The following is a 108855-nucleotide window of genomic DNA, read 5'->3' as shown; positions in this document are numbered from 1 at the left end:
AGACTTCTCACATTTCTCACAAGCACAATCGTCCTATGGTAGAATTAACTATCTCTTTGTCCCATTCCAAATATCCTCGTATCTAAAAGACACAAATAATCCCGAGCGTTCACTCCGACCACTCCTTCTTAATAAATAAACTTGTGATAGGTCATAGACCAAACAATAACCCTTGGAGGCTGAATGAAACTTTAATTGCAGATGAACCTTCCAAAAACAAAATAAAAAAGAAAATTCAGGAGTTCTTTGAGATTAATCTGAGTGACAACATCCAATTTGCAACTATTTGGGAGGCCCACAAGGCTGTAATAAGAGGTGAATTGATTTCTATGGCTTCGCATAAGAATAAAAGTAGAAAAAATAAAACTGACACTCTTTATAAAGAGATCCAAACACTAGAACGAGACCATAGAACGACACTTGACCAGAATGTTTTAAATCTGCTCTCTCAGAAGAGACAATCTCTTAGAGACTTACTAAACAAAGACTCGATAAAAATTTATACTAGATGGAAACACAGGGTATTCGCTCATGGAGACAAAATGACAAAATTTATGACATCCATGATTAAAAAACGTAAGGCTAAGTCTCTTATTCACATGGTAAAAGGTCCAGACGGAGCAAAAATTACAAGCCCAGACGAGATAGCATCATCCTTCAGGGAATACTACTCCACCCTGTACAATTTACGGCCGGAGGAGAGCGCAGATCAATTAGAGTAAAGACAAATCAATATAAGAGATTTTCTACAAAATATAAACCTCCCTACATTATCTGAAGCACAACAACAGGAACTATCGGCCCCTTTCACGGTCGGGGATCTCCAGTCCACCCTGTCGGACTGCCCTATGGGCAAGAGCCCAGGCCCTGATGGCCTCCCGGCATCCTACTATAGGACTTTCTGAGATGCGTTGAGCCCGTATCTATTGAAGCTGTGTAATGAAGTATTAGGTGGGGCAGCTTTTGCCAGACAGACGCTGGAAGCACATATCTCCTTAATACATAAAGAAGGTAGAGATCCTGAATTATGTCGTAATTACAGACCGATCTCGCTATTAAATAATGATCTAAAAATATTTTCAAAAACGATGGCCACAAGGATTAGTCTCATCCTAGACATACTCATTTCAGCCAAGCAAGTGGGTTTTGTGAAAAATAGAGAGGGGAGAGACAACTCCCTGAGAGTACTGTACCTGATGCAGCATGCACACAGCCACCACAAACCCCTAGTTTTTTAATGGGAACAGACGCAGAGAAGGCGTTCGACAGGGTGGACTGGACATTCATGCGCGAGACCCTCGTGAGGTTTGGCTTTCCTCCCGTGGTCATTGATGCCATCTTTCAAATGTATAAAGCACCCTCTGCAAAAGTTAGGGTAAATGGAGATTTTTCTCCAACCGTTGAAATCAAAAACGGCACACGCCAGGGCTGCCCCCTATCACCAGCTCTATTTGTCCTGACCATCGAGACGTTAATTCAAAGCATTAGACAGCATCCAGGAATGAGGGGCGTTAAGATCTCAGACTCCTCACATGTTGTAGCGGCATTCGCAGACGATCTTCTATTACTCCTATCAGACCCTGAGAAAGAAATTCCCGTGGTATTGGAAAGGTTCGAGGCATTCGGAGAGCTATCAAATTTTAAGATTAAGCTAGAGAAATCTGAGGCGATGGGGATAAATATACGGCACACAACAATCCGAAATTTGAAAGCTAAATTGCCAATAAAATGGAACTCTAAATATATTAAATACCTAGGTATAAAACTAAGCCCACATTGGAACTCCCTTTTCTCACTCAACTTCGTTCCCCTTCTTAATAATACTTTAGAAGCTATTAAGTCATGGAGAGCGCCCTATGTATCCTGGATAGGACGAAAGAACCTCATTAAAGGGTTCATTTTACCCAAGTACAGTTATATATCTAGAATGCTACCTATTAAAGTCCCAGACACGTTCATCCAAAAGGTCAGATCTCTTTTTGGGAAGTATATATGGGGTGGCTTAAAACCGAGAATAAGCTATAATATACTTTCCCTACCTAAACATAAAGGGGGCATGGGAATCCCAGACCCACAAAAATACTCTGTTGCTGCTAATTGATTGGGTGAGAGATAGTAACCACACACTATGGACAGGGATTGTGAACGAGTCATTAACAGCACCAATCTCTGCTATTCTCCACACGTCTACGGCTCCCACAATGAGAGCTCTTTCCCCAAACACAATAACAAGAAATTTAATTAAGACTTGGGCCAGATTTTCCTCCTCACTAATGCCGCTTCCGTCACCGCTAATAAAAGTAAGAGACCTGCCTGGCCTATATCTAGACCGCCCTTTAAGGACACAAACTCTCTACATAAAATAAGCGAAAGCCTAGATGCTTTCACAGAAGATGGTGTAATCCTCTCTCTGCAAGATCTACAAACTAAATTCCCACACTACCACATTATCTTTCTTCATTACAACAGGCTCAAAAGTGCGATCAGATCATACTTACAATCAGGACTACCATATAGAGAGTTGACAGGCTTTGACAAGATGCTGACCCTGAGGAATAAACCAAGGGGTGTGCTGGGTAAACTCTTCCAGATGCTCCTAGCTCCCTCATCCTCTGCTAAACGGGCGTTTATATTGAAATGGGAAAGAGACCTGGGGGTGGAATTGCGGGATTGGGAGGTGGAAAAGATATATAAAAACTCGCATGGCCCTTCTGGTTGTGTGAAGGTTCAAGAAAGCTCTTACAAGATCCTTACCAGGTGATATACCACCCCTGACACAAGGCAGATTTGGCAGCCTGATGCTTCCTCTAATTGCTGGAGATGTATCGGTGAGAGGGGATCATTTTTGCACATATGGTGGCGATGCGACAAAATTCAACCTTTCTGGAGTAAAGTACTTAAAATTACGACAAAACTTTGCCAGCTGCCAAACCCCCCATGCTTGAAATTGAGATTTCTAAACTGGTCAAGTGATATTGCACAATACAAACACAAAAAGCGTCTTACGTATCTGTTGGCAGCAGCTAAAATGCTCATCCCCTTGCATTGGCTATCACAGAACAGCCCCACCCTGTCAGGATGGTTACACAAGGTAAATCAGATATACCACATAGAAGAAATAATAGCTGGCACGTCATTCAAGCTAGTTAGATTCGGTTTGACCTGGGCGCCCTGGACACTCTATAGAGAAACAGACGAAGACTTAAATCTGCTAAACTCTAAGTAAACAAGATTAGTTTGCCCTAAGACCAATTATACATGAAGCAACACCAGCTGACTATCTAGATTGTCAGGGCAGAACATCTAACGACTGGACATCCCTCCTGACTAGAATTCCTTCTCCATCCTTTAACATCCCCCCTTCCTCTATCCTTCCTTTCTACCTAACTGTTGTTTTCCCCCTTAGTTTAAGACTTGTACTTCGTTGCGACTGGAATGCACATTTCTACCTGCGCTCTACGTCAAGGTCTTTCCCTTTGACTCAAGATTTCAAATATGAAAACTTGGATAGACACTGTCTGACCTGTTTAAAGATTGGGTACTTCAAGTGATATTGCTTATGATGTTAATATATGTACAGCAACGCCGGACTGGTAACTCATGTAAATATTGTTACTTGATCTTTCTAGTCGCATGTATTGTTTCACCCTTTTGTTAAAACAATAAAAAGATGTTTAAAACAAAAACAAAGATGTTAAATAAATAGTAAAGATGGCTGTAAACGTTGGGGTGCAGATAAATGACAGACACAGAGAGGTGCAGTTTCTTTACCTTTTACTGGTAATAGGTTGCAGTCCAGAGTACCACATACAGGTGATGGAAGGAGTCCGGCTCGCCTGGAGGCACTCAGGGGATCCACCTTGTCAGGTGGGGAATTATGGCCTTCCTTCTGTGCTATGTGTGTGGGTCTCTGCTGTATATAACTATGCTGCGACCCTCTATTCGTGATGGCTTCACCAACCTGTACAGCTGTCAGGGTAAGCCTATTACACGGGTACTGTTCTCTTCACCGTCGGCCCCGGGCTCCTTATCTGATGCCGTGCCCTCAGGTATTCAAGGTGCACAGGAATTTACAATCCACTGTACTTTCAGATTCGGCGATCAGGACTTACAGCTCCTGTCAGCCTAGGACTCTGATGTCCCTTTTCTCTATATTAGCGCTTCACTCAAGGGTCTGCTATATGCAGTATTTTAGCTTCCCTAGAGTCTCTCAATCTCTGCTTTTGTCCTTTCTCTCTTCACAGATCAGCTCCCTGTCTTCATCTCTCTGACAGGATCTTCTAGAAAGATCTTTTCACCTCACCTCCTCACGTTTAACTGTCATTTCTCCTCACAGCTCACAGCTGCTTTGTTTCCATGACAACTCCTCAGCTGATGCCTAGCTGACTCACCAACCCCCTCTGCTGGCCAGAATTTATAAGGCATCTCCCTTTTCTGACCTGCAGCAGGAAATTGTGATTTATTTATGCTGCCTGGCAAGGGGTCCCTTTTTGCCTCCAAGCATGACTTTACCCATTAGAGGGAGGTAATGTCACTGTGACAACCGGACTCTGGGGTGTCACACTTGGAGACGGGGACAACATGGGCCTGTATGATTGCCAATGCCAGGGCTGGATTTCAGCCCCAGTCCGTACCTGCCCTTTTTAATTTTTGGAGATAAGTGTCCACCTCCTATGGGCGTGGCTTCTGATGTTTTCCTCTCTGCTGATTGGGCCATTTATCTGCATATACAGGATGGGGTATTAGCCCCTCCAATATAAGGGCTCTCCTGTATATTGGGCATGTTTCTGTGCTATGAAAAATCCCTTGTGCTATTGAGATGACACCTGCTTATATAATATGATGCTATTGGGGCCATATAAAGGCAGAAGTGTGGCCTGTATTGTGGGCACGGTCTTGTGCTTTTTAGATCATCCATTGTGCTGCGGATGTTACATGCTTACACATTAGATCTTCAGTTGCTGCAGAGAATGATAGATTTCCTTTTGGGCCTTCTGCTTTGTTATTATAGGCGTCTTGCGTTTGAGCAGTAGGTCTATATGATCGATGTCTTTTGTCTCTGATCCATGACATCTTGTTATTTCTCTATCACTACAAGATATTAGACATACGGAGGATATATGGATGTGGCATCTTCTCTGTAACATGGAGCCACATCTGTGCTCAGTGCACATTAAGCACAAGGGGTCAGTTGTACTTCTTGCCCCACTAGCACTTTATTTGTTAGAGGTGTTTGACAATGGCTTTTGGTAAGGAGTCCTGCTGAGGGTCAATAAGGGTCAGTGGATATGGAGCAAAGGCGCCAAATCACTACCCAGGGTGCCACCCTCCGCTGTAAGGAAGGGACATCTACATAGGGTCATGCACAACCTATCTTCCCGAGATATTTCCCCTGTGTTATTTAATTAGTGCTAAATCAATCCGTTATTATTGTATCTTGGTGACTCCAGCTGACCGGCATTACTACCACCAGACCCCCATTACTACCACCAGACCCCCCATTACTACCACCAGACCCCCCCATTACCACCACCAGACCCCCCATTACTACCACCAGACCCCCCATTACTCCTTTACATTGGAAAGATTTTTCTTGGTTATTTCTTGTAAAATTTGATAGTTTTTAAATAATTAATAAAAGTTATTTTTTAGGGGTTCTTTTGCTGCAGTTGGTTTCCCCTGTGTCTCTGGCATCGATAGGGTCCTGGTTATCAATAGGGGGGGTGACTGGAAAAAGATCTGGTCACAATCAGAAACTAAATGTATCCGACAATTAAATCCCTTACATCCCAATGGTGTAAATGAAGTTCTCAGCTTCTCCCCTTTCCTATAGGGGGTTGGTAGAATTCGTTCTCTACTTTTTTAATAAAAGTTTGACATGATTTTAATGTCTTGTTTTTCATTTCACTTTATTAAAATCTACAATTCATTTACATATATCTATGTATGGATTTATCTTTTACTCAATAAATACGGTGCACTTATCTCATTTCCACCTTGATAGTGACGCTCTCTTAGGATACATGTTACTCTATGATGGCACTTTTGCACATAGCCACTAGATGGCGCTACAACATGGGGAGAATGGGAGATGGAGTATGTGAGTGACGACGGCCATTTTGCGCTTCTGCACTTTTATGGGTTCACACTTTCTTTACTTGGTGTGTACCCGCAGTGTCGTTACATGAGGTCGTCATGGCTCACTGAGCAGTATCGCACCGAGCACATGTGGCGGCCGTGATTTCCCTGCGGTGCAGTTCATCTCTTTGTATGCTAACACATAGAACAGTCCCAGCAAAATACCCAAGATGGGGAACATTACAGAGTCTCACCCTTCCGCTGACTTACCGGGATAATAGCAGCTGTGACTTCAGATCTTCCAGGGTCACTACCTGTGGCACACACAGAGAGGAGGTAACAACAAGCGTAGGAAGATGACAGTCCATACAAGGCCAGTTGATCAGAGGATCACAACCTGGCTACATCTTCCAGAGTCGAGTACTCCACCTGTGGCACATACACACAGAGGAGGTAACAACAAGTGTAGGAAGATGACAGTCCATTGAGTCCATACAAGGTACAAGGCCAGTTGATCCAAAGATCACAACCTGGCTTCTCCAAACGTATCCATGGTTCAGTGATGGTCAATGGAGCAGATCTGTATTCTTCCAACCGAGGCTGAAAACCCCTAGGTTGTTTCCTATAGCATGATAGAGCCGTGTCCCTTGTGATGTTGTGGCTTCTGTCCTGTCTCTTGTCCTTTGGATGTATAGATGTCTTGGCAGAATCTCTCTGGCTGTTTCTCTCTCTCAGTCTCTTTATACAGAGGCATGTAACCTACTTTTAGACTTAACAAGTGTCCCTCATTCAGTATTTACATAAAGGGTAAGAATGGAGATGAGATTATTATAGCATTACTTGATTATTTAAACTATTTGCATAGTTTTTCCCTCTCTGCTTTAGAAGTCAACAAACTGGCTCCATAACACAATGCATAATTAGCATATCAGCAAACATCACTAGTGATCAAGGATAAGCGCACAATAAAAGTCAATATTACCGGCTTACACAAGCAAAAGTGTTTTCTTGACCAACTAGAAATCAACACTTAAATTTAAAGCCAACATACAGATAACTTGGTTAATTAAGAAACAATGCTGTATGTCTTTAAAATGCCAAAAGTAAAAAAAAAATGTTTTTAAAAATATAAAAAAAAGCCAAAAGTAAAAAAAAGTTTTAAAAAATATTTTAAAAAATATAAAAGTTCATATCGCCCCCTTTCAAAATAAAATAAAAAAAACAAACATACACATATTTGTTATAGCCGCATTCAGAATCGCCCGATCTAAAATGCAATAAAGGAAAGACCAAAAGATCGTATCTGCACCAAAATGGTCTCCATTAATAACGTCAGCTCGCCGCGCAAACAATAAGCCCTCACCCAACCCGAGATCATGAAAAATGGAGATACGACGGGTATCGGAAAATGGTGCAATTCTTTTATAATTTACCTAATAAAGAGGAGTTATTTTTACTGATACAGTGGGTATGGAAAGTATTCAGACCCCTTTACATTTTTAAATTGTTTCATTGCAGCCATTTGGTAAATTCAAATTCATACTATCTATTCCTGACACTGGAGTGGCTTATAAGCTTCCGAAGTATATAGATTGAGGTCTGGGATCTGCCAATATGTGGCTAGTTTTCTGACTGTTTCGAATAACATGATGCATGATTTTAGTTTTTTTGTTTTTTTTTTCGCTTAGGCTAGTTTCACACTTGCTTTTTTTTGCAGCGCGTTTTTCCCGCAAAAAAACGCATTGAAAAAACGCATACAAAAGCATACAACTGCTGCGTTTTTTTCAAGCATTTTTATGAGCATGCATGAAAAAAATGCAGCGTTTTTATGCGTTTGTATGCGTTTTTAGTGCGTTTTTACCGCGTTTGCGTTTTTTTCCAACATTAGGTGGCCCCTCACTCTAACCCAAACCATGACTTTACTAACCCTAACCCTGACCCTGACCCTAACCCTTAACCAAACCATACTTAACCCTAACCCAAACCCTAACTAACCCTAACCCTGACCCTAACCCTGACCCTTAACCAAACCATACTTAACCCTAACCCTAACCCTTAACCAAACCATACTTAACCCTAACCCTGACCCTAACCCTGACCCTTAACCAAACCATACTTAACCCTAACCCTGACCCTAACCCTTAACCAAACCATACTTAACCCTAACCCTGACCCTAACCCTTAACCAAACCATACTTAACCCTAACCCTGACCCTAACCCCAACCCTGACCCTGACCCTAACCCTAAACCCCCTTAACTAACCCTAACTCTAACCCAAACCCCTAAATTCCATGGTTAACAAAAAAAAACGCATGTGCAAAAAAACGCATACATGAGCATGCCAGTGCGCACGTATGCGCATCCATAGGCTATAATGGCAATTTTTAGCGCAAAACGTGCGCATATGTGCGCATGCGCTTTTTTGCAGGGCCAAAAAATGCAACATGCTGCGTCTGGAAAATTCAAACGCACACCCCAAAAAAACGCAGCGCATGAAAATCGCATACGTGCGCTTACCAGCGCGCAGGTATGCGCACCCATGTTAAATATAGGGGAAAAAACGCATGCGCAGGTATGCGTTTTTTTCCAGCGCAAAAAAACGCAAATGTGAAACCAGCCTTAGTCTCGCTTGAAGATAGGTCAATATTAAATAGTCTCCTGATGAGTCGTCTTTGGTGAGGACGATGAAAACCGTTGAAATGAGAGGCTTGGAGAGTGTGTAAATGTCACCTCACCCTATATACTGAGACGTGGGGTACATGTTTTTTCTATTAGTCACTTTCTGACTAACCTTCAGAGGGTGAATTATGGGTATAGTTTTAAATTAGGAAAAAATAAAGTTTAGATTTATCCTTTTGTCAACAAATATAAGGAATGACAAGAGACAACTCATTTAAGAAGATTCAATTTTGGTTAAAACTACTTCAACATTATGAACATAAAAAGGCTTCTCCCCTGTGTGACTGCTCTGATGTTTATTAACAGTTGAATTCCAAGTAAAATATTTCACACATTAAGAAAATGAAAATGGCTTCTCCTCTGTGTGACTGCTCTGATGGCGTTCAAGAAGCGCTTTCTGGTTAAAATGTTTCCCACATTCTGAACATATAAATGGCTTCTCCCCTGTGTGAGTTCTCTGGTGCTTAACACAATTTGATTTCTTGCTAAAACATTTCCCACATTCTGAACATGAAAATGGCTTCTCCCCTGTGTGAGTTCTCTGGTGCTTAACACAATTTGATTTATTGTTAAAACATTTCCCACATTCTGAACATGCAAAAGGTTTCTCCCCTGTGTGAGTTCTCTGGTGCTTAACACAATTTGATTTCTTGCTAAAACATTTCCCACATTCTGAACATGAAAAAGGCTTCTCTCCTGTGTGAGTTCTCTGGTGCTTAACAAAATTTGATTTATTGTTAAAGCATTTCCCACATTCTGAACATGAAAAAGGCTTCTCTCCTGTGTGAGTTCTTTGGTGGATAACAAAATGTGATTTATGTACAAAACATTTCCCACATTCTGAACATGAAAATATTTTCTCCCCTGTGTGAGTTCTCTGGTGCTTAACACAATGTAATTTATTGTTAAAACATTTCCCACATTCTGAACATGAAAAAGCCTTCTCCCCTGTGTGAGTTCTCTTGTGGGTAACCAATTGTGATTTCTGTGCAAAAGATTTCCCACATTCTGAACATGAAAAAGGCTTCTCCCCTGTGTGAGTTCTCTGGTGGGTAACAAAATTTGATTTCTGTGCAAAATATTTCCCACATTCTGAACAGGAAAAAGGCTTCTCCCCTGTGTGAGTTCTTTGGTGGGTAACAAATTGTGATTTATGTGCAAAACATTTCCCACATTCTGAACATGAAAAAGGCTTCTCCCCTGTGTGAATTCTCTGGTGCTTAACACAATCTGATTTATTGCTAAAACATTTCCCACATTCTGAACATGAAAATGGCTTCTTTGCTTTAGGAGAAGTTTGTTTTTTATTGCTTCTTTTGTGACTTTGATTTTCCTTAGTAGTCAGTAATGAATCAGAAGATGGGACCTGTTTCATAGGATCAGATGACAGATCTTTGCTGTGAATGGATGATGATATATCTGAAGTAATAGCAGTCACTTCAGTTGTATCTTGTAGGATCTCAAGATCATCAGATTTAAAAATTGAAGATGTCAGCTGTCCCTCTGATCTCCTGGTACAGTCATCTGCTAAGATAAAAAAAAATTATTTTTAATGAAATATTGAGTTTTATATTTTTGAACATTTCTACTTAGCTTGCCATTTTTATGAACAGTTTATGTAAAAAACTATAATTATTTACCAAGACAATGACAGTTCACAGTCTAATAGAAAACCTTGTTGGATGAGCCAGTAGTGTGCGGTGTTCAACTGTTTGTTCATTCTGCCTCCAAATATAGAATAAAACGAAACCAATCAATGTTATGTAGGCGAAAATAATACCAATTCTCATCTCACAAAAAACAAGTCCCCACTCAGGTCCTTCATCTGTCAGTGGAAAAACAGAGGTTCCCGCACTATTAGTGGCTCAAAGGCTGCTGAAAAGCAACAAGGTTTCTATAAACCAATCCAGCAAAATCCGCTCTCACTTCGGAGTCTTGCAGTGTGCGCAAACAACATTTAGGATCCCTGTATTTAGCAATATTATAGTGAGAAGAATCCACTTAATATTTGGTGTGTGTCTCCTGGAGCACAATCTGGGCACTATGTGCTGGGTAATAAAATGGCAAATGTGTAATTTTCACTCTCCAACATCCACTGCGTGTTAATTTCCAGAAAGTGGCTGTGGAGTCAAAATATTCACTCCTCCTAAGGATTATAACCCTCAGTGAATTAATTAATAACATGGAATCACTTTATGGTGATTTCGACTGTTCTGGTTTTCTGTCATTTAGTTATATTAGGGCTTCTGCATATGGTGTGTCCAATCTCATCTGGGATCTGTTCCTGCTGTCCAGCTGGAGTAATCTGGTCCCTACTTCAGCCAATTGGAAAGTACCACACCCTACTAAAGCGCAAAGCACATGGCCGGAATCTGCCAGATACAGCGCTGTTCTCCTCTGGTTCAGTCCTCTGTGCTCAGCTTGTGACTTGTGTATTTGTTTCCTGCTGTGACCGTGGCCCGTTTACTGACTACTCTTGTGTCTTCTGATTCTGTGTTCTGTCCTTCTGGTTCTGACCCAGCTACCTGACTATTCTTCTTGCCATCTAACACCACAGAATAGCAGGTAACACCATGGTCCAAGCCTAGGGGTCCCAGTGTAAGACCAGATTCCATGTAATGGTGTTAAAGGGCGATGAGCAAGGCAATCCTTGGTATATGGAAAGCAGAGAAGATAGCGCCAAGCATGTTCATGGAGGACATCTTTTGAGCTGCCAGTTGACCACGAATACATTGTGTCTGCAATCTATTCCAGCTAGATCTGCATTCAAATAGCTAAATGGCGCTCCTTCCCTTCTGAACACTGCCATGTGCCCAGACAGTAGTGTACAACCGTATGTAGGGTATAGTGCGAAGCTGGAAAATAATTTGTAAGATCCATTTGTTTTCTATTATCCTTTGTGCAGAATTCCAAACTTACCACCACATAAAGTGACACACGTCAGATATTAATAATGGGGCCTGATTAGGAACTACTGAAATGATCAAACTCCACAGTCTCCATCAGTAATAAATGAGTAGCTAGTGGTGAAACCTCTCTGGGGTAATTAGAGTATGGGTCTCGGAGACTTCACAATCTATACTATCCTAAGCTCCAATATTTTCTGTCAGATGAGTTTCAAGAAGAAATATTAGGCATTTAAAGAGAACTGTGTATAAGGCCGGTTTCACACGTCCTGATATTTCCGGTACCGGAGATGTCCATGTGTGTAATATTCGTGGCACACGTGTGATAACCGTGTGCCGCCTGTGTGCAGCATCAGTACCACATGGACGGCTGGCAGGGAAGAAGCGCTACATTAATCGCTGTTCCCCGGTGGCGGGTGCTGAAGGTGCTCTCATCATTCTCCCCTGCTCTGCCGGTGGGGAGAATGATGAGAGTTATATTAAAGTCAGAATGATGACAGCAGGTGGGGGCTTTTGGGACTATTACTCCCATCATCCTACACCTGCTGCTAAGAACAGTGACAGCAGGAGCGGATGATGGGAGTATTCCTCACCTGACACCTGTGCTATAACTAAGTAAATGACTGAAAAAACTGGCGAGGATTCCCCTGTATTTCCTATAACCAGTCTGGAAAACTCACAACTGGGGGCTGCAACCCTCAGCTGTCAGCTTCAGCAAGGCTGGTTATCAAGAATAGAGGGGTCCCAACACTGTTTTTTAAATTATTTAAATAATGCTTCAGTGCTTGGAAACTGAGGCCATTAATACAAGTAGCACATTCTGTCACCTGCAACTATAATAGAAACTATTGAGAAAAGACACCGGTGGCACAAAAAACATGGCGCCTTCAGGTAAAAGACCGGAGACACTTTCCTGAAGCAGCTCTGCCCCCTGAAATAAAACTGTGTGCACATACCCTAGTTCTCCGCAAGGAGAAATGATACTTCTTGGATATCGGTCAGACGCCTCTCTCACAGCCAAACCAGATCTCACACTTTGCACTGATGAGGGGCAGTACCCCGAAACACAGTGTCTGCAAATTGAGATTCTGGCTTGGCTTTTATCCTACGTCATTTGACAAGGCTCATTAAAGGGTCAACCTTGACTTCTAGGATTGCTACCTCCAATAGGTGGCACTAGAGTTCTAGTCCTCTTCCTCTCTGAAGAGACAATTTGCATAATTAGCATACCCTAGCTACAAACACTAGGCTACAGCACCCGGCAAACGCTCAGTACATGAATCATTCTAAGGCCGGGGTCACACTAGGGTGTGTGATGCGAGAAACAACACCCGGCACTGCCCCCGGCACTCGGACCGGAGCGTGCGGCTACATGGATTTCTAAGGGCCAATGCAGACGGCCATATGTATCCTCTGATCTGAGAGAATCGGCCAATTATACTGTACAGCTGACACTTGGATCAGGATCTGACCCGAGTGTCAGCACAGTGTGGTCCGATTGTCTAGGATGAGAAAATCAGAGAACACTGAGGCAAAGATGGAAAACAAATGCTTCTCCATTATGTCATCAGAGTGCAGTCCAATGTTTTCCACGCACTCATTGTATTGCATTACTGAGCGTGATCGGAATATCATACGTTAACAACATATAACAAACATATAACGCATGTTCCAACCCCATGGATTGAGACAAACACCTTGGTCGCCTCGGAAAGACCTTTTTGAGTCAGGGCTACCATCCAAGAACAATTGAAAACCAAATTACAAGAGCCACCAGAATGTCAAGGAATCACCTGCCACATTACAAAGCTAGAGAAGAAAATAACCGGGTGCCTCTAGTGGTCACCTACAACCCAAATCTGGAGGTGCTAAAGGGAGCGGCACGGAAATTACAACCTTTACTGCAAAAAGATGCCCGATTACAATCCATGTTTCCAGACCCCCCACTGCTGTGTTTTAGGCAGCCCCCAAATCTAAGAAGCATCATTGTCAGAAGCTCCCTGTCCTCTCCAACAGCTGCAGGAACCTTTCCTTGCAACCAGAAAAAATGTAAAACCTGTCCACTTATAATGACCACGGACAAGATAAAGATCCCCAACTCACATCAGGACTACAAGATCCCAGGTACTCTCACCTGCATTACATCTAATGGGGTGTACTTAATTATTTGTACTAAATGTCCAACTGGGGTCTGCATGTGAGGGAGACTTCTCATCGCCACACAATAAGAGAAAAAAGAAGGGATCTACCTGTGGCAAAACATTTTTATATCCTCGGTCATAGCACGATGGACATTAAATTACTTGTATTAAAAGGTAACTTCAACTCTCAGAGAGACAGGAGGGTCTGGGAGTATAAATTTATGACAACGTTTGACACACTCAGTGCAGGAATGAATGTGTCACATGGATTTATGTCTTTTTACATCAATTAAGGAATTTGCTCTTCAGAACTTCTGGGGTCATCACACAACACAGAACCAGACCCCAATCAGAGGGCAATAAAACCTTCACACTCCTAATCTATAAACTGTTCCAATATTTATGTTTATACCTCTGCCATAATGACAATTCTGCTAAATGTTACTTGTCTTATCTATTGCGTTATTTCTGTGTTGTTTTGTGTATAAATATGTGATTTTTCAGATGTTGTATTAGTCTAGCCTGATGAAGAGACCTGAGTAGTCTCGAAAGCTTGCAATGTGTTACCACCTTTTCAGTTAGCCATTAAAAGGTATCAACCACTGAGGACTCTCAATTCTGAATATTCTACTGGCTAACACAGTACAAAGATATATATCTTTCCTGTATCAAAGTCATTTGAACAGTTTTGGGTGGAGGAGAATGTTGTGATCTAGAGGCAAAATGGTGATCATGGTAATACGGCCGGACTACACCACCGATAAAGCAGCCACAGCCGGTGACTGAGAGGAATCTGTGACTTCTCTGCATTCAGTGGTTCCTACTCACCTGGGTAGTCATATGTGGGAATCTCCTCTTTACACCGCTCATCATCCCTCACATATGTCTCTGTAGGATTAATAGGTGTCAGATCTTCACCCTGAAACAAATATTGTAAAAGTCACCGACAGATGGAGAAGTCCCATCTATGATCAGCTCTAATCCTGCCATCTCCACCGTTCTCATTACACAAGTATAAAACACAGAATACTGGTGGATAAAACAAGACTGAGCACAAGACCTTCACAGCCGTCTACACATCACAGGGGAGATCTCCTGACACCTTCTCTCCATCTACCTGATGATCCTGAGGAGCACTGGGATCTTCTTGTTTACAGTCCTGTGGAAGAGGACGGGGACATCTCTCTGGTGTTGTCCTCTTACTGGATAGATCTGGAGGAAACACATACAGGGACTGAATTCATTCTCTACATACAGATAATTATAGGCCGTGTGTATTTAGTCCTGTCTATTACCTGGTGATGTGAGGGGCTGGGGAACCTCCATTATGACGTTCTTGTAGAGATCTTTGTGTCCTTCTAAATACTCCCACTCCTCCATGGAGAAATAGACAGCGACATCCTGACACCTTATAGGAACCTGACACATACAATGATACCGTCATCCCCCAGATCCCTTCATAGTGTTACTGTATAATGTCCCAGCATTCCCAGCAGTGTCACCTCTCCAGTCAGCAGCTCAATCATCTTGTAGATGAGTTCTAGGATCTTCTGGTCATTGATGTCCTCATGGATCAGGGGGTGAGATGGAGGCCCCGTGATTGGGCTCAGGGGTCTTCCCCATCCCTCAGACACAGGGTCCTGACAGCAATCACTAGAGGTCTTCTTCACCACTGTGTAATCCTGGTTATGGAGAGACACATTAATAAATCTCACTACAGACATTTCCAGAGTCCTCACCTCTCCAGTTCTGTCCATCTGTTATTCCCATAGATAAGAATGATGTAATGTGACGTCATCAGAATCTCTCACCTCTCCAGTGAGACGGAAGAGGATCTCTAGGGTGAGGTGTAACATCCTCTCCGCCATCTTGTCTCTGTCCATATCCATCCTTGATGGGTAAATCAGGAAAATTCTCTTCTGTAGAAGATCTTCACTGAGAGGATCCGATATTGTAGAGACCTGAATGAGAAGAAGATGATCCGATGTAACATCATAAGAATCCTGTGTAATAATACACTTACTGGAGATAATAAGGGAAACATATGAGGAGATTTATTATCTTACAGGGTTTAGTTTTCTCCCCTGACATCTACTAATAAAACCTATATATTTAGGCCACTGACAACAAGCAGTTTCCTCCTCGGAGTCGGCAGCTGAACACGTTCCTCATAGACTCATCTTCCATAACGCTAATTCTCGTCTCATTACCGACACTGGAATCGGCATTAGCAATACTGCAGGAGATATTCATTACACGCGACATGAGAAATAACTCCTTCATGATGAGGACGACATCTTCATCTTCTACTGCGGCTCTAGAGACAGATTTGGCCAGAGTCGGTCACTGCCTCCATCCCCACCGGCCGTCTATATGAAGGTTTCCCGTCTTCCCCGCACTGGAATCTTCTCTCACGTTAGATCTCAGCTCTGAGTCACACACAGAAGTTTGAGGCTTTTCTGGAAGAACAGGACAGGAGAGATCTGAGGCCGATGTCTCCATGTACAGGGTTTCCCCTCGGGATAAGAGGCTTTTCTATCCCTTTCCCCCAATTAGAGGGGACACCTGTGGATATCGGGGTCTTTACCGGCTGCAGTCCTGGGGGGATTTACTCGGTAACGTGGACGTTGGACAATCGTCACCATCATTTACCACCAGAGTGAAGGAACATCGCTCCTCTATTCAGCTCTATGGATCCAGGATGAAATCCACTGCGGCCCCTGCAAGAAAAGAGCGAAGTCTGGTGAGACCCCCGAGGCCGGAGATTTCTACAGCTGCTCTGTGCACACAGGACCTGTGATGAGGTCACAGGAGGGGAGGAGTCAGGGGTCACATGATCAGGGGCCTCAGTGTGGGCAGGACTCTGCTGTGCTGGTTGTCATGGTGCTGGATGAGGGGAACTTTATGTGTGGGGTCAGGAGGGGTTTACAGGGTGGATGTAGCAGAGCCGCGTGTGTACGAGGTGTACGGAGCGGAGCCGTGTGTGTACGAGGTGTACGGAGCGGAGCCGTGTGTGTACGAGGTGTAAGGAGCGGAGCCGTGTGTGTACGAGGTGTACGGAGCGGAGCCGTGTGTGTATGAGGTGTACGGAGCGGAGCCGCGTGTGTACGAGGTGTACGGAGCGGAGCCGTGTGTGTACGAGGTGTACGGAGCGGAGCCGCGTGTGTACGAGGTGTACGGAGCGGAGCCGCGTGTGTACGAGGTGTACGGAGCGGAGCCGCGTGTGTACGAGGTGTACGGAGCGGAGCCGCGTGTGTACGAGGTGTACGGAGCGGAGCCGCGTGTGTACGAGGTGTACGGAGCGGAGCCCTGTGTGTACGAGGTGTACGGAGCGGAGCCGCATGTGTACGAGGTGTACGGAGCGGAGCCGCGTGTGTACGAGGTGTACGGAGCGGAGCCGTGTGTGTACGAGGTGTACGGAGCGGAGCCGCGTGTGTACGAGGTGTACGGAGCGGAGCCGTGTGTCTACGAGGTGTACGGAGCGGAGCCCTGTGTGTACGAGGTGTACGGAGCGAAGCCGCATGTGTACAAGGTGTATGGAGTGGAGCCGCGTGTGTGCGAGGTGTACGGAGCGGAGCCACGTGTGTACGAGGTGTACAGAACAGAGCAGTGTGTGTACGAGGTGTGCTCTGTATACACCCATATACCCCCAGCTTCGGTCGCAGACGCCTCTGTGTATGCTGTATACACCCGTGTACCCCCAGCTTCAGTCGCAGACCCCTCAGTGTACGCTGTATACACCTGTATACCCCCAACTTCGGACACGGGCACCTCTGTGTACGCTGTATACACCCGTATACCCCCAGCTTTGGTCGCAGACCCCTGTGTACACGATTCAAGGAAGCTTTATTGGCAGGACTAAATACACATTAGTTTTGCCAAAGCAAGTGTACAAAAGGGAATAGGGATAGGGACTGTAGGGATGTTGGGTAGGGGTTGTAGGAAAGGTGGATGGGGGCAGATCTAGGATGGGGCTATAGAAGTCCATGGCATAGGGAAGGTGAATGGGGGGCATGGGGCAGATCCAGGGTAGGGGCTATAGAAGTCCATGGCATATCATAGTTCTCTTTCTCGCAGTCTATGACATTCGCTCACATATTGCCCTGCTATCTCCACTGCTCTCTCTTCTCCCCCAGCAGGATATATGTTTTCTCTTCCTCCTTCATGGTGATGAAATCTGGGAAGGGATGTGAGAGTCTCCTGAAGTGAGTGTCCCTCACTGCTGAGTACTTGGAGCAGTGTAGCAGGAAGTGGGTCTCATCCTCCAGGGCCTCCTGGTCACAGTGTTGGCACAGTCTTTCCTCCCTGGGCTTATAGCTCTGCCTGTGTTGGCCGGATTCGATGGCCAGACTGTGGGCACTGAGTCTATACCGGCTCAGGATCTTGTGGTCTCTGGGGTCCGGGAGTTTCTCCAGATATGGGGCCAGTCTGTAGTCTCTCTGTAGACTCTGGTGCATGGTCAGTTTCTGTGAGCTGATAATGTCGTTCTTCCAGTCACTTGCGTACCTCTCGTGGCCTTTGTCTACCATCTTCCTGATTCCGGCTTTTGTTAGGTTGCTGTGATTGGTGTTCTGGTCAGGTTGGGTTTGGGTGAGCTGTTCCGAGGGTCCTGGTTTTTCTGTTTCACCGACGTGTCAGGGCTTTATGGTGATGGGAGCTTGGATTGCTCCTTTGTAGGTGAGCCCGGAATGACAGTGCCCTCTTTAGAACCGTTAGGTGTAGAGGGAATCTGCCCAGCTCGGCCCAGCAAGCACTGTTGGAGGTGCTCCGATGGACTTGGAGAAGGTGATTGCAGAATTCCAGGTGGAATATTTCTGTTGGGCTGGAATCCCACCTTGACCAGTCTGGGTAGGTGTGAGGGCCACAGACTTTGCTGCCATACAGGAGGATTGGGGCGATGATAGAGTCGAAGATTTTTAACCAGAGCCTCACTGGTGGCTTCATATGGTAGAGTTTCCTTCGGATGGCATAGAAGGTTTTGCAGGCCTTGTCTTTCAGGGTCTCTATGGCTTGTTTGAAGCTCCCTGACCGGTGAATCTCTAGGCCCAGGTAGGTATATTTGTCCATTCCTGTAAGGGCGCAGTTGTTGAGGAAAAATGAAGGGTGCTGGTCTGATTTTCTCTTTCTCTTCTGGAACACCATGATGTTGGTTTTCTTTGCGTTGATCAGTAGTGCTCAGGTGGAGCTGAATTTCTCTAAGATTTTCAGGTTTTCTTGGAGACCTTTCTCGGTTGGTGACAGAAGCAGCAGGTCATCTGCATACGGCAGGAATTTCACCTGCACGTCGAGGAGGGTTAGATCTGGTGCTGTGGAAGATTCCAGAGCGGTAGCCAGCTCGTTGATGTAAATGTTGAAGAGCGTTGGGCTTAGGCTACAGCCTTGTCTGACTCCACGGCTCTGCTGGAAATAGGCCGTTCTTCAACCGTTCACACTCACACTGCAGAGGTTCTCGGTGTAGGAGCTTTTGATAACATCGTAGGTCTTTCCTCCTATTCCGCTCTCCAGCAGTTTCAGAAATAAGCCTGGGTGCCACACCGAATCAAAGGTCTTTTTAAAGTCTACGAAACAGGCGTATATCTTCCCGTTCTTTGTATTGTGGAAGTGTCTCTGAATGAGGCTGTGCAGGGTATAGATGTGGTCGGTAGTGCGGTGGTTTGGCATGAACCCTGCTTGGCTCTTGCTGAGGACGTTGTGCTCGGTGAGGAAACTGAGGATCCTCTTGTTCAGGATGCTGTTGAACAGTTTTCCCAGGTTGCTGCTGACACATATTCCTCTGTAGTTGGCAGGGTCATACCTGTCCCCATTCTTGTGGATGGGTGTGATGAGGCCTTGGTTCCAGGTACGAGGGAAGTAGCCGGCACTTAGCACAATATTGAAGAGTTTAACCATTGCGGCCTGTATTTCTGGTGGGCTGTACTTCAGCATTTCTGGTAGGATTCCATCCAGGCCACTGGCTTTTCTACATCTTATGGAAGAGATTCTCTCTGCTACTTCCTGTAATGTAATAGGTGTATCCACGGGGTTTTGGACATTTTTTACTTTTTCCTCCATTGCTTTTAGTTTTGCCATTATGCTTTCCTGTTCTTGGCTTAGTTCTTCCTTTGGAATGTCATTATAGAGGTCTCTGAAGTACTGGAGACAGATGTTGCCATTTTGGATATTGATGTTGCTTTTTCTTGTCGTTTGTGCCCATGTGGTTCCATAGTTCCCAGAAGGAGTTGTCTTGGAGGGCATCTTGGAGTTGGTTGAGCTTGATAGAGATGTATCTCTGCTTCTTCCTCCTGAGGATGGTTTTGTACTACCTTTGTATGGTTTCATAGGCTTCCCTCAGACCCGGGTGGTTGGGGTCTCTGTGTTTCTTGTTTGAGGCTGTTCTCAGGGTCTTCCGTACGGCTTTACATTCTCTGTAAACCATCCATTGATTTGTTTTTATTTTGGTCTCTTGTAGTTGACTTTTTTAAGGTCGGACAGTCTGGCCATTGCATAGAATATATTGTTGAGGTCTTTGGCAGCTTGACTCACTCCCTTTGGGTTAGGCTGGTACTCGTAGTTGTAGAAGTGGTGGAGCATCTGCTGTATTTCAGGTCTGCTGGGAGCCTCTTTATACTTTACTGCTGACATTTTGTGCCATTTTTTAGGATGGAGGCCGGGTGAAGCGGCCACTCTGCTGTGGCTTTTAAGTGGATGGTTTCTCTGTAGATTTCAGGTACAGAAGAAGTTGGCTGTGGTCTGACAGGTGCGTTTGTGGGGAGACTATGAAGGCGCTGATATTTACCAGGTTCATATCTGTAATGGCATAATCTACTACACTTCTCCCTACATGGTAGTTTAGTTTACACCTCCCTAAGGAGACCCCTTTGGTTCGTCCATTAAGAATATGAATTCCTAAACTTCTACATACGTTCAGGAGCTTTTTACCACTTTTGTTGACTGTACTGTCATAGATGTTTCTCTCTGTGACTACTGAGTCTTGGCCGTCATTCTCTGCTCCAAATATGTAGATGTTCCCATCCGTGGTCAGGAAGTCGTTTTCTCTCCCTGTTCTTGCATTGAGGTCTCCAAAGATGAGAACTTTGCCCAGGCCCTGATAGTGGGCGGCTTCTCTTTGTTGGATCTCGAAGCAGTCTGGATTGAAGTAGGGTGACTCTGGTGGTGGTATATAGGTGGCGCAGAGGTGGACATCAGACTGAGAGGTGTGGATGGAGCTGCTGATCCTGATCCATATGTGGCTGCCTCCTCTCTTCACCGGTTTGATGTACTGGTGGAGCTCCTCTTTATACCAGATCAGTATTCCTCCTGAGCTCTGGCCCTGTTTGATGTTTTTATTTTTCAGGGCAGGGACAGAGATTTCCCTGTATCCGATGAGCACCAGAGATTCGTTTTCGGCTCTGGTCCATGTTTCCAGGAGGATCTGAATGTCTATATTTCTCAGTCTTTGTATAAAGTCAGGGTCATTTGTTTTACATCCAAAGGTCGAGGTGTTGAGACCCTGAATATTCCAGCTGCTGATTGTAAGTGAAGTCATGTTTCTATATATCTTGGGTGTATATACCTTGTAATGAGTATGGCTGTGTAGATCAAACTGGATTTCTGACTGTTCTGTAGATGTGCTTGGTTGCATCCAGTCACATTAGTTTCCTGCATAGTGCACTGAGCAGGGTCTTTATCTCATCCATATCTCTGCTCTGCATGTATCTGTGTGAGGTCGGTGGACCCCTCCGTGGTGGTCTCCTCCTCTGATGGTCTGATTTTGGGTGAAGAGCTTTGTTTCCTGCTTCTGGAGATAGGATTTGGGTTTTCTGCCTTTTTATTGTTGGGGGTCTTTCAGTGTGATTATGGTCACTGTTGAGTCCAGGCCTCGGTCCTCTGTTTAGTACAATGTATTTCAGCTCTTTGGCCAGGAGGCTGACCCCTTGTTTGTTGAGGTGTTTATTATCATACAGGTGATGGTGGTTTATGGAAAGGTGTTGTGCCAGGGTCACGTTTGGGACAGTCTTGACCCTTTCTGTCAGTTCCATATTGATACTTTGGGTGGTTTGCCTGGATATATCCTTTGTTGGGAGCAGAGATGACAGAATGATTTTGCTGTCTGGGAATTTTAGTTTTGCTGTCTTTGCTAATTGGATAAGTTGTCCTGCGATCTGCTGGTGCTGGTCTGGCAGGTTGTTTGTATGATAATATGGTTTGGGTTGGTAAACCGCGGATTACTGATGACCTCTGTCACCTGTTCAATAGTTGCACAGTGAACTTTTCTGACCCGTTTTCCTGGGAATAGCCATCGTGTATTTAGGTACTTCCCATTTGAGTCCATTATTAGGACAATGTCAGGACTTTGTGATGTCTGGGGTGGGTTAAGTGGCCGCTGATGGGGGTCTGTGATGCTGGCTTTGCTGGTGGTTGGTTCTCTTCTCTTTTCTATCTCTCTCGTTTCTGGTTCACTTTTATTGGTTTCAGGATTGGTCGTATTGGTTATTGTTGTGCTGTTATTTGGCATCTTCACATTCTGGTCAGTGGAGGCCATGTTGTCTGCTCTCTGGCTTGCTTCCTTTGCCCCCTGCTGGGTCAGATGGTGAGGGGTCTGTGTTTTTAGTTCTGCGATCTCCTTTCTGAGTCTCTCATTGTCATTTTGTAATTCATGCATTTCTTCTCTTATCTTCTGTAGAGCTGACTTGTACTCACATTTCAGTTTATTGATCTCACTTGTTACTTGGTCATTTGCATTTCTATGCGAGTTTCTTTGAAGCTCTTCCCTAATTTGGACCAGTTCTCTTTCTAATTGGGATAGGCAGTCTCTGATGGCCTCAGGGGAGAGGTATGAAGAGTTGGGGGTTGAGGAGCTGAACCTAGAGGTCTCTGTAGAGATGTAAGCATTAGAAGTGGCCTCTAGGGGTTGTTTTTTAAAGATTTGTGCCTGTTCTCTGATATGAGTAAAATGGTTTTCAAACTGCTGCAGATTGTCCTCATCCCTTGCACCATGACATTGTTGTATAGGCTTATGGTAAGTGAGTTGGTGTCATCATCTGCTTGGCTTCTGATTTTAATCTGCCGGCCATTATTAGTGTTGCACTTAGATATATATTTATAATGTTTGCACAGGGTGGTGTGCCAGGCTGAGAGTTGATCTGTGTAGAATAGCAGGTTGTTTTTTCTTTTATCTTCCTCTTTGGTGTAATCAGCAATAAGAGTTTCTGGTTTCTCTCTGATTGTGATTCCTTTCCTGGCTTTACTGCTCCTCTGCCCATGTGGTGTCTCCATGTCTGACCCCCAGGTGTCCTGTGTCTCCAGCTCTGTGCTTTGCTCATTTACTCCTTCTAAATTTGGGTTTTCCATTTTTGTGGTTATATAGTAATTATAATCCTTATTTCTAAGAGGGTTAATTTGTAAGACGTCTATAGGTTGTTTGGGGTTGCAGGATGGTCCTACCTTTGGATGCTCAGGTCTCTGGATGTCCGATGAATGCTGCCTGTTGTTTGCAGTCTGTCCTCCAAGAGATTCTTGCTTGGTCCTTTAAATCCTCAATTTCTTCCTCTTTCATAAATAACCTAAATTCCATATCAGACCAGATCCCTTTTCTGTTCCACGGAGTTGATTTTTTTCCAGGTTTTGTCTTACAGTTGGCTCATTACAAGGTATAACAAGAAAACACAGAATGACAGATTTGCAAAAATACTCTGCAATAAAAAATGGCAGTAATCAGCAAGTGCTGGATAACAAATACAGGGTATATAATTGATACTTTTTCTGCGCAAAAAAAGTACATCAAGCTGCTCCACCACGTCAAGGTAACCCCTATCGAAGCAGTCCCTATCTAATGCATTAAAAATCTGAACATGTGAACAGTGTCTAATATGAAAAGGATTCAGACAGGCCACTCCCTAATATGGGCTTGTGGCCTGAGACAGCTCTTATTTGCACGTCACACAAGAGAGGGGTGGGGTCTCCCAAACCATGCAAAGCAAGGAAAAAAGCAGATTAAAAACACAAATGTGACATGCACAATTGTGAACACGTCGATCAGACAATACTCACACCACCCACTAACTGAGATAAAACAAGAAAACACAGAATGACAGATTTGCAAAAATACTCTGCAATAAAAAATGGCAGTAATCAGCAAGTGCTGGATAACAAATACAGGGTATTTAGTTGATACTTAAATGTACATCAAGCGGCTCCACCACGTCAAGGTAACCCCTATCGAAGCAGTCCCTATCTAATGTATTAAAAACCTGAACATGTGAACAGTGTCGAATATGAACAGGATTCAGACAGGCCCCTCCCTAGTATGGGCTTGTGGTCTGAGACAACTCTTATGTGCACATCACACAAGAGAGGGGTGGAGTCTCCCAAACAATGCAAAGCAAGGAAAAAAACGGATTAAAAACACAAATGTGACATGCACAATTGTGAACACGTCGATTAGACAATGCTCACACCACCCACTAACTGAGATACAACAAGAAAACACAGAATGACAGATTTGAAAAAATACTCTGCAATAAAAAATGGCAGTAATCAGCAAGTGCTGGATAACAAATACAGGGTATTAGTTGATACTTTTTTTGCGCAAAAAAATGTACATCAAGCTGCTCCACCACGTCAAGGTAACCCCTATCGAAGCAGTGCCTATCTAATGTATTAAAAACCTGAACATGTGAACAGTGTCTAATATGAACAGGATTCAGACAGGCCGCTCCCTAATATGGGCTTGTGGTCTGAGACAGCTCTTATGTGCACGTCACACAAGAGAGGGGTGGGGTTTCCCAAACCATGCAAAGCAAGGAAAATACGGATTAAAAATACAAATGTGACATGCACAATTGTGAACACGTTGATCAGACAATGCTCACACCACCCACTGAGATACAACAAGAAAACACAGAATGACAGATTTGCAAAAATACGCTGCAATAAAATATGGCAGTAATCAGCAAATGCTGGATAACAAATACAGGGTATTTAGTTGATACTTTTTTTGTGCAAAAAAATGTACATCAAGCTGCTCCACCACGTCAAGGTAACCTGTTATGAATGAGTCACCGGAGGAGGAAAAAACAAAAATGCAAGCTAAGTCCAGAAAACCAGAGAGGTTGGTAGCTAGCGGATTGCAGACCCCTGATCCTATTCACAACAACTAACAGTAGCCGTGGAGCGTTCCTACGGTGGTCCTAGACGCCTCTTCACAGCCAGAGAACTAAATAAGCCTAAAGAAAGAAAGGGGAAATCTAAACTGCCCCAGAGCAGACCCCAAAGCAATAGACAGCCCCCAACATGTATTGTCGGTGAAAACAGATGAAAACACAAACACAGATAGAAAGGCAGAGCAAACTATGGGGCCCAACTAACTAGATAGGAAAGGACAGAAAAGATGCTGGCTGCAATCTGCAAAACCCTACCAAAAATGTCTCAACATGTCTGATAGGAAAAACGGCCCTGAAGTCACTAGACTTCAAAATCCCTATATCAGCACTCCGATATATTCTGAAGACAGAGCAAAAGAGATTTAACCAATCAGGGACAAAAATGGAAATTCAGCAGGGCCCCAGTCGGGGCTGGCAGAACACAAAACTAAGCAAATCAGACAAAATCTTATGGAACAATAACAGAGCAAAACTTAGCTTTAGAAGACAGGAACTGAACTGGAGGCCAGAGCTCAGAGCGGAGAAATCACCAGCAACCCTACAGGGCGTCGGCTGCCTTATATCCACTCAGAGATTCCGGATGTCCAATCGCAATCCACCTGTTCAGGTGACAGGTTTCTCCCATCCAAATCAGTTTCACCACCTCCTTTCACCAGCAGAGGGAGTTCATCGGACATCAAAGGTGAACGAGAAAATGAGCTCACAACAGTACCTCCCCCTTGAGGAGGGGTCACCGAACCCTCATCCACGCCACCAGGCCGATTAGGATGGGCCCGATGAAAAGCAAGAACCAATCTTTCGACATGAATATCAGATGCAGAGACCCAAGAATTATCCTCCTGGACATAACCCTTCCACTTAACCAAATTCTGGAGTCTCCGTCTAGCCAGACGATAATCCAGTATCTTCTCAACCTCATATTCCACATTACCTTCAACCAATACAGGGTCAGGAGGTGCCACCACAGGAACTACTGGCTCAACAAACATCTTCATAGAATCATAGAATCATAGAATCGTAGAGTTGGAAGGGACCTCCTGGGCCATCTGGTCCAACCCCCTGCTCAAAGCAGGATTCGCTAAATCATCCCAGTCAGATGTCTGTCCAGCCTCTGTTTGAAGACTTCCATTGAAGGAGAACTCACCACTTCTCGTGGCAGCCTGTTCCACTCATTGATCACTCTAACTGTCAAAAAGTTTTTTCTAATATCTAATCTGTGTCTCCTCCCATTCAGTTTCATCCCATTGCTTCTAGTCTTTCCTTGTGCAAATGAGAATAAAGTTGATCCTTCTACAATGTGACAGCCCTTTAGATATTTGTAGACAGCTATTAAGTCTCCTCTCAGTCTTCTCTTTTGCAAACTAAACATTCCCAAATCCTGCAACCTTTCCTCATAAGACAGGGTTTGCAGACCAGTCACCATTCTGGTCGCTCTTTTCTGAACTTGCTCCAGTTTGTTGATGTCTTTTTTAAAATGTGGTGCCCAAAACTGGACACAATATTCCAGATGAGGTCTGACCAAAGAGGAGTAGAGGGAAATAATGACTTCACGTGATCTAGACTGTATGCTTCTGTTAATACATCCTAGAATTGCATTTGCCTTTTTTGCTGCTGCATCACACTGTTGACTCATATTCAGTCTGTGATCTATTAGTATACCCAAGTCTTTTTCACATGTGCTGTCACTTAGCCCTATTCCTCCCATTCTATATATGCTTTTTCCATTTTTATTGCCCAGATGTAGTACTTTGCATTTCTCCCTGTTAAAAACCATTCTGTTTGTTGCTGCCCACTTCTCCAGTTTATTTAAATCTTTTTGAATCCTCTCTCTCTCTTCTCTAGTATTAGCTATCCCTCCTAGCTTTGTGTCATCAGCAAATTTAATCAGTTTACCCTCAATGCCTTCATCTAAATTGTTGATAAAGATGTTGAACAATACAGGGCCCAGGACAGAGCCCTGTGGTACCCCACTTGAGACATTCTTCCAACTGGATGTGCAGCCATTTACGACCACTCTTTGGGTCCGATCACTAAGCCAGTTATGAATCCACCTAACAGTTGCCTTGTCCATTCCATACTTAATCATTTTTTCAATAAGGATTGTATGAGAGACTTTGTCAAATGCTTTGCTGAAGTCAAGATATACTATATCTACAGCATTTCCTTGATCCACCCAATCAGTGATACCGTCATAGAAGGAAATTAAGTTAGTCTGACATGACTTATTAGTTACAAACCCATGCTGACTCTGTTTAATCACTTCATTCTTATCCAGGTATTGACATACATGTTGTTTAATAATTTGTTCAAAGATCTTTCCTGGTATAGAAGTCAGACTCACCGGCCTATAGTTACCTGGGTCCACCTTCTTCCCCTTTTTGAAGATAGGAACAACATTTCTTCAACAGAGACTTATGAAACACGTTATGGATCTTAAATGTAACAGGAAGAGCCAATCGAAAAAGAGACCGGATTAAGAATCTCCAAAATCTTGTAAGGTCCAATAAATCTAGGTTTAAACTTTGGAGAAGCCACCTTCATAGAGATATTCTTTGATGACAACCAAACCATATCACCCACCTTAAACCGGGGACCAATGGTCCTATGCCGGTTGGAAAACCGCTGGGCCTTTTCCTGGGAGAGAGACAACTTATCCACCACTTGGTCCCAAATCTGGTGCATTCTCTCCACCACAGTGTCAACACCTAGGCAGGCAGAAGACTCCACCTGCCCTGAAGAGAATCGAGGATGAAACCCAAAGTTACAAAAAAAAGGTGACATCAAAGTGGCAGAACTAGCTCTATTATTTAAAGCAAATTCGGCCAAGGGCAAAAATGAGACCCAATCATCCTGATCGGCAGAGATAAAACATCTCAAATAAGACTCCAAAGTCTGGTTTGTTCTCTCCGTCTGCCCATTGGTCTGAGGGTGAAACGCAGAGGAGGACAACTGAATTCCCAGCTTGGAACAAAAAGTCCTCCAAAATCTAGAGACAAACTGAACTCCTGTGTCAGATACAATGTTCTCAGGAATCCCATGCCAGAGAACCACCTGTTGCGAAAACAAGGGCACCAACTCTGAGGAAGATGGCAACTTAGGGAGTGGTACAAGATGGACCATCTTAGAGAATCTACCACAAATCACCCAGATAACAGTCATTCTCTGAGAGACAGGCAGATCAGAAATAAAATCCATTGAAATATGGGTCCATGGCCTCCTGGGCACCGGCAAAGGCATCAACAACCCACTAGAGTGAGAAAAAGGTTTAGACCGGGAGCAAGTCCCACAGGACTGCACATAATTCCTGACATCACGAGATAAGGCGGGCCACCAAAAAGACCGACTCATCAAATCTTTAGTACCAAAAATACCTGGATGACCAGCCAATGCGGAGCAATGAACTTCAGACATTACTCTCTTCCTCCACTGGTCAGGAACATACAATTTTCCAATGGGACAACGCTCAGGTTTGTCCTCCTGAAACTCTTTCAGAGCACGTCTCAAATCGGGTGAGATGGCAGAAAGAACTACCCCCTCACCTAAGTTGGTAGCAGGCTTGGTCACAATAGGAGAATCAGCAAAAAAACTCCTAGAGAGGGTGTCTGCCTTGACATTCTTAGTGCCCGGAAGAAAAGAGACCACAAAATCAAAACGTGTGAAAAACAAGGCCCACCTAGCCGGTCTAGGATTCAAGCGTTTGGCCGACTCAAGGTAAATCAAATTCTTGTGGTCAGTCAGGACCACGACTTGATGTCTAGCTCCCTCCAACCAATGTCTCCACTCCTCAAATGCCCATTTTATGGCTAACAGTTCCCGATTCCCCACATCATAGTTGCGTTCAGATGGGGAGAACTTTCGGGAAAAGAAAGCACAGGGATTCATTTTAGATGTTACCGGATTTTTTTGGGACAAAACAGCTCCTGCACCAATCTCAGAAGCGTCCACCTCTACCTGAAACGGGAGTGAGACATCAGGTTGCCGCAAAACCGGAGCAGAAGTGAACCTCCGCTTCAGCTCCTGAAAGGAAGAAACAGCCTCTGGAGACCAATTCAGCACATCAGCACCCTTCTTAGTCAAATCAGTCAATGGTTTGGCAATACCAGAAAAATTAGCTATAAATTTACAATAAAAATTAGCAAAACCCAAAAACTTCTGGAGGGCCTTCAAAGAAGTGGGCTGAACCCAATCATAAATGGCCTGTACCTTGGCCAGGTCCATTTCAATAGTTGATGGAGACAAAATAAATCCCAAAAATGAAATCCTCTGTACACCAAAAAGGCATTTCGACCCCTTAACATACAGGGAATTCTCCCTCAAAATCCGTAACACAGTCCGAACATGTTCCACATGAGAGTCCCAATCCCTGGAAAAGATCAAAATATCATCCAGATAGATGATCAAAAATGTATCCACAAAGTCCCGGAAAATATAATTCATGAAGCACTGGAAGACAGAAGGGGCATTAGTGAGCCCAAAAGGCATCACCAGGTACTCAAAATGTCCCTCCGGAGTATTAAACGCCGTCTTCCATTCATCCCCATGCTTAATGCGAATAAGATTATACGCCCCCCTGAGGTCAAGCTTGGTAAACCAGCAAGCACCTTTAACTCTGGAGAATAGATCAGAAATCAGGGGTAACGGATACTGATATTTAACAGTAATTTTGTTGAGGGAACGATAGTCAATACAAGGCCTTAATGAACCATCTTTCTTGGCCACGAAAAAAAAAACAGCACCCAAGAGTGAAGAGGATGGTCTAATATGACCCCTCTCCAATGACTCCTTAATATAAGATCGCATAGCCTCGTGCTCGGGTACAGATAAATTGAAAAGTCGACCCTTGGGAAATTTACACCCAGGGCTCAGCTCAATTGCACAGTCATAACTCCTATGAGGAGGCAAAGACGCAGACTCATTCTCACTAAATACATCATAAAAGTCCGCCAAATAGTCAGGAACATCATGCGACTGGGGAGAGGTGGAGAAAACAGGAGTGTCACTAAGGGCACACCGACAACCCCAACTCACCACAGACACAGATTTCCAATCCAAAACTGGATTATGGATTTGCAACCAGGGAAATCCCAGAACAATGGTATCATGCAAATTATGCAACACCAAAAATCTGCAATTTTCTTGATGGTCTGGGGCGACCCGCATTACCACCTGGGTCCAAAACTGAGGTTTATTCTTCGACAAAGGAGTAGCATCAATACCCCTCAAAGGGATAGGCGTCCGTAGAGGTGTCATAGGAAACCCACAACGTTTAGCAAAATCCAAGTCCATCAGGTTCAGAACCGCTCCTGAATCCACAAAAGCCTTGGCGGAAAATGTGGACAGGGAGCAGATCAGAGTAATTGCCAGAAGAAACTTAGGTTGTACACCACCCACAGCAAATGTGTGTGCAAAACGTTTCTCTCATTTAGGGCAGACAGAAATATTATGAGAGGCATCTCCACAGAAAAAACACAGGTTATTACGCCTTCTGAACTCCTGACGTTGCGTCCTAGACAAAACTCTATCACATTGCATAGGTTCACACATTTGTTCAACAGGTGGCAACATTTCTCGTGTAATTTTACGTTCACGTAAACGCCGATCAACCTGAATGGCTAATGACATAGAATCATCAAGACCTGAGGGAACAGGAAATCCCACCATAGTATCTTTTACGGTTTCTGACAAACCCTTCCGAAACAGAGCTGCCAAGGCACCATCATTCCAGGTAGTAAGGACCGCCCACTTTCGGAATTTTTGACAGTACAACTGCAGAATCCTGACCCTGGCTCAATCCCAACAGGACTTTTTCAGCTTGATCAATAGCATTAGGTTCATCATACAACAACCCCAAGGCTTGAAAAAATGCATCCACATTAGTTAGAATAGGATCATCAGGTGTCAAAGAAAACATCCAATCCTGGGGATCGCCGCGCAGCAAAGAGATGACAATTTTAACCTGCTGCACAGAGCTCCCCGATGAGCTAGGCTTCAAGGCAAGAAATAATTTACAATTATTCTTAAATTTCAAAAATTTAGACCGATCCCCAAAAAACACATCAGGAGTAGGGATCTTTGGTTCAGCAGCATGTGAATGAGCAAGATAGGCGGAAATTCCCCGCACTTCAGCAGCGAGCTGCTCCACACGATCAGACAATTGCTTAATCTCCATTAAGAAAAAATTCCTCCTACGGCCCCAGAGAAAAAGAGGAAAAAATATACATTAGAAAAAAAAAACAATTCTGACTTTTATTTTTTTTTTTTTACAATTCTTTCCTGCTATTGAGTACCCTAGAATCTGCGGTATGGCTGGTGATTCTGTTATTTTGAGTCACCAGAGGAGGAAAAAACAAAAATGCAAGCTAAGTCCAGAAAACCAGAGAGGTTGGTAGCTAGCGGATTGCAGACCCCTGATCCTATTCACAACTAACAGTAGCCGTGGAGCGATCCTATGGTGGTCCTAGACGCCTCTTCACAGCCGGAGAATTAAATAAGCCTAAAGAAAGAAAGGGGAAATCTAAACTGCCCCAGAGCAGACCCCAAAGCAATAGACAGCCCCCAACATGTATTGTCGGTGAAAACAGATGAAAACACAAACACAGACAGAAAGACAGGCAGAGCAAACGATGGGGCCCAACTAACTAGATAGGAAAGGACAGAAAAAACCCTACCAAAAATGTCCCAACACGTCTGATAGGAAAAACGGCCCTGAAGTCACTAGACTTCAAAATCCCTATGTCAGCACTCCGATATATTCTGAAGACAGAGCAAAAGAGATTTAACCGATCAGGGACAAAAATGGAAATTCAACAGAGCCCCAGCCGGGGCTGGCAGAACACAAAACTAAGCAAATCAGACAAAATCTCATGGAACAATAACAGAGCAAAACTTAGCTTTAGAAGACAGGAACTGAACTGGAGGCCAGAGCTCAGAGTGGAGAAATCACCAGCAACCCTACAGGGCGTCGGCTGCCTTATATCCACTCAGAGATTCCAGATGTCCAATCGCAATCCCCCTGTTCAGGTGACAGGTTTCTCCCATCCAAATCAGTTTCACCACCTCCTTTCACCAGCAGAGGGAGTTCATTGGACATCAAAGGTGAATGAGAAAATGAGCTCACAACAGTAACTCCTATTGAAGCAGTCCCTATCTAATGTATTAAAAACCTGAACATGTGAACAGTGTCTAATATGAATAGGATTCAGACAGGCCACTCCCTAGTATGGGCTTGTGGTCTGAGACAGCTCTTATGTGCACGTCACACAAGAGAGGGGTGGGGTCTCCCAAACCATGCAAAGCAAGGAAAAAAACGGATTAAAAACACAAATGTGACATGCACAATTGTGAACACGGCGATCACATGCGGCTCCGCTCCGTACACCTCGTACTGTACACATGCGGCTCCGCTCCGTATACCTCGTACACACGTGGCTCTGCTCCGTACACCTCGTACACACAAGGCTCGGCTCCGTACACCTCGTACACACAAGGCTCGGCTCCGTACACCTCGTACACACGCGGCTCGGCTCCGTACACCTCGTACACACGCGGCTCGGCTCCGTACACCTCGTACACACGCGGCTCGGCTCCGTACACCTCGTACACACGCGGCTCGGCTCCGTACACCTCGTACACACGCGGCTCGGCTCCGTACACCTCGTACACACGCGGCTCGGCTCCGTACACCTCGTACACACGCGGCTCCGCTCCGTACACCTCGTACACACGCGGCTCCGCTCCGTACACCTCGTACACACGCGGCTCGGCTCCGTACACCTCATACACACGCGGCTCGGCTCCGTACACCTCGTACACACGCGGCTCGTCTCCGTACACCTCGTACACACGCGGCTCCGCTCCGTACACCTCGTACACACGCGGCTCCGCTCGTACACACGCGGCTCCGCTCCGTACACCTCGTACACACGCGGCTCCGCTCCGTACACCTCGTACACACGCGGCTCCGCTCCGTACACCTCGTACACACGCGGCTCCGCTCCGTACACCTCGTACACACGCGGCTCCGCTCCGTACACCTCGTACACATGGCTCCGCTCCTTACTCCTCTTACACATGCGGCTCCGCTCCGTACACCTTGTACACATGCGGCTCCGCTCCGTACACCTCGTACACACACGGCTCCGCTCCGTACACCTTGTACACACACGGCTCCGCTCCGTACACCTTGTACACACACGGCTCCGCTCCATACACCTCGTACACACAGGGCTCCGCTCCGTACACCTCGTACACACGGCTCCTCTCCGTACACCTCGTACACACACGGCTCCGCTCCGTATACACACGGCTCCGCTCAGTACACCTCGTACACACACGGCTCCGCTCCGTACACCTCTTACACACGCGGCTCCGCTCCGTACACTTCGTACACACACGGCTCCGCTCCGTACACCTCGTACACACACGGCTCCGCTCCGTACACCTCGTACACACGGCTCCTCTCCGTACACCTCGTACACACACGGCTCCGCTCCGTACACCTCGTACACACACGGCTCCGCTCCGTACACCTCGTACACACACGGCTCCGCTCCGTACACCTCGTACACACACGGCTCCGCTCCGTACACCTCGTACACACACGGCTCCGCTCCGTACACCTCGTACGCACACGGCTCCGCTCCGTACACCTCGTACACACACGGCTCCGCTCCGTACACCTCGTACACACACGGCTCCGCTCCGTACACCTCGTACACACACGGCTCCGCTCCGTACACCTCGTACACACACTGCTCCGCTCCGTACACCTCGTACACACACGGCTACTCTCCGTACACCTCGTACACACACGGCTCCTCTCCGTACACCTCCTATACACACGGCTCCGCTCCGTACACCTCGTACACACACGGCTCCGCTCCGTACACCTCGTACACACACGGCTCCGCTCCGTACACCTCGTACACACACGGCTCCGCTCCGTACACCTCGTACACACACGGCTCCGCTCCGTACACCTCGTATACACACGGCTCCTCTCCGTACACCTCCTACACACGCGGCTCCGCTCCGTACACCTCGTACACACACGGCTCCGCTCCGTACACCTCGTACACACACGGCTCCGCTCCGTACACCTCGTACACACACGGCTCCGCTCCGTACACCTCGTACACACACGGCTCCGCTCCGTACACCTCGTACACACACGGCTCCGCTCCGTACACCTCGTATACACACGGCTCCGCTCCGTACACCTCGTACACACACGGCTCCGCTCCGTACACCTCGTACACACACGGCTCCGCTCCGTACACCTCGTACACACATGGCTCCGCTCCGTACACCTCGTACACACGCGGCTCTGCTACATCCACCCTGTAAACCCCTCCTGACCCCACACAGAAACTTCCCCTCATCCAGCACCATGACAACCAGCACAGCAGAGTCCTGCACACGCTGAGGCCCCTGATCATGTGACCCCTGACTCCTCCCCTCCTGTGATCTCATCACAGGTCCTGTGCGCACAGAGCAGCCATATATGTGGAGTGCGGCTCTGCAGGTTAGTGATGGGCAGTCCGGCTCTTCTGGCTCCTTTCCCCACTTTTCTCCCTCCTGTCCCTTCACTATAAAGCCTGGGCCTCATTATACAGCTGTACAGGGGTCTAGTGAAGGCTTTTTAACCCTTTCCTCAGTCTGTAGCTCCTGGGAACAGGCACTCACTCCTGTCCCTTCACTATAAAGCCTGGGCCTCATTATACAGCTGTACAGGGGTCTAGTGAAGGCTTTTTAGCTCTTTCCTCAGACTGTAGCTCCTGGGCACAGGCCCTCACTCCTGTCCCTTCACTATAAAGCCTGGGCCTCATTATACAGCTGTACAGGGGTCTAGTGAAGGCATTTTAGCTCTTTCCTCAGACTGTAGCTCCTGGGCACAGGCCCTCACTCCTGTCCCTTCACTATAAAGCCTGGGCCTCATTATACAGCTGTACAGGGGTCTAGTGAAGGCTTTTTAGCCCTTTCCTCAGACTGTAGCTCCTGGGCACAGGCCCTCACTCTAGTGCCTTCACTATAAATCATGGGCCTCATTATACAGCTGTACAGGGGACTAGTGAAGGCTTTTTAGCCCTTTCCTCGGTCTGTAGCTCCTGGGAACAGGCCCTCACTCCTGTCCCTTCTGTATAAAGCCTGGGCCTCATTATACAGCTGTACAGGGGTCTAGTGAAGGCTTTTTAGCCCTTTCAACAGACTGTAGCTCCTGGGAACACGCCCTCACTCCTGTCCCTTCACGATAAAGCCTGGGCCTCATTATACAGCTGTACAGGGGTCTAGTGAAGGCTTTTTAGCCCTTTCCTCAGACTGTAGCTCCTGGGAACAGGCCCTCACTCCTGTCCCTTCTGTATAAAGCCTGGGTCTCATTATACAGCTGTACAGGGGTCTAGTGAAGGCTTTTTAGCCCTTTCCTCGGTCTGTAGCTCCTGGGAACAGGCCCTCACTCCTGTCCCTTCACTATAAAGCCTGGGCCTCATACAGCTGTGCAGGGGTCTAGTGAAGGCTTTTCAGCCCTTTCCTCAGACTGTAGCTCCTGGGAACAGACCCTCACTCCTATAAAGCCTGGGCCTCATTATACAGCTGTACAGGGGTCTAGTGAAGGCTTTTAGCCCTTTCCTCAGACTGTAGCTCCTGGGAACAGGCCCTCACTACTGTCCCTTCACTATAAAGCCTTGGCCTCATTATACAGCTGTACAGGGGTCTAGTGAAGGCTTTTTAGCTCTTTCCTCAGACTGTAGCTCCTGGGCACAGGCCCTCACTCCTGTCCCTTCACTATAAAGCCTGGGCCTCATTATACAGCTGTACAGGGGTCTAGTGAAGGCTTTTTAGCTCTTTCCTCAGACTGTAGCTCCTGGGAACAGGCCCTCACTCCTGTCCCTTCACTATAAAGCCTGGGCCTCATTATACAGCTGTACAGGGGTCTAGTGAAGGCTTTTTAGCCCTTTCCTCAGACTGTAGCTCCTGGGCACAGGCCCTCACTCTAGTCCCTTCACTATAAAGCATGGGCCTCATTATACAGCTGTACAGGGATCTATTGAAGGCTTTTTAGCCCTTTCCTCAGACTGTAGCTCCTGGGCACAGGCCCTCACTCCTGTCCCTTCACTATAAAGCCTGGGCCTCATTATACAGCTGTACAGGGGTCTAGTGAAGGCTTTTTAGCCCTTTCCTCGGTCTGTAGCTCCTGGGAACAGGCCCTCACTCCTGTCCCTTTTGTATAAAGCCTGGGTCTCATTATACAGCTGTACAGGGGTCTAGTGAAGGCTTTTTAGCCCTTTCCCGAGACTGTAGCTCCTGGGATCAGACCCTCACTCCTGTCCCCTCACTATAAAGCCTGGGCCTCATTATACAGCTGTGCAGGGGTCTAGAGAAGGCTTTTTAGCCCTTTCCTCAGACTGTAGCTCCTGGGAAATGTCCCTCACTCCTGACCCTTCACTATTAATCCTGGGTCTCATTATACAGCTGTACAGGGGTCTAGTGAAGGCTTTTTAGCCCTTTCCTCAGACTGTAGCTCCTGGGAACAGGCCCTCACTCCTGTCCCTTCACTATAAAGCCTGGGCCTCATTATACAGCTGTACAGGGGTCTAGTGAAGGCTTTTTAGCCCTTTCCTCAGACTGTAGCTCCTGGGAACAGGCCCTCACTCCTGTCCCTTCTGTATAAAGCCTGGGCCTCATTATACAGCTGTACAGGGGTCTAGTGAAGGCTTTTTTGCCCTTTCCTCAGACTGTAGCTCCTGGGAACAGGCCCTCACTCCTGTCCCTTCACTATAAAGCCTGGGCCTCATTATACAGCTGTACAGGGGTCTAGTGAAGGCTTTTTAGCCCTTTCCTCAGACTGTAGCTCCTGGGAACAGGCCCTCACTCCTGTCCCTTCTATATAAAGCCTGGGCCTCATTATACAGCTGTACAGGGGTCTAGTGAAGGCTTTTTTGCCCTTTCCTCAGACTGTAGCTCCTGGGTACAGGCCCTCACTCCTGTCCCTTCACTATAAAGCCTGGGCCTCATTATACAGCTGTACAGGGGTCTAGTGAAGGCTTTTTAGCTCTTTCCTCAGACTGTAGCTCCTGGGCACAGGCCCTCACTCCTGTCCCTTCACTATAAAGCCTGGGCCTCATTATACAGCTGTACAGGGGTCTAGTGAAGGCTTTTTAGCTCTTTCCTCAGACTGTAGCTCCTGGGCACAGGCCCTCACTCCTGTCCCTTCACTATAAAGCCTGGGCCTCTTTATACAGCTGTACAGGGGTCTAGTGAAGGCTTTTTAGCCCTTTCCTCAGACTGTAGCTCCTGGGCACAGGCCCTCACTCTAGTCCCTTCACTATAAAGCATGGGCCTCATTATACAGCTGTACAAGGGTCTATTGAAGGCTTTTTAGCCCTTTCCTCGATCTGTAGCTCCTGGGAACAGGCCCTCACTCCTGTCCCTTCTGTATAAAGCCTGGGCCTCATTATACAGCTGTACAGTGGTCTAGTGAAGGCTTTTTAGCCCTTTCCTCGGTCTGTAGCTCCTGGGAGCAGGCCCTCACTCCTGTCCCTTCTGTATAAAGCCTGGGTCTCATTATACAGCTGTACAGGGGTCTAGTGAAGGCTTTTTAGCCCTTTCCCGAGACTGTAGCTCCTGGGATCAGACCCTCACTCCTGTCCCCTCACTATAAAGCCTGGGCCTCATTATACAGCTGTGCAGGGGTCTAGTGAAGGCTTTTTAGCCCTTTCCTCAGACTGTAGCTCCTGGGAACTGTCCCTCACTCCTGACCCTTCACTATAAATCCTGGGTGTCATTATACAGCTGTACAGGGGTCTAGTGAAGGCTTTTTAGCCCTTTCCTCAGACTGTAGCTCCTGGGAACAGGCCCTCATTCCTGTTCCTTCTGTATAAAGCCTGGGTCTCATTATACAGCTGTACAGGGGTCTAGTGAAGGCTTTTTATCCCTTTCCTCAGTCTGTAGCTCCTGGGAACAGGCCCTCACTCCTGTCCCTTCACTATAAAGCCTGGGCCTCATTATACAGCTGTACAGGGGTCTAGTGAAGGCTTTTTATCCCTTTCCTCAGTCTGTAGCTGCTGGGCACAGGCCCTCACTCCTGTCCCTTCACTATAAAGCCTGGGCCTCATTATACAGCTGTACAGGGGTCTAGTGAAGGCTTTTTAGCCCTTTCCTCAGTCTGTAGCTCCTGGGCACAGGCCCTCACTCCTGTCCCTTCACTATAAAGCCTGGGCCTCATTATACAACTGCACAGGGGTCTAGTGAAGGCTTGTTTGACCTTTCCTCAGACTGTAGCTCCTGGGATCAGGCCCTCACTCCTGTCCCTTCACTATAAAGCCTGGGCCTCATTATACAGCTGTACAGTGGTCTAGTGAAGGCTTTTTAGCCATTTCCTCAGTCTGTAGCTCCTGGGAACAGGCCCTCACTCCTGTCCCTTCACTATAAAGCCTGGGCCTCATTATACAGCTCTACAGGGGTCTAGTGAAGGCTTTTTAGCCATTTCCTCAGTCTGTAGCTCCTGGGAACAGGCCCTCACTCCTGTCCTTTCACTATAAATCCTCTGCCTCATTATACAGCTGTACAGGGGTCTAATGAAGGCTTTTTAGCCCTTTCCTCAGACTGTAGCTCCTGGTAACAGGCCCTCACTCCTGTCCTTTCACTATAAAGCCTGGGCCTCATTATACAGCTGTACAGGGGTCTAGTGAAGGCTTTTTAGCCCTTTCCTCAGACTGTAGCTCCTGGGCACAGGCCCTCACTCCTGTCCCTTCACTATAAAGCCTGGGCCTCATTATACAGCTGTACAGGGGTCTAGTGAAGGCTTTCTAGCCCTTTCCTCAGACTGTAGCTCCTGGGCACAGGCCCTCACTCCTGTCCCTTCACTATAAAGCCTGGGCCTCATTATACAGCTGTACAGGGGTCTAGTGAAGGCTTTTTAGCCCTTTCCTCAGACTGTAGCTCCTGGGCACAGGCCCTCACTCCTGTCCCTTCACTGTAAAGCCTGGGCCTCATTATACAGCTGTACAGGGGTCTAGTGAAGACTTTTTAGCTCTCTCCTCAGACTGTAGCTCCTGGGAACAGACCCTCACTCCTGGCCTTTCACTATAAAGCCTTGGCTTCATTATACAGCTGTACAGGGGTCTAGTGAAGGCTTTTTAGCCCTTTCCTCAGACTGTAGCTCCTGAGAACAGGCCCTCACTCCTGTCCCTTCACTATAAAGCCTGAGTCTCATTATACAGCTGTACAGGGGTCTAGTGAAGGCTTTTTAGCCCTTTACTCAGACTAGCTCCTGGGCACAGGCCCTCACTCCTGTCCCTTCACTATAAAGCCTGGGCCTCATTATACAGCTGCACAGGGGTCTAGTGAAGGCTTTTTAGCCCTTTCCTCAGACTGTAGCTCCTGGGCACAGGCCCTCACTCTAGTGCCTTCACTATAAATCATGGGCCTCATTATACAGCTGTACAGGGGACTAGTGAAGGCTTTTTAGCCCTTTCCTCGGTCTGTAGCTCCTGGGAACAGGCCCTCACTCCTGTCCCTTCTGTATAAAGCCTGGGCCTCATTATACAGCTGTACAGGGGTCTAGTGAAGGCTTTTTAGCCCTTTCAACAGACTGTAGCTCCTGGGAACACGCCCTCACTCCTGTCCCTTCACGATAAAGCCTGGGCCTCATTATACAGCTGTACAGGGGTCTAGTGAAGGCTTTTTTGCCCTTTCCTCAGACTGTAGCTCCTGGGAACAGGCACTCACTCCTGTCCCTTCACTATAAAGCCTGGGCCTCATTATACAGCTGTACAGGGGTCTAGTGAAGGCTTTTTAGCTCTTTCCTCAGACTGTAGCTCCTGGGCACAGGCCCTCACTCCTGTCCCTTCACTATAAAGCCTGGGCCTCATTATACAGCTGTACAGGGGTCTAGTGAAGGCATTTTAGCTCTTTCCTCAGACTGTAGCTCCTGGGCACAGGCCCTCACTCCTGTCCCTTCACTATAAAGCCTGGGCCTCATTATACAGCTGTACAGGGGTCTAGTGAAGGCTTTTTAGCCCTTTCCTCAGACTGTAGCTCCTGGGCACAGGCCCTCACTCTAGTGCCTTCACTATAAATCATGGGCCTCATTATACAGCTGTACAGGGGACTAGTGAAGGCTTTTTAGCCCTTTCCTCGGTCTGTAGCTCCTGGGAACAGGCCCTCACTCCTGTCCCTTCTGTATAAAGCCTGGGCCTCATTATACAGCTGTACAGGGGTCTAGTGAAGGCTTTTTAGCCCTTTCAACAGACTGTAGCTCCTGGGAACACGCCCTCACTCCTGTCCCTTCACGATAAAGCCTGGGCCTCATTATACAGCTGTACAGGGGTCTAGTGAAGGCTTTTTAGCCCTTTCCTCAGACTGTAGCTCCTGGGAACAGGCCCTCACTCCTGTCCCTTCTGTATAAAGCCTGGGTCTCATTATACAGCTGTACAGGGGTCTAGTGAAGGCTTTTTAGCCCTTTCCTCGGTCTGTAGCTCCTGGGAACAGGCCCTCACTCCTGTCCCTTCACTATAAAGCCTGGGCCTCATTATACAGCTGTGCAGGGGTCTAGTGAAGGCTTTTCAGCCCTTTCCTCAGACTGTAGCTCCTGGGAACAGACCCTCACTCCTATAAAGCCTGGGCCTCATTATACAGCTGTACAGGGGTCTAGTGAAGGCTTTTAGCCCTTTCCTCAGACTGTAGCTCCTGGGAACAGGCCCTCACTACTGTCCCTTCACTATAAAGCCTTGGCCTCATTATACAGCTGTACAGGGGTCTAGTGAAGGCTTTTTAGCTCTTTCCTCAGACTGTAGCTCCTGGGCACAGGCCCTCACTCCTGTCCCTTCACTATAAAGCCTGGGCCTCATTATACAGCTGTACAGGGGTCTAGTGAAGGCTTTTTAGCTCTTTCCTCAGACTGTAGCTCCTGGGAACAGGCCCTCACTCCTGTCCCTTCACTATAAAGCCTGGGCCTCATTATACAGCTGTACAGGGGTCTAGTGAAGGCTTTTTAGCCCTTTCCTCAGACTGTAGCTCCTGGGCACAGGCCCTCACTCTAGTCCCTTCACTATAAAGCATGGGCCTCATTATACAGCTGTACAGGGATCTATTGAAGGCTTTTTAGCCCTTTCCTCAGACTGTAGCTCCTGGGCACAGGCCCTCACTCCTGTCCCTTCACTATAAAGCCTGGGCCTCATTATACAGCTGTACAGGGGTCTAGTGAAGGCTTTTTAGCCCTTTCCTCGGTCTGTAGCTCCTGGGAACAGGCCCTCACTCCTGTCCCTTTTGTATAAAGCCTGGGTCTCATTATACAGCTGTACAGGGGTCTAGTGAAGGCTTTTTAGCCCTTTCCCGAGACTGTAGCTCCTGGGATCAGACCCTCACTCCTGTCCCCTCACTATAAAGCCTGGGCCTCATTATACAGCTGTGCAGGGGTCTAGAGAAGGCTTTTTAGCCCTTTCCTCAGACTGTAGCTCCTGGGAAATGTCCCTCACTCCTGACCCTTCACTATTAATCCTGGGTCTCATTATACAGCTGTACAGGGGTCTAGTGAAGGCTTTTTAGCCCTTTCCTCAGACTGTAGCTCCTGGGAACAGGCCCTCACTCCTGTCCCTTCACTATAAAGCCTGGGCCTCATTATACAGCTGTACAGGGGTCTAGTGAAGGCTTTTTAGCCCTTTCCTCAGACTGTAGCTCCTGGGAACAGGCCCTCACTCCTGTCCCTTCTGTATAAAGCCTGGGCCTCATTATACAGCTGTACAGGGGTCTAGTGAAGGCTTTTTTGCCCTTTCCTCAGACTGTAGCTCCTGGGAACAGGCCCTCACTCCTGTCCCTTCACTATAAAGCCTGGGCCTCATTATACAGCTGTACAGGGGTCTAGTGAAGGCTTTTTAGCCCTTTCCTCAGACTGTAGCTCCTGGGAACAGGCCCTCACTCCTGTCCCTTCTATATAAAGCCTGGGCCTCATTATACAGCTGTACAGGGGTCTAGTGAAGGCTTTTTTGCCCTTTCCTCAGACTGTAGCTCCTGGGTACAGGCCCTCACTCCTGTCCCTTCACTATAAAGCCTGGGCCTCATTATACAGCTGTACAGGGGTCTAGTGAAGGCTTTTTAGCTCTTTCCTCAGACTGTAGCTCCTGGGCACAGGCCCTCACTCCTGTCCCTTCACTATAAAGCCTGGGCCTCATTATACAGCTGTACAGGGGTCTAGTGAAGGCTTTTTAGCTCTTTCCTCAGACTGTAGCTCCTGGGCACAGGCCCTCACTCCTGTCCCTTCACTATAAAGCCTGGGCCTCTTTATACAGCTGTACAGGGGTCTAGTGAAGGCTTTTTAGCCCTTTCCTCAGACTGTAGCTCCTGGGAACAGGCCCTCACTCCTGTCCTTTCACTATAAAGCCTGGGCCTCATTATACAGCTGTACAGGGGTCTAGTGAAGGCTTTTTAGCCCTTTCCTCAGACTGTAGCTCCTGGGCACAGGCCCTCACTCTAGTCCCTTCACTATAAAGCCTGGGCCTCATTATACAGCTGTACAGTGGTCTAGTGAAGGCTTTTTAGCCCTTTCCTCGGTCTGTAGCTCCTGGGAGCAGGCCCTCACTCCTGTCCCTTCTGTATAAAGCCTGGGTCTCATTATACAGCTGTACAGGGGTCTAGTGAAGGCTTTTTAGCCCTTTCCCGAGACTGTAGCTCCTGGGATCAGACCCTCACTCCTGTCCCCTCACTATAAAGCCTGGGCCTCATTATACAGCTGTGCAGGGGTCTAGTGAAGGCTTTTTAGCCCTTTCCTCAGACTGTAGCTCCTGGGAACTGTCCCTCACTCCTGACCCTTCACTATAAATCCTGGGTGTCATTATACAGCTGTACAGGGGTCTAGTGAAGGCTTTTTAGCCCTTTCCTCAGACTGTAGCTCCTGGGAACAGGCCCTCATTCCTGTCCCTTCTGTATAAAGCCTGGGTCTCATTATACAGCTGTACAGGGGTCTAGTGAAGGCTTTTTATCCCTTTCCTCAGTCTGTAGCTCCTGGGAACAGGCCCTCACTCCTGTCCCTTCACTATAAAGCCTGGGCCTCATTATACAGCTGTACAGGGGTCTAGTGAAGGCTTTTTATCCCTTTCCTCAGTCTGTAGCTGCTGGGCACAGGCCCTCACTCCTGTCCCTTCACTATAAAGCCTGGGCCTCATTATACAGCTGTACAGGGGTCTAGTGAAGGCTTTTTAGCCCTTTCCTCAGTCTGTAGCTCCTGGGCACAGGCCCTCACTCCTGTCCCTTCACTATAAAGCCTGGGCCTCATTATACAACTGCACAGGGGTCTAGTGAAGGCTTGTTTGACCTTTCCTCAGACTGTAGCTCCTGGGATCAGGCCCTCACTCCTGTCCCTTCACTATAAAGCCTGGGCCTCATTATACAGCTGTACAGTGGTCTAGTGAAGGCTTTTTAGCCATTTCCTCAGTCTGTAGCTCCTGGGAACAGGCCCTCACTCCTGTCCCTTCACTATAAAGCCTGGGCCTCATTATACAGCTGTACAGGGGTCTAGTGAAGGCTTTTTAGCCATTTCCTCAGTCTGTAGCTCCTGGGAACAGGCCCTCACTCCTGTCCTTTCACTATAAATCCTCTGCCTCATTATACAGCTGTACAGGGGTCTAATGAAGGCTTTTTAGCCCTTTCCTCAGACTGTAGCTCCTGGTAACAGGCCCTCACTCCTGTCCTTTCACTATAAAGCCTGGGCCTCATTATACAGCTGTACAGGGGTCTAGTGAAGGCTTTTTAGCCCTTTCCTCAGACTGTAGCTCCTGGGCACAGGCCCTCACTCCTGTCCCTTCACTATAAAGCCTGGGCCTCATTATACAGCTGTACAGGGGTCTAGTGAAGGCTTTCTAGCCCTTTCCTCAGACTGTAGCTCCTGGGCACAGGCCCTCACTCCTGTCCCTTCACTATAAAGCCTGGGCCTCATTATACAGCTGTACAGGGGTCTAGTGAAGGCTTTTTAGCCCTTTCCTCAGACTGTAGCTCCTGGGCACAGGCCCTCACTCCTGTCCCTTCACTGTAAAGCCTGGGCCTCATTATACAGCTGTACAGGGGTCTAGTGAAGACTTTTTAGCTCTTTCCTCAGACTGTAGCTCCTGGGAACAGACCCTCACTCCTGGCCTTTCACTATAAAGCCTTGGCTTCATTATACAGCTGTACAGGGGTCTAGTGAAGGCTTTTTAGCCCTTTCCTCAGACTGTAGCTCCTGAGAACAGGCCCTCACTCCTGTCCCTTCACTATAAAGCCTGAGTCTCATTATACAGCTGTACAGGGGTCTAGTGAAGGCTTTTTAGCCCTTTACTCAGACTAGCTCCTGGGCACAGGCCCTCACTCCTGTCCCTTCACTATAAAGCCTGGGCCTCATTATACAGCTGCACAGGGGTCTAGTGAAGGCTTTTTAGCCCTTTCCTCAGACTGTAGCTCCTGGGATCAGACCCTCGCTCCTGTCCTTTCACTATAAAGCCTCTGCCTCATTATACAGCTGTACAGGGGTCTAATGAAGGCTTTTTAGCCCTTTCCTCAGACTGCAGCTCCTGGGCACAGGCCCTCACTCCTGTCCCTTCACTATAAAGCCTGGGCCTCATTATACAGCTGTACAGGGGTCTAGTGAAGGCTTTTTAGCCCTTTCCTCAGACTGTAGCTCCTGGGCACAGGCCCTCACTCCTGTCCCTTCACTATAAAGCCTGGGCCTCATTATACAGCTGTACAGTGGTCTAGTGAAGGCTTTTTAGCCCTTTCCTCAGACTGTAGCTCCTGGGCACAGGCCCTCACTCCTGTCCCTTCACTATAAAGCCTGGGCCTCATTATACAGCTGTACAGGGGTCTAGTGAAGACTTTTTAGCTCTTTCCCCAGACTGTAGCTCCTGGGAACAGACCCTCACTCCTGGCCTTTCACTATAAAGCCTTGGCTTCATTATACAGCTGTACAGGGGTCTAGTGAAGGCTTTTTAGCCCTTTCCTCAGACTGTAGCTCCTGAGAACAGGCCCTCACTCCTGTCCCTTCACTATAAAGCCTGAGTCTCATTATACAGCTGTACAGGGGTCTAGTGAAGGCTTTTTAGCCCTTTCCTCAGACTAGCTCCTGGGCACAGGCCCTCACTCCTGTCCCTTCACTATAAAGCCTGGGCCTCATTATACAGCTGCACAGGGGTCTAGTGAAGGCTTTTTAGCCCTTTCCTCAGACTGTAGCTCCTGGGATCAGACCCTCACTCCTGTCCTTTCACTATAAAGCCTCTGCCTCATTATACAGCTGTACAGGGGTCTAATGAAGGCTTTTAAGCCCTTTCTTCAGACTGTAGCTCCTGGGATCAGGCCCTCACTCCTGTCCCTTCACTATAAAGCCTGGGCCTCATTATACAGCTGTACAGGGGTCTATTGAAGGCTTTTTAGCCCTTTCCTCAGACTGTAGCTCCTGGGCACAGGCCCTCACTCCTGTCCCTTCACTATAAAGCCTGGGCCTCATTATACAGCTGTACAGGGGTCTAGTGAAGGCTTTTTAGCCCTTTACTCAGACTAGCTCCTGGGCACAGGCCCTCACTCCTGTCCCTTCACTATAAAGCCTGGGCCTCATTATACAACTGCACAGGGGTCTAGTGAAGGCTTGTTTGACCTTTCCTCAGACTGTAGCTCCTGGGATCAGGCCCTCACTCCTGTCCCTTCACTATAAAGCCTGGGCCTCATTATACAGCTGTACAGTGGTCTAGTGAAGGCTTTTTAGCCATTTCCTCAGTCTGTAGCTCCTGGGAACAGGCCCTCACTCCTGTCCCTTCACTATAAAGCCTGGGCCTCATTATACAGCTGTACAGGGGTCTAGTGAAGGCTTTTTAGCCATTTCCTCAGTCTGTAGCTCCTGGGAACAGGCCCTCACTCCTGTCCTTTCACTATAAATCCTCTGCCTCATTATACAGCTGTACAGGGGTCTAATGAAGGCTTTTTAGCCCTTTCCTCAGACTGTAGCTCCTGGTAACAGGCCCTCACTCCTGTCCTTTCACTATAAAGCCTGGGCCTCATTATACAGCTGTACAGGGGTCTAGTGAAGGCTTTTTAGCCCTTTCCTCAGACTGTAGCTCCTGGGCACAGGCCCTCACTCCTGTCCCTTCACTATAAAGCCTGGGCCTCATTATACAGCTGTACAGGGGTCTAGTGAAGGCTTTCTAGCCCTTTCCTCAGACTGTAGCTCCTGGGCACAGGCCCTCACTCCTGTCCCTTCACTATAAAGCCTGGGCCTCATTATACAGCTGTACAGGGGTCTAGTGAAGGCTTTTTAGCCCTTTCCTCAGACTGTAGCTCCTGGGCACAGGCCCTCACTCCTGTCCCTTCACTGTAAAGCCTGGGCCTCATTATACAGCTGTACAGGGGTCTAGTGAAGACTTTTTAGCTCTTTCCTCAGACTGTAGCTCCTGGGAACAGACCCTCACTCCTGGCCTTTCACTATAAAGCCTTGGCTTCATTATACAGCTGTACAGGGGTCTAGTGAAGGCTTTTTAGCCCTTTCCTCAGACTGTAGCTCCTGAGAACAGGCCCTCACTCCTGTCCCTTCACTATAAAGCCTGAGTCTCATTATACAGCTGTACAGGGGTCTAGTGAAGGCTTTTTAGCCCTTTACTCAGACTAGCTCCTGGGCACAGGCCCTCACTCCTGTCCCTTCACTATAAAGCCTGGGCCTCATTATACAGCTGCACAGGGGTCTAGTGAAGGCTTTTTAGCCCTTTCCTCAGACTGTAGCTCCTGGGATCAGACCCTCGCTCCTGTCCTTTCACTATAAAGCCTCTGCCTCATTATACAGCTGTACAGGGGTCTAATGAAGGCTTTTTAGCCCTTTCCTCAGACTGTAGCTCCTGGGCACAGGCCCTCACTCCTGTCCCTTCACTATAAAGCCTGGGCCTCATTATACAGCTGTACAGGGGTCTAGTGAAGGCTTTTTAGCCCTTTCCTCAGACTGTAGCTCCTGGGCACAGGCCCTCACTCCTGTCCCTTCACTATAAAGCCTGGGCCTCATTATACAGCTGTACAGTGGTCTAGTGAAGGCTTTTTAGCCCTTTCCTCAGACTGTAGCTCCTGGGCACAGGCCCTCACTCCTGTCCCTTCACTATAAAGCCTGGGCCTCATTATACAGCTGTACAGGGGTCTAGTGAAGGCTTTTTAGCCCTTTCCTCAGACTGTAGCTCCTGAGAACAGGCCCTCACTCCTGTCCCTTCACTATAAAGCCTGAGTCTCATTATACAGCTGTACAGGGGTCTAGTGAAGGCTTTTTAGCCCTTTCCTCAGACTAGCTCCTGGGCACAGGCCCTCACTCCTGTCCCTTCACTATAAAGCCTGGGCCTCATTATACAGCTGCACAGGGGTCTAGTGAAGGCTTTTTAGCCCTTTCCTCAGACTGTAGCTCCTGGGATCAGACCCTCACTCCTGTCCTTTCACTATAAAGCCTCTGCCTCATTATACAGCTGTACAGGGGTCTAATGAAGGCTTTTAAGCCCTTTCTTCAGACTGTAGCTCCTGGGATCAGGCCCTCACTCCTGTCCCTTCACTATAAAGCCTGGGCCTCATTATACAGCTGTACAGGGGTCTATTGAAGGCTTTTTAGCCCTTTCCTCAGACTGTAGCTCCTGGGCACAGGCCCTCACTCCTGTCCCTTCACTATAAAGCCTGGGCCTCATTATACAGCTGCACAGGGGTCTAGTGAAGGCTTTTTAGCCCTTTCCTCAGACTGTAGCTCCTGGGATCAGACCCTCACTCCTGTCCTTTCACTATAAAGCCTCTGCCTCATTATACAGCTGTACAGGGGTCTAATGAAGGCTTTTAAGCCCTTTCCTCAGACTGTAGCTCCTGGGATCAGGCCCTCACTCCTGTCCTTTCACTATAAAGCCTGGGCCTCATTATACAGCTGTACAGGGGTCTAATGAAGGCTTTTTAGCCCTTTCCTCAGATTGTAGCTCCTGGGCACAGGTCCTCACTCCTGTCCTTTCACTATAAAGCCTGTCCCTCATTATACAGCTGTACAGGGGTCTAGTGAAGGCTTTTTAGCTCTTTCCTCAGACTGTAGCTCCTGAGCACAGGCCCTCACTCCTGTCCCTTCACTATAAAGCCTGGGTCTCATTATGCAGCTGTGCAGGGGTCTAGTGAAGGCTTTTTAGCTCTTTCCTCAGACTGTAGCTCCTGGGCACAGGCCCTCACTCCTGTCCCTTCACTATAAAGCCTGGGTCTCATTATGCAGCTGTGCAGGGGTCTAGTGAAGGCTTTTTAGCCCTTTCCTCAGACTGTAGCTCCTGGGAACAGGCCTTCACTCCTGTCCTTTCACTATAAAGCCTGGGCCTCATTATACAGCTGTACAGGGGTCTACTGAAGGCTTTTTAGCTCTTTCCTCAGACTGTAGCTCCTGGGCACAGGCCCTCACTCCTGTCCCTTCACTATAAAGCCTGGGTCTCATTATGCAGCTGTGCAGGGGTCTAGTGAAGGCTTTTTAGCCCTTTCCTCAGACTGTAGCTCCTGGGAACAGGCCTTCACTCCTGTCCTTTCACTATAAAGCCTGGGCCTCATTATACAGCTGTACAGGGATCTAGTGAAGGCTTTTTAGCCCTTTCCTCAGTCTGTAGCTCTTGGGATCAGGCCCTCAATCCTGTCCCTTCACTATAAAGCCTGGGTCTCATTATGCAGCTGTGCAGGGGTCTAGTGAAGGCTTTTTAGCCCTTTCCTCAGACTGTAGCTCCTGGGAACAGGCCCTCACTCCTGTCCCTTCACTATAAAGCCTGGGCCTCATTATACAGCTGTACAGGGGTCTAGTGAAGGCTTTTTAGCCCTTTCCTCAGACTGTAGCTCCTCGGCACAGACCCTCACTCCTGTCCCTTCACTATAAAGCCTGGGTCTCATTATACAGCTGTACAGGGGTCTAGTGAAGGCTTTTTAGCCCTTTCCTCAGACTGTAGCTCCTGGGAACAGGCCCTCACTCCTGTCCCTTCACTATAAAGCCTGGGTCTCATTTTACAGCTGTACAGGGGTCTAGTGAAGGCTTTTTAGCCCTTTCCACAGACTGTAGCTCCTCGGCACAGACCCTCACTCCTGTCCCTTCACTATAAAGCCTGGGCCTCATTATACAGCTGTACAGGGGTCTAGTGAAGGCTTTTTAGCCCTTTCCTCAGACTGTAGCTCCTCGGCACAGACCCTCACTCCTGTCCCTTCACTATAAAGCCTGGGTCTCATTATACAGCTGTACAGGGGTCTAGTGAAGGCTTTTTAGCCCTTTCCTCAGACTGTAGCTCCTGGGAACAGGCCCTCACTCCTGTCCCTTCACTATAAAGCCTGGGTCTCATTTTACAGCTGTAACGGGGTCTAGTGAAGGCTTTTTAGCCCTTTCCTCAGACTGTAGCTCCTGGGAACAGGCCCTCACTCCTGTCCCTTCACTATAAAGCCTGGGCCTCATTATACAGCTGTACAGGGGTCTAGTGAAAGCTTTTTAGCCCTTTCCTCAGACTGTAGCTCCTGGGAACAGGCCCTCACTCCTGTCCCTTCACTATAAAGCCTGAGTCTCATTATACAGCTGTACAGGGGTCTAGTGAAGGCTTTTTAGCCCTTTCCTCAGACTGTAGCTCCTGGGCACAGGCCCTCACTCCTGTCCCTTCACTATAAAGCCTGGGCCTCATTATACAGCTGTACAGGGGTCTAGTGAAGGCTTTTTAGCCCTTTCCTCAGACTATAGTTCCTGGGCACAGGCCCTCACTCCTGTCCCTTCACTATAAAGCCTGGGCCTCATTATACAGCTGTACAGGGATCTAGTGAAGGCTTTTTAGCCCTTTCCTCAGACTGTAGCTCCTGGGCACAGGCCCTCACTCCTGTCCCTTCACTATAAAGCCTGGGCCTCATTATACAGCTGTACAGGGGTGTAGTGAAGGCTTTTTAGCCCTTTCCTCAGACTGTAGCTCCTGGTCACAATGTGATCTCACCATAACCCTAACAAGCTAATTGAGTTGTGAAATCTTGGTCAAAATTATCTCAGTGCACAAATCTCCAAGGGTGCCCATAGTTTTGCATCGTCCCTTTTTCTTTTTTGCATTTATGAAATTGTAAAATATGTCTCTCTATATATATATATTTTATAATTATTATTTTTGCCTAAAATACAAAGGCCATGTGTCATCTTAGAGGTTCGGCCTTTTAGAGATCATTTCATCTTCATCTTACTACTGCTCACAATAACAGTCATTTTGACCCGGGGCGCCCACACTTTTACATGCCACTGTCAATGCTTCATCCTGCTGGTGCTCAATATTTAATAGGGTCTCGCTATTAAACTTAATGAAAAGTTTGGTGAGTTTCTTTGAGCTGTTATTACTAGAGATGAGCGAATATCGTCGGAGAAGTTGTTATTGGCTAATATCACTTACCGAATAGCTGCATCGGGACCCCGGATCCCTGGAGCGTTCCCGATAATCAGCTGCATGTGTCGCCCTCCATGCAGGTGCTGTGACTATCACACAGCGCGACACACGCAGCTGATTATCGGGAGCGCTCCAGCACACTGAGTCCTGCACACACTGAGGCCCCTGATCATGTGACCCCTGACTCCTCCCCTCCTGTGACCTCATCACAGGTCCTGTGCACAGAGCAGTCATATATGTGGTGGACACTCCTGGATCTTCTGCTTTTTGGGCCGGTTCCTCCTGTGAGTCCTATTAACCCTTTCGCTCCCTGTATTCTCCTTTCTGACAGGACAATATCTGAATTTGGACAGTGTGACAGGAATTTAAGCAATGTGGAAGGAAAAAATGACAATTCTACTTTTTTCCTAACAAAAATGTGACTTTAGCCCCAAAATTGTCAGCGTAACAAATCCTTATTCCCCCACTGTAGTTTGTAGACTCCATATACAGATCCCTTAAGTGCGAAAAGAGCTGAATTCCCCACTTAAGTTATTGCATTTTGGAAATTGCCCCCATTGGGAATTTATCTCCAGGTAAAGGCACAATTGTGTCTCCATGGGGGTTGTGCTCACAGCCCAACATCATGTGGCCTCCAAAGAAATGCCACCCCGCACCATTACTGACCACTGCCAAACCGGTCATGCTGAAGGATGTTGCAGGCAGCAGATCGCTCTCCACGGCGTCTCCAGACTCTGTCACGGCTGTCACATGTGCTCAGTGTGAACCTGCTTCCATCTGTGAAGAGCACAGGGCACCAGTGGTGAATTTCCCAATCTTGGTGTTCTGTGCCAAATGCCAAGCGTCCTGTACGGTGTTGAACTGTGAGCACAACCCCCATCTGTGGACGTCGGTCCCTCAGACCATCCTCATGGAGTCGGTTTCTAACCGTTTGTGCAGACACATGAACATTTGTCGCCTGCTGAAGATCATTTTGCAGGGCTCTGGCAGTGCTCCTCCTGTTCCTCCTTCCACAAATGCAGAGGTAGAGGTCCTGCTGCTGGGTTGTTGCCCTCATACGGCCCCCTCCACATCTCCTGGTGTACTGGCCTGTCTCCTGGTAGTGCCTCCAGCCTCTGGACACTATGCTGACAGACACAGCAAACTTTCTTGTCACAGCTCGCATTGATGTGCCATCCTGGATGAGCTGCACTACCTGAGCCACTTGTGTGGGTTATAGAGTCCGTCTCATGCTACCACGAGTATGAAAGCACAACCAACATTCAAAAGTGACCAAAACATCAGCCAGAAAGCATTGGTACTGAGATATGGTCTGTGGTCCCCACCTGCAGAACCACTCCTTTATTGAGGGTGTCTTGATAATTGCCAATAATTTCCATCTGTTGTCTATTCCATTTGCACAACAGCATGTGAAATTGATTGTCAGTCAGTGTTGCTTCCTAAGTGGACAGTTTGGTTTCACAGAAGTTTGATTTACTTGGAGTTATATTCTGTTGTTTAAGTGTTCCCTTTATTTTTTTGAACAGTGTATATAGATAGAGAGATTTTTTTTTTCTTTGCGTTGGAGGGTCCAATTCCAGCTATTGCTGTGGGATCTGTGATTTCTATCTACTCCACTGTGTACAGGATAATAGAGTATAATAAAGTAGTTATGGACGTGACGTAACTAACATTGTGCAGTGACTCTGCTTTCCATATAGTGATGGATATTTCTTGTTGCTGAAACTGTGATTTTTTTCCACTTTAAACCTTTTTTAAACCCCTCTGATCAGTGCGATCATACAACATACAAGCCTCTGATGGCTCCGGTGATGCCCTGTACTACTGTAGTGCCGTGTATCATCACTGCCTGTCAGTGTAATACTAACGGCCCCATACATATGAGATCAGAGTTGGCTGAGCGGTCATTTGGCAGACGGCGATCTCTCCCGACTCCCCCATACACACAAATATTCCAGCTTTCCTGTGGTCTGTATGAGAGAGTCGCCTCCAGACTCCTCTAGAGGAGGATTATCTACAGGAAGAGCAAACGGATTATCCTCTGAAATTCAGGATGCCAGATCCTTCTCTGCCCTGACATCATCTGTCTGGAGTCCCCCAAATACATGATATGGTCGGTCAGACCCCCCGAAATCAGTGCTTTCATGGAGCTTTAGTGTAATGTGTATGGGGCATTATACGGTAACTTATTGGACGCTGCCTCTGGCCCTGTGTCAAATATAGCGTGGCACAACCACAAGGTGCACAAGTAGGTTACGCAGACCAGAGTGAATAATAAAATAACTTGGCACTCAACTGAATGATCCTTTGCAAATTAATTTTAAACATTTTAGTATCGGCTTTTTCTGGAGTTTTTCTTGTAATATAGGAAAGCCTAAGGCCAGAAATAAACCCCATAAATCACTGTACATGGAGACTTTGGGATCAGATCATTTCTGTCCGTTGTGTTTGTGGAAGCAAAAAATCTTTTCTAAAAGCCTCAAACTTCTGTGTGTGACTCAGAGCTGAGATCTAACGTGAGAGAAGATTCCAGTGCGGGGAAGACGGGAAACCTTCATATAGACAGCCGGTGGAGAATGGAGGCAGTGACCGACTCTGGCCACATCTGTCTCTAGAGCCGCAGTAGAAGATGAAGATGTCGTCCTCATCATGAAGGAGTTAATTCTCATGTCGCGTGTAATGAATATCTCCTGCAGTATTGCTAATGCCGATTCCAGTGTCGGTAATGAGACGAGAATTAGCGTTATGGAAGATGAGTCTATGAGGAACGTGTTCAGCTGCCGACTCCGAGGAGGAAACTGCTTGTTGTCTGTGGCCTAAATATATAGGTTTTATTAGTAGATGTCAGGGAAGAAAACTAAACCCTGTAAGATAATAAATCTCCTCATATGTTTCCCTTATTATCTCCAGTAATTGTATTATTACACAGGATTTTTATGGTGTTACATCGGATCATCTTCTTCTCATTCAGGTCTCTACAATATCGGATCCTCTCAGTGAAGATCTTCTACAGAAGAGAATTTTCCTGATTTACCCATCAAGGATGGATATGGACAGAGACAAGATGGTGGAGAGGATATTACACCTCACCCTAGAGATCCTCTTCCGTCTCACTGGAGAGGTGAGAGATTCTGATGACGTCACATTACATCATTCTTATCTATGGGAATAACAGATGGACAGAACTGGAGAGGTGAGGACTCTGGAAATGTCTGTAGTGAGATTTATTAATGTGTCTCTCCATAACCAGGATTACACAGTGGTGAAGAAGACCTCTAGTGATCGCTGTCAGGACCCTGTGTCTGAGGGATGGGGAAGATCCCTGAGCCCAATCACGGGGCCTCCACCTCACCCCCTGATCCATGAGGACATCAATGACCAGAAGATCCTAGAACTCATCTACAAGATGATTGAGCTGCTGACTGGAGAGGTGACACTGCTGGGAATGCTGGGACATTATACAGTAACACTATGAAGGGATCGGGGGATGACGGTATCATTGTATGTGTCAGGTTCCTATAAGGTGTCAGGATGTCGCTGTCTATTTCTCCATGGAGGAGTGGGAGTATTTTGAAGGTCACAAAGATCTGTACAAGGACGTCATAATGGAGGTTCCCCAGCCCCTCACATCACCAGGTAATAGACAGGACTAAATACACACGGCCTATAATTATCTGTATGTAGAGAATGAATTCAGTCCCTGTATGTGTTTCCTCCAGATCTATCCAGTAAGAGCACAACACCAGAGAGATGTCCCCGTCCTCTTCTTCCACAGGACTGTAACCAAGAAGATCCCAGTGTTCCTCAGCATCATCAGGTAGATGACAGATATTTCTTGTTGCTGAAACTGTGATATTTTTTCCACTTTAAACCATTTTTAAACCCCTCTGATCAGTGCGATCATACAACATACAAGCCTCTGATGGCTCCGGTGATGCCCTGTACTACTGTAGTGCCGTGTATCATCACTGCCTGTCAGTGTAGTTGGGTCGCCCTCCCAGGGCTGGCGGGGTACTCAGTACCGGGCCCGATGAGCTTCAATGGGAGATGTCACGGCAGCTGGGACCTGGCCCGTGGCCCTGGGCGCGCATTGTAAAGAGGGAATGTGTTCAGTGTGCTTCTGATAGTTACAGTTTATGAATGAATGATTCGTGACTAGTATTGAGCATTCCGATACTGCAAATATCGGGTATCGGCCGATATTTGCTGTATCGGAATTCCGATACCGAGTACCAATATTTTTTCAATATCGGATACCGGAATTGGAAGTCCCCATAATGCAATGAGCCACTGTTGTGGCTGTGATTGGCTGCTGAAATGATGTCATCATGATGCGCGGTCTGTGCGCATCATGATGCGCGGTCTGTGTGGGCCTTCCGGTGGTCTGTGCGGGCCTCTCGGGGGTCTGTACGGGCCTCTCGGGGGTCTGTACGGGCCTGATGGGGTCCGTGCGCGCCTGCCGGGGGTCTGTACGTGCCTCTCGGGGGACTGTACGGGCCTGCCGGGGGTCTGTACCGGCTGCCGGGGGTCTGTGTAGACTGCCGGTGGTCTGTGCGGGCCTCCCAGGGGTTGTGTGTGTGTGTGCAGGCATTGTCCGATGGGACTACAAGTCCCATCGGGCTATGCCTGCTACAATGACAGTGATTGACACATTAGCCAATGATGGGACAGTAGTAGTCCCATCATCCGGCTAATGTGTTGAATGTAAAAAAAAAAAAACATACTACATTCATACAACATACATATATACTACATACATACTACATATATACTACATTCATACAATATACATACATACTACATACATACTAAATATATACTACATTCATACAATATACATATATACTACATACATACTACATATATACTACATTCATACAACATACATACATACTACATATATACTACATTCATACGACATACATACATACTACATACATGCTACATATATACTACATTCATACAACATACATACATACTACATTCATACAACATACATATATACTACATACATGCTACATACATACTACATTCATACAACATACATATATACTACATACATACTACATATATACTACATTCATACGACATACATACATACTACATACATGCTACATATATACTACATTCATACAACATACATACATACTACATTCATACAACATACATATATACTACATACATGCTACATATATACTACATTCATACAACATACATATATACTACATACATGCTACATACATACTACATTCATACAACATACTGTACATACATACTATATATATACTACATTCATACAACATACATATATACTACATACATATATACTACATTCATACAACATACATTCATTCATACAACATACATACATACTACATACTTACTACATACAATACATTCATACATTCATACAATACATACATGCTACATATATACAACATACATACTACATACATACTACATATATACTACATTCATACAACATACATACATACTACATACATATATACTACATTCATACAACATACATACTACATACTTACAGCATACGTACTACATACATACTACATACAACATACATACATACAATACATTCATACATTCATACAATACATACATACTACATATATACAACATACATACTACATATATACAACATTCATACAACATACATACTGCATACATATATACTACATTCATACAACATACATACATACTACATACTTACTACATACATGCAACATACATACATACAATACATTCATACAATACATACATACTACATATATACTACATTCATACAACATACATACTACATACATGCTACAGACATACAACATAAATACTACATACATACTGCATACATACTACATACAATACATTCATACAATACATACATACTACATGTATACTACATTCATACAACATACATACATACTACATACATACAACATGATACAGACATACAACATACTACATACATACTACATACAATACATTCATACATACTACATATATACTACATTCATACAACATACATACATACTACATACATACAACATGCTACAGACATACAACATACATACTTCATACAATACATTCATACAATACATACATATAGACATACAGTACATATAACATAGAGTACTTACTTACCATTACTTGTCACATTGTTCCCCAAAGCCAGTGTCATCTATGGAAAAAATTAGAAAAGAACAAACAAGCGATATACTCCCTGATCCGCAGAAATCCACGAGTGAGTGTCCCACATCGATTTCCCGTGGAGAACAGCAGCATCAGCTGATGTGACCGCTCTCTAGGGGCTTCAATAATCCAATGACGGGAGGTAGGTATCCTTCCGCACTGTATTCCTCCGCCACTGTAAAAAAAATAGTCCCTAGTCTCACTTTTGGCATTGCTGTGTGAGAAAGTTCCCACGCAGCTTTTGCCATAAAGTGAGACTAGGGACTATTTTTTTTTACAGTGGCGGAGGAATACAGTGCGGACGGTACCTACCTCCCGTCATTGGATTCCTGGAGCCCCCTGGAGAGCGGTCGCATCAGCTGATGCTGCTGTTCTCCACAGGAAATCGGCGTGGGACCCTCGTGGATTTCTGCGGATCAGGGAGTATATCGCTTGTTTGTTATTTTCTAATTTTTTCCATAGATGACACTGGCTTCGGGGAACAAAGTGACAAGTGATGGTGAGTATGTACTCTATGTTATATGTACTGTATGTCTATATGTATGTATTGTATGAATGTATTGTATGTAGTATGTATGTTGTATGTCTAGCATGTTGTATGTATGTATGTTGTATGAATGTAGTATGTATGTATGTTGTATGTATGTATGTTGTATGTATGTCTGTAGCATGTTGTATGTATGTAGTATGTTGTATGAATGTAGTATGTATTGTATGAATGTATTGTATGTAGTATGTATGTTGTATGTATGTAGTATGTACTATGTATGTATGTTGTATGAATGTAGTATGTAAGTTGTATGTATGTAGTATGTATGCATGTAGTATGTATGTATGTTGTATGAATGTTGTATATATGTAGTATGTATGTAGTATGTATCTATGTTGTATGAATGTAGTATATATGAAGTATGTAGTATGTATGTATGTTGTATGAATGTTGTATATATGTATGTATGTTGTATGAATGTAGTATATATGAAGTATGTATGTAGTATATATGTTGTATGAATGTAGTATATATGAAGTATGTATGTAGTATGTATGTTGTATGAATGTTGTATATATGTAGTATGTATGTAGTATGTATAAATGTTGTATATATGTAGTATGTATGTATGTTGTATGAATGTAGTATATATGAAGTATGTATGTAGTATGTATGTTGTATGAATGTTGTATATATGTAGTATGCATGTAGTATGTCTGTATGTTGTATTAATGTAGTATATATGAAGTATGCATGTAGTATGTAGTATGTATGTATGTATGTTGTATTAATGTAGTATATATGAAGTATGTATGTATGTATGTTGTATGAATGTTGTATATATGTAGTATGTCTGTAGTATGTATGTAGTATGTATGTTTTTTATTTTTTACCTTCAACACATTAGCCGGATGATGGGACTACTACTGTCCCATCATTGGCTAATGTGTCAATCACTGTCATTGTAGCAGTCATAGCCCGATGGGACTTGTAGTCCCATCGGACGATGCCTGCACATACTCACAACCCCCGGCAGGCCCGCACAGACCCCCGGCAGGCCCGCACAGACCGCCGGAAGGCCCGTACAGACCCCCGAGAGGCCCGCACAGACCGCCGGAAGGCCCGCACAGACCCCCATCAGACCCGTACAGACCCCCGAGAGGCCCGCACAGACCGCCGGAAGGCCGCACAGACCCCCATCAGGCCCGTACAGACCCCCAAGAGGCCCATACAGACCCCGCCCGCACACACAGACACGCACAGTGTCTGCCCACGCACCGCCCACACTCTTCCCCCCTCCCGAACTGGATGTACAAGGAAAGAAAGGGGCTTTTTTAATTCCGATATTTATGTCCCATTGACTTGAATGGGACTTCCGGTATCGGAATCGGCGATACCGATACTTTTTTGGGTATCGGGCCGATCCAATCCGATCCAATATTTCTGTATATCGGATGGTATCGCTCAACACTATTCGTGACGCCACCTGTGGTGTTCGGCAATGAAGATGTTAAGCCGACGCTGCAGACAGATCCTCTGGGACAGATGGTGTGGTGCAGCAATGATGTAATAGCCCTCAACAGGCAGGGCTGTAGTCCAAGGGCAGTGTAGGTGAAGTGACACGTAGATGGTGCAGTGTCAGGCGCGAGGGATGTAGCAGTGCTGAGCAGGTGGACGCAGGAATAAGTGGAGGACACCAGGGAATGTAGTTCCAAAGCTTTACTCACAGTCTGTTGTGGTACAAGGGCCTGCATCCGTGCTGTCCTCTGGGTCAGGAGCTCAGCCAACTTCCAGGCAAGATGAAGTACTCCTTTCCAACACTCCGCCAACATATGCCTTTTCTGAACGTCTCCCTTGTTGCGCCTATAGTGAAGTACTCACAGTACTGAGTTACACTGGAGTTCCTCCTGTCAGATGTTCCTATGAACTCTACTTGTACGGCAGACAGCTAGTAGCCTGCTTCGGGGACTCCTTACTACCTAGTCCCGGCTCACTCACGATGCAAGTCTTGGGTAGGAATAAAGTGGTGACAACTACTATTCCGCCGGTGTCTGCTGCAGGACCATTAGTATCCATACAACCTCGGGGACCGGACCCCGGCCTTGCGCTGTGAACTTGGGAAGGCTTCTCCTCTAACCCTAATCCTTAGTCCTCCTCTCCTTACGTTCCGTACAATCCTTTCCTTCTCATGGAGATTCAGGCTTTCTATAATGTCTCTTTCCTGTGCCAGCGGACCCAGGTCACTGAGGTCGGCTGCAGCACTTCCTTCCATCCATCCCACTCCGGGGATCTTCTCTCCTCCTCTGACTCTGTCAGACTGACCAAATCCTAAACTCTTCCCGCTCTTTTGAGTGCAAACTAAACTCCACCCGCCTCCCAGCACGTTTCGTGTTCCAAGCAGGGAGCCACCAAAGGGTGCTTTGCTACACTACTTTGTGGTGTGGGGGTGCCGGTGTTGGAGTGTGGTCAGGTGTCTCCACCTTACCTGGATAGTGGGGTACCACACCTCAGGAGGAGGTGCAGTACCTCTGTGGCGACTGAACCCTCAGGGTCGCCACATAATACTAACGGCCCCATACACATGAGATCAGAGTTGGCTGAACAGTCATTTGGCAGACAGCGATCTCTCCCGACTCCCCCATACACACAAATATTCCAGCTTTCCTGTGGTCTGTATGAGAGTCTCGCCTCCAGACTCCTCTAGAGGAGGATTATCTACAGGAAGAACAGACGGATAATCCTCTGAAATTCAGGATGCCAGATCCTTCTCTGCCCTGACATCATCTGTCGGGAGGCCCCCAAATACATTATATGGTCGGCCAATCCCCCGAAATCAGTGCTTTCATGGAACTTTAGCCTAATGTGTATGGGGGAGTTATAAGGTAACTTATTGGACGCTGCCTCTGGCCCGGCCTAATAGACCTTCATACATTGCAGCCCAGACCCCATTATTAGGCATGTAAGTATCGCAGTAACTAGGCCGCCCCATACTATCGAGTACTTGGAGGCGGGGGGCATTCAGCCAAACTCTGTCACACCTTCTTAGATGCCATGTTTGCTTTTCAGGGTTTTTGTTGCAGCCCCTCCTGTGCTGTCCCTGCGGTGTACATCTATGTTCTGGGGCAAAAAAGAGTTAATTTCTTTTTAATAAATGTTTAACATGTCAAAAATTATAAAATGTGTCTTCTGCTTTTTTGTTATTTTTTTCTTCTTACAAGAATTGTTGTAGCCAATTTTCTTTAGAAACATTTTAATATCGGCTTTTTCTGGAGTTTTTCTTGTAATATAGGAAAGCCTAAGGCCAGAAATAATCCCCATAAATCACTGTACATGGAGACTTTGGGATCAGATCATTTCTGTCCGTTGTGTTTGTGGAAACAAAAAATCTTTTCTAAAAGCCTCAAACTTCTGTGTGTGACTCAGAGCTGAGATCTAACGGGATAGAAGATTCCAGTGCGGGGAAGACGGGAAACCTTCATATAGACGGCCGGTGGGGATGGAGGCAGTGACCGACTCTGGCCAAATCTGTCTCTAGAGCCATAGTAGAAGATGAAGATGTCGTCCTCATCATGAAGGAGTTATTTCTCATGTCGCGTGTAATGAATATCTCCTGCAGTATTACTAATGCCGATTCCAGTGTCGGTAATGAGACGAGAATTAGCGTTATGGAAGATGAGTCTATGAGGAACGTGTTCAGCTGCCGACTCCGAGGAGGAAACTGCTTGTTGTCTGTGGCCTAAATATATAGGTTTTATTAGTAGATAAAATAATAATAATAATCTTTATTTATGTAGCGCCAAAATATTCTGCAGTGCTTTACAGTTTAACAGTTTCAAAACACAAGTCATAAGTAACAACGTTAACAATACAATAATTAAAGTAAAATCAGCCGCCCCTGCTGGTGAGAGCTTACAATCTACAATGAGGTGGGGGAGATACAAAGTACAGGTGTGTATTTACAATGATGTATTTACAATGATGGTTCAGCCATCTTGAGAAGGTGGGGGACAGAGATAGTGAATGGGCTACATATTCACACTTGCACATAAAATGACTTTGATTAGTGAACGTGATAGGCTGCTCTGAATAGATGTGTTTTGAGAGAGGGCTTAAAACTGTGCAAATTGTGGATAGTCCTAATTTCTTGGGGTAGAGCATTCCAGAGTATTGGCGCAGCGCTGGAGAATTCTTGGAGTCGGGAGTGGGAGGCGCGGATTAGTGCAGAGGTTAGTTGAAAGTCTTTTGCAGAGCGCAGCGGTCGGCTAGCCCGATAGACGGAAATGAGGGAGGAGATGTAGGGGGGTGCCGCACTGTGGAGAGCTTTGTGGGTGAGAACAAGTACTTTGAATTGGACCCTATAATGAATGGGCAGCCAATGTAAGGACTGGCGAAGAGCGGACGCGTCCGAGTACCGATTAGCCAGATAGATGACCCTGGCTGCTGCATTAAGTATGGACTGGAGAGGGGAAAGTCGAGTAGCGGGGAGGCCAATTAATAGGGCATTGCAGTAGTCCAGGCGGGAATGGATCAGAGTGACAATGAGGGTTTTTTTTGTTTCCCTGGTGAGAAAAGGGCGGATTCTAGAGATGTTCTTTAGGTGTAAGTGGCAAGAGCGGGCAAGAGATTGTATATGGGATGTGAAGGAGAGGTTGGTGTCAAACATAACACCCAGACAGTGCGCCTGCTGCCGGGGTGTTATTATGGTGCCACCCACGGAGAGGGAAATGACAGATTTAGGGAGGTTAGTAGATGGCGGGAGCAGAAGAAGTTCAGGTTTTGAGAGGTTAAGTTTCAGATAGAGAGCGGACATGATGTTGGAGACTGCGGACAGTCTGTCACTGGCATTCTGTTGTACAGCGGGGGTAAGGTCAGGGGATGACGTATATAGTTGTGTATCATCAGCATAAAGATGGTACTGAAAGCCAAATCTGCTGATGGTCTGTCCAATTGGGGCCGTGTAGAGAGAGAAGAGAAGGGGGCCAAGGACTGAGCCCTGAGGTACCCCGACAGCGAGAGGAAGAGGAGATAACGTGGAGCCAGCAAACAAAACACTGAAGGAGCGGTCAGAGAGATAGGAAGAGAACCAGGAGAGAGAGATTTCCTTAATGCCTAGTGACTGGAGCCTATGGAGTAGGAAACGGTGGTCAACAGTGTCGAAAGCTGCAGAAAGGTCAAGAAGAATGAGCAGAGAGTGTTCACCGTTACATTTTGCTGTCAGAAAGTCATTGGTCACTTTGATGAGTGCAGTTTCAGTCGAATGTAGGGGTCGGAAGCCAGACTGTGAAGGGTCTAGGAGGGAGTGAGGGGAGAGGTAACGGGTAAGGCAGCAGTAGACTAGTTGCTCCAAGAGTTTAGAGATGAAGGGGAGATTGGAGACTGGTCTGTAGTTGTTTGTGCATCATGGGTCGAGAGCAGGTTTCTTTAATAATGGAAGAATGATAGAGTGTTTGAAGGAGGATGGGAAAATGCCTGAGGAGAGGGAGAGATTAAAGATTGTAGTTAGGTGAGTTGTGATGACTGGAGAGAGAGACTGGAGGAGTTGTGAGGGAATGGGGTCGGTAGTGCATGTAGTTGGGCTAGAAGAAGAGAGGAGTCTGGAGACTTCTTCTTCTGTGATGGGATCAAATGTGGAAAGTGAGCCAGGGGAAATGCAATTAGGGATGGGAGTCACAGCACTTGGTGGTTGGGAGCGGATGTCCTGACGGATATTATCTATTTTCTCTATAAAATGGGAGGCCAGGTCATCAGCACAAATGTCTGTGATAGGGGCTTGTGCTTTTGGCCAGAGGAGGGAGTGAAAAGTGTCAAAAAGTTTCTTGGGGTTGTTGGCTAGTGAGGAGATCAGGGTGGTGAAGTAGGTCTGTTTGGCGAGGTGAAGGGCAGCGTTATAGGTTCTTAACATAAATTTGAAGTGGATGAAGTCTTCTGGTGTGCGGGTTTTTCTCCGTCAGCGTTCAGCACTCCTAGAGCATCGCTGGAGAAATTGAGTTTGCGATGTGAGCCAGGGCTGTTTTACTCTGTGTTTGGAGGTTTTGAGGGTGAGGGGCGCTACCTGGTCAAGGGTGGTTGTAAGAGTGTGTTGTAGTGATGAACAGCCAGATTAGGACAGGAAAAAGAGGAGATTGGGATAGGGAAGATTGTAGGGAGTCTGAAAGTGTCTGAGGGTTAATGGCTTGTAGATTTCTGAATGTTTGATAGGTAGGAGTGTGCTGGGGTGGGCGAGGATTTGTGAGCGTGAAGGAGAGAATATTGTGGTCAGAGAGGGGAAGTGGTGAGTTATTTAGGTAGGAGATTGAGCAAAGCCGGACAAAGACCAGGTCAAGGGTGTTACCGTCTTTGTGTGTCTCAGAGGTTGAGCGCTGTGAGAGGCCGAGAGAGGTGGTTAGTGATAGAAGCTGGGATGCAGATGTGGAAGTAGGGCTGTTAATGGGGATGTTGAAGTCTCCCAGGATAAGAGTTGGTAGTTCTGAGGACATGAAGTGCGGCAGACAGGCTGAAAAGTGGTCAAGGACGTGTGTTATGAATGAGTCACCGGAGGAGGAGAAAACAAAAATACAAGCTAAGTCCAGAAAACCGGAGAAGTTGGTAACTAGCGGATTGCAGACCCCTGATCCTATTCACCACAACTAACAGTAGCCGTGGGGGGTTCCTACGGTGGTCCTAGACCCCTCGTCACAGCCGGAGAGCAAAATAAGCCTAAAGAAAGAAAGGGGAAATCTAAACTGCCCCAGAGCAGACCCCAAAGCAATAGACAGCCCCCAACATGTATTGTCGGTGAAAAACAGATGAAAATACAAACGCAGACAGAAAGACAGGCTGAGCAAATGATGGGGCCCAACTAACTAGATAGGAAAGGACAGAAAAGATGCTGGCTGCAATCTGCAAAAAACCTACCAAAAATGTCCCAACAGTCTGATAGGAAAAAAGGCCCTGAAGTCACTAGACTTCAAAAACTCTATATCAGCACTCAGGTATATTCTGAAAACAGAGCAAATAGATCAACTGATCAGAGACAAAAATGGAATTCAGCCAGTCCCAGCAAGGGCTGGCTGAACGCAAACACTAAGTAAACCAGACAAAATTTCATGGAATAATAGCAGGGCAAAAACTTAGCTTTTAGTAGACAGGAACTAAACTGGATGCCAGAACTCAGAGCAGAAAGGATCACCAGCAACCCTGCAGGGCGTTGGCTGCCTTATATTCACTCAGAGATTCTGGATGTCCAATCACACTCCACCTGTTCAGATGACAGGTTCTTCCCATCCAACTCAATTTCACTACTTCCCTTCACCAGCAGAGGGAATTCATCAGACATCACAGGTGAAGGGGAAAATGAACTCACAACAGTACCTCCCCCTTGAGGAGGGGTCACCGAACCCTCATCCACGCCACCAGGGCGATCAGGATGGGCCCGATGAAAAGCACGAACCAATCTTTCGGCATGAATATCGGATGCAGGGACCCAAGAATTATCCTCCTGGCCATAACCCTTCCACTTAACCAAATACTGGAGTCTCCGTCTAGCCAGACGAGAATACAGTATCTTCTCAACCTCATATTCCACATTACCTTCAACCAATACAGGGTCAGGAGGTGCCACCACAGGAACTAATGGCTCAACAAACCTCTTCAACAGAGACTTATGAAACACGTTATGGATCTTGAATGTAACAGGAAGAGCCAAACGAAAAGAGACCGGATTAAGAATCTCCAAGATCTTGTAAGGTCCAATAAATCTAGGTTTAAACTTTGGAGAAGCCACCTTCATAGAGATATTCTTTGATGACAACCAAACCATATCACCCACCTTAAACCGGGGACCAATGGTCCTATGCCGGTTGGAAAACCGCTGGGCCTTTTCCTGTGAGAGAGACAACTTATCCACCACTTGGTCCCAGATCTGGTGCATTCTCTCCACCACAGTGTCAACACCTGGGCAGGCAGAAGACTCCACCTGCCCCGAAGAGAATCGAGGATGAAACCCAAAGTTACAAAAAAAAGGTGACATCAAAGTGGCAGAACTAGCTCTATTATTTAAAGCAAATTTGGCCAAGGGCAAAAATGAAACCCAATCATCCTGATCAGCAGAAATAAAACATCTCAAATAAGGCTCCAAAGTCTGGTTTGTTCTCTCCGTCTGCCCATTGGTCTGAGGATGAAACGCAGAGGAGAAGGACAACTGAATACCCAGCTTGGAACAGAAAGTCCTCCAAAATCTAGAAACAAACTGAACTCCTCTGTCAGACACAATGTTCTCAGGAATCCCATGCAAGCGAACCACCTGTTGCAAAAACAAGGGCACCAACTCTGAGGAAGATGGCAACTTAGGGAGTGGTACAAGATGGACCATCTTAGAGAATCTATCACAAATCACCCAAATAAGTCATTCTCTGAGAGACAGGCATATCAGAGGTAAAATCCACTTAAATATGGGTCCATGGCCTCCTGGGCACCGGCAAAGGCATCAACAACCCACTAGAGTGAGAACAAAGTTTAGACCGGGAGCAAGTCCCACAGGACTGCACAAAATTCCTGACATCACGAGACAAGGCGGGCCACCAAAAAGACCGACTCACCAAATCTCTAGTACCAAAAATACCTGGATGACCAGCCAATGCAGAGCAATGAATTTCAGACATTACTCTCTTCCTCCACTGGTCTGGAACATACAATTTTCCAATGGGACAACGCTCAGGTTTGTCCTCCTGAAACTCTTCCAGAGCACGTCTCAAATCGGGCGAGATGGCAGAAAGAACTACCCCCTCACCTAAGATGGTAGCAGGCTTAGTCACAACAGGAGAATCAGCAAGGAAACTCCTAGAGAGGGCGTCTGCCTTGACATTCTTAGTGCCCGGAAGAAAAGAGACCACAAAATCAAAACGTGTGAAAAACAAGGCCCACCTAGCCTGTCTAGGATTCAAGTGTTTGGCCGATTCAAGGTAAATCAAATTCTTGTGGTCAGTAAGGACCACGACTTGATGTCTAGCTCCCTCCAACCAATGTCTCCACTCCTCAAATGCCCATTTCATGGCCAACAGTTCCCGATTCCCCACATCATAGTTACGTTCGGATGGGGAGAAAATATCATTCATGAAGCACTGGAAGACAGAAGGGGCATTAGTGAGCCCAAAAGGCATCACCAGGTACTCAAAATGTCCCTCCGGAGTATTAAACGCCATCTTCCATTCATCCCCATGCTTAATGCGAATAAGATTATACGCCCCCTTGAGGTCAAGCTTGGTAAACCAGCTGCACCTTTAACTCTGGAGAATAGATCAGAAATCAGGGGTAACGGATACTGATATTTAACAGTAATCTTGTTGAGGGAACGATAGTCAATACAAGGCCTTAATGAACCATCTTTCTTGGCCACGAAAAAAACCCAGCACCTAAGGGTGAAGAGGATGGCCTAATATGACCCTTCTCCAATGACTCCTTAATATAGGATCGCATAGACTCGTGCTCTGGTACAGATAAATTGAAAAGACGACCCTTGGGAAATTTACACCCAGGGCTCAGCTCAATTGCACAGTCATAACTCCTATGAGGAGGCAAAGACGCAGACTCATTCTCACTAAATACATCATAAAAATCAGCCAAATAGTCAGGAACATCATGCGACTAGGGAGAGGTGGAGAAAACAGGAGCGTCACTAAGGGCACACCGACAACCCCAACTCACCACAGACACAGATTTCCAATCCAAAACTGGATTATGGATTTGCAACCAGGGAAAACCCAGAACAATGGTATCATGCAAATTATGCAACACCAATAAGCTGCAATTTTCTTGATGGTCTGGGGCGACCCGCATTACCCCCTGGGTCCAATACTGAGGTTTAATCTTCGCCAAAGGAGTAGCATCAATACCCCTCAAAGGGATAGGCGTCCGCAGAGGTGTCATAGGAAACCCACAACGTTTAGCAAAATCCTAGTCCATCAGGTTCAGAGCCGCTCCCGAATCCACAAAAGCCTTAGCGGAAAATGTGGACAGGGAGCAGATCAAAGTAACTGCCAGAAGAAACTTAGGTTGAACACCACCCACAGCAAATGTGTGTGCAAAACGTTTCTCTCGTTTAGGGCAGACAGAAATAATATGAGAGGCATCTCCACAGAAAAAACACAGCTTATTACGCCTTCTGAACTCCTGACGTTGCGCCCGAGACAAAACTCCATCACATTGCATAGGTTCAGACATTTGTTCAGCAGGTGGCAACACCTCTCGTGTAGTTTTGCGTTCACGTAAACGCCGATCAACCTATATGGCTAATGACATAGAATCGTCAAGACCAGAGGGAACAGGAAATCCCACCATAGTATCTTTTACGGTTTCTGACAAACCCTTCCGAAAGAGAGCCGCCAAGGCACCATCATTCCAGGTAGTAGGGACCGCCCACTTTCGGAATTTTTGACAGTACAACTCTGCAGAATCCTGACCCTGGCTCAATGCCAACAGGGCCTTTTCAGCTTGATCAATAGCATTAGGTTCATCATACAACAAAAATGCGTCCACATTAGCCAGAATAGGATCATCAGGTGTCAAAGAAAACGCCCAATCCTGGGGATCGCCGCGCAGCAAAGAGATGACAATTTTAACCTGCTGCGCAGAGCTCCCCGATGAGTTAGGCTTCAAGGCAAGAAATAATTTACAATTATTCTTAAAATTCAAAAATTTAGACCGATCCCCAAAAAACACATCAGGAGTAGGGATCTTTGGTTCAGCAGCATGTGAATGAGCAAGATAGGCGGAAATTCCCCGCACTTCAGCAGCGAGCTGCTCCACACAATCAGACAATTGCTTAATCACCATTAAGAAAAAAATCCCTCTACGGCCTCAGAGAAATAGAGGAAAAAATATACACAAAAAAAAAATTCTGACACTTTTTTTTTTTAAACAATTTTTTCCTGCTATTGAGTACCCTAGAATCTGCGGTATGGCTGGTGATTCTGTTATGAATGAGTCACCAGAGGAGGAGAAAACAAAAATACAAGCTAAGTCCAGAAAACCTGAGAAGTTGGTAATTAGCGGATTGCAGACCCCTGATCCTATTCACCACAACTAACAGTAGCCGTGGGGGGTTCCTACGGTGGTCCTAGACCCCTCGTCACAGCCGGAGAGCTAAATAAGCCTAAAGAAAGAAAGAGGAAATCTAAACTGCCCCAGAGCAGACCCCAAAGCAATAGACAGCCCCCAACATGTATTGTCGGTGAAAAACAGATGAAAATACAAACGCAGACAGAAAGACAGGCTGAGCAAACGATGGGGCCCAACTAACTAGATGGGAAAGGACAGAAAAGATGCTGGCTGCAATCCGCAAAAACCCTACCAAAAATGTCCCAACAGTCTGATAGGAAAAAAGGCCCTGAAGTCGCTAGACTTCAAAAACTCTTTATCAGCACTCAGGTATATTCTGAAAACCAGAGCAAAGAGATCAACTGATCAGAGACAAAAATGGAATTCAGCCAGTCCCAGCAAGGGCTGGCTGAACGCAAACACTAAGTAAACCAGACAAAATCTCATGGAATAATATCAGGGCAAAAACTTAGCTTTTAGTAGACAGGAACTAAACTGGATGCCAGAGCTCAGAGCAGAAAGGATCACCAGCAACCCTGCAGGGCGTCGGCTGCCTTATATCCACTCAGAGATTCCGGATGTCCAATCACACTGCACCTGTTCAGATGACAGGTTCTTCCCATCCAAATCAATTTCACTACTTCCCTTCACCAGCAGAGGGAGTTCATCAGACATCACAGGTGAAGGGGCAAATGTACTCACAACAGACGTGGGTGAGCCTGGAGGACGGTATATGACCGCTACTGTGAGGGAGAAGGGACGGAAGAGTCTGATGGTATGGACCTCAAAAGAAGGGAATGAGAGTGATGGAACTGGGGGGATGTCAGGGAACAAAACTAAACACTGTAAAATAATAAATCTCATATGTTTCCCTTATTATCGCCAGTAATTGTATTATTACACAGGATTCTTATGATGTTACATTGGCTCATCATCTTCTCATTCAGGTCTCTACAATATCGGATCCTCTCAGTGAAGATCTTCTACAAAAGAGAATTTTCCTGATTTACCCATCAAGGATGGATATGGACAGAGACAAGATGGTGGAGAGGATGTTACATATCACCCTAGAGATCCTCTTCCGTCTCACTGGAGAGGTGAGAGATTCTGATGACGTCACATTACATCATTCTTATCTATGGGAATAACAGATGGACAGAACTGGAGAAGACTCTGGAAATGTCTGTAGAGAGATTTATTAATGTGTCTCTCCATTACCAGGATTACACAGTGGTGATGAAGACCTCTAGTGATCGCTGTCAGGACCCTATGTCTGAGGGATGGAGAAGACCCCTGAGCCCAATCACAGGGCCTCTACCTCACCCCCAGATCCATGTGGACATCAATGACCAGAAGATCCTAGACCTCACCTACAAGATGATTGAGCTGCTGACTGGAGAGGTGACACTGCTGGGAATGCTGGGACATTATACAGTAACGCTATGAAGGGATCGGGGGATGACGGTATCATTGTATGTGTCAGGTTCCTATAAGGTGCCAGGATGTCGCCGTCTATTTCTCCATGGAGGAGTGGGAGTATTTAGAAGGACACAGAGATCTGTACAAGAATGTCATAATGGAGGTTCCCCAGCCCCTCACATCACCAGGTAATAGACAGGACTAAATACACACGGCCTATAATTATCTGTATGTAGAGAATGAATTTAGTCCCTGTATGTGTTTCCTCCAGATCTATCCAGTAAGAGGACAACACCAGAGAGATGTCCCCATCCTCTTCTTCCACAGGACTGTAAACAAGAAGATCCCAGTGCTCCTCAGGATCATCAGGTAGATGGAGAGAAGGTGTCAGGAGATCTCCCCTTTGATGTGTAGATGGCTGTGAAGGTCTTGTGCTCAGTCTTGTTTTAACCACCAGTATTATATGTTTTATACTTGTGTGATGAGAACAGTGGAGATGGCAGGATTAGAGCTGATCATAGATGGGACTTCTCCATCTGTCGGTGACTTTTACAATATTTGTTTCAGGGTGAAGATCTGACCCATATTAATACTACAGAGACATATGTGAGAGATGATGAGTGGTGTAAAGAGGAGAGTGCCACATATGACTACCCAGGTGAGTAGTAACCACTGAATGCAGAGACGTCACAGATTCCTCTCAGTCACCGGCTGTGGCTGCTTTATCGGTGGTGTAGTCCGGCCGTATTACCATGATCACCATTTTGCCTCTAGACCACAACATTCTCCTCCACCAAAACTGCAAATGACTTTGGGCATTGAAAGCCCTTTTCTATAGACCTTACAACCTGGAGGAGCCACCTACTCCCTGGGTTGAGGAGACGCTGACCGTTACCTGCCCAGATCTGTAAACTATAAAGCCAAATGACAGCGTACGTAGAATGTGCTGACAGGTTAGAAAATCACTTGAAGAAAAATATTATGCTGGGCCTGTAAGAGAAAGCGGAGGGTAATGATGCTGTTGGCTTCCTAGGTCCCTGAGATCTTATCGGATGACTCTTCTCTCCCTTCTGTGCTGCTGAATGTCTCATGGTCCCTACAAGACCAGGTCCAGTCTTTCTGGCCAAACTTCCCTTTTAAAATCGACAATAGTAAATGTGCAGTGAGGCCAAGTGTGAATTTCTGTACAATAACAGCAGAGTTTCCCTTTATCCTGACTTTTCAATTTGTATTAAAACTACCATATTTTTTGGACTAAAGACACACTTTTTCCTTCAAAAATCTGGAGGGAAATGGGGGGTGCATCTTATAGTTCGGATGTACCGGCTCTGGCGGAGCAGCGGGTCACAGGAGGCTGGAGCCGGTGGCTGCGGCTAACTCCTGTTCCCACTGCTAAAGAGAAATGAATATTCACTGCATTCCACGCCCATGGGCTTGGAGGGCCTTGAATATTCATTTCTCTTTAATCCCTTCCCGACCAATGATGCCACATAGGCATCATGAAAAGCCGTGCCAATATGACCAGTGACGCCTATGTGGCGTCATGAAATAATTGCCCTCCTGCGGGTCGAGTGACCGGGGTCACTGAAAGGTCACCCTATCCGCTGTCATGCCGCGCTCACTGCGGCCGCTCAGGGGGCCCCGTCGGCTGAGCACGCGCACTTCTCATACCCAGGTTTCCACTCCCTCCATGTCGCGCTTGTGCGTGCGCGCTCCTGTCAGGTCTGTCTCCAGGTCGGTCCTCTCTATGGTAAAGGAGGATCTGACCCGGAAGCTGTAGTGGTCATGTGCTATCAGGCATTAGGACCTGACCCGGAAGCTGTACTGGTCATGTGCTATATCAGGCTACCTCTCCCTATGGGAGGTCCCTGATTATTGTTGTGCTTCCTGGCCTAGTCGGTTGTGTCCCTGCCTGGCTGTGCGCTGTATTCAGGTCCTCTGCTCTGCTTTGTACTCTATTGTGCCTCCTGGCACACGTTCTGAACTTTCACTTTGCTTTGTCTCATGCTCAGTTGTGCCTCTTGGCACACACTCTGATCCTGTGCTCTGTTTCATGCTCAGCCGTGCCTCCGGGCACTCACTCTGTCCCTGTGCTCTGTTACGCCTCTTGGCACGTCTGTTGCTCAATTCAGTACTCTGTCGTGTTTCTGGCACGCGTCCTGTTTTGCTCACATCCGGACGTACTGGTCGCTGCACGTCATTTGTGCCCACTTGTACCCGTCTTGCACTATCCTGTATTTAGCGCACACCCTTGTATCCAGCTGGTATTCCCTAGTATCCTGCACCTTCCTTCAGACACACTCACTCGTGTCTCCTGTGAACCGGCCGCCTGGTGCCAGCAGTCGTGGTATCTTATCCCCTGGGGCTTGCTCCTGACACTCCCTGTATAGGGGGTGGTTCTCACTAGGCCAGCTCGCCCTGGGAGGGTTGGTGCCATGACCCAGAGGGTCCACTCCAGGAGTCGTCACACCCGCACACACAGGGAGCTTTGTACTTCACCACAGGGGGGGTGGCTTCGCCCCCATGTGGCTATGATCGCTCTGATTGGATGTTAAAAGTGAAACAGCCAATCAGAGCGATAATAATATTTCATCAATGAAATTTGATGAAATATTACAAATCCAGCCATGGCTGATGCTGCAGTAGCATCGGGCATGCTTGGAGACACCGATCCGACCCCCCCACACCGGCGATCTGCCCCCACGCCACTGAATGACAGATCTGCCTCCGCTGTCATCATCTGCTCCCCCCGCCTTCCCTCCGTTCCCCCCGCAGTCCGATCACATCCCCTCCCAACCCCCGGTACCTTCCGAGTGCCGCTGTTGCTCCCGATGTCCCGCGGTCCCGGATCATGGGTGCCGCCATCTTGGAAAATGGTGGGCGCATGCGCAGTGCGCCCGCTCAAATCTGCCGGCTGCAGATTCGATTCATTCATTTTGATCACTGTGATAAACTCTCACAGTGATCAAAATAAAATAAAACGTAAATAAACCCCCCCCCCTCTATACGCCCATAGGTAGAAACAAATAATAAAATAAAGAAAACATTTTTATTTTCATTTTTCCATTAGGGTTAGGGTGGAATTAGGGTTAGGGTGGAGTTAGGGCTAGGGTTGGAATTAGGGTTAGGGTTAGAGTGGAATTAGGGTTAGGGTTGGAATTAGGGTTAGGTGTTATGATTGAGTCACCGAGGAGGAAAAAACAAAACACAAGCTCAGCCCAGAAAATCAGAGAGGTTGGAAACTAGCGGATTGCAGACCCCTAATCCTATCACACAACTAGCAGTAGCCGTGGAGTGTTCCTACGGTGATCCTAGACACCTCGTCACAGCCGGAGATCTAAATAAGCCTAAAGAGAGAAAAGGGAAAAACTGACTGCCCCAGAGCAGACCCCAAAGCAATAGGCAGCCCCCAACATATAATGACGGTGAAACAAGATGAAAACACTAACACAGATAGAAAGATAGGTTGAGCAAACTAAAAAGGACAGGACAGAAAAGCTGCTGTCTGCAATCCGACAAAACCCTGCTAAAAATATTACCAACACAACTGATAAGCAAAAAGGACCCTGAAGTCACTAGACTTCAAACCCTATATCAGCACTCAGAATATTCTGAAAGCAGAGCAAAAGAGAACACTGATCAAGGATTAAGAATCCAGCACACCCCCGGCCAGGGATGGCTGAACTCAAAAAACAAGGTAAACAGAACCAAAACTAATAAGTTCAATAGCAGAGCAAAAACTTATCTTTGGGAAGCAGGAATCAGACTGGTCTCCAAGAATCCAGCAGAGAAAATCACCAGCCACTCAGAAGGGCGTCGGCTGCCTTATATCCAGTCTGAAGTTCCTGTTACCCAGTCACAATCCACCTGATCAGGTGTTTGGTTACTTTCATCCAAATCAGCCTCACTACCTTCCTTCACCAGAAGAGGGAGATCCTCGGACACAAAAGGTGAATGAACAGATGAGCTCACAACAGTTAAGGTTGGAATTAGGGTTAGAATTCTGGTTAGGGATGGAATTAAGATTATTGTGGAATTAGGGTTAGGGTTAGGGTTGGAATTAGGGTTAGGGTTAGGATGGAATTAGGGTTAGGGTGGAATTAGGGTTAAGGTTTGGGTTGGAATTAGGGTTAGGGTTGGAATTAGGGTTAAGATTAGAGTTAGGGGTTTGTTGGGGTTAGGGATGGGATTAGGGTTAGACTTGTGGTTAGGGTTATCGTCAGTTTTGGGATTAGGGTTAGGGGTGTGTTAAGGTTAGGATTATGGTTAGGGTTGGGATTAGGGTTAGGGATGTGTTGGGGTTAGGGGTGTGTTGGGGTTAGGGTTGGAGTTAGAATTGAGGGGTTTCCACTGTTTAGGCACATCAGGGGGTCTCCAAACGCGACATGGTGCTAACATTGATTCCAGCCAATTTTGCGTTCAAAAAGTCAAACGGTGCTCCCTCCCTTCCAAGCCCTGACGTGTGCCCAAACAGTGGTTTACCCCAACATATGAGGTAACAGCGTACTCCGGAAAAATTTCAGAACAACTTTGGGGGTCTAATTTCTCTTGTTACCCTTGGGAAAATAAAAAATTGGGGGCTAAAAAATTATTTTTGTGGAAAAAAATGTTTTTTTTATTTTCACGTCTCTGCGTTATAAACTTTTGTGAAGCACTTGGGGGTTCAAAGTGCTCACCAGACATCTAGATAAGTTCCTTGGAAGGTCTAGTTTCCAAAATGGGGTTACTTGTGGGGGGTTTCTACTGTTTAGGCACATCAGGGGCATATGTAACGACGACTGCAGACCATTCCTTGAAAGTCTGCATTTCAAAACATCACTACTTCCATTCCGAGCCCTGATGTGTGCCCAAACAATGGTTCCCCCCACATATGGGGTACCAGCGTACTCAGGACAAACTGGACAACAAATTTTGGGGTCCAATTTCTCCTGTTACCCTTGTGAAAATAAAAAATTGCAAGCTAAAAAATCATTTTTTGAGGGAAAAAAATGATTTTTTATTTTCACAGCTTTGCGTTATAAACTTCTGTGAAGCACTTGGGGGTTCAAGGTGCTCACCACACATCTAGATAAGTTCCTTCGGGGGTCTAGTTTCCAAAATGGCGTCACTTGTGGGGGAGCTCCAATGCTTAGGCACACAGGGGCTCTCCAAACGCGACATGGCAACCGCTAAATATTCCAGCATATTTTCCATTCAAAAAGTCAAATGGCGCTCCTTCCCTTCTGAGCCCTGTTGTGCACCCAAACTGTGGTTTATGACCACATATGAGGTATCGGTGTACTCAGGAGAAATTTCCCAACAAAATTTAAGATCCATTTTATCCTTTTGCCCATGTGAAAATGAAGAAATTGATGCTAAAAGAAAATTTTTGTTGGAAAATTAAAATGTCCATTTTTTCCTTCCATGTTGCTTCAGTCACTGTGACACACCTGAAGGGTTAATAATCTTCTTGAATGTAGTATTGAGTAGCTTGAGGGGTGCAGTTTTTAGAATGGTGTCACTTTTGGGTATTTTCTGCCATATAGACCCCTCAAAGTGACTTCAAATGTGAGGTGGTCCCTAAAAAAATGGTTTTGTAAATTTTGTTGTAAAAATATGAAATCACTGCTCAACTTTTAACCCTTATAACTTCCTAACAAAAAAAAATTTTGTTTCCAAAATAGTGCTGATGTAAAGCAGACATGTGGTAAATGTTATTTAGTAACTATTTTGTGTCACATAACTTTCTGGTTTTACAGAATAAAAATTCAAATTTTGAAAATTGTGAAATTTTTAAAATTTCCCCCAAATTTCTGATTTTTTCACAAATAAACGCAAAAATTATCAACCTAAATTTACCACTAACATGAAGCCCAATATGTCATGAAAAAATATTCTCAGAATCGCTAGGATCCATTGAAGCGGTCCAGAGTTATTACCTCATAAAGGGACATTGGTCAGAATTGCAAAAAATGTCCTGGTCATTAAGGTCAAAATAGGCTTGGTCATGAAGGGGTTAATAATAGTGTCTTTCTCTACTCTTCTGGTCAGGACTCATAGTGGCTCCAATGGTCCACCATAAATGAGTGCAGCTCCAGTTTAGTGTTCTCCCCTTGTACATACGTTGATGTTGGGGAAGTAACATTTTTTATTCTATGTCTTTTTTTTTTTTAACCTGTTCCTTCTGTATGATAGTTTGATTGTGGTGGGATCGGCCTTCCTGCCTAATGTGAGTCTGTAACTCCGTGATAGTCTTGAAAAAAATCTCTCCATCGCCTCTTCCAAATGTCTAAGATCTAAATTTAAAGGGAACCTGTCAGCAGGATTGTGCTCAGTAACCTACAGACACTGTCAGGTCAGCGCCGTTATACTGATTACAATGATACCTGGTGATGAAATCCGTCTTGTGGTTGTTGTTTAATCTGTATTTGTAGTGTTCAGTTCATGAAATTCTCGTGCTCTGGGGCGGGGCTGTGGGTGGGGCACTGGGGTGGGGCTGTGGGCGGGGCTTTATGTGGTGCGCTGATTACATATTCATCTGTATTGTCTTATGACAGATCACTGATCCCTCACTGACCTGCCCCCCATTATTACATAATACATATAATAGCATTGATATTATTGGTGATAATGCCTATAATATTGTGGCTATTGTGAGGCTTAGACAAAAAATGTGCAAATGACACTGGCAGCGCCTGTTCAGTAATATCTCTTACTTATAGATGCCATTGCCGGTGACATTTTTCTGGATGTAGTTTTTTATGTAAAATAGGGGGCAGGTCACTGAAGGATCAGGGTCATAAGCCAATATAGATGAATATGTACGTAGAGCACCACATAAGACCCGCCCACAGCCACTCCCACAAACCCACCCCAAAGCACGAGAATCTCATTAACTGAAAACTACAAATACAGATCAAATAATAACCAGCCCGCAGCTGCCCGAAAAAGACACATCTATTAGATGCGCCAATTCCGACACTTTGCCCGGCTCTTCCCACTTGCCCTGTAGTGGCAAGTGGGGTTCATATTTGTGTGGTTGATGTCACCTTTGTATTGTCAGGTGACATCAAGCCCACGGCTTAGTAATGGAAAGGTGTCTATCCATTACTAACCCCATAGTTACATGGTAAATAAAGACACAGCCAGAATAAAGTCTTTTATTAGAAATAAAACAAAACAGTTTTCCTTTTTTATTTAAAAACAACAAACACAGTTATACTCACCTAACGCCTATTTCCACCAAAGAGCTCGTTCTCCTGTAATAAAAATAAAAAACAACAATATACCATACCTTTCTGTCGCTCTGTCCCACGCCGTAATCTTTATCTGGGGGATAATTAGTTTTCAACCTGTTTGGTGCCAAGATGCGACCGTCCAGGTTGAGAACCACTGGTGAATGAGCTGCTGTAAGCGCAGTATCATTGACCAGCAGTGACATCATCGAGGTTTCCAACCAGGCTGAACTGCAGTGACCTCAGGACCGTGGGAAAAAGTCAGTGATGAGGTCACCACAGTTTAAGCTTAGTGACTTCACAGCAGATCACCGTGAGAATTCTGTGGGTTATTTTTAAATAAAAAAGCGAAAACTGCGTTTTGCTTTATTTCTAATAAAAGAGTTTATTATGGCTGTGTATTTACCATATAACTATAGTATTAGAAATGGATAGGTGTCTTATAGACATCTCTCCATTACTAAGCCGTGGGCTTGATGTCACATGACAATACAAGGGTGACATCAACCCCACAAATATGAACCCCACTTGCCACCACTATAGGGCAAGTGGGAAGAGCCGGGCAAAGCGCCAGAATGGCGCATCTAATAGATGTGGCTTTTCTGGGCAGCTGCGTGCTGCTATTTTTAGGCTGGGGGGGGTTAATATCCATGGCCCCTTACAAGCTTGAGAATACCAGCCCCCAGATGTCAGCTTTAGCAAGGCTGGTTGTCAAAAATGGAGGGGACCCCAGGCCGTTTTCTTAAATTATTAAATAAAAAAAACTGTGGGGACCCCTCTTTTCTTGATAACCAGCCTTGCTGAAGCTGACAGATGAGGGTTGCAGCCCCCAGTTGTGAGTTTTGCCAGACTAGTTATAGAAAATACAGGGGAACCCATGCCGTTTTTTTCATTCATTTACTTATAGTGCAGGCGGCGGGTGAGGAATACTCCCATCATCCGCTCCTGCTGCCACTGTTCTTAGTAGCAGCAGGTGTAGGTTGAAGGGGGTAATAGACCCAAAAGCCCCCACCTGCTGTCATCATTCTGACTTTAATATAACTCTCATCATTCACCCCGCCGGCAGAGCAGGGGAGAATGATGAGAGCGTCTTCAGCACCGGCCACCGGGGAACAGGGCTTACTATAGCGCTTCTTCCCTGCCGGCCGTCCATGTGGTACTGATGCTGCACATGGTTGTCACATGGGTACCACAAGTATTGCACACATGGACGTCTCCGGTACCGGAAATATCAGGACGTGTGAAACCGGCCTTATACACAGTTCTCTTTAAATGCCTAATATTTCTTCTTGAAACTCATCTGACAGAAAATATTGGAGCTTAGGATAGTATAGATTGTGAAGTCTCCGAGACCCATACTCTAATTACACCAGAGAGGTTTCACCACTAGTTACTCATTTATTACTGATGGAGACTGTGGAGTTTGATCATTTCAGTAGTTCCTAATCAGGCCCCATTATTAATATCTGACGTGTGTCACTTTATGTGGTGGTAACTTTGGAATTCTTCACAAAGGATAATAGAAAACAAATGGATCTTACAAATTATTTTCCAGCTTCGCACTATACCCTACATACGGTTGTACACTACTGTCTGGTCACATGGCAGTGTTCAGAAGGGAAGGAGCGCCATTTAGCTATTTGAATGCAGATCTAGCTGGAATAGTTTGCAGACACAATGTATTGGGAGCACTGTTCATGGTCACCTGGCAGCTCAAAAGATGTCCTCCATGAACATGCTTGGCTCTATCTTCTCTGCTGTCCATATCCCAAGGATTGCCTTGCTCATTGCCCTTTTACACCTTTACATGGATCTGGACTTACACTGGGACCTCTAGGCTTGGACCATGGTGTTACCTGCTATTCTGTGGTGTTAGATGGCAAGAAGAATAGTCAGGTAGCTGGGTCAGAACCAGAAGGACAGAATCAGAAGACACAAGAGTAGTCAGTAAACGGGCCACGGTCACAGCAGGAACAAATACACAAGCCGCAAGCTGAGCACAGAGGACTGAACCAGAGGAGAACAGCGCTGTATCTGGCAGATTCCGGCCATGTGCTTTGAGCTTTAGTAGGGTGTGGTACTTTCCAATTGGCTGAAGTAGGGAGCAGATTACTCCAGCTGGACCGCAGGAACAGATCCCAGGTGAGATTGGACACACCATATGCAGAAGCCCTAATATAACTAAATGACAGAAATCCAGAATAGTCGAAATCCCCATAAAGTGATTCCATTTTATAAATTAATTCACTGAGGGTTATAATCCTTAGGAGGAGTGAATATTTTGACTCCACAGTCACGTTCCAGAAATTAACACGCAGTGGATGTTGGAGAGTGAAAATTACACATCTGCCATTTTATTACCCAGCACATAGTGCCCAGATTGTGCTCCAGGAGACACACACCAAAAATTAAGTGGGTTCTTCTCACTATAATATTGCTCAATACAGGGATCCTAAATGTTGTTTGCGCACACTGCAAGACTCCGAAGTGAGAGCGGATTTTGCTGGATTGGTTTATAGAAACCTTGTTGCTTTTCAGCAGCCTTTGAGCCACTAATAGTGCGGGAACCTCTGTTTTTCCATTGACAGATGATGGACCTGAGTGGGGACTTGTTTTTTGTGAGATGAGAATTGGTATTATTTTCGCCTACATAACATTGATTGGTTTCTTTCTATTCGATATTTGGGAGGCAGAATGAACAAACAGTTGAACACCGCACACTACTGGCTCATCCAACAAGGTTTTCTATTAGACTGTGAACTGTCATTGTCTTGGTAAATAATTAAAGTTTTATACATAGCTTGCCATTTTTATGGACAGTTTAAGTAGAAATGTTCAAAAATATAAAACTCAAGGATATTTTATTAAAAAATAATTGTTTTTATCTTAGCAGATGACTATACCAGGAGATCAGAGGGACAGCTGACATCTTTAAATTTGAAATTTGATGATCTTGAGATCCTACAAGATACAACTGAAGTGATTGCTGTTACTCCAGATATATCATCATCCATTCACAGCAAAGATCTGCCATCTGATCCTATGAAACAGGTCCCATCTTCTGATTCATTACTGACTACTAAGGAAAATCAAAGTCACAAAAGAGGCAATAAAAAGCAAACTGCTCCTAAAGCAAAGAAGTCATTTTCATGTTCAGAATGTGGGAAATGTTTTAACAAGAAATCTCATTTTGTTGCCCACCAGAGAATCCACACAGGAGAGAAGCCTTTTTCCTGTTCAGAATGTGGGAAATGTTTTGCACATAAATCACATTTTGTTACACATCAGAGAATTCACACAGGGGAGAAGCCTTTTTCCTGTTCAGAATGTGGGAAATATTTTGCACGGAAATCACATTTTGTTAACCACCAGAGAACTCACACAGGGGAGAAGCCTTTTTCATGTTCAGAATGTGGGAAATGTTTTAACCAGAAATCACAATGTGTTATTCACCAGAGAACTCACACAGGGGAGAAACCTTTTTCATGTTCAGAATGTGGGAAATGTTTTGGACAGAAATCACATTTTCTTACCCACAAGAGAACTCACACAGGGGAGAAGCCTTTTCCCTGTTCAGAATGTGGGAAATGTTTTAACAAAAAATCAGATTGTGTTACGCACCAGAGAGATCACACAGGGGAGAAGCCTTTTTCATGTTCCGAATGTGGGAAATGTTTTAACAAGAAATCAAATTGTGTTAAGCACCAGAGAACTCACAAAGGGGAGAAGCCTTTTTCATGTTCAGAATGTGGGAAATGTTTTAACAAGAAATCAGATTTGGTTAATCACCATAGAACTCACACAGGGGAGAAGCCTTTTTCCTGTTCAGAATGTGGAAAATGTTTTAACAATAAATCAAATTGTGTTAAGCACCAGAGAACTCACACAGGGGAGAAACTTTTTTCATGTTCAGAATGTGGGAAATGTTTTAACATGAAATCAAATTGTGTTAAGCACCAGAGAACTCACACAGGGGAGAAACCCTTTTCTTGTACAGAATGTGGGAAATATTTTGCACAGAAAGCACATTTTGTTGCCCACCAGAGAATTCACACAGGGGAGAAGCCTTTTTCCTGTTCAGAATGTGGGAAATGTTTTAACAATAAATCAGCTTGTGTTAAGCACCACAGAATCCACACAGAAGAGAAGCCTTTTTCATGTTTAAAATGTGGGAAATATTTTGCACAGAAATCACGTTTTCTTACCCACCAGAGAACTCACACAGGGGAGAAGTCTTCTTCCAGTTCAGAATGTGGGAAATATTTTAACCAGAAAGCACTTCTTGTTAGACATCAGAGCAGTCACATAGAGGAGAAGCCTTTTTCATTTTCTTAATGTGGGAAATATTTTACTTGGAAATCAACTGTTAATAAACATCAGAGATGTCACATAGGGGAGAAGACTTTTATATGTTCATAATGTTGGAATAGTTTTAACCAAAATGGAATTTTCTTAAATGGGTTGTCTCTTGTCATTCCTCATGTTTGCTGACGAAAGGAAAAAACTAAACCTTATTAATTGCAAATATAAAACTATACCCATAATTCACCCCCTGAAGGTTAGTCAGTAGGTGACTAATAGAAAAAACATGTACCCCACATCTCAGTATATAGGGTGAGGTGACATTTACACACTCTCCAAGCCTTTCATTTCTACGGGTTTCATCGTCCTCACCAAAGGCGACTCATCAGGAGACTATTTAATATTGACCTTTATTCAAGCGAGACTAAACAAAAAAAAAAAAAACTAAAATCATGTATCATGTTATTCAGAACAGTCAGAAAACTAGCCCCATATTGGCAGATCCCAAACATCAATCTATATACTTCGGAAGTTTATAAGCCCCTCCAGTGTCAGGAATAGATAGTATGAATTTGAATTTACCAAATGGCTGCAATGAAACAAAGAGTGAAAAATTTAAAGGGGTCTGAATACTTTCCATACTCACTGTATCAGTAAAAATAACTCCTCTTTATTAGGTAAAGTATAAAAGAATTGCGCCATTTTCCGATACCCGTCACGTCTCCATTTTTCATGATCTCGGGTTGGGTGAAGGCTTATTTTTTGTGTGCCGAGCTGACGTTATTAATGGAGACCATTTTGGTGCAGATACGATCTTTTGGTCTTTCCTTCAATGCAATGTTGCGGCCAAAAAAAGTAATTCTGGCGTTTTGACCTTTTTTCTCGTTACGCCATTTAGCGATCGGGTTAATTCTTTTTTATATTGATAGATCGGGCGATTCTGAACTCGGCTATAACAAATATGTGTATGTTTGATTTTTTATTGTTTTATTTTGAAAGGGGCGAAAGGGGGGTGATTTGAACTTTTATATTTTTTTATATTTTTAAAAACTTTTTGTTTTTACTTTTGTCATTGTGAAGACATACAGCATTGTATCTTAATGAACCAGATGACTATTTTTAGCAAACGAAGAATAATAGAATGTTATCTGTATGTTGGCTTTAAATGTAAGTGTTGATTTCTGGTTGGTCAAGAAAACAGACTTTTGTTTGTGTAAGCCGGTAATATTGACTTTTATTGTGCGCTTATCCTTTATCACTAGTGATGATTGCTGATATGCTAATTATTCATTGTGTTATGGAGCCAGTTTGTTGACTTCTAAAGCAGAGAGGGAAAAACTATGCAAATAGTTTAAATAATCAAGTAATGCTATAATAATCTCATCTCCATTCTTACCCTTTTTGTAAATACTGAATGAGGAACACTTGTTAAGTCTAAAATAATTACGGTAAAGTAACACGGGCGCTACCTATCCAAAAAACTCAGATGCAGCTGGTGAAGAGACAGGACTGTGTCGGCTCCTGTTATAAAGTCTGAGCGAAACGTATATTTGTGTGATTCACCGCGCTATGCTGAGCAGATGTGTATTAAAAAAAAAAAAAAAGGGAAATAGTACTTAACAGCAGTTATACGTACTTACTTAAAAATGAGGTTGATGTAGAATATTCTGTGTAAGTTGAGATGTCTACGTGGTAAGTAGTTTGCAGGTTATCTGATGGTAGAGATCTCGTTTTTATAGCTGCTGATGCTATTGGAACAATGATATATTAAGGTACCAATACAACATACAAAAGGTCACACCACTCCCTGCATGTCCACCATACTCACTGGTTGTATCTTAACGTTTATATTCTCTTCGGGGTGTTCCCTTTATGGTGGATCAATTGATACAATACTAAATATGAAGAGAATTTCAATTACTAACAGTGACCACAACCTTGATATTCAGTCCCAGTTCCTGGGGTACATATGCACTTACTTGTGCTGGATTTGTTATGCTACCCAGGTGTAAATCCTGATTGACTCTCTATAATGGTCTTTGTTGGCTTTATTTAGAGCCGGTGCAGGGACGATATCCACTGTTAAAAAATTGAGAAAGTGCTGGGTAAGGAGGGATCCACTAAACCCACAAATAGTGCTAGCGTTCCAGTAGCCAGTTAGTCCTGGTAGGACTTCTATGCACTTACTTCTGGTGATTGCTCCGGCGCAGTCTGGCTGAGGCAGCAGCTGCTGATAGAGTGATAAGCGATGCAGTGTAAGGAGGGATCCACTAAACCCACAAATAGTGCTAGTGTTCCAGTAGCCAGTTAGTCCTGGTAGGACTTCTATGCACTTACTTCTGGTGATTGCTCTGTCACAGTCTGGCTGAGGCAGCAGCTGCTGATAGAGTGATAAGCGATGCAGTGTAAGGCGGGATCCACTAGACACCCTAATTATGCTAGCGTTCCAATAATCAGTTAGTCCTGGTAGGACTTCTATGCACTTACTTCTGGTGATTGCTCTGTCACAGTCTGGCTGAGGCAGCAGCTGCTGATAGAGTGATAAGTGATGCAGTGTAAGGCGGGATCCACTAGACACCCTAATTATGCTAGCGTTCCAATAATCAGTTAGTCCTGGTAGGACTTCTATGCACTTACTTCTGGTGATTGCTCTGTCACAGTCTGGCTGAGGCAGCAGCTGCTGATAGAGTGATAAGTGATGCAGTGTAAGGCGGGATCCACTAGACACCCTAATTATGCTAGCGTTCCAATAATCAGTTAGTCCTGGTAGGACTTCTATGCACTTACTTCTGGTGATTGCTCTGTCACAGTCTGGCTGAGGCAGCAGCTGCTGATAGAGTGATAAGTGATGCAGTGTAAGGCGGGATCCACTAGACACCCTAATTATGCTAGCGTTCCAATAATCAGTTAGTCCTGGTAGGACTTCTATGCACTTACTTCTGGTGATTGCTCTGTCACAGTCTGGCTGAGGCAGCAGCTGCTGATAGAGTGATAAGTGATGCAGTGTAAGGCGGGATCCACTAGACACCCTAATTATGCTAGCGTTCCAATAATCAGTTAGTCCTGGTAGGACTTCTATGCACTTACTTCTGGTGATTGCTCTGTCACAGTCTGGCTGAGGCAGCAGCTGCTGATAGAGTGATAAGCGATGCAGTGTAAGGCGGGATCCACTAGACACCCTAATTATGCTAGCGTTCCAATAATCAGTTAGTCCTAATAGGACTTCTATGCACTTACTTCTGGTGATTGCTCTGTCACAGTCTGGCTGAGGCAGCAGCTGCTGATAGAGTGATAAGTGATGCAGTGTAAGGCGGGATCCACTAGACACCCTAATTATGCTAGCGTTCCAATAATCAGTTAGTCCTAATAGGACTTCTATGCACTTACTTCTGGTGATTGCTCTGTCACAGTCTGGCTGAGGCAGCAGCTGCTGATAGAGTGATAAGTGATGCAGTGTAAGGCGGGATCCACTAGACACCCTAATTATGCTAGCGTTCCAATAATCAGTTAGTCCTGGTAGGACTTCTATGCACTTACTTCTGGTGATTGCTCTGTCACAGTCTGGCTGAGGCAGCAGCTGCTGATAGAGTGATAAGTGATGCAGTGTAAGGCGGGATCCACTAGACACCCTAATTATCCTAGCGTTCCAATAATCAGTTAGTCCTGGTAGGACTTCTATGCACTTACTTCTGGTGATTGCTCTGTCACAGTCTGGCTGAGGCAGCAGCTGCTGATAGAGTGATAAGTGATGCAGTGTAAGGCGGGATCCACTAGACACCCTAATTATCCTAGCGTTCCAATAATCAGTTAGTCCTGGTAGGACTTCTATGCACTTACTTCTGGTGATTGCTCTGTCACAGTCTGGCTGAGGCAGCAGCTGCTGATAGAGTGATAAGCGATGCAGTGTAAGGCGGGATCCACTAGACACCCTAATTATGCTAGCGTTCCAATAATCAGTTAGTCCTAATAGGACTTCTATGCACTTACTTCTGGTGATTGCTCTGTCACAGTCTGGCTGAGGCAGCGGCTGAGGCAGCGGCTCTGGCTGAGGCAGCGGCTGCTGACGGAGCTATAAGCTATGCAGCGTGTAGTAGGGGAGCGGGTAGACGCCAGCACCTCGCGTACTCCGGCCGGTAGTATTGACGAGGACGCGGCGAGAGTGGGGGGGTGGAGCTACTGTGACGTCACAGGCAGGGAGGAGGACAGGTGCACGAGAGGCACAAACCAACCAACATGTTTCGAGGGGGGCTTCCCTCTTCGTCAGGGCTATGCTGAATGCCTGTCAGCCCGTCCTTATATAATAGCTCACCCAGCTGCAACCCATACCAATCATTAGTCTTGGGCAGAAATGTATGGGTTTTTTTTTTTGGGTTTTTTTTTTCCTTTCTCTGTGTGTATTGTTGCCTCAAGATATGCCTTGCTGCTATAATTGCAATATTATATTGTTGATTTAAGAAAATGGATAGTCCGCTTTGTCTCCTAAATAATAAAAGTATACCTAACTTGTGTGCATAATATACTAAACTAAAACATAACTTTTATTTATACCAATTTTAAGATAATTTCAAATAATTTTACTGGAACTAAATAAATAAAACATGAGTATGGAGGGTTACACGAGCAGATTGACCCTCCGCACGGTAATAAAATAGATACCTACATTTTCTAAAAAGTATATGTGTGCTACCAGCACTTTAGCAAAAAAAAAAAAAAAAATAATACCGAAAAAAAGGATAGAAACGGAAGGGGGGGGAAGGACTAATTTGACCATATGGTACTCATCGTGAATCTCTATATAAAGAAAATATGGATAAAGATGAAAACTGACGCACGGATGTAGTATGTACATCCTTAATTGCATGTTTCATAAAATGTAGATAGAAATAACAATAAGTGTATTAAAAATGAATAAAAAATAAATAAAAAAAATTCTAAAAATAAGATTAATGTTTTAATAATTTTATCTAAAAAGCATATAGCTCAATCTCATGGTTGAGGCCTTTTGGGGCCAGGCTGTCGAGTGTAAATCCACTTTGACTCCACTCTTGACATAACTTTCAGATAGTTGCCCTTCCTTGGATTTTGGGGGACCACCTGGATTCCACAATAGGATACCCCCTTGTAAGACTGATTATGTTTGTCCAAAAAATGACGCGATAAGGGGTGACCTTTGAATCCTTTTTTAATGTTATCCAGGTGCTCCTTAATCCTATCCATTAAACGTCTCTTGGTTCTGCCTACATAGATTTTATTGCAAGGGCACCTGAGTATATATATCACCCCCTTAGTTTGGCATGTTATTTCATCTCTAATACTAAATGTATTATTTGTCATATCTGTGAATGTCGTTTGTAACTTCCTTTGTGTCAACGTTCTATTGCAACAAAAGCATCTCCCACATGCCAAAAACCCAGATGGTTGTGTATTTGAATTAGTAAGGAGAGTTTGGCGTAAGGATGGCCTTGTTATGGGTTTGATCATTTTTGTGGTGGGTGCCACTAGAAGCCCTAAATTCTGGGATCTAGTGTAAACAAATCTAGGACGTTGCGGTAGCAATTCCCCTATGTGTTTATCCCCCTGTAATATTGGCCAATATTTCCGAATAATGTTATTGAATCGTTTATAGCCCACATGAAATTGTGTAATAATAGGTCATTTTTTAATTTGATCTTGAATACTAAGTGGAGTGTCACTATTCCGAGATTTGTATATTAGAGATGTTCTAGACATGTTTTCCACCTCTTTCTTGGTTTGGTTCAATTGTTGAGGATCATAGCCTTTTTCCATGAACTGGTCTGTCAGACGTTCTGTTTCCTTATGGAAATCCTGGGTATTTGTACAATTTATTTTTACCCTCACGTATTGGCTTTTGGGTATATTTGTTAACCACACCGGTAGGTGACAGCTATTAATGTGAATATAGCTGTTTGAATCCACTTCCTTGTGGTATCCCTTGGTGATTAATTTATTGTGTTCTACACAGATCGTTAAGTCAAGGAAGTTCACACTAGACTTGCTATATGTAGGTGTAAATTCCAGGCCGTATGAATTTGTATTTAGACTAGCAATGAATGTTTGTAAGTCTAAGAGTGCGCCATCCCAGACAAAAAGTATGTCATCGATAAAACACTTCCATAATCTCAGGCCTTTATGAAGGCTGTTGTTTTGAAAGATTAAATCATTTTCCCACATGCCTACGTATAAATTTGCAAAACTGGGCGCGAATCGCGTGCCCATAGCAGTGCCGTGTGTCTGTAAATAATATTGGTTGTCGTATGAAAAATAGTTGTGCTTGAGTATAAATTCAATACACTCAACAATGAACGCTATTTGGGAATTATGATATGTTCCCAGAGTGTCAAGAAAAAATTGGGCTGCCTGGCAGCCTTTCAATGGGTCTATGACTGTATAAAGAGACTTAATATCTAATGTTCCCAGAATGGAGTTGCTATTCCACTCTAGCGAATTTAAAATTTGTAAAGTGTGTGTAGTACCATCAGATAACCTGCAAGCTACTTACCACGTAGACATCTCAACTTACACAGAATATTCTACATCAACTTCATTTTTAAGTAAGTACGTATAACTGCTGTTAAGTATTTATTCCCCCCTTTTTTTTTTTTGTATACATCTGCTCAGCATAGCGCGGTGAATCACACAAATATACGGTTCGCTCATTTTTTGCACATTGTTGTCCCTATTTTGTACATGTTTTATAGCGTTATTCTTTCATATGTATTCAAAAAAATATTGCAATTTTATTATTTGGCACATGGATTGTGTAAAGTTGCTTGAACAGGGATGGTGTAGTGGAAAACATGCCCTCAGCAAACCACTCTTTACTTTGGGCCAGTAGATGGAGATTGTCTCTTGTTCCAAATATCAAGATACGGCTGAGTCCACTTCCTAATTAAAAGTGAAAGTATTAGTACAGGAAATAATGAGAGACAAAAGAAAAAGTAACACGTAGCAGGCAGAGAATTTCGGGATGAATTCACAATAAATTTTCCTAATCAGAAGCATCCGTTGTTCATATCTCACAGTAAAAACTCACATTTTGCTTCAGATTTTCTGATTTTATAACAAACGTTAAATTGAAGTAAAATCTGGTGTGAAGGAGCTAAACAATAGCTTTTTCTAAGACATGTATTGTCCCAGTGGAAAATGATATATTCCTGTTCAAAAATGCTTCCAAGCTTCAAAAATGTCACATTTTCAAAGTCGTGAAAGGAATAACGGCAGCAGAAACTAACAAAATGCAGAATTCCATGATAATAAAAGGTTTGCATCAGGAAAAACGAGCAAACATGTAAGAAGTATTTGTGAAAAATAAGCATACTAACTCAACGGTTCATTAGGTCGGGGTCATATGCAGCGTAAAGGTCTAAATCCCATCCACATGCTGATGAAAAAATGCACAGTTAAAAAAAAATGACATGCAGTGCAGCAGTGGCGTACCTACCATGTAGGCAGGGGACGCCACTGCCCTCGGGCCGTCAGGGGCCTGCCGCGAAGGGGTGTAATATGCCCATGAACAGCGGGCCCCCTGGATCTATCATGCTCTGGTAGGTGCCTGTCACCTACTGGAGCATGGCAAGGATAAATTATTACTGCCTGCTGCTGCAGGGTTAGGGTTAGATGCAGATCCTGAGATGTGAGCGATCACATGATTGCATACATTATTCCAGGTCCTGTATCAAAGCAGAGGAACGCAGCGTGTAGCAGCAGGTGGTGAATATTAATCAACCGCCTGCCATGCTCCGGTAGGTGACCGGCACCTACCGGAGCACGGGGTACCTTCTTCCCAGCACTAATTCAGCATTGGAACTTAATTTCAGGCTGTTGGCAGGGGGCGTGGCTAAAGGGGCAGGGCATCGTGGAGGAAGGGGGGCCCAGGCCCCTTCAAAACTTTGTTATGGGGCCAGGGCCAAGCTACTTATGTCCCTGCATGTGAATGTATGCTGCCAATATGCAAAGAAGATTTCAGCCATTCAGACAAGGGGCTAAAATCCTGCACTAAAACCTGCACCTAAATCCATAGAGCTAAACAGAGATTTTGGTGTAGAATTATCTCCACCAGAATAGCTGTAGATCTACAGTCGTGGACAATCCACAGAGGTTAGGAGACATGTTAATGAATCCTTAAGGTCCATTCACATGCACTAAGTAGTTGCAGCAGATGATCTGCAGCTAATTTATACCAGAAAATTCTACACTAAAATTGACATCTATTGGTGCTGGTCTGATGCGACAACCTTGTCCTCTGGCTGTGATTGACAATGCTGGATACCTGCAAATCATGGTTGGTGGACAAGGTTGCCACTCTGCTTATGAACATGGCAGACCACTGTATCTTAAAGGCAGGACTTCTACTTTGAAGCTGAGCAGAGAATCAGACTGCAACTAAACAAGTGAGGCATAGTTGGAATCAGTAGGATTCACCCTACATTATACTATCCTCAAAGTTTCCCTTTGAACCCCTTCCGACCTTTGACGCCACATAGGCGTCATGAAAAGTCGAGCCAATACGACCCATCACGCCTATGTGGCGTCATGAATTGATTGCCCCCTGCGGGTAGGGTGACCGGGGTCACTGAAAGGTCACCCGACCCGCACACAGAGGACACTTTATAGTTAACCCCAGGGGGTATGGCTTAGCCCCCACATGCCTATGATCGCTCAGATTGGCTGTTAAAAGTGAAGCAGCGAATCAGCGATTTGTAATATTTCACCAATGCAATAGCATCTGCCATGGCTGGAGACTGAGACCCAACTCCCCCACACCTACAGGCATGGCCGATCGCCGCTGTCATCATCTGCACCCCCTCCCATTCTCTCCGCTCCCCCTCACCTTCCAATCACCCCCCACGGTACTTACAAAGTCCCTCTGGCTGTCCCGGTGTCCCACCGTCTCGGCTCATGGGCGCCGCCATCTTAGAAAATGGCGGGCACATGCGCAGTGTGCCTGTCGAATCTGCAACGCTGCACAAAATGTTTTTATTTTTCCATTAGGGTTAGAATTAGGGTTAGGGTTGGAATTAGGGTTAGAAATATGGTTAGGGTTGGAATTAGGGTTAGGGTTGGAATTAGGGTTAGAAATAGGGTTAGGGTTGGAATTAGGGTTAGGTTAGAAATAGGGTTAGGGTTGGAATTAGGGTTAGATTTAGGGTTAGTGTTGGAATTAGGGTTAGGGATGGAATTAGGGTTAGGGTTGGAATTATGGTTAGGGTTGGAATTAGGGTTAAGATTAGGGTTAGGGGTGGGTTGGGGTTGGGATTAGGGTTAGGCTTGCGGTTAGGGTTAGAGTGGGGATTAGGGCTAGGGGTGTGTTGGGGTTAGGGTTGTGGTTAGGGTTATGATTAGGATTGTGATTATGGTTAGGGGTGTGTTGGGGTTAGAGTTGGAGTTAGAATTGAGGGGTTCCACTGTTTAGGCACATCACGGGGTCTCCAAACGCGACATGGCGCCACCATTTATTCCAGCCAATTTTGCGTTCAAAAAGTCAATCAGTGCTCCCTCCATTCCGAGCCACAACGTGTGCCCAAACAGTGATTTACCCCAGAGGCGTATCTAGGCTTTCTGGCACCCGGGGCAAGAATTTGGTTCGGTGCCCCCCCAAGTACATCTGCGACTTGCACACTTAGCCATGTACCCACGAGCTGCTCTCCCTAATCCTCTCAATGTTCAGTAAAAAACTGAAAGCAGGAATTGAAGCTCGTTGTCACAGGACCATAACTATGAAAGTCTCATATGAGTGAAGTGTCCATGTGATGACTACTGGAACCTGCAGAGTTGAATCCTGATGTTGCAGGCTTCTGAATTCTCACAACTAATGCACTGCACACATTTAGGATTCTCCCTTGCCGATATACAGTCATGTCAGCACAAGCATGTGATTTATATACTTCTGGCCACATTCCAACTAGACGTGCCCGGCCTCGCTCTGTTCATTTTCATTGAGTGAGGCCACACACGTCTAGTCAGCATGTGACCGCATGTATGTATATTATCGGCATGAGAGAATCCTAACAGCGTTCAGTGAGCACTGTGAGAATTCAGAAGTCTGCAGTCACATAGAATGTCTGCAGACTCAGCACAAACCTGAACAACCCCTTTAATGCTCCTAAAAAATAAAAACATGAGAATTAGTCAGTATCACAAATAATATTTACATCTAGGTACCTTATAGATGACGTCATCTCTGCAGTCGTTCTCCTTTTCTTCTTCTTGTCCAGACCCCATGATGAGTTTTCTCATCCACAGCTGTCTCTGTAGACGTCCATCTTCTCCGGTCTTCTGCAGCAAATCTCCACACGATCCCCTTAAAGATAGAAGTGTCATTATAATGCTCCTGAATAAAAATGTCTGCAATATACTGTCGCCTCACACTATTCCCCTCCCTCCTCATACTGTCTCCTCTAATATCCCCTCTGTTCACCATACTGTCTCCTCATATATTTACCCCCTCCCTCTCTAAACTGTCTGCTCACACATACCCCCGACTCCCCATACGGTGTCTGCACACATCCCATCACCCTCACACCCCATACTGTGTCCACATACATTAACCTGTTCGCTCCCCATACTGTCTGCACCCATCCCCCATACTGTCTCCTCATACATACTCTTCATTTTTTGTCCTCAAATCTCCCCACACACATTAAATCCCCCATCCCCTCTTCAAATCCCCCCACACATTAAATAACCCCCCATCCCCACTCCAAATCCCCCCACACATTAAATAACCCCCATCCCCACTCCAAATCCCCCCACACATTAAATAACCCCCCAACCCCACTCCAAATCCCCCCCACACATTAAATAACCCCCCATCTTCGGCGTCTTCAGCTCCACAGTGGAGCACTTACCAACATCGTTCGCTCTGGGTATAGACGCCAGTACAATTGTTCCCTGGGAGCTGGCACGTGCACCTTCTCTGCACCAGCTGTCAGCTTGACAGCTGACACAGAGAACTGCCGATTCTCAGGCCAGGGGGGCGGCAGAACGCAGCCGCCAGGGAGGACACTGCGGACCGCTGCATTAGGCGGCACAACTGCGCCCCCCTGCCAGCTGCACCCGGGGCAACTGCCCTGGCTTCCCCCCCTAGATATGCCCCTGGTTTACCCCAACATATGATCAAGGGTTTGGGGCAACCTTGGAATATTGCCAAGTTGCCTTGATAATCGTATTGTTCTCTCCAGTGTTGCTTTCCTTGGGAGAAGTGCGACAGCATTAGAATGGGCTCCTGAAATGACTTCTAGGAGAATCTGTTGTGGTGTCTCCTGTGTTGTCCTTGCCCTGGTGACCGCCTCATTGACAAGTCGGATTGCTTCAGGTCCTGCTGCTTGCCCTGCGTGGTTGTGGGGACTGATTACTTTCACCACTTCACCAGATGCTTCATTCATTGGTCCAAACACGTCCCTTGCAAGTCGACCGTTTTTCACACACCCAGATGGAATGGACATCGTCAGCCGTTCTTTTGGAAAATACGTAAATGTGATTCTCGTAGACCAACTTCTTCCCACTTTTGGATAGAACTGAAATCATACTTGTAGACAGTGAATTGCTGTGGAAGCTGACTGATGTTTGTGCTAGTACACCTCTCTCTTTGTAGAGATCATTGACACTGCTATATTCTGATGTAATAATGGAATAAGAGCTAGTCTAATGTAACTTGCAGGACACCTGACATGAAAATTGTTACGTCTGCAACAAAACTTGCAAAAAAGCAGCTCAGTGCTGGGTCAGGTAAAAGGTCACAAAATGTTTTAAGTTTAGAGTGGTTTACATTCCCCACCTAAATCAGGCCTCATTCACACTACATTTTTTGAATCCGTTTATTTTTTTTGTGCTGTTTTTGCAACACAAAAATGTTTTATATCCAAGAAGTATTGTTTCTCCTTGCAGAGAATGACATGCTAAGCATGCCGAGATGAGGAGGCTTAAAGCCGCAATGCTCCTCTGGGAAATATGTAAATTGTCTCTTCAGAGACAACGAGCCTTGTTACATGACTTAGGATAAAAGCCAAAATGAGAATCTCAGTTTGCAGACACTGTGTTTCAGGGTACTGCCCCTCGTCAGTGCAAAGTGTGAGATCTGGTTTGGTTGTGATGGAGGCATCCAAGAAGTACTGTCTCTCCTTGCGGAGAATGACATGAAACGTTTTGGAAAATGGCTTGTTAAAAGTGCAGGCAAAATGCTCTGACACTATAATGCAATCAGTTGTGAGGTTTACAGATGGAAACAGTTGATTTAACATATCACAAAAGTGCAGCACTCTGTACAGTACTTTGTGACATGTGTAGAGTTGAGCGAAACGGGTCGAAAAATTTAAAAAGTCGCCGACTTTTGGCAAAGTCGGGTTTCATGAAACGAAACCCGACCCTAGGATGAGGTCGGCCACGAGGTCGGCGACTTACGTGCCAAAGACGCGTTTCAAAAGTTTGTTTTGCGCTCTTTTTCAGCCAATCAGGATCCACGGACACTGTGGGCAACGTGATGACATAGGCACGGGTCACCACCATCTTTCAGAAGGGCATGCAAGTGATTGGCTTGCTTTGGTGGGCGTCACAGGGGGTATAAAAGGGCGTGCACGCCGACCGCCATCTTACTTCTGCCGATCTTAGCATAGGGAGAGGTTGCTGCTGAATCTGTAGGGAGAGCGTTAGGCAGGGAAGAAGAAAAAAAAACTGCTTCTGCTGCTAGCGATTGTGCCTGTACAACACACCAGTCACTGTGTGTGCAGTGCAAGGGGAGGCTATATAGTGGTGTATCAGTGGTGTTGGTTGTTGGGCTGCCTTCTAAGGCTTCCTGATGGCTGCATTGCTGTTTACCCACTGCTCTGCAAACTGCTTTTTTAAAAGCAATCCCAATTTTTTTTTTTGTCCTGCTGAGGTACTGAGCATGCATTTTTTCACACCATACATAGAATCATAGAATCGTAGAGTTGGAAGGGACCTCCTGGGCCATCTGGTCCAACCCCCTGCTCAAAGCAGGATTCACTAAATCATCCCAGTTAGATGTCTGTCCAGCCTCTGTTTGAAGACTTCCATTGAAGGAGAACTCACCACTTCTCATGGCAGCCTGTTCCACTCATTGATCACTCTAACTGTCAAAAAGTTTTTTCTAATATCTAATCTGTGTCTCCTCCCATTCAGCTTCATCCCATTGCTTCTAGTCTTTCCTTGTGCAAATGAGAATAAAGTTGATCCTTCTACAATGTGACAGCCCTTTAGATATTTGTAGACAGCTATTAAGTCTCCTCTCAGTCTTCTCTTTTGCAAACTAAACATTCCCAAATCCTGCAACCTTTCCTCATAAGACAGGGTTTGCAGACCGGTCACCATTCTGGTCGCTCTTTTCTGAACTTGCTCCAGTTTGTTGATGTCTTTTTTAAAATGTGGTGCCCAAAATTGGACACAATATTCCAGATGAGGTCTGACCAAAGAAGAGTAGAGGGAAATAATTACTTCACGTGATCTAGACTGTATGCTTCTGTTAATACATCCTAGAATTGCATTTGCCTTTTTTGCTGCTGCATCACACTGTTGACTCATATTCAGTCTGTGATCTATTAGTATACCCAAGTCTTTTTCACATGTGCTGTCACTTAGCCCTATTCCTCCCATTCTATATATGCTTTTTTCATTTTTATTGCCCAGATGTAGTACTTTGCATTTCTCCCTGTTAAAAACCATTCTGTTAGTTGCTGCCCACTTCTCCAGTTTATTTAAATCTTTTTGAATCCTCTCTCTCTCTTCTCTAGTATTAGCTATCCCTCCTAGCTTTGTGTCATCAGCAAATTTAATCAGTTTACCCTCAATTCCTTCATCTAAATCGTTGATAAAGATGTTGAACAATACAGGGCCCAGGACAGAGCCCTGTGGTACCCCACTTGAGACATTCTTCCAACTGGATGTGCAGCCATTTACGACCACTCTTTGGGTCCGATCACTAAGCCAGTTATGAATTCACCTAACAGTTGCCTTGTCCATTCCATACTTAGTCATTTTTTCAATAAGGATTGTATGAGAGACTTTGTCAAATGCTTTGCTGAAGTCAAGATATACTATATCTACAGCATTTCCTTGATCCACCCAATCAGTAATACCGTCATAGAAGGAAATTAAATTAGTCTGACATGACTTATTAGTTACAAACCCATGCTGACTCTGTTTAATCACTTCATTCTTATCCAGGTATTGACATACATGTTGTTTAATAATTTGTTCAAAGATCTTTCCTGGTATAGAAGTCAGACTCACCGGCCTATAGTTGCCTGGGTCCACCTTCTTCCCCTTTTTGAAGATAGGAACAACATTTGCTCTTCTCCAGTCTTCTGGCACATAGAATCGTCGAGTTGGAAGGGACCTCCTGGGCCATCTGGTCCAACCCCCTGCTCAAAGCAGGATTCGCTAAATCATCCCAGTCAGATGTCTGTCCAGCCTCTGTTTGAAGACTTCCATTGAAGGAGAACTCACCACTTCTCGTGGCAGCCTGTTCCACTCATTGATCACTCTAACTGTCAAAAAGTTTTTTCTAATATCTAATCTGTGTCTCTTCCCATTCAGTTTCATCCCATTGCTTCTAGTCTTTCCTTGTGCAAATGAGAATAAAGTTGATCCTTCTACAATGTGACAGCCCTTTAGATATTTGTACATCTCCTGTTCTCCAAGAATTTTCAAAGATTATGGAGAGGGGTTCAAAAATTTCTTCTGCTATCTCCTTCAGTACTCTGGGGTGTAATGCATCTGGACCTGGAGACTTGAATTCATTTAGGTTAGCTAAGTGTTTCCTCACTATCTTTCTGTTTATAGATATCCTGGATTCTTCTATTCCCTTAATAGGACAGTGAATAACAGTTGATGTTACATTTCCTTTCTGAGAGAAAACAGATGCAAAATAGGAATTTAAAAGTTCAGCCTTCTCAACATCCTGTCTTACCATTTCATCATTTTCATCCTGTAAAAATCCTATAGCATCTTTGACTTTTCTTTTACTTTTGACATATCCCCAAAATCCTTTATTATTGCTTTTGACATCTCTTGCAAGCCTCAATTCATTTTCAGCTTTAGATAATCTGATTTGTGCCCTGCAGGTTCTGCAGACAGCATTATATTCTTCTTTAGATATGCCTCCCTCTTTCCATTTTATAAACATTTTTTTCTTCCTTTTTAGCATGTGCTTAAGTTCTGTGTTCATCCATCCTGGTTTCCTTAAATGCTTCCTATTCTTCCCTCTTTTCGGAATTGTTAACAACTGTGCTTTGAGAATTTCATTTTTCAAGATTTCCCATCCTTCCTGGACATTTTTGTCTTTAAGGATATCCAGCCATTGGATCCCTCCAATTCTCTTTCTGAATCCCTTAAAATCTGCCTTTCTGAAATCTAACCTTGACGTCTGAGTCTTCACAGGTCTTCCGCCTCTAGTTATCCAAAATTCTAAAATAGCATGGTCGCTACCTCCTAGGGTCCCAGCCACTTTTACCTCCTCAACCATTTCCTCCCTGTTTATAAGGATTAGATCCAAGGTAGCAGTTCCCCTTGTTTTCTCCTTTACCTTTTGGAAGATAAAGTTGTCAGCAAGAGAGGATAAGAATTTCCTTGACCTGCTAGTTTTGCCTGAGAGAGATTCCCAACAAATGTCTGGATAGTTGAAATCTCCCATGACAACTATGTTATATTTTTTGGAGAACTTGGCCATTTGATGCATAAAGAGTTCATCCATATCTTCAGCTTGCACAGGCGGCCTGTAGTAAATGCCTACAATGGTGTCCTTTCCATTGATCTGTCCTTGTATTCTTACCCAAACAGTTTCCACAGAACTCCCGGTCTCTGAAGCTTCAATCTCTGTGCAGATATACGCATTTCTAACATACAATGCGACACCCCCTCCTCGTTTATCAAGTCTGTTTCTTGCAAATAAGTTGTATCCTTCTAGTCTTGTATTCCAATCATGTGTATTGTCCCACCAAGTTTCAGTGATTCCAATGACATCATATTTCTTTTCCTGTGTTAGTAGTTCCAATTCTCCTTGTTTGTTGCCCATGCTTTGTGCATTAGTATAGAAACATTTTAGTTTGTGATTGGTTTCTCTTTCTCCAATATTTTTATTAATTAGATTCTTTCGTCTTTGTTCTTCCTTTCCACTTCTAATAGCAGAGTTCTCAATAGCATTTGTCAGGTGTATGGCTTTTTCTGGTCTTTTGCTTCCCTTCCCATGTTGTTCTAGTTTAAAGCTCTCCTTACAAGTGTAGCAAGGCGACTTCCAAATACCTGCTTTCCAGTCTTCGTAAGGTGCACCCCATCTCTAGCAAGTAGTCCATCGTATAAGTAGTTCACTCCGTGATCCAGAAATCCAAATCGTTGCTGACGGCACCATCGACGTAGCCAGTTGTTCACCTGCAGAATCTTATTCCACCTCCTTGTTCCATGGCCATCCACTGGGAGGATGGAAGAGAAGACCACCTGCGCTCCCAGTTCTTTCACTTTCTTGCCTATGTCTTCAAAGTCTCTGCAGATGGTTTCCAGGTCGTTTCTTACGGTGTCATTTGTCCCCACATGTAGTAGCAGGAATGGGTAGTCATCTGTAGGTCTGAAGAGTCCTGATATCCTGTCAGACACATCTTTAATTTTTGCACCTGGAAGACAGCACATTTCTCTTGAAGTTATATCCGGTCTGAAGATAGCGGCCTCTGTTCCTCTCAACAGGGAATCCCCCATGACCACCACTCTCCGTTTCTTCTTCACAACATTTTTCTTTCTCCATCCAGGAGGACTCTGAAGGCGTACAAGGTTGCTGTTTGTTGGCAAAGTCTTATCCTGATGTATTTCTTCATCGTTTTCCTGCGTGAGAGCCTGGTACTGGTTTCTGAGCAGTATGGGTGCTGACTGCCTCCTGATCCTCCTGCTTCTCTGGGTCACATGTCTCCATTCCTCTGTTTCTTCAGGTGCACTTCGAATTTCTTCTCTTTCTGTAACATGAAGAGATAATTCTGCTCTGTCCAAGAACTCTTCACCTTCCTTAATGATCTTCAACGTAGCTAACCTCTCTTCGAGATTTTGCAACTTTTCCTCCAACAGGGTCACAAGCTTGCATTTGTGGCATGTGAAGTTTGGCTTTTCCACTGGTAAATCTGTGAACATGTAGCAAGAAATGCAGCTCACCAAATGGCTCCTGGCCTCTTCCATCTTGAGATTTCTTAAAAACGATGAAAGATGAGCCAAAATTTTCCGATTTCCTCTTTTCAGCTGCAATGGCCAAAACCCAGTGATCGTTAAGCTCGCGGAGACTCTTCACTTATCCCAGAAGGCACTGGGAATATGCAAATGATCTCCTCAAGACTCTTCCCCTGGTTTTCCGATTTCCTCTTTTCAGCTGCAACGGCCAAAACCCAGTGATCGTTGAGCTCGCGGAGACTCTTCACTTATCCCAGAAGGCACTGGGAATATGCAAATGATCTCCTCAAGACTCTTCCCCTGGTTTTCCGATTTCCTCTTTTCAGCTGCAACGGCCAAAACCCAGTGATCGTTGAGCTCGCGGAGACTCTTCACTTATCCCAGAAGGCACTGGGAATATGCAAATGATCTCCTCAAGACTCTTCCCCTGGTTTTTTCATACAGCGGTGTACGCTCCTCACACAGTACCGTGTAACGGCTGTTATCACAGCCACAGTGAAGCTATCTGTGTCACTCTGTGAGAATAAGTCGAGGACATGTTCCGTTCTTACAGACCTGCACTCTAGGGAGATTCCTACTCTGCCCAATTCTACATACACCTTGTAGTTTGTGATACACTAGCCAATTTCTGCCTGTGACATAGCGCTGTGATATTCAGTGGGCCTCACACAATCCAAAAGTGTCCAGTGTCCACAAGTGTCTGCAGAAATGCAAAATCTCCCTTATCCTCTAGTCACTTTGGTCACAGCTGTGCCATCGAGCCTGTGACATAGCGCTCAGATATTCAGTGGGCCTCACACAATCCAAAAGTGTCCAGTGTCCACAAGTGTCTGCAGAAATTCAAAATCTCCCTTATCCTCTAGTCACTTTGGTCACAGCTGTGCCATCGAGCCTGTGACATAGCGCTCAGATATTCAGTGGGCCTCACACAATCCAAAAGTGTCCAGTGTCCACTAGTGTGAGCAGAAATTCAAAATCTCACTTATCCTCTAGTCACTTTGGTCACAGCTGTGCCATCGAGCCTGTGACATAGCGCTCAGATATTCAGTGGGCCTCACACAATCCAAAAGTGTCCAGTGTCCACAAGTGTCTGCAGAAATTCAAAATCTCACTTATCCTCTAGTCACTTTGGTCACAGCTGTGCCATCGAGCCTGTGACATAGCGCTCAGATATTCAGTGGGCCTCACACAATCCAAAAGTGTCCAGTGTCCACTAGTGTGAGCAGAAATTCAAAATCTCACTTATCCTCTAGTCACTTTGGTCACAGCTGTGCCATCGAGCCTGTGACATTGCGCTCAGATATTCAGTGGGCCTCACACAATCCAAAAGTGTCCAGTGTCTGCAGAATTTCAAAATCTCATTTATCCTCTAGTCACTTTGGTCACAGCTGTGCCATCAAGCCTGTGACATAGCGCTCAGATATTCAGTGGGCCTCACACAATCCAAAAGTGTCCAGTGTCCACAAGTGTCTGCAGAAATTCAAAATTTCCCTTATCCTCTAGTCACTTTGGTCACAGCTGTGCCATCGAGCCTGTGACATAGCGCTCAGATATTCAGTGGGCCTCACACAATCCAAAAGTGTCCAGTGTCCACAAGTGTCTGCAGAAATTCAAAATCTCACTTATCCTCTAGTCACTTTGGTCACAGCTGTGCCATCGAGCCTGTGACATAGCGCTCAGATATTCAGTGGGCCTCACACAATCCAAAAGTGTCCAGTGTCTGCAGAAATTCAAAATCTCACTTATCCTCTAGTCACTTTGGTCACAGCTGTGCCATCGAGCCTGTGACATAGCGCTCAGATATTCAGTGTGCCTCACACAATCCAAAATTGTCCAGTGTCTGCAGAAATTCAAAATCTTACTTATCCTCTAGTCACTTTGGTCACAGCTGTGCCATCGAGCCTGTGACATAGCGCTCAGATATTCAGTGGGCCTCACACAATCCAAAAGTGTCCAGTGACCACAAGTGTCTGCAGAAATTCAAAATCTCCCTTATCCTCTAGTCACTTTGGTCACAGCTGTGCCATCGAGCCTGTGACATAGCGCTCAGATATTCAGTGGGCCTCACACAATCCAAAAGTGTCCAGTGTCCACTAGTGTGAGCAGAAATTCAAAATCTCACTTATCCTCTAGTCACTTTGGTCACAGCTGTGCCATCGAGCCTGTGACATAGCGCTCAGATATTCAGTGGGCCTCACACAATCCAAAAGTGTCCAGTGTCCACAAGTGTCTGCAGAAATTCAAAATCTCACTTATCCTCTAGTCACTTTGGTCACAGCTGTGCCATCGAGCCTGTGACATAGCGCTCAGATATTCAGTGGGCCTCACACAATCCAAAAGTGTCCAGTGTCTGCAGAAATTCAAAATCTCACTTATCCTCTAGTCACTTTGGTCACAGCTGTGCCATCGAGCCTGTGACATAGCGCTCAGATATTCAGTGGGCCTCACACAATCCAAAAGTGTCCAGTGTCTGCAGAAATTCAAAATCTCACTTATCCTCTAGTCACTTTGGTCACAGCTGTGCCATCGAGCCTGTGACATAGCGCTCAGATATTCAGTGGGCCTCACACAATCCAAAAGTGTCCAGTGTCCACTAGTGTGAGCAGAAATTCAAAATCTCACTTATCCTCTAGTCACTTTGGTCACAGCTGTGCCATCGAGCCTGTGACATAGCGCTCAGATATTCAGTGGGCCTCACACAATCCAAAAGTGTCCAGTGTCCACAAGTGTCTGCAGAAATTCAAAATCTCACTTATCCTCTAGTCACTTTGGTCACAGCTGTGCCATCGAGCCTGTGACATAGCGCTCAGATATTCAGTGGGCCTCACACAATCCAAAAGTGTCCAGTGTCTGCAGAAATTCAAAATCTCACTTATCCTCTAGTCACTTTGGTCACAGCTGTGCCATCGAGCCTGTGACATAGCGCTCAGATATTCAGTGGGCCTCACACAATCCAAAAGTGTCCTGTGTCCACTAGTGTGAGCAGAAATTCAAAATCTTCCCTGTCCTATAGACACCTTGTACCTTGTTTTACATTACTATATAGTTTGTTGGATTTTGTCTACATTTCTACCAAAAATGAGGAAGGCTGGTGGAAGAGGCCGTGGAATTGGGCGGGGGTTGGCAGCTGGTAATGATGGTGTTGGTGGTGGATCTGATGGTAGTGGCAAGAGCAAAATAGGACCGAATGCAGGAGGTTTTGATCCTGCGTCATCATCTGGCTCCATAAGGCTTCGAAGGCTTAGTTTTCTAGGAGTTGGCAAACCGCTATTAAAGCCAGAGCATCAGGAAAAAGTTTTGTCTTACATTGCTGACTCAGCCTCCAGCTCTATCGCCTCCTCTTCTTCAGTTGTAAAAAGTAAAAGCACTGAGTCGTCATTGGAGGCTCATGTTCATGAACCACACCTTTCCTTGTGTCCTTCACCCCAACCAAGATTGAAGGATGACGCAGGCCATACTACTGATTACTCCATGGAGCTGTTTTCACATACCATGCCTGGATTATCAAGTCAAATGGTGAATTACCCAGGCCAAGATGAATCTGACATGGAGTGCACTGCTGCACAGCCGCTGATGGATGATTCTGCTGGTACATTCACTCAGAGCACTACATTGTCCTCGCAGTGTGCAGAGCCAGATTCTGACCCTGATGAGACTCAGGTGCCCCTTTCCGCACACTATACCACCATACACGGTGACACAGAGGAAGGTGCACATGACATTGAAGAGGAGGTGATGGATGACCCAGTTGTTGACCCAGATTGGCATCCATTGGGGGAAGAGGGTGCTGCTTCCAATAGCTCAGATGAGGAGCATCCACAGCAGACATCGACATCGCAACAGCTGTTATCTGGCAGGCCCGGAGCACTCCAAAGACAGGTTCCAAAAATCAAAAGAGTTGCTGGACAGCTTGTCCAGAGGGTCAAAACATCACAGCGTGCTAGGCCGCAAAATGTCTGCCAAAGTAGGAAGAGTGCAGTGTGGCACTTTTTTGAACAAAATCCTCATGATCAGGCCAAGGTTATCTGTAAGAAGTGCGCAAAGACCTTTAGCCGAGGGAAAAATCTGAAAAATTTGAATACCAGTTGCATGCTTAGACATTTAACCAGCATGCACTTGCAAGCGTGGACACAACACCAAACCTCAAGTGCCACATATGCAACTGATCACAACGAAGGTAGTCAGCAACGCTACATTGTTTCCCCCACTGTAAGCCCACCGGTTAGCACAGCAGCAAATGTTGAGGTGTCGTTGCAAGGCCACAGCAGTCAGGGAATCCCACTGTTATATCAACGAAAGACTGATTCTAGGCCATCAAAAAGAACACCAACTCCATCACCATCATCAACCCTCTCTCAGTCCGCCCTGTCCACCGCTACTTCCACCATATGCAGCTCTCAAGTCCAGCTCACCCTCCCAGACACTATGAGTAGGTCAAGAAAGTACTCAGTCTCTCATCCGCGTACACTGGGTTTGAACGCCCACATTGCCAAACTAATCTCGTTTGAGATGATGCCCTTTCGGTTGGTGGAAAGCGCAGCTTTCCGCGAACTCATGGCCTATGCAGTACCACGCTATGACCTACCCAGTCGCCACTTCTTCTCTCGCAAAGCCATCCCAGCCCTCCACCATCATGTGAAAGACCGCATTGTCCATGCACTCAAGCAGTCAGTGAGCGGAAAGGTGCACCTCACAACTGATGCATGGTCCAGTCGGCATGGCCAGGGCCGTTACGTGTCCATCACTGCGCACTGGGTTAATGTGGTGGATGCAGGGTCCACAGGGGACAGCGGTGGTGGGACAGTGTTGCCTAGCCCACTGTATAGGAAACAGTTGGCTGTAGGCGTTTGACCCTCCTCCTCCTCCTCCTCCTCCAGAAGCGAAAGCTCGTCCACAGAGCGCAGTCGTACGAGCACTCCATCTGCAGCTGCCACTGTTGCACACGAGGTGTCCCCCTATCGAGCAGCTAGTGGAAAGCGTAAGCAGGCTGTGTTGCAGATGATGTGTTTGGGCGACAGACACACCGCCGAGGTGCTGGCCGAGTACTTGAAGCGACAAACTGAGTCATGGCTGGGCAGTGTACATCTTGAGGCAGGCAAGGTAGTTAGTGATAACGGCCGTAATTTTGTGGCAGCCATAGCCCTTTCAAAACTCAGCCACATACCTTGCTTGGCTCACACCTTGAACCTGGTGGTGCAGTGCTTCCTCAAAAATTATCCAGAGTTAACAGCCCTGCTCCAGAAGGTGCGAAGACTGTGCGCGCACATCCGCCGGTCGCCTGTACACTCCGTTCGTATGCAGAAGCTGCAGCGATTGCTCCACCTTCCCAACCACCGCCTCATTATTGACATTGCAACAAGGTGGAACTCCACCCTGCACATGGTGGAGCGGCTGTGCGAGCAGAGGCAGGCCATAATGCATTTGTGGGAGGATACACGGCCAGGCACTTTGAGAGCAGACATGGAGTTGACAGGTGTGCAGTGGTCGAAGCTGAAAGACCTCTGTAAAGTCCTTCAGTGTTTTGAGGAATGCACACGGCTGGTAAGCGCAGACGACGCCATCCTAAGCGTGAGCATCCCACTAATGCGTCTGCTCATGCAAACTTTGACACACCTTAAGGAGCAGGCTTCTGCAGCCAATGTTGATGAGGAGGAAGAGGAGGAGGGAATCCTTGATGACATTCAGCCATTGTCTGCTCAGGGACCTCTCCTGGACGAGGTGGAGGAGGAGGAGGATGATGGGGATGATTACTTAGGGGAGGAGGATGCATCTCGTGGGGCAAGTGAAAATGTTGGCGTGGCAAGGTCTGGTACAGGGTTTGTGCGTGACTGGAGGGATGTGGATTTGCCAGAAAGTGCTCCTCCACCCAGCACTCGCAGTGCATCATTGACACTGGGAACATTGGCCCACATGTCAGATTATGCCTTGCAGATCCTAAAAAGGGACCCCCGCATTGCCAAAATGATGAACGATGTCGACTACTGGTTGGCCAGCATCCTGGACCCACGCTATAAAGGCAAATTACAAAACATCATGCCACAGGAGAACCTTGACCTAATATTGGCTAATAAACAAGCAACTCTGGTAAATCAGTTGCTTGAGGCATTCCCAGCACACAGCAGCAGTGATGGTTCTCACACGAGCCGTACGGGCCGGGGTCAGCTTGGCAGAGGTGTTCGTGGTGCACACAGCAGAAGTGGCGTTGGAGACGGGTTTCATGACAATGTTGTGGACTGATTTTTCAAGTACCGCTCACACAACTGGTAATACTGCATCGATGGAAAGTGACAGGAGACAGCAGTTGTCAACTATGGTTACAAACTACTTTTCCTCCCATATCGATGTTCTCCCACACAGGTCATTCCCCTTTGACTATTGGGCCGCTAAACTGGACACCTGGCCTGAATTGGCACAATATGCCTTACAGGAGCTCGCTTGCCCAGTAAGTGTGCTATCGGAAAGAGTCTTCAGTGCAGCTGGATCAATCCTGACAGAAAAAAGGACCCGTCTGTCAACCCAAAATGTGGATGATCTAACCTTCATTAAAATGAACCACGCATGGGTTTCCAAGGATTTTGTCCCACCTTCCCCTGATGACACATAGGGTGACAGAAAAATGGCTTGCTTTGGTCCACCTCTTCCTGGGACTTGACCTATTTCACCTTTTGCATCAGCTGAATGTCCAACATCAACATATGCCACTTTCTAAAACTCCCTAACTGTGCTGCCTGTCCATGGCCGGGGTCACCACCTAGCGCACGACACCGTGCGAGTGCTGTTGCCCTGGACAGGTGGGTAGGCCGACTCTTGGGCGCGGGCACTGGCACAGGGTCCCTCATAGTGCAATCAAGTGTCTCTGACGGTGGTGGTGCACACCCGCCGTCAGACACACCGCCGTACTATGAGAGGCCCAGTGCCAGTACCGACGCCCACGAGTGGGCCCCCCTTGCTTGGGCAGGGCCCCAGCATTTGCAATCTTTACCTCTCCCTGCTCCTCCGCTGTGTAGTCTGGGCCGTCAAATCCATACTGTGCCTGACACCGTTTGAGCCTGCCTCCTGATGTATAGACATATATTTTGAATGTGTACGCTATCCATACATGTTATCTGGGGATACGGTACCCTTTCTAACCTTTGTGCAATCACATGCAATCCATACTGGGCCTAACACCGTCTGAGCCTGCCTCCTGATGTATAGACAAATATTTTGAATGTGTACGCTATCCATACATGTTATCCGGGGATACGGTACCCTTTCTAACCTTTGTGCAATCATGTGCAATCCATACTGGGCCTAACACCGTCTGAGCCTGCCTCCTGATGTATAGACATATATTTTGAATGTGTACGCTATCCATACATGTTATCCGGGGATACGGTACCCTTTCTAACCTTTGTGCAATCACGTGCAATCCATACTGGGCCTAACACCATCTGAGCCTGCCTCCTGATGTATAGACATATATTTTGAATGTGTACGCTATCCATACATGTTATCTGGGGATACGGTACCCTTTCTAACCTTTGTGCAATCACGTGCAATCCATACTGGGCCTAACACCGTCTGAGCCTGCCTCCTGATGTATAGACATATATTTTGAGTGTGTACGCTATCCATACATGTTATCCGGGGATACGGTACCCTTTCTAACCTTTTTGCAATCACGTGCAATCCATACTGGGCCTAACACCGTCTGAGCCTGCCTCCTGATGTATAGACATATATTTTGAATGTGTACGCTATCCATACATGTTATCTGGGGATACGGTACCCTTTCTAACCTTTGTGCAATCACGTACAATCCATACTGGGCCTAACACCATCTGAGCCTGCCTCCTGATGTATAGACATATATTTTGAATGTGTACGCTATCCATACATGTTATCCGGGGATACGGTACCCTTTCTAACCTTTGTGCAATCACGTGCAATCCATACTGGGCCTAACACCGTCTGAGCCTGCCTCCTGATGTATAGACATATATTTTAAATGTGTACGCTATCCATACATGTTATCTGGGGATACGGTACCCTTTCTAACCTTTGTGCAATCACGTGCAATCCATACTGGGCCTAACACCGTCTGAGCCTGCCTCCTGATGTATAGACATATATTTTGAATGTGTGCGCTATCCATACATGTTATCTGGGGATACGGTACCCTTTCTAACCTTTGTGCAATCACGTGCAATCCATACTGGGCCTAACACCATCTGAGTCTGCCTCCTGATGTATAGACATATATTTTGAATGTGTACGCTATCCATACATGTTATCCGGGGATACGGTACCCTTTCTAACCTTTGTGCAATCACGTGCAATCCATACTCGGCCTAACACCGTCTGAGTCTGCCTCCTGATGTATAGACATATATTTTGAATGTGTTCGCTATCCATACATGTTATCTGGGTATACGGTACCCTTTCTCACCTTTGTGCAATCACGTGCAATCCATACTGGGCCTAACACCGTCTGAGCCTGCCTCCTGATGTATAGACATATATTTTGAATGTGTACGCTATCCATACATGTTATCTGGGGATACGGTACCCTTTCTAACCTTTGTGCAATCACGTGCAATCCATACTGGGCCTAACACCGTCTGAGCCTGCCTCCTGATGTATAGACATATATTTTGAATGTGTACGCTATCCATACATGTTATCTGGGGATACGGTACCCTTTCTAACCTTTGTGCAATCACGTGCAATCCATACTGGGCCTAACACCGTCTGAGCCTGCCTCCTGATGTATAGACATATATTTTGAATGTGTACGCTATGCATACATGTTATCTGGGGATACGGTACCCTTTCTCACCTTTGTGCAATCACGTGTAATCCATACTGGGCGTGAGAACGGCTGGCGAGCTGTTAAGCAAGCTACAGCACCTGTGGTTTGCACACGTACTGTAAGTTTTTCATTTTTTCAGGAATGACGGTTAGGCCTAATTCCGGAACTGCGGTTGACCTGCACTTACTGGGAAATCATTGTTCGCGGGTAATAATTGTAATCAGTGATCCCCATCACTAACGTTGTTCAGCGGGTTATCTGCACCTGTAAGTGACAAACGCTGGCCTTTTCAGTGTAGCGCACATGCAGCCACGGACATGTAAGGGCATGACACACCAGTTATTGGCCAATCTCATGTGCCAGAGCCTCACGTGTCCCTCTAGTAAGCCGGACTCGGACCGCGGGGCATGACGGAGTCTCGTTCGTTAACGGAATTAAGCTTGCAATGTGTGCATCTGTTCTGTAGCTGGCATGGTTGAGGTTTCCCAAGAGAATTTAACCGTAGGCTCCACTCCTGGTGGTGCCCTTCTGGACATTCCTTTAAGGTTCAGCTTTGCAACCATACTCCCCACGTAAAACAAACACTTTGCCTTCATGAACGCTGTTTGGAGGGTCATGACTCGTGGGAATAACGCCGCCCAATCAGTTAACCTGCTAGAGAGATCGTTCGTTGCTCCCAAGCATGACATCACACTCCCTAGGAAGAAGGTAATGCCACTGTGGCGACCGTACTCCTGGGGGTGACACAAGTGCACTGATGCCCAGCCACTGCTCGATGAATCTGCTGGTACATTGACCCAGACCACTACATTCCCCTCGCACGCTACACGGCCTGAATCTGACCCTGATGAAACTCAGGTTACCCTTCCCATATACAGTTCCATCTTACACGGTGACAAAGAGGAAGCTGCAGATGAAAGTGCAGGTTCGGCCCACCCGCCATCAGACACACCACCGTACTATCAGGGGCCCTGTGCCAGTGCCGTCGCCAACGAGTGGGCCCCCCCTGCTTGCTCAGGATCACAGCACTTGCAAAGTTGAAATACTGTGCAGTGAGATGGAAGATGGGGACGACGAGGAGTCCAGACAAGTACAGGGATTCCCTAGCGAGGAGACTTATTTGATTGTTTTCAATGTTGGGACAGCAATTTTTGGGGAGCACTATACTCTGGAGAATGATAGATGGGGCCCACCATACACTGGAACATTCCAAAGGTGGACATCAGACACTGGAGCAGCATTTACAGGGCCCATTATACACTAGAGCAGTAGAAATGGGGCCCATTATATATGGAGCATTATTTGGGCCCATAAGACAGTGGAGCTTCATCCATTGGGACCAACATATACTGTAGCATTATGTGGAGCTCATCATATACTGTTTCAAACATTATATGGGACCAATGATTCTGTATGGAGAAATAGATGGGCCTCGTCATGAGATGTAAAAAGTGAAGTATTTTTCATTGTACTATACCGCTATTTCTCTGCCGTATCGGAGCATGATGAGTTGTGGTATGTGTTAAAGGGGCGCTCTTTCGCCCAGGGCACATGAAAACCTGGAGCCAGCCCTCCCCCCCCACAGTCTGTAGCCAAATAATCCCCATTTTTCAGTGCGTAACTTGTATTATGAAGTTAATTAAGGTTGACAAGCTTAAGTAAGAAGAATTGATGCTTTTGGCATTCAAATGGGCACTGTTGGTGTATTTCCTGTCCTCCTCTCACTGCCGACTTTTATTCCCCATTGACTTACATTGGGTTTCGTGTTTCGGGACGACCCCGGCTTTTCCCTATAATCGGACGATCTTGCTCGACCCGACTTTTGGAAAAGTCGGGTTTCACGAAACGAAACGCGACCCTAA

At 45.7% G+C, this 108855-nt stretch overlaps 1 protein-coding gene across 1 annotated transcript; it reads left to right on the top strand.

Annotated features, from left to right (window-relative positions):
* The first annotated feature begins 22737 nt into the window (after positions 1–22737).
* LOC141056826 (uncharacterized) lies at positions 22738–81176 on the top strand. The gene is made up of 11 exons (XM_073553299.1): positions 22738–22803; positions 53249–53440; positions 53570–53749; positions 53832–53955; positions 54039–54136; positions 69034–69183; positions 69308–69487; positions 69570–69693; positions 69777–69874; positions 70073–70163; positions 79613–81176. The coding sequence occupies exons 1-11, from the start codon at positions 22738–22740 to the stop codon at positions 81052–81054; spliced, it is 2745 nt and encodes a 914-aa protein (XP_073409400.1). The 3' UTR covers positions 81055–81176.
* Positions 81177–108855: the final 27679 nt, after the last annotated feature.

This window comes from Dendrobates tinctorius, unplaced genomic scaffold (genome assembly GCF_039654945.1).
Source record: "Dendrobates tinctorius isolate UK_male_01 unplaced genomic scaffold, ASM3965494v1 ptg000200l, whole genome shotgun sequence".
NCBI lineage: Eukaryota > Metazoa > Chordata > Amphibia > Anura > Dendrobatidae > Dendrobates > Dendrobates tinctorius.
Note: the sequence above shows the minus strand (reverse complement) of the source record. Positions and strands in the feature narration are given on the sequence as shown.

What these genes read in the sequence shown, in the direction of transcription:
- LOC141056826 (XM_073553299.1), top strand. Translation starts at nt 22,738, where the DNA reads ATGGTTTTCAAACTGCTGCAGATTGTCCTCATCCCTTGCACCATGACA. An exon ending in TCTTCCGTCTCACTGGAGAG is followed by an intron (nt 53,441 to 53,569) that starts GTGAGAGATTCT and finishes CTCCATAACCAG; the next exon opens with GATTACACAGTGGTGAAGAA. An exon ending in TTGAGCTGCTGACTGGAGAG is followed by an intron (nt 53,750 to 53,831) that starts GTGACACTGCTG and finishes TGTATGTGTCAG; the next exon opens with GTTCCTATAAGGTGTCAGGA.